The sequence below is a fragment of the Somniosus microcephalus genome, chromosome 15 (genome assembly GCF_052327205.1).
Source record: "Somniosus microcephalus isolate GS21.2 chromosome 15, FLI_Smic_1.0, whole genome shotgun sequence".
NCBI lineage: Eukaryota > Metazoa > Chordata > Chondrichthyes > Squaliformes > Somniosidae > Somniosus > Somniosus microcephalus.
Genome location: NC_141001.1, coordinates 51,212,229 through 51,356,407, shown reverse-complemented (window position 1 = coordinate 51,356,407; position 144,179 = coordinate 51,212,229).

Genomic DNA, 144,179 nt, shown 5'->3' with positions numbered 1-144,179 from the left:
CAATATCCTATGGTGTGATGATTGGCTTCCAAAAACCAGCCATCTTCCTTTGTATCAGGTAACAGTCCAGCCACTCTGTGTGGGTTTTTCCTTTGGTCCCTCCATTGTCCTCCATTTTGCTAGGGCTCCTTGGTGCCTACTTGATCAAATGCTGCCTTGATGTCGAGGGCAGCTACTCTCACTTTCTTCTTATGGTGCAGCTGAAGTTGCAAAAGGTTAAGTGCGGGGGAGGGGGTGTTGTGGGTCTGGCAGTGAGAGGTTAGGGAGTGCGAAGTGGTCCTCTAATGTGGCTCAAGCCTCAAAAATTAGGCACAAAGTAGGAGGAAGACTTGAGAAGTGGCCAGGGACTAATGCTACTACAGGAGAGGACGGGACAAGGTGGCAGAAGGCAGAGATTGTGAAGATTGTAAAGTATGCTTGGGTGAGAAAAAAACGACTGGAGATCAGTGATGGAACACCACAACAGGCAGGCTGGCAACGGTGAAGTAGGCAGGAGGGTGGGTGGGTGACCGTAAATGGGTACGAGGCATTAAAGGGTCATAGGGCTAGAAATTCAGTACCTTAGCGCCTCCTGTTAGCGCCCAGGCGGGGCGCTAACAGGGGGTGCTAAGGGCTTATCGCCCGGGTGCGGCACACCCAATGCCGCACGTGAAATTCAGTCAGCATTTAGCGCCAGCGCTAACACTTAGCGCCTGGCCCTCTAGCGCCGCTCAGACCGTGACATCAATGAGTGTGCAACACCCTGTTAGCGCCCCGGACGCGAAATTCAGTCGCTTCCCCTGACTTACCATCTGCCGCTGAGAATGACAGAAATAGCAGGCGTTGACACTTGGGATTGCTGCTCCCGGGGTACTATTTAAAGGGATCACTTTTTGATTCATTGGGAGGTCAGATTCATTGTTGGCTTGTCAGATAGCGTTTTGGCTGCATTCACATTTTCTCCATTTTTGCTTTGTTACAGCTCTAACAGTTTCTTCACTTGTATTGCTCTGAACATTTCTACCTCCTCTTTTCTCTCATTTATGAGGGCTGTGCTGGCACGCCACCTTGCCCTCCGGCAGCTATGTCAGAGGCAGCAGATGCAGAGACAGAGAGTTAAATGTGGCCAGAGGTAGGAGGAGGGTTGACAGACCTCGTAACAGGAGGCCTTACCCTCCCAGGGTTTTCCGGGACCTCTTCTCCTACATTCATCTCTCAGAGGAGCAGTGTTTTAGAAGGCTTCGCTTCAGCAAGGAGGTGGTCACTGAGCTCTGCCACCTCCTGCAGCCAGACCTCCATCCTCAGCTCAGGACCAGGATGTCTCTCACAGTCGCTCTCAATTTCTATGCCAGCGGTTCCTTCTAGGCTTCAACAGGGGATATTGCAAACATTTCGCAGTTCACCGTCTATGCTGCATCCGGGAGGTAACAGACGCTCTCTACATCTCATTCCCCATCACCAGAGAGAAGCAGGATGAACGCTCATTTGGCTTTGCAAGCATAGCGGGCTTCCCCATGGTTCAGGGCGCCATTGACTGCACCTACGTGGCATTGTGGGCACCTCATCACAATGCAGAGGTGTTCCTAACCACAAAGGCTACCACTCTCTGAACGTTCACTTGGTGTGTGACCACAGACAGCTCATCCTCGCCATCAATGCCCACTACTACTGTAGTACAAAGGGATCTGGGGGTCCTGGTGCACGAAACTCAAAAAGTTAGTATGCAGGTGCAGCAAGTGATCAAGAAGGCCAATGGAATGTTGGCTTTTATTGCTAGGGGGATAGATTATAAAAACAGGGAGGTATTGCTGCAGTTGTACAAGGTATTGGTGAGACCGCACCTGGAATACTGCATACAGTTTTGGTGTCCATACTTAAGAAAAGACACACTTGCTCTCGAGTCAGTACAAAGAAGGTTCACTCGGTTAATCCCGGGGATGAGGGGGTGGTCATATGAGGAGAGGTTGAGTAGATTGGGACTCTACTCATTGGAGTTCAGAAGAATGAGAGGCAATCTTATTGAAACATACAAGATTGTGAAGGGGCTTGATCGGGTGGATGCGGTGAGGATGTTCCCAATGATGGGTGAAACTAGAACTAGGGGGCATAATCTTAGAATAAGGGGCTGCTCTTTCAAAACTGAGATGAGGAGAAACTTCTTCACTCAGAGGGTGGTAGGTTTGTGGAACTTGCTGCCCCAGAAAGCTGTGGAAGCTACATCATTAAATAAATTTAAAACAGAAATGGATAGTTTCCTAGAAGTAAAGGGAATTAAGGGTTACGGGGAGCGGGCAGGAAATTGGACGAGCCTAGGTTCGGAATGGTCATGGCCCTGTGGGTAGTGGAGTGGGCCCAGGGGCCGTGTAGCCTGGTTCTGCTCCTACTTCTTGTGTTCTAATTCTGTGTTAGATTTCAGGAGATGGTTTTATTCCTGTTCCTGGCTGGGTGGAGATCGCCTTTACAGAAGGTAAGTACTGTAGAAAATATAGGGACAGAGTGATCTCCTGGATGAGTTTCGATCGCCTAGATGGGTCGGAGAGGAATTTCCCAGATTTTTCTTCCCAAATTGGCCATTGGGTTTTTATCTGGTTTTTCGCCTCTCCCGGGAGATCACATGGGTTCGGGTGGATGGAGAGGGGTAGAAGATTTGAGGTTAGGATCAGATCAGCCATGATCTTATTGAATGGTGGAGCAGGCTCGAGGGGCCGATTGGCCTACTCCTGCTCCTATTTCTTATGTTCTTATTATGTATCCTGGCAGCAGCCTTGATGCATTCATCCTGTGAGGGACCGGTGTCCCAGCACTGTTCCACCCACCACATGAAGCTCGCGGCTGGCTGCGCAGAGAAAAGGGTTATCCACTCGCCACCTGGCTGTTGACACCCCTCCGCAACCCCAAAACTCCTGCTCAGCACGCATACAATGAGAGCCATAGCACCACCAGGAACCTGATCGAGCAGAGTGTCGGGGTGCTAAAGCAACGGTTCCACTGCCTTGACCACTCTGAAGGAGCCCTGCAGTATTCCCCGATCAAGTCTCCCTTTTCATCGTTGTGTGCTGCATGCTGCACAACCTGGCCATACTGAGGGCCCAGCCATTGCCACCAGGGATTGCAGGTCCACCTCAGGAGGAGGAAGAGGGACAGGAGGAGGAGGAGGTGGAGGAGGAGGATGAAGAGGAGGAAAAGCAGCAGCCACATAGGAGGAAGCCACTCAATCTTGCTTCTGCAAGGGCCATGCGTGAGCATCTCATTAGACAGCGCTTCCAATCAATGATATAGCACATGGCGTTTGCACAACACTACCATATCATTACATCCAGCTCGCAGCCCCTATCACCAGGCAAAGCTCAAATGAGAAACATCACAAAATGTGCAACATCAAATTAACAATTTATTGTCAAACACAACTTTCTCTTATGAAATGCAAATATTCATAAACAAACACAACCATTTATCAACAAACACAACTCTTTCTTATCAAACTGAACTATTTGTTACCAAACACAAATATTTATTTACAAGCATAACTATTTGTTCACAAACACAACAATATATTTGCAAGCACATCAATTTATTGACACACACTACCACCATTTGCTACTAAAGCACTCTTTACTCCCCCTTCTTCAATGATTTCCCTCCCTTTTTGAGTTCCTCCCTCCCAACCCTACTGCTCCTCCGCAATGTGGCCCCAGTGGCTGCAGCAAGGCTGGCGGAAGGCTGCTGAGTCTGGGAGCCAGAGACTGCAGATTGCCTTGCAGGATACCCTCGACCAGCTCTGGGCCTGGAGGGCCTGGCTGTAGACTGCACCACCTCAGCATGGGTGGCAGCAGTCTGGGATGGCTGGGTTACAGGCTGCGGCAGGTGCAATGACGGAGTGGCAGTGGTGGGAGCCGGAATGCTGTCATCCTGAGAGGGCAGCACCTTCCTGCTCGACCAACACACTGCTACTCCCCTGGGGCAGAACCTCAGCATCAGGAGCAATCTACTCGAGCACAGATTGCTGGCCTGCTGCGGCACCGTGAGATCCCCGATGGACAGTGGGCGACCCAGCGACGATGGCAGCAGTCAACACTTGCATGGCATCAATCTGACACTGCATGAGAGCAGCCTGAGACTGGATGCCAGCAACCGCTGACTCCATTACAGCACCAAGCCATTGCATTGCCTTGGCCTATGCTGCAATAGCTGCTGCCACCTCACCCATGACACGCGGCATGAGGTCTGGGTCCCCATGGTATCTCAGCAAGTCAAGGATGGGCTCGAAGGTGTGAGCAGAGCTGAGTGCAGTGCTGGAGGTGGACTCCTCCACTCTCCTTGCCAATGCATCCACACTTGCGGGCACCCTTGCCATTGCACCCATGAGCTCAGTGTGCATGCTCATCGCCTGTGTGGTCAATGCCTCCACAGAGGTCCTCATCTGAGTCCTGTGCAGCAGAACTCACGCCCCCAAGCTTCCCTTTCCCCATAGCGTTGCTGCAGCCAGCTGGGTCCTGGAGCTCCACCCACATCAGACCTATTTCCCAGGCTCCCCTCCAGTGACCGCGTCGCCCCATTATTGAACCTAGCGCCTTTGGGAGACACAGGCAGTGAGGCTATGGCTTGTTGTTCCTCCTCCTCACCCGCGTCGCTGCCACTGGGAGGCAGAGGGGCAGGCTGGTCAGCTGGTGGCTGATTATCTAAAAGCATAAAGGCACAAGAGTGGGGTTAAGCCCAGGGGAGGGGGGTAGGAAGGGAGCAAGGAATGGAGATATTATACTTCGATGGAAAGTGTGAAGAGCTTGTGGTGTGAGGGGGAAATGGTATGTGAGAAGAGGGAGAGGTGATGAACATACCATTGTTGTCCCCAAGGGGGACGACGTCTCCGACTGCCACAGCACCCATGACCTGGGCCCCAATGATGCTAACCACTCACTCCTCCAGGTCTGTAAGGGGTGCAGGTCCACCTCACCTCCTCCCATTCGTACCTGCTCCCTCCTGTTGTGAGCAAGCTTGGCCTCCAAGAAAAAGGAAAGCCTATGGGTGAGTGTGCAGCTGTGTATTTGGCAGATGTGCCTACCATAGTTGAATAATTGTTAATGTATGCAAGGCGTGAGATGTGGATGTGACTTTTAGTAGGTGGGCATAGTTGGTGGGTGAGTGTTGGGGATATGACGGTTTATACCGTCTGTGCATAGAGTGAGGTTGAGATGGTGGCATGTAGAGATTTTTGAAGCATGTACTCACCCTGACCACCCGAGTGAGGGCATTGAATTTCTTCCGGCACTGGGTCAGAGTTTTGTGGACCACACTTCTGGCCGACACATCCTGGGCAATCTCCCTCCACATCCTCCTAAAGGCCTGTGGCAATGGCCTCCTGCCATTGTCCGGGGAGAGCACTGTCCGTCGGCATTCCATGGCCGTGACCAGAACCTCCAAAGCCTGGTTGCTGAACCGGCTCTCTCTCTCTGGGTCTCTGATCAGCCATGACTTCTTTGAGTGAAGGCTTGCAGCTCCTTACAGGCCCAGTTCACAGGCAATGATCAGAGTGAGGCTGTGCAACATGATTAAACCTCCCCTTTAAGAACTGGAAGTTGCCAGTCTGTCTGACATCTTTCTAATTGACAGCGGCAGAACTTGATTAGTGCTCTAAAGGTAGTGCCCCACTCGCCGACGTTAGCGCCCTAAGAGAAGTGTGTAGCGCTTGATTTAGCACTCCACTTCCCTCTTGGGGCGCTAAAACTCAATTTCGCGGTAATTAGCGCTGGGCACGAATGTTAGCACCCCAAAATGGTCGATACCGAATTTTCCCCCATAATGTTTTAAAAATACATTTAAAAAGAAACACGCTTGTCAGTCTCCTGTGAAGATACGCATGCTAAGTCAATACCATGCCGTTTTTAGGACAGATGGGTTTACAGGGGATACATTGAAGGAGGAAAGAGGAGGTAAGTGGGAATGAGGTGGGAAGAGTGAGAAGGAGGAAAGGGAGGGCAGGGCTAGAAAAGGAAAGGAGGGAGAAGGGAAATAAGGGGGATAGGACAGGGGGAGGAAAAGGGAGAAAGAAGAGGAAGGTGCACACCAGAGGAGGAGGAGAGAAATAGGAGAGGGGGGAGGAGGCCAAAGAAATGCTCAGTGGGAGGTAAGGAGGGCAGAATGTTCCTCATTGGGTGGGAGGAAAGAGATGCTCTTTGGTGGGGAAGGGGGCAAATTTGGAGGGGCAAACTCTGGAATCTTGTTTAGTATGAGGGGGAGAAGAGGAGGCTGTTACTCATCTGTAACAGAGAGTGGGAATTCATGGAATTTTATTCTCTTTTGGTTGCAGGAAGTTGTTGCTCAGTGGAGGGTCACTCCACTGCTACACTGCTAAGAAGAGGAGGATCCCATCCTTCATCTAATCACAGTCTGCTAGAGTCAAATCCAGGTCCCAGCAATGAAAAGACATTGTACTGACCCACTGAATTTCTCAAGTTGATAAATTAAAAATAATAGTGCAGGAATTGTCAGATTCCTAATCAAAAGACTGAGATCGAGTCAGTCTGTTAACCAAACGAAGTTTAATACTGTTTTGCAGAAGTAACAAGCAAACGCAGAAGAACTAACAAACAGGTCTATGCTCAAAGCTGAAATAACAACAGAAAATGCTGGAAAAACTCAGCAGGTCAGGCAACATCCGTGGAGAGAAATTTGAGTTGACGTTTCGGGTCGAACCCTTCTTCAAAACTGGAAAGAAAAGAAAACAGATCGAAGGCAGGGCTGTGATCGGACGAGGACTGCGAGAGAGAGCTCCTCCCTCTGATGTCATGACATCATCACGTTTCCTGCCGTTGGGATTGTCACGTGACCCACGTGGTGACGTCATCGCGTTTGGTCTTAACCCTCTAGGGACCGCGCTATTTACATGTAGTAAAACGAATACAGGTACAGATTCATTCTGTTACAGATAATTATGTACATCGATATAAGAGTCCCTTGGTGGCTCTGCCACATGCGCCCCCCCAGAATTGTCTTTAACAGTGAAAGTCAATCGAAGAGGAGGTCGGACAAGTCTGTTCGAACGACTCCTATATTCCCGGAGAGGAATTTGTTGAGCGGTAGATGGGCTGACAGGTGGAGCAATCCGTTCGGACGTAGTGGCAGCGGGCGGTCGACCACGGCGTGGTGGCTGTGCAGTTTTGACCGGCCGGTCGAGGTCCAGGTGCGCGGGCTTGAGGCGGTCAATCGAAATGTAGTCAGGTTTGCCCCGATGTCGACCAAAAAACTCTTGTCGCCTGCCTCCCGCGCCCGGAAGGGGCCCGTATAAGGAGGCTGGAGAGGACCGCGATAGGCATCATGGCGAACGAAGTCAAACTCGGCCTGCCTTAACTCCGTTGGAATATGAGAGGAAGGAAGGCCGTGGTGCGACATCGGAATCGGCTTAATGGAGTCGGCCGTTTCTCGGTGGGTGTTGAGTTGATCAGCCACGGACCACGGCTTAGTTGGCGATGGCAAGAAATCGCCCGGCACCCGGAGTGGCTGGCCGTACACCAGTTCCGCGGAAGATGACTGCAGGTCTTCTTTAGGCGCCGTGCACAAACCAAGCAGAGCCCACGGGAGTCGATCTACCCATGCAGTGCCCTGAAGGGTGGCCCTTAGCGACGCTTTTAGCGACCGATGGAAATGCTCACACAACCCATTCGCCTGCGGGTGGTAGGCCGTGGTGCAATGGAGCTTGGTGCCCAAATCTGAGGCTACAGTGTTACAAAGTTCAGACGAAAACTGTGGACCGCGGTCGGACGAAATATCTGACAGGACACCGAAACGTGCGACCCACGAGGAGATAAAAGCCCTGGCGACATCAGCGGAGGTAGTAGACGCCAAAGGAACCACCTCTGGCCATCTTGTAGTGCGGTTGACCATGGTCAGGAGGTGTGTGAACCCTTGTGACGGCGGAAGCGGCCCAACGAGGTCTACGTGGACATGGTCGAAATGGCATTCTGGCACTTCGAAAGTGGCCAAGGGGGCTTTTACATGTCGTTGAACCTTAGATTTTAGACACACGACGCAGGTGTTAGCCCAGTTGCAAACATCTTTACGCATCCCTCTCCAGGCGAATTTAGATGCCAGTAATCTTTGAGATGCCTTCACGCCAGGATGCGAAAGTCCGTGTATGGCATCGAAAACTTTGCGACGCCAGGAGGTCGGAACGATCGGGCGGGGATCCCCCAAGGAGACGTCGCAGAGCACGGAGGTGCCTGCTGAGTGGAACTGCACATCTGCTGGCTGGAGACAGGAGGAGTCGGAACGGAACGCCTGTGTTTCCGGATTGGTGGCTTGGTCGGCAGCCAGTTGGGAATAGTCGATCCCCAGCTGAATGGCTTGGACGGTCGCACACGAAAGACAATCAGCCACCACGTTGTCCTTTCTGGCCACGTGCTGGATGTCAGTAGTAAACTCCGAAATAAAGGTAAGTTGTCGCTGCTGTCGAGCCGACCACGGTTCGGCGGTCTTGGCCATAGCAAACGTCAGTGGCTTGTGATCCATGAACGCGGTGAAGTGGCGTCCCTCTAATAAAAATCGAAAATAGCGGATAGCCAGAAACAGCGGCAACAACTCCCTGTCAAACGTGCTGTATTTGCGCTCATTACGTCGTAGTTGACGAGTAAAAAACGCCAGTGGCTGCCACGTGCCGCTGACCCACTGTTCTTGCACGGCGCCTATGGCGTAGTCCGAAGCGTCGGTCGTGAGAGCGATAGTGGCACCCAGCAGTGGGTGTGCCAACATAGTTGCGTTTGCAAGAGCAGTCTTCGTGTCGCTGAAGGCACAGTCCATCTCGGGCGTCCAAACCACGGGCCCTTTACCCGGCTTTCCCCTGAGAGCCTCGTAGAGTGGCTGCATAAGTTGAGCAGCCCTGGGAACGAAACGGTGGTAAAAATTTACCATACCCAGGACCTCCTGGAGAGCCTTGATGGACTGCAGCCGTGGGAACGCTGTAATCGCCTCTACCTTCGACTGAAGCGGCATCACACCCTCCGAAGTGATGCGGTGGCCCAAGAAGTCGATATGTGGTAGGCCGAACTGACATTTGGCCGGGTTGATTATCAAACCATGTTGATGGAGGCAGCGAAAGAGGGTGCGCAACTGGCAGATGTGTTACTCTTTGGTGGAGCTGGCGATCAGAATATCGTCAAGTTAAACGAATAAAAAGGGAAGGTCCCGCAGCACCGAATCCATCAGACGCTGAAACGCCTGCGCCGCATTCTTAAGCCCAAATGGCATCTGGAGGAACTCGAAGAGGCCAAAAGGAGTAATGACCGCCATCTTTTGGATGTCTTGGGGGTGTACAGGCACTTGATGGTATCCCCGTACGAGGTCGACCTTTGAGAATATTGACTTTCCCACCAAATGCACGGAGAAATCCTGTATATGCAGTATTGGGTACCGATCGGGAGTTGTAACGTCATTAAGGCGTCGGTAGTCACCACATGGCCGCCATCTGCCACCGGGTTTCAGGACGATATGGAGTGGCGAGGACCAGGGACTATTCGACTGGCGAATAATCCCCAACTGCTCCATTGCGGCAAATTCTGCCTTAGCGGCCGCGAGTTTGTTCAGTTCCAGGCGCCGAGCTCGTGCGTAAACCGGAGAGCCGGTCATTGCGATGTGGTGCTCCACGCCGTGTTTGGCGGTGGATGAGGAGAAAGTAGGCTTGGTTAGCTCCAGAAATTCCCCGAGCAGGCGAGTCCAAAGATGTGCGGGTTAGGTTGATTGGCTATGATAAAAATTGACCCTTAGTGTTAGGGGGATTAAATACGTGGGGTGGGTGGGATATGTGTTGGTGTTGGTGTAGGGGTTACGGGGATCGGGTGGGATATGTGTCGGTGCAGGCTCGATGGGCCGAAATGGCCTCTATCTGCACTGTGGGGTTTCTGTATTCTGTATTAGGCACGGGCGTAGCACAGGAGACCGTGTGCAACACAACTGTGCTGCGGAAACAAGGGATGGAGTTGAAAGTGGCCGCGTTAATCAGACGGCGATTTCTCACGTCCACCAAAAGGCTGTTGGCGCATAAAAAATCTGCGCCGAGGATGGCTTGCGAGATTTTGGCGGTGATGAAGTCCCATTGAAAACGCTGTCTGCCGAAACACACCTGGGCTCGCCGTTTACCGAAAGTACGGATAGCACCGCCGTTGGTGGCCTGGAGGGGAAAACCACGCCTCCCAGTCCGGATGTTGAGGACAGAGGCGGGCAGGATGCTACACTGCGCCCCTGTGTTGCATAAAAACCGTCGGCCGGAGATGGAATCAGTAATATAAAGGAGCTCCCCAGAATCGCCGATCGCCATCGCGGCCGTGGGATATCCCTCAGGCTCGGGCTTCCTTTCCTGGACTTGGCGCTGGTGTTTTTTCTTCGGTTGAGGCGTGAAACTGCAGGGAGGCCGGCAGCATCTGGCTCTCGTGCCAAAACGGGCGTGGTAATAGCACAAGCCGGGCGATGGAGGCGTCGGGGTGGATCCGCGAGGTGGGGTCGCCTCGTGGCAGCGCAGTACTGCTGCGTGACCGCATAAATGGTGTCTGCCTCAACGGCAAGTGCGACGCAATCCGTAGCATCCGATCTTGCGAGGGTTGCCTGTACCTGCTCGGGCAATTGGCTCAAAAACAACTCTCGAAAGAGGAAGCATTGTGGTTCGGAGCCAAGGAGTGTGAGCATCTGGCACATTAACTCCGATGGCTTGGAGTCGCCTAACCCGGGCAGCGTAAGTAAACGGCGTGCGCGTTCCGCCTTCGTGAGGCCAAAAACCTGAATTAACTGCGCTTTTAGCATTTTGTACTTGCCGTCGACCGAGGGGTTTTCAAGCAGGTTGATGATCCTTGAAGCCGTGGAGCCGTTGAGTGCGGAGACCACATAGAGGTAACGGGTCTGATCTGCCACGTTGTTTCGCAGTTCAAACTGAGCTTCCGCTTGCATGAACCAGGAGGCCACCTGTTGTTCCCAGAACTGAGGGAGCTTCAAAGCCACCGCGTTCGCTTCCATCATCTCGTTGCGCGTCGCTTCCTCCACGAAGATCGTTCGCGAAAGTTCGGGGTCACCACTGTAGGAATTGTCAGATTCCTAATCAAAAGACTGGGATCGAGTCAGTCTGTTAAACAAACGAAGTTTAATACTGTTTTGCAGAAGTAACAATCAAACGCAGGGGAACTAACAAACAGGTCTATGCTCAATGCTGGCTCTATGAGGACTGCGAGAGAGAGCTCCTCCCTCTGACGTCATGACATCATGACGTTTCCCGCCGTTGGGAACATCACGTGACCCACGTGGTGACGTCATCGCGTTTGGTCTTAACCCCCTAGGGACTGCGCTATTTACATGCAGTAAAACGAATACAGGTACAGATTCATTCTGTTACAGATAATTATGTACATCGATAGATGGTTATTTAAACATGGAAGTGATATACAATCGGGGTTTTACAGTAATGTCTTATTCAATGAATTTGATGGCAGGATATTTTATTTGTAAGTTGGGGACAATCTATAATTTTCTCTATGACAGAGTCCCCTTTAGGTTAATGTTCCATGCATGCTTTTTCGTATATACATTAAAGTGATCAAATTTCTTCATGTTTTACAAAGTCTTTAGGGGATAACAAAATTAATGTTCTTTATACTCTCAGTAAAAAGATGACAGTTATGGCTAGCCCCTTCGAGCTGTTGATAAAATTAATATGAATATTTATCCCAAATTGTCATAGCAATACAAAGGTTTTTATCTTTGGATTTGCCCCTTGTTGAAGATTGGAGTAGATCTTCAACTTGCCACCTGGGTTTTACAGATTAGCCGCCCATTATAGAAATCAATAGAGATGAGAATCAGGCGGGTTCTATAATGGGTGGCAGATCCGCTCTGCCAGGTTACTGCCCAGGCAGTGAAGGGGAAAACCATCCCCAGTAACTCTAGGGTTGGACACCATATGTGCTTCAGTGTTTTTCTAATGGACTCAGTCGCGACTCTGTATTTGTAACGCTCTTCCTCACAACCCAAGCGGCTGCGCAGCTCTCTGCCAGTCCCGCACAGCCCAGGACCGGCTTTTTCAATGTTAAAGTTCCGCGAAACTATGAATGGGCCGTGCAGCCCCTTAAAGGAGCCGCGCATCCAAAAACATTTACGGAGAACATTGGTCCTGGAGTTGCTGCAGGCAGAACAACAACAGCAACTTGCATTTATATAGTGCCTTTGACATAGTAAAACATCCCAAGGTGCTTCACAGGAGCGTTATCAGACAAAGTTTGACACCGAGACACATAAGGAGATATTAGGACAGGTGACAGAAAGTTTGGTCAAAGAGGTAGGTTTTAAGGAGCATCTTAAAGTAGGAGAGAGAGGCAGTGAGGTATAGGGGGAGAAAATCCAGAGCTTAGGGCCTAGGCAGCCAAAGACACGGCCGCAAAAGGTGGACTCAAGAGAATGTGCTCCAGCACTAAAGGTCAAGGGAATCCTTTGTAAAACTGGGGAACAGCAAATGTAGAATTGTTGTCAGGAGTTCTTTTTCAAAGAAAATAGGAACAAACATCTGATGGTGCTTGTAACATTTGCATATTGATTTATCATTGGCCCGCAGGCATCTGTAAGGAATACCTATTATATTCACATGTGATCACATGCTGAGTTGTCATTGGCCTGCAGGCATCTGTAAGGACTGCTATGGTTTTGGAGGACCCAGGGTCCTGACTCCATCTTGTCCACACGGTGCTGTATTGATTGAGAAAGCTTACAGACCTGATGCTTCATTAAAAGAGTTTAAACTGTAATACTCCGTTGTCCTGCAATTTATTATTTTTGTACAAAGTGTGCAAAACAAGACATGATGTCAGAACAGGGATTTGAAATGGACATCGTTGGAGCTCCCTTACCTTGAATGGATTGGGGATCTTTGAACTTACATAGAGAATGGTGCAAGTTCAAGCAACACATGGAATTGATGTTCTCGGGTCCACTGAAAAGCAAAGGGGAGGAAGAAAGGTGCAGCTACCTACTCCTGTGGATTGAAGAAAAAGGGAGAGACATTTTTAACACACAGGCCTAGAAATTCAGTTGCGTGCGCCAGCCGTTAGCGCCTTAGGAGGAGTAGATCTCGAGCGCTAGGCACTTAGCGGCCGGGCGCAGGGTGATCTGCGCCTACGCCCAACTTCAGTAGACATTTAGCGCCGGCGCAAAGTGTTTGCGCGCGCTCAGCTGCGCGCGCAGCTTATGACGTCATTTCGTCGTGCAACGCCCTTTGTGCGCCCCAAACCGGAACTTCAGTCGCGCCCGCCCAATGTGGGCGTGGCGGTGTTAAGAACGGTGAAGTGGAACGCAGCAGAGGCCCTGCGGGCCTCGGGGAGCGCTAATTAAAGGGCACTTACACTGAACTATAAAGGCCAGCCATTTTGCTGCAATGACTTTTGTGCAACGGATTTCTGGACAGAGACCAAGGAAGAGACCTTACTGATTTGGCCCAACATAGGAGAGGTATTTTTGGCTTCTGGCCAGAGCTTGGAAATTTGCCTCATTGTGATTTCATTGTTTGCAAGTATATTATGGGGGCTGCATGGGGTTCCAACCCTCAGTTCCAGCATTATGTGCGAAGGGCTCGCAAACGCTGTGTGAGAGGGGCAGCCATGGCTAGACGCAGAGGGGGCATCAGGCGTCGGCAACGTAGGCCTTACCCACTCAGGGAATACCGCCAGCAGGTGTCCTATCTCACCATGACTGCCGCGCAGTGTGTTAAGAGGCTGCGCTTCAGAAGGGAGGTGGTTGCAGAGATCTGCCAGCTGCTTCACAGAGATCTGCGTCCACAGCTGATGTGCAGGACGTCTCTGTCGGTGGAAGTGAAGGTCACGGTGGCTCTGAACTTTTAAGCAAGCGGCTCCTTCCAAGCCGCTGCTGGGGACATAGCTAACATATCCCAGTTCGCCGTGCATCGCTGCATCCGGCAGGTCACCGATGCCCTTTTCACAAGGAGACACCAATTCATCTCCTTCCCCATGACCCTGGAGAGGCAGGAGCAGCGTGCAGTCGGATTTGCGAGGATCGCGGACTTCCCCATGGTGCAGGGCGCCATTGACTGCACGCATGTGGCTTTGCGGGCACCTATCGACAATGCCGAGGATTACCGCAACCGGAAGGGCTACCATTCCCTCAATGTACAGCTGGTGTGTGACCACAGGCAGCGCATCCTAGCTGTCAATGCCCGCTTTCCAGGCAGCAGCCACGATGCATTTATCCTGCGCCAGACTACTGTGGCTGACATGTTCCAGGCACAGCCTCCCCCAAGACGATGGCTTATCGGGGACAAAGGCTATCCTTTGTGTACATGGCTCATGACCCCGCTCCGCGCGCCCAGGACCCCTGCTGAGGAGGCATACAACGAAAGCCATCAAGCCACAAGGAACATCATAGAGCAAACGATTGGCGTCCTCAAGCAACGTTTCCGCTGCCTGGATCGCTCCGGCGGATCTCTGCAGTATTCGCCGGATAGAGTCTCCCAGTTCGTCGTCGTTTGCTGCATGCTGCACAACCTGGCTATCCGCAGGACTCAGGCACTGCCACCTCACGTTGGACCACCACCTCAGGAGGAGGAGCAGGAGGACCATGAGGAGGAGGAGGAGGAGGAGGAGGAGTACCAGCCCAGGAGGGAGCCACAAGGTCCAAGGGCCGTCCGTCGGCGGCTTATTGAACGACACTTCTAGGCCCCCTGTCAGGGAATGGCTTGTGGCAATGAAGGGACATGAATGCAGCCGCTCCGCAAGCCCTCAGCCGGTTAACACAACAACCACTTCAAACATCACACATGGACAAGCTGAATAAAGAAAAAGCTTTATTGAACAAACTCAGGGCCCTTCCCACATGAAACCCAAAAACAGACAACACCCCCAAAAAACAGTCAAACACATGACTCACTCCCACAACCTGGGGAGGAATAACAAAACTTTTCCATCCAAATGGCCTTCATCCTCGGCCTTACCAAAACAACCCCCCCCCATAGACAACACAACCACCCCCATATAAAAAAACATTTGGCAACACACTCTACTTTGTGTGCCGAGAGGGCGAGTCCTTGTCCAGCCTTTTCCGGCCCCTGGCCGACCTGCTGCTCCGCCTCAACCTGGGCCCTGTGGGTGCTGCAAGGCTGGGGGAAGGCTCCTGAGGGGCACATTGCGTGACGGCAGATGCCCTTGGGGGTCGGCCTAGACGAGCTCTGGCCCTCGAGGGGCCGGCTGCTGACTGCTGCAGCTGTGGCTGGGCAGCATCAGTCTCTCCAGCAGCTCGTGGCAGCTTCGCTGGGGGAGTGGCAGTGGCGGCTGCAGCAATGGGGGCAAGCTGGCTGATGCCAGGCGCTCGCTGCTCACCTGAGACACTGGCACTCGGCCGGGCTGGCACTGCAGCAAGTGCAGCAATCTGCTGAAGGCCAGACCGCTGTGCTGCTGCAGCGCGGCGGGTGCCCTGGCGATGCCTGCCTGACACAGCGAGTGTGGCAGCAGTGAGTGCCCGTACTGCCCTGGTCTGTGCCCGCATCAGACCAGCCAGTGACTGCACGGCACCACTGATCAACTGGCCACTCGCTGCCTGTGCTGCCCTGAAGTCGTCCCGACTCGCGTCCTGTGCTGCCCTGAATTCGGACCGACTCACGTCCTGTGCTGCCCTCAATTCGGCCCGACTCGCGTCCTGTGCTGCCCCGAATTGTTCAAGACCCCTGGCCTGAGCTGCCCCAAGTTGTTCGAAACCCCTGGCCTGTGAGGCCCCGAAATCGGACACACTATGAGCCAGGGACTCGATGGCCTCAGGCAACCGTGCCACAACCCCCATGAACTCGTTGTGCCAGCGATCCGAGTCCGCGGACATTTGATCGAGGAGGCGCACCTCCTGGGCGAGGACCGTCTCCAGACTGGAGGCCGGACTCTCCCTCTGGGGAGAAGGCCGCCGAGCTGGCCGACCCTTCCCGCGTGGCTGGACGCCACTGGGCCCAGCAACTACACTCCCCTGCAACACTTCCCCCCTCTGGGGAGAAGGCAGCCGAGCTGCCCGACCCTTCCTGCATGGCTGGACGCCACTGGGCCCAGCAACTACACTCCCCTGCAACACTTCCCCCCTCTGGGGAGAAGGCAGCCGAGCTGCCCGACCCTTCCCGTGTGGCTGGACGCCACTGGGCACAGGAGCTACACTCCCCTGCACCACTTCCCCCCTCTGGGGAGAAGGCCGCCGAGCTGCCCGACCCTTCCCGCGTGGCTCGACGCCACTGGGCACAGGAGCTACACCCCCCTGCAACACTTCCCCCTGCCTCTCCTCCAGGGAAGACGTGTCCCCTCCATTGCCATCCCCTGGCGCGGATGAGGGTTCCCCCGAGGGGCCGCCTTCCTCTTGCTCCTCCTCGTCCTCCTCTTCCGAGGGACTGTCACTGGCAGCTTCAGGGACCTCCTCCTCACCAGCTGAAAGCAGGAAGGCACAAGAGTAGCTTTAGAGTGAGGACAGGGCGTCAGCGAGGGAGGCATGAGTGGTGGCATTCAGCGCATTGGTCGGACAGTGGCAAAGGATGTAGATCTGAAGCGCAAGGGGAACGAGAGAGGTCCAAAAGGTCATGTCCTTACCATTGGGGCCCAGCACAGGGTCGGCATCTCCACATGCAACGGGGCCAATCAGCCGGCCACCCATGAGTCGACCCACGCGCTCCTCCAGGTCACTGAGCTGCTGGAACTGGGGACGGCCTCCCCCGGTGACAGTCCGGCTCCTCAGATTCTGGGCCAGCTTGGCCTGCAAGAGAAAGGACGGCCTCTAAGTACAGTGTGGTGCCCTGTTGTTGTGTGCACTGCCTCCCATGGTCGAATAGCTTGGCCAGTGTGGTGCCCTGTTGTTGTGTGCACTGCCTCCCATGGTAGAATAGCTTGGCCAGTGTGGTGCCCTGTTGCTGTATGCACTGCCTCCCATGGTGGAATAGCTTGGCCAGTGTGTAAAGTGCAGAAAGTGCAATTGATGTTCATGCCAGTGCCATAGCTGCTGGATGAGGGCTGGCCATTAGGGCTTTGAGGTCCCTTTGCCCATAATGTGAGGTGCACATGCAAGGATGAGGAGGACACTGGAAAGGGTACTCACCCTGACAATCCGAGTGAGGTCGTTAAACTTTTTCCGGCATTGGACACCAGTCCTGGGGACATCGCAGGTGGCTGTGACCCTCTGGGCGATATCCCTCCAGGCTCTCCTGTACTCCCTGGTGGCAGGCTCCTTGCCACTGTCCGGGAACAAGATATGGCGTCTCCTCTCCAAAGCCCTAACCAGCACCTTTAAATCATGGGCAGAGAAGCGCTGCGCTCGCTCACGGGTCCTCTGCATCCTTCCTGGCGCTATTTCTCTCCAGCAGCAGTGTTTAGGCCTAGCTGGAGGGCTGCAGTATCCAGGGCGTGGCAGCAGACCAAGTCGACCCTTCCCCCTTTAAGAGCTGGCCGGCGCCAGGGTGTCTGCTGTCAATCAAGACATGACCGCACCTGCGCTGCGCCCGGCCTCGGCGGTATCAGTCTGCACCGCCGGCTTAGCGCCTAAAGATAGCCGTGCATCGCCAGTTTTAGCGCTCGAGCAAACTCCTTGGCCAAAGCTACTGAATATCGGCAAAGTGGCCTCCACTTTCCGGCGGGCGCAAACTTTAGCGGCCGCCTGACTTTACTGCCCCAAAAGTGGCTATACTGAATTTCTAGGCCACGGTCTCTCACCGCGGATGAAGCAAAGGTACTGAAAAGTTATTTGGACCGTTTTGAAGCAGATGTGATGCCCAAGACAAATATGATATTCGCTAGGTACAAGTTTCAAGAGAAAGTACAAGGAGCTAGTGAGTCATTTGAACAGTTCGTGACTGAGTTAAAACTGCTGGTAAAAGACGGTATATGCAGATAAAGATGAGATGGTCAGAGACCGCATCATGTTTGGAATACATTCAGCTAAAGTGAGAGAGAAACTTTTGAATGTTAGGTCCGGGCTAACGCTGGACAAAGCTACGGACATAGCTAGATCGCACGAGATTGCCCAAGCACAGTTCAAAACCATAACCGGCACCACGAGCAGCTCGAGTGAACAGACAGTGCACACAGTTAATAGACACAGACCAAAGAACACCACCCAGACAGCGTGTTTCAAAACAGAAAGAACAGCGAGAGTTCTGAAAATGGATGACACAGACATAAAATGCTTCAAAAACTGTGGATATTGTGGAAACAACTGGCATGGAGAAAAGGAGTACTGCCCTGCCAAAGGAAGGCAATGTACTAAATGTGGTAAACGGAACCACTTTGCTAAAGTTTGCAAGACTGTTTTCGGAGAAGCAGTACACACAGTGAGTGACAGCCAAATGCCAGATAGCAAGCCAAATGCAGAGGAACTATTTATTGATTCTGTGTCACAGAAAAAACAGATTTCAGAGACTGAGCAAGCCTATGCTGATATTGAGATAGGAAAACAGGGCAAAGAGCTTAAGTTTAAACTAGACACTGGAGCTCAGGTTAATGTAATTCCTCTGAGTGAGTATCACAGCTTGAAGGATGAGTGTGAGCTACAGCCCACCTCATGCAGACTGACCGGCTATGGGGGTGAGCAGCTCATTGTAAAAGGCACATGCGTGATGAAATGCAAGTACAAAGAAAGCGACATGATGTTGAACTTTTACATTGTTGACACTCAAGCACCTCCAGTGCTAGGTCTAAAGGCATGTTTAAACATGGACCTCGTCAAGCTAGTGCTATCATTGACAGCACCAGTTGAGAAGCAGACAGTCATGGAGAAGTTTGCTGACGTTTTCAAAGGAATCGGACTATTCCCAGGTGAATGCACTATTCACCTTGACCCAGCAGCAACCCCTGTGGTTTGCCCACCGAGAAGGATACCCCTTGCTCTATATAGTCACCTGAAGGAGGAGCTGCAGAGCATGGAGAATACAGAAATCATCGTCCGGGAAACAGAACCGACAGAGTGGGTCAACGCGTTAGCAGTGGTTGAGAAACCACGTACAGGCAAGCTCAGAGTCTGTCTCGGCCCCAGAGATTTGAACAAGGCTATCAAACGCCCTCACTACCCTCTACCAATGCTAGATGACATCACACCCAAGCTAGTGGGAGCACGTTACTTCAGTGTAATGGATGCACGATCAGGATACTGGACTATCAAGCTCACGGAAGAGTCATCGAAGCTAACAACGTTCAACACACCATTTGGACGCTACCGATTTCTGCGTTTACCATTTGGTCTTGTCCCAGCTCAGGATGAATTCCAGCGGAAGATCGACAAACCCTATGAAGGCCTCAACGGAGTAGTCGCAATCGTAGACGACATCCTCATCTATGGCAGGAATAGAGAGGAACCTGACAGGAACCTCCGTGCGATGCTACAAAGATCACGGGAGAAAGGTATCTGGCTCAACCCCGAGAAAAGCATAATCGGATCCACCGAGATCAGTTATTTCGGGCATCGCCTCTCAACTGATGGCATTAAGCCGGATCCAGAGAAAATCTCCGCCATCAAGAAGATGGAGCCGCCGAAGAACCGCGCAGAGCTAGAGACAGTACTAGGCATGGTTAACTACTTAGCCAAGTTGCCCCGAGCCTCTCCGAAATCAACGCACCCATGCGTCAGTTGCTCAAACAATCCAATGAGTTCCTGTGGGACAAACAACATGACACAGCATTTCAGAAAATGAAAGACCTAATCACCAGAGAACCAGGACCAGTTCTTGCCTACTTCGACCCCAACAAAGAGCTCAGACTACAAGTGGATGCGTCAAAGTACGGACTAGGCGCAGAATTACTGCAAGAAGGAAAGCCCATCGGCTACGCTTCCAGATCTCTCTCAGACAGTGAAATCAACTATGCTCAAATCGAGAAAGAGCTATATGCAATTCTGTTTGGATGCAAGCGTTTCCACCAGTACGTCTATGGCCGACAGGTCATTGTGGAATCCGACCACAAGCCCCTCAAGTCAATCATGAGGAAACCACTAGCCACAGCCCCACCAAGGCTACAGAGAATGATCCTTTAGCTACAGAAGTATGACTTCACAATCATTCACCGTCCAGGCAAAGTCATTCCTGTTGCAGACACGCTCTCCAGAAAGTCTCTTAGCTACCAGGACAGCAGCCTCAGTGAAGGCATGGATGTGCAGGTGCACATGGTGTACAACAGCTTACCTGTGACTGACTCGAAACTGAAGGAGATCCGAGCAGGAACAGAGAAAGATGCACAACTCACACTGCTGAGCAAAGTCATACATGAAGGATGGCCTGAGGAAAGGAGGAAATGCCCTCAGAGCATATCTGAATTCTGGAACCACAGCGACGAACTGTCACAAATCAACGGAATCATCTTCAAAGGGGAGAAAATCATCATTCCTACCAGTCTCAGAGAAGAGATGTTGAAAAAAATTCATGCTGGACATACGGACATGGAAAAATGCAAACAAAGAGCACGTGACATTATGTTTTGGCCCGGAATGTGCAAACACATTGAGGACATTGTCGGAAAATGTTCCATTTGTCTAGAACGCCGCCCATCAAATGTCAAAGAGCCCATGATACCTCACCGTATCCCAGACAGGCCCTGGCATGTCGCGGCAACGGATCTGTTCACATGGAACAACGAGGACTACATAGTGACTGTTGATTACTACAGCAGATTTTTTTGAATTGGACAAGCTTCACAACACCACATCTGCAGCTGTGATCCACAAGCTAAAGGCAGCCTTTGCCAGGCATGGCACAGTAGAGACTTTAGTCTCAGACAAAGGCCCCCAATACAAATCAGAAGAGTTCGAGTCGTTTGCCAAAGCATGGGATTTCACACATGTCGCATCAAGCCCACATTACCCTCAAAGTAATGGCCTTGCTGAAAAAACTGTCCAGATTGCAAAAACACTCATGGACAAAGCCAAAGCGGACAAAAGAGACTCCTACATCAGTCTCCTTGAGTACCGCAACACTCCGGTTGACACTTCAAGTCACCAGCACAGCTGTTGATGAGCTGCAGACTTGGCTCAATCCGTCCAAGCACCAACCAGCAGCTGCAGCCAGAGGTCGTCAGCTGCAAGCAAGTGCATGCAAAACGTGTACAGAGACAGCAACACCAAAAGAGACACTATGACAGGTCAGCTAGACTACTGCCGCCGCTGCACAATGGAGAATCCGTCAGAATCCAGGAGCATGACTACTGGAAGCCAGCAGTCGTCATCCAGCCAGCTGACACTGAGCGATCGTATCACTTTGTTTTGGGGGACTCAGGGTCCTGACTCCATCTTGTCCACACAGTGCTGTATTGATTGAGAAAGTTTACAGACCTGATGCTTCATTAAAAGAGATTAAAAAGGGGCAAGTCGAGTGCGGCAGTGCGAGTGCGGTCGGCGTTGAGTGCAAGCGAGGGTTTGGTAAGTGAGAGAGTTCGGGCAAGTGGGAGGTGAGGGGGTGTTTTTGCCCTGTTTTTGTACCCACTCTCAGGCTTAGCCAGCACTGCGGAAGCAGAGCAGTGAGACGAATCAACCTAACAGGCCCCACAGACAGCATTCAAAAGGGAGGTAGGTGATCAGCTGGTTGGTAGGTCCTCTTCCTTCTCTTTTATACCTTTATAAGTTGGTAAGTCCTATTAAATAGTGGTGTGATATTCATCATCTATATCGGGGCAGAGGGTCTTCATAACTAATAATACGAAATTTAATTAATTATATAGAATGGGTGAGCAGGTGATGTGTTACTGCTGCAAAATGTGGGAGCTGGTGGACACCATTGATGCTCACGGTGATTACATTTGCAGTAAGTGTTTGATGCTAGAGGAACTCCGGCTCCGTGTTGATGTGCTTGTGACCGAGCTTCAGACACTGCGACACATCAGGGAGGGGGAGAAGTACCTGGACTCTATGTTTCAGGAGGTAGTCACACCTATGAAATTAATTAATTCAGATGTAGTCCGTGGTCAGGGACAGGAGGGTGTGACTATGAGTGAGGCAGGTATGGGGATCCAGGAGGTAGTTTTGGAGGAGCCGCAGCCCTTGCTCTTGTCCAACAGGTTCAAGGCTCTTACTCCCTGTGGGGGCGGGAGCGGGGACTGCAGGGAGGATGAGCAACCTGGCCACAGCACCGTGGAATGGGGGGCCATTCAAGAGGGGGGAGTAAATAGAAATGTTGTAGTGGTAGGGGATAGTATCATTAGGGGGATAGATAGGGTTCTCTGCAGTCGAGAGCGGTAGTCCCGAAGGCTGTGATGCCTGCCCGGTGCCAGGGTTAAGGACATCTCTTCTGGGCTGGAGAGAAACTTGGAGTGGGAGGGGGAGGATCCAGTTGTCATGGTCCATGTTGGTACCAATGACGTAGATAGGACAAGGAAGAAGGTTCTGTTAAAGGAGTATGAGCAGCTAGGGGTCAAATTAAAAAACAGAACCTCAAGGGTAATAACCTGAGCCATGAGCGAATTTGGCTAGGATAAATAAAATTAGACAGTTAAATGCGTGGCTCAAAGACTGGTGTGGGAAAAATGGGTTTTGCTTCCTGGGACACTGGCACCAGTACTTGGACAGGAGAGAGCTGTTCCGTTGGGACGGACTTCACCTGGCCAGTGCTGGGACTAGAGTCCTGGCGAATCATATAACTAGGGCTGTAGAGAGGGCTTTAAACTAATTAGTGGGGGGGAGGTTTCTAGAGAGCAAATAATAAAAATGACAACAGAGAAGGTCATAGACTTAGGTAGCAGTGGGGGAATTAAAAACCAGAGCGTGTCAGGAAGGGACAGAAGTTATGGAGTAAAAGGTAAAGTAGTAAAAGGGGAAAAAGCAGGAATTAAGTGTCACAAAACATATTTGAAAGTTCATTATCTGAATGCACGTAGCATTCGTAACAAAATGGACGAGTTGATGGCACAAATAACTACATATGGGTATGATCTTGTGGCCATTACAGAAACATGGCTGCAGGGTGACCATGACTGGGAATTAAACATACAAGGGTATTTAACAATCAGGAAGGACAGGCAGGAAGGAAGGGGAGGTGGGGTGGCTATGTTAATAAAGGAAGGAATCACTACAATACAGAGAAATGGTATTGGGTCAAAGGATCAGGATAGTGAAACAGGTTTGGTGGAGATAAGGAATAATAAGTGGAAAAAAACACTAGTGTGCGTAGTCTATAGGCCTCCTAACAGTTGCAACTCTGTTGGACGGAGTATTAATCAGGAAATAGTTGGGGCTTGTAATAAGGGAACAGCTATAATTATGGGGGATTTTAACTTTCATATTAACTGGACAAATCAAATTGGGCAGGGTAGCCTTGAGGATGCGTTCATTGAGTGTATTAGGGATGGGTTTCTTGAGCAGTATGTAACTGAACCGATCAGGGGGCAAGCAACCTTAGATCTGGTCCTATGTAATGAGACAGGATTAATTTAAAATGTCCTAGTAAAGGATCCCCTTGGAATGAATGACCATAACATGGTTGAATTCCATATTCAATTAGAGGGTGAGAAGGTTGGATCTCAAACAAACGTACTGAGCTTGAATAAATGAGACTATGAAGGTATGAGAGCGGAATTGATTAGAGTGGACTGGGAAAATAGATTAAAGGGCAAGACAGTACATGATCAGTGATGTACATTCAAGGAGTTAATTTACAACTTTCAAGAAAAATATATTCCACTGAGGAAAAAAGGGTGTAAAAGAAAAGACAGCCATCCATGGCTAAGTAAAGTAATAAAGGATAGTATCCGACTAAAAACAAGGGCATATAAGGTAGCCAAATCTAGTGGGAGGATAGAAGATTGGGAAGTCTTTAAAAGACAGCAAAAAATAACTAAAAGATTGATTAAGAAAGGGAAGATAGATTATGAAAGTAAATTAGCAAAAAATATAAAAATAGATAGCAAGAGTTTCTATAGTTATATAAAAAGAAAAAGGGTGGCTAAAGTAAATGTTGGTCCCTTAGAGGATGAGACTGGGAAATTAATGGTGGGAAACATGGAAATGGCAAAAACGCTGAACAAATATTTTGTATCAGTCTTTACAGTAGAGGACACTAAAAATATCCCAACACTGGGCAAACAGGGGGCTCTAGGGGGGGAGGAACTAAATACGATTAAAGTCACTAAGGAAGTGGTACTCGGTAAAATAATGGGACTTAAGGCAGATAAATCCCCTGGACCTGATGGCTTACATCCTAGGGCATTGAGGGAAGTGGCGGTAGGGATTGTGGATGCATTGGTAATAATTTTCCAAAACTCCCTGGACTCAGCAAAGGTCCCGGCAGATTGGAAAACTGCTAATGTAACACCCTTATTTAAAAAGGGTAGTAGACAGAAGGCTGGAAACTATAGACCAGTTAGCCTAACACCTGTGGTTGGTAAAATTTTAGAGTCCATTATTAAGGAGACAGTAATGGGACATTTGGATAAACATAATTTAATAGGACAAAGTCAGCATGGTTTTACGAAGGGGAAGTCATGTTTGACAAATTTGCTTGAGTTCTTTGAGGTTGTAACATACAGGGTGGATAAAGGGGAACCAGTGGACGTAGTGTATTTAGACTTCCAAAAGGCATTTGACAATGTGCCACACAAAAGATTATTGCTCAAGATAAAAAATCACAGGATTGGGGGTAATATTCTGGCATGGGTGGAAGATTGGCTATCTAACAGAAAGCAGAGTTGGGATAAATGGTTCATTCTCAGACTGGCAATCAGTAACTAGTGGTGTTCCACAGGGGTCAGTGCTGGGACCCCAACTCTTTACAATCTATATTAACGGTTTGGAGGAAGGGACCGAGTGTAACATATCAAAGTTTGCAGATGATACAAAGATGGGAGAGAAAGTAGTGAGTGAGGAGGACATAAAAAACCTGCAAAGGGACATAGACAGGCTAAGTAAGTGGGCAGAGATTTGGCAGATGGAATATAATACTGGAAAGTGTGAGGTTATGCACTTTGGCAGGAAAAATCATAGAGCAAGTTATTATCTTAATGGCAAGAAACTGGAAAGTACTGCAGTACAAAGGGATCTGGGGGTCCTGGTGCACGAAACACAAAAAGTTAGTATGCAGGTACAGCAGGTGATCAAGAAGGCCAATGGAATGCTGGTTTTTATTGCTAGGGGGATGGAATATAAAAACAGGGAGGTATTGCTGCAGTTGTACAAGGTATTGGTGAGACCGCACCTGGAATACTGCATACAGTTTTGGTGTCCATACTTAAGAAAAGACATACTTGCTCTCGAGGCAGTACAAAGAAGGTTCACTCGGTTAATCCCGGGGATGAGGAGGTTGACATATGAGGAGAGGTTGAGTAGATTGGGACTCTACTCATTGGAGTTCAGAAAAATGAGAGGATATCTTATTGAAACGTATAAGATTGTGAGGGGGCTTGATCGGGTGGGTGCAGTGAGGATGTTCCCAATGATGGGTGAAACTAGAACTAGGGGGCATAATCTTAGAATAAGGGGCTGCTCTTTCAAAACTAAGATGAGGAGAAACTTCTTCACTCAGAGGGTGGTAGGTCTGTGGAATTTGCTGCCCCAGAGAGCTGTGGAAGCTACATCATTAAATAAATTTAAAACAGAAATAGACAGTTTCCTAGAAGTAAAGGGAATTAGGGGTTACGGGGAGCGGGCCGGAAATCGGACATGAGTCTAGGTTCGGATCGGTCATGGCCCTGTGGGTGGCGGAGCGGGCCCAGGGGCCGTGTAGCCTGGTCCTGCTCCTACTTCTTGTGTTCTATTTCTGTGTTAGATTTCAGGAGATGGTTCTATTCACAGGGATTAGTGGAGACCTCGAGAACAGGCTGCCAGCTTGGAGTCCTTCAAGAGTAAATTGGGCCTGTTCCTGGCTGGGGTGGAGATCACCTCTTACAGAAGGTAAGTACTGCAGGAAATACAGGGACAGAGTGATCTCCTGGACGAGTTTCGATCGCCTAGATGGGTCGGAGAGGAATTTCCCAGATTTTTTCTCCCAAATTGGCCATTGGGTTTTTTATCTGGTTTTTCGCCTCTCCCGGGAGATCACATGGGTTCAGGTGGGATGGAGAGTGAAAGTAGATTTGAGGTTAGGATCAGATCAGCCATGATCTCATTGAATGGTGGAGCAGGCTCAAGGGGCCGATTGGTCTACTCCTGCTCCTATTTCTTATGTTCTTATGTTCTTATGTAAACTGTAATACTCCGTTGTCCTGCAATTTATTATTTTTGTACAAAGTGTGCAAAACAAGACAGTGCTATGTGTTAAGCAGTCAACCTCCTTTCTCCTCTGTCACAACAACACATTTCGAGTAAGTATGAGAATTTGTAGTGGAGTATATGAAACAGACTTTATTGATACACAGTAAAGGTGATCGATCCGACTTTACTGCATACAAAGAGTGGATATTCGGTTTCTGTATCTTCTGAGTACACTCTGAAATACTGTTGAAAACATGTTCCTTTATACACCATATATTTTGACTACATCAAAGGAAAACGTCAAAATAACGTATCTATTTCCCAAATCCTCTGGAAACAGATTATCTATATAAACAGTTTGCAATTGTTTACCTCAGAACCACTTCCTTTAAACAAGGCTTCCATTACCTAATGTTGTCTTTAGCAAATGGTCTCGCTACCCGTGTTTTATTACCCTAAAACGAAAGCTATATTTTATTACCTACATTATTCCCTTACACAAGCACTTTACATATCAGAAGACAAGCCATGCTTTCTCCTCATGACACTTCAATGTCATCCTGTTTATATCTTTGAAAACCAGTTGCTTTAAGATACAAAGAAGTTCGACTGTTAATCTTTAACTCCCCAAGATGTCCAAATTACATCTCTCCAGGATGTCTAACATTATGAAGTCAAGGTGGGGTGGGGTCTGCAAGTTTTTCTAGCTGAATGAGCTAAGAATGACTTTTCTCTTCCATATTTACTTATGATCAAAGGTGAGTAATGGAGTTGAAGTACAGATCAGCCATGATCTAATTGAATGGTGGAGCAGACTTGAGGGGCTAAATGGCCTATGATCTTATGGAGTATGTGATTACTCATTGGCCCTGTCAAATTGTTTCCAGATGAACTGGACACAGAATTTCCATTTATTGTTCAGCTCCAGCTATTCAAGAACAAATCTTTTCCTTTAGGTCACTGGCAATCTGAGCACATGGTATATATTTTATTATTCTCTATTAATTAGTGCAATGAATTGGGAGTTAATAAGATGGCACTAATGTTCTGAAGGTTGAATGGCTGATGATGTTTATTGTTTGTGATCTGTGGAGTCGATTATAACTTCTGGAGAAAAACAGGTGGTCGGTAGGCAGAGTACGCCTACCGATTACCCATTATTGCTGCCGTGAAAGCCCCAAAATGTTGATGCCTGGCCTCATTTGCATGGATCTAGCAAACTACATGCACTGAACCTTCACCACTTGGGGAGGGCAGGAAACCAATGGACTCCTGTGCGGAGCTGGCTGACAGTCTGGGCCTGCAGGGGGGCTGGGCAGAGGGAGGCAATCCCAGAGGGGGCCATGCATGGGCTGGCAGCATGCCAGAGTAAATAAAAGTGCAAAAGGTTTCAGGCCGCTCAACATTTGGTGCAAATGGGTGGAGTGCGGGTGGCATCACTTTGCCTGTTTATATCTCAAGATTGCAATCGGGGTCCTATGTACGGGATAGTATCCTGATTTGTATACTAAAAGTGACCTCCTGCTTGAAACAGACAGGCATTCCGATCGTCCATCTCAAGGCCCTAAACAAAATGTTGGTGGCCAGAGCGCCAGCATAAACGAGGCAAGTGATCCAACACCATTTTCAGACTAATCCCTTCCTGTTTACGCTGGGTGGCCGCATTTAAAATCAGCCCCTGTGCATCTGTTTATTTCCTCTCCCACTTTGAACCTGCCTCTCTCTGTTATCCTGTCTGCGTCAGTTATGCTAGCTCCGTCTTTGCCACTCTGTTTTTTAAGTGCAGTGATATGATCCACTTCTGCTTTGTTCTTTCGAATGTCCTATCGGTTACATTCTACACTCATTTTAATGAACTGCATAAAATTAAAGGGATGTTTTGTGGAAAATTAGGTCATTGGTCTTGATGTGGATAGGTTGGTTGGTCCAAATTTCACAAGTCTCACTGAAATGAATCCTCTAACCCTGGCAACGAATATTGAATACACAACAGCAAATCCCACAACTGCCGCACCAATCTGTAGCAGTGTCTGCCAGGTGGCTATTAAAAAGCTATGCTTCCAGCCAAATTAATTAAATTCAGAAACATACAGAAAATGAAATATTAATTCAAGAAGCCAGAACCAAAATATTTTGTTGCTGCTTCTATTGTCGACTTGCTTCCATATCAATCCATATTTTATTAAAACCTTGCCTAGGGCATGTACTTCTTCTGCATATCCTTACCTCCTATTGCCAGGTCCAGCCCCACAGCCGACATTTACTTGCCGACAAAATATTTTTGAAACCCAGTCACTGTTGTAATGTAGGGAAACATGGCAGGCAAATTTCATACAATGATGTCCCACAAACCGCAAATGAGATGAAGGATTAGATCATCTGGTTCTGGTGATGTTGACTGAGGGAGAACTATTGTCCATGACACTGGGAGAACTCCCTTGCCCTGACATCCACTCTGTAGTCCTCTAGTCTCAGTCCCTTTGTCAATTGAATATTTTCTCAAAATGTGAAATTGAATGGAATTAATCTAATGATACTAAAAGACCACTCTTTGCTTGTAAGTAAATTAATGTCTTTTTTCTTTTCAACAGAAATGACTGCCACTCAATAAATATGCAGAACTCAGCTATACCATCACTTAGAACCCGAAGGCTGGTTCTTTTCAAGGTGAATTTTTTGATAAATTGATATTAAAATCAATCTTTATGTTACATTCCAATTCTGCTGCTTTAAACGTTCAAAATAAATTTTACACTTAGAGGACAATATTGATTTTTACTGTCATTCTATATTTAGCTCTTTTTTATATTATTCATTGTCATTCCATTTTGCAGTCTGACAACTATTGGTTTATAGTAATAGAACATTTTCAATCACAATAATTTGTTTTATTTAATCAATATATTTGCTGATTCAGCAGTACATACTTCGTTCTTATATTACAAAAGAGTGCTGTATCATTGTGCACAACCATTTTGATTCATCAAACCAGTTATGCAACAATTCCCCTCAATGTAGACTCCTTTCATGTATTTCAAAATCAAGAATTCTGATATAACACAGCAGATTGCTATTGAGAGAACCTGGTAAAGCAGATCAGCATAAGAAGACATGGACTGAGTGATGTGCCTCAATGAATCCGAGACTCGACGTTAACGGAGCAAAGCAAGGCTTTTATTAACTCAGAAAGTAATACACATTGGAGAAGTGTCTCTCATCCAGAGATCTGCTGTACTGCTGTGAGACACGCTGGGGCTTGCTTAAGTAGGGGCCAGGTATGGGCGGAGCCCTACACACAATACAATACAGGTAAGGAAATGAAACTGAAACTAAACTAAACACAGGGAATACAGTGCCTGATGAATGGCATATTTCATCACACTGAGAAACAGCCACTTGGCCCATCAAGCCCACTCCATTTATTGAACATCTGCAACCAGCCTCATCATAGACTTTACCTCACCATATAATCTCCTACATAAATACTCCCTGATCCTCTAAAGCAAACAAGTAAACTCCATAATATATGTCTATTCCCACCTGTCAACTATTCAAATCTGCATGGACCATAATCCTCGTTCCCCTGGGCCCATCAGCACAGGACCCACTCAGTCTCTATATTTATCCCTGTAACTTTCAATCTGGATCCCAATTTTTTTTATTCGTACATGGGATGTGGGCATCGCTGGAAAGGCCAGTATTTATTGCCCATTCCTAATTGCACTTGAGAAGGTGGTGGTGAGCTGCCTTCTTGAACCACTGCAGTCCGTGTGGTGATGGTACTCCTACACTGCTGTTAGGTAGGGAGTTCCAGGATTTTGACCCAGCGACGATGAAGGAGCGGCGATATACTTCTAAGTCAGGATGGTGTGTGACTTGGAGGGGAACTTGGAGGTGGTGGTGTTCCCATGCACCTGCTGCCCTTGTCCTTCTAGGTGGAAGAGGTCGCGGGTTTGGAAGGTGCTGCCGAAGAAGCCTTGGTGAGTTGCTGCAGTGCTTCTTGTAGATGGTACACACTGCAGCCATGGTACGCTGGTGGTGGAGGGGGTGAATGTTTAAGGTGGTGGATGGGGTGCCAATCAAACGGGCTGCTTTGTCTTGGATGGTGTCGAGCTTCTTGAGTGTTGTTGGAGCTGCACTCATCCAGGCAAGTGGAGAGTATGCCATCACACTCCTTACTTGTGCCTTGTAGATGATGGAAAGGCTTTGGGGAGTCAGGAGGTGAGACACTCGCCGCAGAATACCCAGCCTCTGACCTGCTCTTGTTGCCACAGTATTTATGTGGCTGGTCCAGTTAAGTTTCTGATCAATGGTGACCCCCAGGATGTTGATGGTGGGCGATTCGGCAATGGTAATGCCGTTGAATGTCAAGGAGAGGTGGTTAGACTCTTGCTTGCTGGAGATAGTCACTGCCTGGCACTTCTGTGGCGCGAATGTTACCTGCCACTTATCAATCCAAGCCTGAACGTCATCCAGGTCTTGTTGCATGCAGGCACGGACTGCTTCATTATCTGAGGAGTTGTGAATGGCGCTGAACACTGTGCAGTCATCAGCAAACATCCCCATTTCTGACCTTATGTTGGAGGGAAGGTCATTAATGAAGCAGCTGAAGATGGTTGGGCTTAGGGCACTGCCCTGAGGAGCTCCTGCTGCGATGTCCTGGAGCTGTGATGATTGACCTTCAACCACCACAACCATCTTCCTTTGTGCTAGATATGATTCCAGCCAGTGGAGCATTTTCCCCCCGATTCCCATTGACTTCAGTTTTACTAGGGCTCCTTGATGCCACACTCGGTCAAATGCTGCCTTGATGTCAAGGGCAGTCACACTCAACTCACCTCTGGAATTCAGCTTCTTTGTCCATGGTTTGGATCAAGGCTGTAATGAGGTCGGGAGCCGAGTGGTTTTGGCAGAACCCAAACTGGGCATCAGTGAGCAGATTATTGGTGAGTAAGTGCAGCTTGATAGCACTGTCAATGACACCTTCCATCATTTTGCTGATGGTTGAGAGTAGACTGATGGGGCGGTAATTGGCCGGGTTGGATTTGTCCTGCTTCTTGTGGACAGGACATACCTGGGCAGTTTTCCACATTGTCGGGTAGATGCCAGTGTTGTAGCTGTACTGGAACAGCTTGGCTGAAGGCACAGCTAGTTCTGGAGCACAGGTCTTCAGCACAACAGCCGGGATGTTGTCGGGGCCCATAGCCTTTGCTGTATCCAGTGCACTCAGCTGTTTCTTGATATCACGTGGAGTGAATCAAATTGGCTGAAGACTGGCTTCTTTAATCTCAGGAGACTTCAGGAGGAGGCTGATGTGAATCATTCACACGGCACGTCTGGCTAAAGATGGTTGCAAACGCTTCAGTCTTGTCTTTTGCTCTCACGTGCTGGTCTCCACCATCATTGAGGACGGGGATATTCATGGAGCCTCCTCCTCCTGTTCGCCATGCAGCTTGTTTTTTTAAGTTATTCCACCAGCAGTAACTGCTGTGAGTGGGGCAGTGCAAAACTAGAGACCATGGCCTAGAAATTCAGTTGTTAGCGCCAGCCGCTAGCGCCTTAGGAGGAGGAGAAGTGGGGCGCTAAGTGGCTAGCGCCCGGGCGTGGCACGATCTGCGCCTCTCGCGAACTTCACTCAAGATTTAGCGGCGGCGCAAAACCGCAGCACCCGCTCAGCTGCGCACGCAGATCCTGACGTCATTTCATGGTGCAATGCCCTTGGTGCGCCCCGAACCGGAACTTCAGTGGCGCCGCCCTTCTGTGCGCCTGGTGCCCCCAGCGACTGGTAGAAGGGAACGGTTCCCAGTCGCTGCAGGGCGCGGGGGGCGCTATTTAAAGGGAACTCCACCTGCATTATAAGTGGCAGCCATTTTGTGGCAATCCTTCTGTGTGAGAGACGGATATTTGGAGCGAGACAAAGGAAGAGAGCTTTCTGCTTTGACACAGTGCTCGCACAGGTATTTCTGGCTTCAGGCCAGAGCTTTGCACTTGGATTTAACTTTCAGTGCCATAGCCTTGAGTCGCCACATATAATGGGGGCTGCAGTGGGTGGAAACGTTGGCTTACTGCATTTCATTCAAAGGGCTCAGAGACGCCGTGAGAGAGTGCCAGTCATGGCCAGACAGAGAAGGGCCAACGGGCGTCGGCACAGGAGGCCTTACCCACCCAGGGTATACCGCCAGCAGTTCTCATATCTGAACATGTCTGAGGAGCAGTGTATTCAGAGGCTGCGATTCAGAAGGGTGGTGGTCACTGAGATCTGCCACCTGCTTCGTGTCAGTGGCAGTGAAGGTGACGGTGGCTCTCAACTTCTATGCCACCGGCTCCTTCCAATCCGCTACTGGGGACATTGCCAACATCTCCCAGTTCGCGGTACATTGCTGCATCCGCCAGGTGACCAATGCCCTTTTCAGAAGGAGACGTCAGTACATCTCCTTCCCCATGACCCTGGACAAGCAGCAAGAGCGTGCAATGGGATTTGGAGGAATAGCGGGCTTCCCCATGGTCCCGGGCGCCATTGACTGCACGCATGTGGCTTTGCGGGCTCCTCTAGAGAATGCTGAGGATTTCCGCAACCGGAAGGGCTACCATTCGCTCAACGTCCCGTTGGTGTGTGACCACAGGCAGCTCATACTAGCTGTCAATGCCCGCTTTCCAGGCAGCAGCCACGATGCCTTCATCCTGCGCCAGACTTCTGTGGCAGACATTTTCAAAGCCCAGGCTCACCCACGAGGATGGCTTCTCGGGGACAAAGGCTATCCTTTGTGCACCTGGCTGATGACCCCACTCCGTGTGCCCAGCACCCCTGCTGAAGAGCGATACAATGACAACCATCAAGCTACCAGGAACATCATTGAGCAACAAGCGGTATGCTCAAGCAACGGTTCTGCTGTCTGGACCATTCTGGAGGAGCCCTACAGTACTCGCCTGAGCAAGTCTCCCATTTCGTTGTAGTGTGCTGCATGCTGCACAACCTGGCTATCCTCAGGACTCAGCCACTGCCAGCAGACATTGGAGGACCACCAGAGGAGGAGGAGGAGGAGGAGGAGCACCAAGACGGGAGGGAGGCACAAAGTACAAGGGCCGTCCGTCGGTGGCTTATTGCAACTCGGTTCTAGGCCCCCTCTCAGGGAATGGCTTGTGCCAATGAAAGAACATGAATGGAGCTGCTCCGCAAGCCCTCAGCCGGTCAAGGCAACAAATAGTTCAAAGTGCAAACATCGACAATGTGATTAAAGAACATTTTTTACTGTGCAAACTCTGTGCCCTTCCCACATGACAAACTAATTCAGATAAACCCCCAAAAAAGAGTCAGAGACATAACTGGCTCTCACAACCTTCAGAAAATGAAAAAAACAGTGAAACAAAAATGACCATGATCCTCGGCCTTCATATAAAAAACAAACACAATAGTCTCGGCCTTCATATATAAAAAAAACATTCTCGGCCTTCATATATAAACACAACATTTGGCCACACCTTCTACTTTTTCCCCTGTGAGGGTGATCCACCTCGCTTTCGCGAATGGCCCCTTCCCGCCCTGCAGCTCCTCCTCAATGGGATCCCAGTGGCTGCAGCAAGGCTGGGGGAAGGCTGCTGAGGGTCAGATGGTGAGACGCCAGATGCCCTTGGGGGACGGCCTGGACCAGCTCTGGGCCTGGAGGGCCCGGCTGCTGACTGCTCCAACTCAGCTTGGGCGGCAGCAGTCTGTCCTATGGGTGGTGGCACCTGCAGTGGAGGAGTGACAGTGTTGGCTGCAGGAATGCTGCCAACCTGACAGAGCACAGGCACTCCCTGGTCGGCTGATACACTGGCACTCGCTTGGGCCAGCACTGCAGCATCCGCAGCAATCTGCTGAAGCACAGACTGCTGGGCTGCTGAGGAGCGGCGAGTGCCCCAGCGATGCCTGGCCGATCCAGCGAGGGTGGCAGCAGTTAGTGCCCGTGTGGCCCTGGTCTGTGTCTGCATCAGACCAGCCAGTGAATGCACGGCACAACTGAGCTCTTGGCTGGAAACCGCCTGTGATGCAGCGAAGTCCTGCTGACTCCTAGCCTGTGCTGCACTGAATTCTTGCAGACTCCTGGCCTGTGCTGCCCCGAATTCCTTAGCACTCCTTGCCAGTGACTCTATGGAGTCAGGCATCCTTGCCACTGCAGCCATGAGCTCAGTGTGCCTGCGCTCAGCCTGGGCGCCCATTTCCGCAAGGAGCCGCACCTCCTCTGCGCTCACCGTAGCAGGACTGGAGGTCGCACTCACCCTCTGGGGAGAAGGCCGCCGAGCTTCCCCACCACTCCCGCGTTGCTGCAGCCCGCTAGGCCCCGGAGCTTCACTCTCCTCAGACCCTTCCCCCCTGCTCCCCTCCAGGGAAGACGTGTCCCCATCATGGCCATGGGCTGCCTCGGCTGAGGGTGGCATTGATGGGCCGGCTTCCTCTTCCTCCTCCTCGAAATCAGAATCACTGACAGTGGCAGCTTGAGGGCCCGCCTCCTCACCTGGTGAATCAGCATCTGAAAGCAGGGAGGCACAAGAGTTCCTTTAGAGTGAGGACAGGGCAGCAGCGAGGGAGGCATGAGTGCTGCTATGCACTGCATTGGTTCGATAGTGGCAAAGGATGCTGGTGTGAGGCACAAGTGGAAAGAGAGAGGTCAAAAAGGTGATGACCTTACCATTGCTGTCCAGAACAGGGTCGGCATCTCCACTGGCGACGGGGCCAATCAGTCGGCCTTCTATAATGCGCTCCACACGTTGCTCCAGGTCGCTGAGCTCTTTGAGGTCAGGACGGCCTCCCCCGGTCCGTCGCTGCTGCCTGCGATTGTGGGCCAACTTGCCCTGCAAGAGAAAGGACGGCCTCTAAGTACAGTGTCAAGCCCTAATCTTGCCTGCACTGCCTCCCATGGTGGAATAGCCCTGACAGTGTCAAGCCCTGATCTTGCCTGCACTGCCTCCCATGGTGGAATAGCCCTGACAGTGTCAAGCCCTGATCTTGCCTGCACTGCCTCCCATGGTGGAATAGCCCTGACAGTGTCAAGCCCTCATCTTGCCTGCACTGCCTCCCATGGTGGAATAGCCCTGACAGTGTGTAAAGTGCTGAATGTGCAAGTGGTTTTCATGAGAGTCCCATAGCTCTTGGATGAGGGCTGGGCATTGGGGCTTTCAGGTCCCTTTGGCCAGAAACTGAGGTGCACATGCAGAGATGAACAGGATAGTGGAAAGGGTACTCACTCTGACAACCCGAGTGAGGTCGTTGAACTTTTTCCTGCATTGAAGTGGAGTCCTGGCAACCATGCTGTTGATGGTCACCCTGTTTGCCACCTCCCTCCAGGCTTTTCGGTATTCGCTGGGAAGCGGCCTCCTCCCACTGTCAGGGAAGAGGACAGGTCGCCTGCGCTCTACTGCGCCAACCAGTAGCCTCAGGGCACCCTTGCTGAAGCGCTCCACTCGCTCCCTAGCCTTCTGCATGGTCCTGGGCGTAGAAATGATGATCCAGCAATGGTCAGGCCTTGCTTCAGGGCTGCAGTGTGCAGGGCGTGGCAGCCAAACAAGTCCACCCTCCCCCTTTAAGAGCTGACCGGCGCCAGCGTGTCTGCCTTCAATCAGCAACTCGCTGCACCTGCGCTGCGCCCGCCCTCGGTGTTAGCGCCTCGGCTCGCCGGCTTAGCGCCTTATGATAGTCGTGCATCGCCTGCTTTAGCGCAGCAGCAACCTCTTGGGGCGATGAAACTCAATTTCGGCGAAAGTGGCGCTAAGTTGCGCCAGGTGCTAAATTTAGCGAACGCCCGGCTGCAGCACCCCAAACGTGGCGATACTGAATTTCTAGGCCCATAAATATAAGATAGTCACTAATAAATCAGGAGTAACATTTGTACTCAGAGAGTTGTGAGAATGTGGAACTTGCTATATGGAGTGGTTGAGGCGATTGGTATATATTCATTTAAGGGCAAGTTAGATAAGTACATGCGGGAGAAAGGAATAGAAGGTTATGTTGATAGGGTGAGATGAAGCTAGGTGGGAAGAGGCTCGTGTGGAGCATAAACATTTGTTGGGCCGAATGGCCTGTTTCTGCGCTGTAAAATTCTATTTAATTCTATGTAATCCTTTTGTTGGCAGTTTGGTCTACATTCCACTTTTCTATGGGAAGAAAGATTTCTTTTAATCTCAAGTTCACTTGAGGCTTGTTGACATCTACATGACAAACCTCACGGACCGCAGCATTATCATTGCAAAACCACTCAACTGGTTCACACACTCTATGAAATAAATCAAATTTGAGACATTAAACAGATTTGCCATACCTACTGCATTCCAGATTAATGGAAGTTTTCAGCTCAAGGTGACAATACTCAGTAATATGTTCCAGTAATGCTCTCCATTTTGAGTTGCACAAACAAAGCAAGTATTGTTCTGCTCTTAAACACTGTTGCAGCATATTTAATACACACTCTCCTAATCTTCAAATGAGAAGACCTCCTGGATATCTTCATCTCTAATATTCAGATCATTCATGCAACTATCTCTGTCACTATCTAATTATCCACAACTTTCCCTCAGTCCTCCACCTTCTCCAGCCCTGATCCCCTGCAACTCTGAAGATTCTCCCCACTTGCCCTTGCCCACGCCGCGAGACTCACCTGCTTCTCCCTTTATTCCCCCTCCCCACTCAACTCCTGACCATTCCCCCACATAAGATAACATTATTGATAGCTGCCTTTCCTCAGACACAGTCACTCTCCCTTTCAAAACTACCATCATCGGTCTGCTCCCCAAAAAACCCACTCCTGACGCATCCATCCTCTTCAACTACCAACCCATATCTAATTTATTTTTTCTCTTTAAGATCTTCAAAAACATAATTGCCACTCAACTCCACATCCATCTCTTTCAAAACACCCTGTTTGAATTCTTGCAGTCCAGCTTGTGCACCTCTCACAGCACAGAGAGATGTCTGGCTAGTATTGTGAATTGACATCCTGACACTGAAATTCCGTGATGGTTCTTTCAGTCTGTTGGTCAGGCAGTAGACCAATGGGAACCCCACTGAAATGTCATAAATGGCTGAAAACTGGCATTTACGCTGGTTCCCTGAGGGTTCCGCTGGTCTCCTGCTGGAGTTACTATGGGAGTCAGGAGAATCCCTTCAGAATATCAGGGCCCTATGACAGTAATCATAATATTCTCCTCCATTGCCTCTCCTCTGTGGTCCAATTCCATGAGACTGCCTTTGTGTGATTCCACTTCTACCAATCTGAATGCAGGCCAATGTATCTCCAGCAAAGGCTTCACTTCCTGCCCCAACCCCACCATCTCTGGAGTCCACCCATGGGTCTATCTTTGGCCCCCTTCTCTTCCTCATCTAATTGCTGTCCCAAGGTGGCATCATCCACAAGCATGGGGTCAGCTTCCATATGTATGCTGATGACATCCAACCTTCTCTCTCCATGACCTCGCTCAACTCTGCATTCACCTACATGTAGTCACAACTTCCTCCAACTAAACATTGAGAGAAGACTGAAGCCATTATTTCTGGCGCCCACCAGAACTACCATTGCCTAAACACTTACTCCATGTCACTCGCTAGCCTTCAGTCATGTAAGCCCTACTCTCTGGACCTTCCTCTCTAAATCCCTCTACCTCTCCACTTCTCTCTTTTTTAAAAAGCCCATTTTATCAATTAAGTTTTTAGTCACCTTCTCATAAACTTTCCCTCCATGGCTCAGGATCTGTTGCCCTATTTGCTAAGTGTCTTGGGACTATTTTTATGTTAAAGGTGCTATATAAATGCAAGGTGTAGTTGGTGTTGCATATATCATCTAGGTTTCACTTGTTCTGTATGGACTCTAGTCCATAAATAAATGTTTAAAAGTAAAATAATGATTAAAAACACCTTCAACAGCTCGATCATGCTGAGACTTGAAACTGAAATCCAGAATCAGTATTTAAACATATGCTTTGTTGGTGATGCCTTACAGTAAACCCACCATTATCCATAGAATGGGATGGGAGCACTGGTGGATAATGTAAAATGGTAGACAATCGAGCGAACCCAGATTTTGGTTTTGCATGTAAAGCTCAATAATAACATAGGCACAGGGATGAAGATGAGAGCAATACAAATAGAAAAAAAACGTGCTATTGTTTCATTTACAAAGAAACAATTAAATACAAATAAAATAAACTGTGCAATGAGGTATTCATTTGAGTTTTTAAAATTCATTCACGGGTTGTGGGCATCGCTGGCAAGGCCACCATTTATTGCCCATCCTTAATTGCCCTTGAGAAGGTGGTGGTGAGCTGCCTTATTGAATTTCTGCAGTCCGTGTGGTGAAGGTGTTCCCACAGTACTGTTAAGGAGGGAGTTCCAGGATTTTGACCCAGCGACGATGAAGGAATGGCGATATATTTCCAAGTCAGGATGGTGCGTGACTTGGAGGGGAACTTGAAGGTCGTGGTGTTCCCATGCGCCTGCTGCCCTTGTCCTTCTAGGTGGTAGAGGTCTTGGATTTGGGAGGTGCTGTCAAAGAAGCTTTGGTATGTTGCTGCAGTGCACCTTGTAGATGGTACACACTGCAGCCACAGTGGAGGAGGGAGTGAATTTTTAAGGTGGTGCATTGGGTGCCAATCAAGCGGGCTGCTTTGTCCTGGATGGTGTTGAGCTTCTTGAGTGTTGTTGGAGCTGCACTCACCCAGGCAAGTGGAGAGTATTCCATCACACTCCTTACTTGTGCCTTGTAGAAGCTTCTGACTTGCACTTATATCACATATTTATGTGGCTGGTCCAGCTAAGTTTTTTGCCAATGGTGACCCCCAGGATGTTGATATTGCAAGATTCGATGATGGTAATGCCGTTGAATGTCATGGGGAGGTGGTTAGACTCTCTCTTGTTGGAGATAGTCATTGCCTGGCACTTGTGTGGTGCAAATGTTACCTGCCACTTATCAGCCCAAGCCTGAATGTTGTCCAGGTCTTGCTGACTGCGGGCAGGGACTGCTTCATTATCTGAGGAGTTTCGAATGGAAATGAGCAGTGTGCAATCACCAGCGAACATCCACACTTCTGATTATATTTTGGAGGAAAGGTCATTGATGAAGCAGCTGAAGATAGTTGCTCTGCATATTGGTATTGAGGGTTTTTTTGTGGGGGAGGGGGCAGGGAGGGTGTTGAGAATCTCAATCTCTTGTTTAAGGTTATTTGCTCCCCCAACACTTATCATTACTAGCCAGGTAGGTAAGTGGAGAATGAGTTCCATAACCTCCAGTTCTGTCACTCTGAAACCAGCTATGAAGAGTTGGATGAGAACAGCTCAGGGATAATCTGCCTTCGATTATCACTTTCATTGTGAGCAAAGGAGTGCAGTAAGTGGAATAACAGTCAGTGTGATGAAGCAGCAGCGGTAGGGGGAGAAACTTGTTGGGATTCGAACCATAAGTTCCATTATTGATTTATATATGATCCCAAATGGTCATGGGTTTGTGAGACATTCTGCGATGCATGATGACTATCTGGCTTAAATTTTTGAGCCCATGCTGGTGGTGAAATGTTGGCCGGAATTTTGTTTACCTGTGTGGGCCAGGTGCTGGCAGTCGGTGTGGCAGGTCGCGACCCCGTTCCCCATTTCATGCTGCTCCTCAGAGCGACTTTCCTTTAATGAGGCCTATTAAGGCAGGCCTGCGTGTTTCCCAGCCCTATTAAATGATGCAGGTCTGATGATGTCATTGATGACTCATTTCCAGCTGAGATATTTAAAGGAGCCTTGGCCACATTGCATTTGAAGGTTTATCTAGGATCGTGCATACTGGAGCATTTGAGTGTTGCTAAGCCTTGGAAACATAACTGCTCAGAGGCAGAGGGCTGCACCCAGGTTCTCAGACGACTCCTTCCATATGCTTGTGGAGGGACTAAGAGCACGCAGGGAGGTCCTCTTACCTTCTGATGGGCGGAAGAGACCTCCTCAGGAGACAAAACAAGCCTGGCTCCAAATTGCAGAGGAGGTGAACAGCAGAGATGTGGTGAGGCGGACCTGGGTGCAGTACTGGAAACGATTCAATTATCTCATTAGATAAGAAAGGTGAGTGCAAAGCCACACTCAACTTCCTCCTGCTGTGCCTCTCATCACATCCCCATCACTCTGCCTTCCCAAACCTGCTCCTGTACATCATTACTCACATCAACATACCTTGCATGTCCACCCATCCCTCTCTATCTACATTATCACATCCCCATCTGACGAATTACCATTCACACTCAGCCTCATCCTAATGCAATTATACCAACCAACACACAAGGAGGCCATTTGGCACTGCCACCCCACTTCATCATAGTCACCCTATAAGGATGTAACCCAGCCATTCCTTACACTCATTCCATCACTCTCAGTCAAACTTCTCTTCTTTCCCTCCTTGCAGGAGAAGAGAGCCCACAATAAGAGGGAGAGGGAGAGAACCGGAGGTGGCCCTCCATCATTGGCAACATTAACTGCAGCAGAGGAAGTCACCCTGGAAGTATCAGAAGTCACAGAGCAGCTGGAGGTGGGAGATGGAGAGAGGGGGACATAGCAACCTGGTGACAGAATTACATCTCATACAGCCACATGGCATACAGCAATCACTCATCTGAGGACTGATCTCAGCAGCCAGTGAATGTTCATCATGTGCATAATGGTATTGTTACCTATTCTTGATATGACATTTCTAAATCATCTCTTTATTCTCCCACAGGTCCATCAAGAGCCTCCCCCCAGCCACCCCCCCCCGCCACTACTGTCCAGGAGGAAGAGGAAGACGACTCCTCAGAGGAGCCTCCAGCCTCTGAGGGCGCAGCATCACCAGACATAAGCGCACCCAGCACCAGCGCAAATACACACACCTCGGTGGCTCCCACGCGAGATAGTGTAGTGTTATCACCTGGTGTGTCACAAGTCACAAGTGAGCAAGAGCAGAGGGTGGAGAGAGGGACAGCAGTGGAGACTCCTCGCCAGAGGGCGCAGGACGTTCCGAGCTCTGCTCAGCTGCATGCAGATGCTGAGCCTCAAGGGCCATCCAGAAAGAGGGTGATCCTGGATCGCAGCAAGAAGTACAGGAGGCTTTGACATGTTTTGCAACTGCGATGTCTGCAAATGTGCAGAGAATGGAGGAGTCCATCTCTAACATGAGCACCACCGTGTTGCAAGTGATGGCGACTGTAGGCTCTTTCATGGAAAGGATGGCCACCTACATAGAGCAGCTAATGCGCCACTCACAGGAGCACATGCTATCTATTGTAAGATCCGCAAAATTAATATTGTACTATAAGGGTCCTTTGGCAGAAGAGGCCTTGATTTTAAAAAGACTGTTTTAAAAGAAGCCCAGAAAAAGGGGCATATAAAATGGCCGCCAGACCCCGTGACCGGCTTATTGGGACACTTTAAAATGGTTCCTGCAGTCCCCAGACAGCCTTTGTGGATTTAACCCACAGTAAGTTCTGGAAGCCGTTTCTGAGTAAACAAAACCAGACACGAACCCCATACGTATAGATTGGATGCAGATCCAGCCAGATCGGCCTGTAGATAAAGGCCATCAAAATGTTTACCCGGACAGAGGGGAACAGTTTCATATTCATGAGAAGAGCATCAATGACACCAAGAAGACATTAAAACATTAACAGGTCATTCCAGACCAGAGATGGCCGTCACTGGCCATCCCGAAAGCAGTTTAAATATAATAACTACCCCGTTGTGCTATAAGCCCGGCAAAAGTTAAACAAAGACTAACCTTGATTTGGCGGGAGATAAAGGCTTCTCCTGAGAAGTATATCTGGGGGAACTCAGGGGTAGCAAGAAAGGACAGTCATCGTGGTGCTATCATCGTATTGGTGGCATCATCGCTTGAAGAAGAAGAAGAAGGTGATTCGAGTCTGCATCCCGCCCCGGGGTAACCATTGGGAGATCGTCGACAAACCCCGGGCTGTTTGATGAGACAAAGAGGCAGAAATCTACAGAAGAAACCTATATGAAAGCCGGCTAGAGGCTTCCAACCGTGGTCAAGCAGATGGTCTCTTCCCCCCACATCGACATCCAGGCCCACTGAGATCCAGCCTGTCCTTGACCTTCACCTCGAGGAAGAGAAGGCGTGTCGCAGCTCGCAGCCCGCAGTGCTAACCACGAGGAGACAGGATGCCTGAAAGGATCAAAATGCAGACCTGTTTCAAAACCTTGCAATTCCTAGTTGGATTGGTGAGCATGTTTCTGGCCCTACATAATCGGATCTAGATAGGTTAAAGGGGGTGGGCATTTTGGGTATAATTAACATGAGTTGTTGTCCCTCGATGTTCCGTGTGTTTCCCCATTTCATGATGACTTTCGTAAAGTATAATATGCCTGTATCTATTTTAGTCAGTACTGTATTGTTATGATTTGTTTTTCCCTCCCATGTACCCTCTTATTTGCTTGCATTTAATTTGTTTTTCCTTATGCAATAAAATGTCATTTCGTTTCATTAAACTTGGTCTATAAGAGTATTCTCTGCATTTAGTTCCTGCACCTAAGTCCAGTGTCTAGAACCTAAGGGGTGAGTGGGTCGAACCACTCAAGGTTTCACTGTGCAAAAGAGAGAGAGAGGCCTCTGGCGAGAGAAACTTCTGCGACCTCGGAGAGAGAAAACACCTTACACTATGGAGAATACATGGCAGAGACTCATAGACCTCCTCGCTAGGAGGGATGGCAATGTAGACTTGGATCCTCTGTTGTGCAGCAAGGTGCTTTCCAGCTCCTTGCTCGCAGGGAAGTACAGGTGGCCCAGGAGAGGGATGATGGTGAGAGGGGACATGGAAGTGGGGGCTGCGCTCAAAATGCTTACACTTCTCCCCTGTTGCATTCCCCTCAGTCAGAGCCCCACATGCCTCCTGGGATCGTGATGGTTGAGTCTGGAGTCATTGGAGGAGCAGACTTTGGCGGGGCCCTCATAGGCTCCAAGACCCAGAGTACGCCTGGCAAGAGTGACATGAATCTTGTCATTCATGTGGAAAGACTTATGAAATAATACTGGGCGGTCTGCTGGTGGCACTATCCAGGGAGAGTATAAATACTCGGGCATGGGCCCAGCTTGCTCAGGACATTCTTTAACAGGAACTAGTGAAGGACACAACTAGATCTCCATGTTGAAAAACAGTTGATTAAAGCCTTGTTTAATACTCAGACCAAGTGCCTAGTAGTTTTCTTACATCAAAGAGTGTGTAAGCAGTCGCAGCAGGGAAGTGAGTAGGCTGCCTCTACCTCTGCTGAAGCCACAGGGGTTGCACCTTGTAGAAGCACGTGTAAGAGAAAGATGACACTCAAGTAGATGTACAAGGGTAAGCACTTGGGTGTTTTTTTTAACTGTTTGTGTTAAGCTTCCGTTACTCTGATGTCACAGGTAAAAATATTTATTTTCATCACTTTCCAGCCATGGCCAACTTTGTCTGCAACTTTGGAAGTGGCTTAGTGAGTTGGAGTGAATGGTGAGACATAACGTTACCTCCAGCAATGGTGGCCAGTGTGAAAGGAATGGCTTGGCCATTGTAGGGATGCTTTATGGTGTTGCTGTGGGGTGGTGTGAACCTGGCGCAGCATGTGGCAGCTATATGGGTGTAATGCCTGAAGTTAAGTAAATCTGGCCATGATGAAGCCATCCCTGGCCTCCAGGCAGTAATGTGCTCGGGTGCTGGTGGGATTTGGGCTGCCGGTTCCTCCTGCTCCTCCTCCTCTTTGTCTTCCAGCTGATGCTCCTCCCCCTCCTCTGAAGAGGCTGTGCACTCAGTACCTTGCTCCTCATGCAGCGTTAATCCACGCTGCTGTGCTATGTTGTGCAGGGCGCAGCAGACCATGATGATTCTGGAGACCCTGGCTGGTGTGTACTGAAGGGCTCCTTCAGATCTGTCAAGGCATCTGAAGCGCATTTTCAGCATGGCTATTGTCTGCCCTATGACAATCTGGTGAAAATGTGGCTTTCATTATATCTCTCCTCGGCCTCAGTACTTGCCTCCGCAAGGGTGTCATGAGCCACGTCTTCAGTGGATAACCCTTGTCTCCAAGCTGCCCGCAGGAAAGTCTGTTAGGAGGTGCGAAGAGCTGAGAGAGGGTGGTCTGGTGCAGGATGAAAGCGTCATGGCAGCTGCCAGGGAATTTGGCATGCACATGCATGATGATTTTCCTATGGTTGCAGACGAGCTGCACATTGAGGGAGTGGAAGCCCTTGCAGTTCATAAACACTCCTGCATGATGATGGGGTGCCCTGATGGTCACATGTGTGCAGTCGATGACACCCTGCACCTGTGGGAAGCCAGCCAGAGCGGCAAATATAGAAACATAGAAGATAGGAGCAGGGGTAGGCCATTCGGTCCCTCGAGCCAGCGCCGCCATTTAATGACATCATGGCTGATCATCCAAATTCAGTACCCTGTCCTGCTTTCTCCCCATATCCCTTGATCCCTTTAGCCTTAAGAAATATATCTAACTCCTCTTGAATATATTTAATAAGTTGGTCTCAACTGCCTTCTGTGGTAGAGAATTCCATAGGTTCACCACTCTCTGGGTGAAGAAATTCCTCCTCATTTCTGTCCTAAATGGCCTACCCCTTATCCTTAGACTGTGACCCCTGGTTCTGGACTCCCCGACCATCGGGAACATCCTTCCTGCATCTAGTCTGTCTAGTCCTGTTAGAATTTTATAAGTTTCAATGAGATACCCTCTCATTCTTCTAAACTCTAGTGAATATAAGCCTAATCAACCCAATCTCTCCTCATACATCATTCCTGCCATCCCAGGTGAATCTTTGCTGCACTTTCTCCATGGCAAGAACATTCTTCCTCGGATAAGGTGACCAAAACTGCACACAATACTCAAGGTGTTGTCTCACCAAGGCCCTGTACAACTGCAGCAAGACATCCTTGCTCCTGTACTCGAATCCTCTCGCTATGAAGGCCAACATACCATTTGCCTTCTTAACCATCTGCTGCACCTGCATGCTTACCTTCAGCGACTGGTGCACAAGGACACCCGGGTCTCATTGCACTTCCCCTTATCCCAATCTATTGCCGTTCAGATAATAATCTGTCTTCCTGTTATTGCCACCGAAGTGGATAACCTTGCATTTATCCACATTATACTGCATTTGCCATCCGTCTTCCCAATCACCCAACCTGTCCAAATCATATTGGAGTTTCTCTGCATCCTCCTCACAGCACACACGCCCACCCAGCTTTGTGCCATCTGCAAACTTGGAGATATTACATCTAGTTCCCTCATCTAGATCATTTATATACATTGTGAATAGTTGAGGTCCTAGCACCGATCTCTGCGGTACCCCACTAGTCACTGCCTGCCACTCAGAAAAAGACCTGTTTATTCCAACTCTTTGCTTCCTGTCTGCCAACCAGTTCTTTATCCAAGACAGCACCTTACCCCCAATCCCACGTGCTTTAACTTTGCATGCTAATCTCTTATGCGGGACCTTATCAAAAGCATGCTGAAAGTCCAAATACACCACATCCACTGGTTCTCCCTTATCTATTCTACCAGTTACATCCTCAAAAAATTCCAGTAGATTAGTCAAGCATGATTTACCTTTTGTAAATCCACGTTGACTTTGTCCAATCCTGTCACTGTTTGCCAAGTACTCTGCTATTACATCTTTTATAATGGACTCTAGCATTTTCCCCACTACCGATGTCAGGCTTACCGGTCTATAATTCCCCGTTTTCTCTCTACCACCCTTTTTAAATAGTGTGGTTACATTAGCTATCCTCCAATCCATGGGAACTGTTCCAGAGTCTATAGAATTTTGGAAGATGACCAGCAATGCATCTATTATTTCTAGGGCCACTTCCTTAAGTACCCTAGGATGTAGAATATCAGTCCTTCAATCCTGTCAATTTCCCTAACACCATTTCCCTACAAATACTGATTTCATTCAATTCCTCCCTCTCATTAGACCCTATGGCCTAGAAATTCACTAGCCTTAGCGCCGCTTTTGAGGCGCTAGAGGGACTAGCGCCAGAGTTATGGCCAGTTGAAAAATTCCCTGGGGCCCTAAAGCGGCATTGCACCGGTAGCGCTGCGCCGGCACCGATGACGTCATCGGTATGCGCAGCGTCCCGGTTGCCATGCCGACGGGCCCCAGCGCCGAAATTCAGTTGCGGCCGCCTCGCCCGTGGCAGCCGCAACTAAGACTCTGGCAACAGAGTCCAACATGTGTTTGCGCTGGCGCATTAAAGGCCCCGCGGCGGCCGGCCGCTTTCCCGCCGGCCACCTGCCCGCAGCTCCCTCCCCGGACTTCTCCCCCCCCCCCGCCGGAACAGATGCAAGCCCGGCACTTGTCCGAGGTGCCGGGCTCATTTTTAAACAGATTTGCGCGGGCCGCAGCCGGGTGCAGGCAGCTCCTCCTTAACGGAAGGAGGAGGCCTGCACTTCCCCAGCCTGCCGCACCGCATCGGGTGCCGCAGCGCCGGAATTGCGGCGCTAAACGGCAGTTAGCGCCCTTTTCCAGGTGCTAAGACCCTTCAGTAGCGCCGGCAGCCGTTTGGGCGCGGCGCTACTGAATTTTTGGCGCGCGCAGGGGGACTTAGCGCCGGCACTAACTTCCGGCGCTAAAGCCCTGGCTAAGCCAAAACCCAATTTCTCGGCCTATATTCCCCGACATCTCTGGGAAGTTATTTGTGTCCTCCTTTGTGAAGACAGAACCAAAGTATGTATTTAATTAGTTGGCTATTTCTTTGTTCCCCATTATAAATTCCCCTGATTCTGAGACTGCAAGGGACCTACGCTTGACTTCACCAATCTTTTTCTCTTCACATATCTATAGAAGCTTTTACAGTCAGTTTTTATGTTTCCTGCAAGCTTACTCTCATAATCTATTTTCCCCCTTTTAATTAACCCCTTTGTCCTCCTTTGCTGAATCCAAACTGCTCCCAATCCTCAGGTTTGCTGCTTTTTCTGGCCAAATTATATGTCCTCTCCTTGCATCTTATGCTATTCCTAATTTCCCTTGTTAGCCACGGTTGAGTCACCTTTTTTCTTTTATTTTTATGCCAAACAGGGATGAACAAATTCTGTAGTTCATCCATGCGATCTTTAAATGTTTGCCATTGCCTATCCGCCATCAACCCTTTAAGTAATGTTCCTCAATCCATCCTAGCCAACTCATGCCTCATACCATCGTAGTTTCCTTTATTTAAATTCAGGACCCTAGTCTCTGAGTCAACTACTTCACTCTCCATTTTAATGAAGAATTCTACCATATTATGATCACTCCTCTCCAAGGAGCCTCGCACAACAAGATTGCTAATTAATCCTTTCTCATTACATAATACCCAGTCTAAGATGTCCTGATCTCTCGTTGGTTCCTCGACATATTGGTCCATGAAGCCATCCTGTATACACACTAGGAATTCCTCTTCCACAGTATTGTTACTAATTTGGTTAGACCAATCCATATGTAGATTAAAGTCACCCATGATAACTGCTGTGTCCTTATTGCACGCATCTCTAATTTCCCGTTTAATGCCATCCCCAACCTCAGCATTACTGTTTGGGGGTCTGTATACAACTCCCACTAACGGTTTCTGGCCCTTGGTATTTCTCAGTTCTACCCATACAGATTCCACATCATCAGAGCTAATATCCTTCCTTACTGTGTATTGTGTTAATCTCCTCTTTAACCAGCAATGCTACCCCACCACCTTTTCCTTTCTGCCTGTCCTTCCTGAATATTGTATACCCCTGGATGTTGAATTCCCAGCCTTGGTCACCCTGGAGCCATGTCTCCGTAATCCCAATTATATCATATCTGTTTACATCTATTTGCACAGCTAAATCATCCACCTTATCATGAATGCTCCTCGCATTTGGACACAAAGCCTTCAGGCTTGATTTTTTAACACTCTTAGTCCTTTTAGAATTATTATGTACTGTGGCCTTGTTTGATTTACACCCTTGATTTCTCTGCCTTCCACTTTTGCTTTTCTCCTTCCTGTCTTTTGCTTCTATCCTTGCTTCCCTTTCCTCTGTCTCCCTGCACAGTTACCCACAGGAAGCCATGCACCCCCTCTGTAACACTGGCTTCATCAGTGGCAACGATGATATAATTGGCTAACTTGACAAACAGGGCTTCAGTGACCTGTGTGATGCATCTGTGGGTGGCTGATGGTGAGATACTGCAAATGTTTGCTGCAGATCCCTGGAAGGAGCCTGAGGCGAAGAAGTTGAGGGTACTGGTGACTTTCCCAGCTGCTGGTAAGGCATGTCCACCAGGTCCTCTGGGCTGCAGGTGTTGCTACAGCAATCTGCAAATGTCTGCTACTACCTGGTGCGATAGCCTGAGCCTCCTTTGGCACTGCTGCTCAGTTATGTTGAGGAAGCTCCTCTTCTGCCTGTATACCCTGTGTTGGGGATATCGCCTCCGGCGCGGTGCAGCCCTGCGCTGATGCCCTCTGTCCTGTGCAGCATCAGGTGGTTGAGGAGAATGTTGATGGTTTTGTTGTTGGTGCTGCTGGTGTTGGGGCTCATCCTGGTCTGATTCTGCAGACCAAGGTGAAATAGTATAAACGGCACCCATGCTGATACAATAGATGATAGATGAAGTAGAGATGAGAGAAGTAATCCGTCAATGGTGTGATAGGTTCTACCAATGAGGTGACAGTGGATCCCGAATTTTCTGAAAACACTTGCAACATCTAGAAAGCTAAATCTGTGCTGACAATTCACTCAGCAACAGCATCTGCCTTAGTAAAGTAAGCAGATGCCAGGTGGGAGTATTTATTGTGCTTTCCATGCTGTGCAGTAATGAGTTCCATCAATGGCCACTGAACGTCTGCCTCAGCTTGACAGACGTGGTTCCCAAGCTACGTGATTCCCGTGCTCATGCAGTGAATTTGGAAAGGTAGTGTTAAAAATTCACTTAAGGGTCTGTCAGCTACCTAATAATGATCTAAATTAGGTTGGCCACCTCTGTCATTCGCGTGTGGCCGCGCTGCCAAACGCGCCTGAGTAATAGGCGTCAGGAGACGGGATAACGGCGGGTTCCCGACCTGCTCCGCTTTATTTCAACTTTCACTCCCAACCCGCCTCCAATCCCTCACACACGGCCATGGGAAAATTCCGGCTAATGTATCTGCCGCCAGCACATATTGGAAGTTTTGCACCTAAATGTCCAATTCTTTCCTTACTCATAATAATGTAACAGAAATGAACTTCCGGATCCTCACCAAGCATTTACAATACACTGTTGTTACATTAATTATAATATATGTTAGCAAATCTCTTGCTCATGATGAGTCAGAGGCTACGCTAGTTTAGAACATTAAGGATGTTATCAACAAAGTGTGGTGGGCAAAGTGTTCCCGGATATAAGTGTGACAATTACAGGAAGTGCACACTATTTGCAAGGCACTTAATATATTAAAAAGATTTAGGTATTCCTGTACAGGAAACACAGAAAGTTAGCATGCAGGTACAGCAATCAATTAAGAAGGCAAATTGCATGTTGGCCTTTATTGCAAGGGGGTTGAGTACAAGAGTAAGAAATTCTTGCTACAACTGTACAGGGCTTTGCTGAGGCAACACCTGGAGTACTGTGCACAGTTTTGGTCTCCTTATCTTGAACGAAGGTTCACTAGATTGATCCCTGGAATGAGAGGGTTGTCCTATGAGGAGAGATTGAGTAGATTGGGCCTATACTCTCTGGAGTTTAGAAGAATGAGAGGTGATCTCATTGAAACATATAAGATTCTGAGGGGGATCGACAGGGTAGATGCTGAGAGGTTGTTTCCCCTGGCTGGAGAGTCTAGAACTAGGGGGCATAATTTCAGGATAAGAGATTGGCCATTTAAGACTAAGATGAGGAGGAATTTCTTTATTCAGAAGGTTGTGAATCTTTGGAATTCTCTACCCCAAAGGGCTGTGGATGCTGAGTCATTGAGTATATTCAAGGCTGAGATAGATAGATTTTTGGACTATAGGGGAATCAAGGGATATGGGGATCGGGCAGGAAAGTGGAGTTGAAGTCGAAGATCAGCCATGACCTTATTGAATGGCAGGGCAGGCTTGAAGGGCTGTATGGCCTACTTCTGCTCCTAATTCTTATGTTCTTAAGATAAAAAAGACTGGAATTTATATAGTGGCATTCACAACTTCAGGACATCCCAAAGCGTTTACAGCCAATGAAGAACTGTTGTAATGTAGGAAACCAATTTACATATGGCAAGGCCCCACAAACAGAATGTGATAATGATGAGATAATCTGTTTTAGTGATGTTGATTGAGGGATAAATGTTGGCCCGGACACCGGGAAGAACATCCCTACTCTTCTTCAAATAGTTTCATTGGATCTTTTACATTCACCTAAGAGAGCAGATGTCTAATTAGCAGACTGGCTAATGTCTCATCTGCAAGATAGCATGTTCGACAATGCAGAGAATCCCTCAGTACTGCACTGGAGTGTCAGCCTAGATTATATGCTTGTCCCTGGAGTGGAACTTGAACCCTCAACCTTCTGACTCAGAGACAAGAGTGCTTCCACGGAGCCACAGTTAACACAACTAATCAGAATTACATATTGATGGGATTATTTCCTGTACATTCAAGTCACTACATGCTTTAATCGGCAAATGGAACAAACAAATCTGAGTCCGTGACGCAGAAATTCAGGAATGGGAGTTCAAGCAGTGGGATTTATTGTGGCAACTAGAGATTGGATTTTGACAAGTTTTGGAACCAATTTAACCTCCATCTGCTTCTGTTACACTGCTGTTAGCTTTGTGTGCAGGTGCTGTTCAATTCATGAGGGCTAAGGTGACCTTGCACTCTTTGGTTGTATAGCTGTGCCATTAATTACCCATTAACCAATGGCCTCAAAATGTGTCGCGAGTCTGTTTGTGCAGAGTGAGAATAATCATGTGTCATTTGACTTTGATAGCACAGATGCTTATTTTTCAAAAACAAGCTGGGCTGTCAATTTTTTTTAAATATCTATAACGGTGTTTTTATATTTGTTGACAGAATTTTACAATTCTTCTAATGTACTTTTACATATTGGCTCGGAATTTGCACTCCCAGTGACAGCATACGCCGTCGCAAGCCTTCTGAAAGGCCCCACAAGTTCCGGGTTTCCGCATGCGCAAAAACCCAGAACTTGCGATCTGTCAACCAAAAGTAAAACCACTTTCGCTGGCGGAGAGTTGTGCTATTTGCCCAACTACTGCCCAGCAAATGCCCATGAAATTCTTACGGCTGATAAAAGCAGGCATAGGGCCTGCTTTCACCAGCGTAAGGGCTAATATAAATCTTAAATAAAAAATAAAAAATGATGCACAAAAACTTAAAATTAATTTATGCAAATATTGGCCGAGATTAAAATCTTTAAAATTATTTTTCAAAAAATGTAAATTTTTTCTTGTATTTAACATATAGAAGGGACTTTTAATTAATTTTGAAAATTAGAACATTTATTTTTATTAGAGTTGTCTAAATTCTTTAATTATTTGGGGATTCCATTGCATATCATTAGGGGATTCCATTCGGAAATGACTTCAATAGAATCCTCCTTTCTCAATGGAGGACCTGGCCCACGTGATCCCAGGGATGCATCCGAACCGTCTGCGTCCCTAGGATCCGTGGGCCTTTACGCAGGAGTATGCCTGGAGGCCCAGGACCCGAACTCTCCGTAGCTGTGCAGCTAGGAGGTAAGTTCGGAAATATTTCACGGGTCGGAGGCGTACTCTGGAGGTGCGCCTCCGACTGCAAATTCAGGGCCATTATCCACAACTTTCTCCTTTCCTGAAGGTGCTGACTCCTGTTGGTGTACGGTCCCACAGGTACGAACAACCCCCCAGAACCTCTGTCAAGTAGCCTGGATGAAAGGGGGAGGAGCATCACCGCAAAGCTCAATCCTGCCCTTCCCCATCCTCTACACACATGTGCACTTCCTAATAACGATTACTAAATGATGCTCAAGTGCAATGACCCTGGTTGCTGCTATATTTAATCCAAGGATTTTGTATCTTTCTTTTTCTTTATCCCCTATTTTCAAAGTTAGCCTGGAGTTCTGCATGATTTCTGCCCAGATATCAGCTTAATCTGAGCAAAATCGAATGAAATAGCACTCAGGATCGTAGAATTTTAAGCGTAAGTGAGTTATGGCCATAGCCACTTTACACTGGAATAGCCACAGTCAATTCGCCAAAGCAGTCCCCGCCCACTACTCTCCCAGGTCAGAATAGCGGGTTTCCGCCAATTGCACCCATTAGTGGGTGTCCATCACATTGTACCCAGAAACTCGGGCACACGGGCACCCTTGGTGGCATTAATCCAGTGTTAATCACCTGCACCTGCAGTCACCAGCAGTCAATTGCAGCCAGGTCTCTCGATCCTGCTGCTGCAATCTAAATTATTTTAAATTCAGTTTAAATTAGTTTAAATTCAGTCAATTCACAGAATCACAGAATCTACAGTGCAGATAGAGGCCATTTCGGCCCATCGAGCCTGCACCGACACATATCCCACCCTATCCCCGTAACCCCACGTATTTAATCCCCTAACACTAAGGGTCAATTTATCATAGCCAAATCAACCTAACCTGCACATCTTTGGACAGTGGGAGGAAACCGGAGCACCCGGAGGAAACCCACGCAGACACAGGGAGAATGTGCAAACTCCACACAGACAGTCGCCCGAGGCCAGATTTGAACCCGGGTCCCTGGCGCTGTGAGGCAACAGTGCTAACCACTATGCCACCGTGCCCAGACCTGTGACCAGCAGTCAATTGAAGCCACATGATCTGTCCTGCTCTGCTGCAAATCAATTAGTTTAAAAATTTAAAGAATGGCTCATTTCCTGGCAATCCCACTCCCCTTTGTGATGCTGGAGGATGCCCTGATTACGATCAATTACGCTGCTTGGCTGTGCTGATTCATGAGAGATTTTAGGTTCGGGTTTACAATAATGAGTTTGTAAGGAAACGTCAGTGTAACTTCACTTCGGTAAAACCTGACGCAGTGTTCAGCACATTCTGGGTGCATTTTGCTGATTGCACCCTAGCAGAAACTCCAGTTATCTCCTTTGTAGGTTTTTATCCAACCCCACTCCAGGATCAGAGGCAAGAGTCTTCAGGGAGCCAAGTTCCTGGAACAGCTGGCCAAGTTGGCTCCCATGGAAGATCCGCATCATAGTAGGTGCTGCTTCTGTGGCAACATAAACATTTCCAATCTTCTTTGTATTAGGGTTGCTCAGTGGGTCAGCAAGTTAAGGCAGTAGATAAACCATACAACCTAAGAACGTTGCTGGGCTATGTTGAGTTAGCAAAGTCAGCCGGGGCAACTGTTGAGGTGTTACAATTAATCTCAATGCCCTTGAATTAGGGAGAAGAAAATTAACCAAAATATCTGCTCTTAATCACTTTTCAGCAATCCACTTGGAAAGGGCATGTGTGGACATCAAACGAGAATTGTTTTGATGCCCTACACTGTTGACTAACAAGGAATCTGTGCCTTCAAGGGAGAAAACTGGCAGCAAAAAGGAAGAATAAAATATTTTTGCATTTGGTTTCCTGAGAAACAGTCCTGCAAAGTTTCTCCCTGATTTCCACTCCTACCCAAAACTAATCAAATGCATCTCTAAAATGTCTAACCATCCCGATATCTCCAATTATCAGCACTGGCTAATTACTTTCCAGATTATGTTTCTTTGGACATAGTTTCTTTGCTATTTTCATATCTCGCATCTTGTTCACCCATCACCCCTGTGCCCGCCAAACTTCATTGGCTCCCGGTCCAGCAACACCTCAAATTTAAAAGTCTCAACCCTTTGTTCAAATTCCTCCATGGCCTTGTACCTCCCTATCTCTGTAACTTCCTCCAGCCCTACAACCCTCTGATAATTCTGTGTTCCTTCAATTCTGGTTTCTTGTGCATCCCCCATTTTATTACTCCATCATTGGTAGCGTGCCTTCAGCGGTCTAAACTCTGGAATTCCCTCCCTAAACTTCTCTGCCTCTCGACCTCTTTTTCCTCCCTTAAGATGCTCCTTAAAACCTATCTCTTTGATCAAGCTTTTGGTCACCTGTCCTAATATCTCCTTACGTGGCTTTGTGTCAATTTTTGTTCGATAATGCTCAGGACCCTAATTTAAATAACTTATTCACTATTTTCCATAGTTCTGGTGTGCGCCCTTGATGCCTAGGTAGAGGCCCGATCCAACATGGTAATGCACTTCAGGGTCGAAATGAATGCATACTTCCTGCCTGCCATATTGGAAGCTTAAGCACCCGTTTAGTGACTGAAAAGATGGGCACAGAGCAATTGAATTTCTTGACCTTCAAATCAATAACTCATGGAAGAGAGGGTTAACAGGATTCAACTGGTTAACCATTTGTTAAGCTACCAAAATATTTATGTTGCTTGTTCTTTGAAGTTCCTCCTCCCTCAGGTGGATTAATGATTTCTACATCAACAGGTTAAATAAACATACAGTATATATTACCTATTAATATGTTTGTATTCTTGGTCCTTGAAAAAGTCCCTGTTCCAACTGATAGCTTGTTAGTGAGATTGCTGGATTGGTAACATGTGCCCAGAAAAAGAAAGACTTGTATTTACGTGGCACCTTATTGTTTCTCTCAGAAATATGTCACAGTGCTACACATATAATGAATTACTCTGAAATGCAGCAACTGTTCCTATATAGGCAAATCATTAGCAATTTTTAGATTAGCAGGATCTCCCAAACAGCAACAAGATGAATTCCAAACTTATCTATTTCTGGTAGTGTTAATTGGAAGAAAAATGTTGGCTGAGGGAAGAATATTGGCCAAGACAGCAGGAGAATTCCCTGCTCTTCAAATAATGGAGTCTTCAATATCCACCTGAACCGACACGGCGGTCAGGTAGAACCTTGGTTTAATGTCTCAGCCAAAGTACAATGCCTCTGACAATGCACCACTCTTTCATGACATGTAGTAAGTGCAGCCTGCTTGGGAGAAAAAAATGCGACTTGGGACTTATGGGGCAGGATTTTCATTGGGCCGTGGAGGTGGGATTGGAGGCGTGTGGGGGGTTAAAATCCCAAAATCGGGGGGCACAAACTCATCCCGCCCCCAACCCGCCTCCATGCCAGTTTCAAAGGAGGCGGATACCCGACCCGCACTGGGACCCGCCTCCCCGAGGCGGGAAGGGGATTAGTGCCAATTATCAGTTTTTAGCCTAATCCCTATTTTTATTCCTGAAGTGTGGGATTCCCGACGGCTCCAAACCACGCCAAGTTAACGAGGCGGACTGTCAGCCTGAAGGACTTGGAGGGTTCGAGATGTCCGGTGTTCAGGTGAGTGATGGGTGCATGAGTGCAGAGATAAGTGTGTTGTGTGTAAAGTGTTTAAAGAAGTTTAATTACCTTTATTTACCTTTACAGCCTTCCTTCCTTCAGGTCTCGGGAGTCCCTCATCTCACCGGCACAGAAAGCAGAATGGCCGCGAGCTGTCAAAAGTTGCAGCATTCAGCTTTCTGTTCTGGAGAGATCTCTAAATCAGCCTGAGAGGAAGGAATTAACTTGGAGTACAGATTGTCAGTGTTTGACAGCTTCAAAGAGCTGTCAAACGCTGATATTTAATCTGTCAAAAGCTCTTGGCAGATGAAATGTCAATCTGTGACGTCACCTGTTGCTGGGTGACCCTTAACTGGCTTGCTGAGCTCACTGGGCGGGCTCAACAAGGTCAATCAAGTGAAAATCGCGTGGGTTGACTAGAACTCGATGTAGGCAGTACTACAACCCCGAAAGTTGTAGACCCGCCTCCTACACGCCTCCAGTATCAAAATCCAGCCTATGGTTTCCAAAGCTCTCCACCACTGGTGTTTTTTCTGGTGTCGTTTCTCGGTCAGTTGGACACGAATTGATAGCGATTGATTGTTATGATTAATCAATAACTCCATTATCATTGTATCATGTACCTACCTGGAAAGGGAATCTCTACCACAGAAGGCAGTAGAGGCCAATTCATTAAATATATTCAAGAACGAGTTAGATATATTTCTTAAGGCTAAAGAGATCAAGGGATATGGAGAGAAGGCAGGGACTGGGTACGGAATTTGGATGATCAGCCATGATCTCATTGAATGGCGGAGCAGGCTCGAGGGGCCGAATGGCCTACTCCTGCTCCTATCTTCTATGTTTCTGTGTTTCTATTGTAGAAGGTGAACTGGATGGAACTTGTGGCTGTCCTTGTACACGAATCACTGAAAGTTAACGTGCAAGCACAGCAAGCAATTAGGAAGGCAAAGAGGATGTGAAGAGGCTTCAAGGGGATCTCGACAGGCTCAGTGAGTGGGTGAGAACATGGCAGATGGAATATAATGTGGATAAATGTGAAGTTATCCACTTTGGTAGAAAAAACAGAAACCAGAGTATTTCCTAAATGGTGAAAGATTGGGGAATGCAGATGCTCAAAGGGACCTGGGTGTCCTTGTACATGAGTCACTGAAAGTGAATGCGCAGGTGCAGCAAGCCATTAGGAAGGCAAATGGTATGCTGGCCTTCATTACAAGAGGATTTGAATACAGGAGTAAAGAAGTCTTGCTCCAATTATATAGGGCCTTGGTGAGCCCACACCTAGAGTACTGTGTACAATTTTGGTCTCCTTACCTAAGGAAGGATATACTTGCCATAGAGGGAGTGCACCGAAGGTTCATGAGATTGATTCCTGGGATGGCGGGACTGTTGTATGAGAAGAGATTGAGTAAACTAGGCCTGTATTCTCTTGAATTCAGAATATTGAGAGGGGATCTCATTGAGGCATACAAAATTATTACAGTGCTTAATAGGATGGATGCTGGGAGAATATTTCCCTTGGCTGAGGAGTCTAGAACCAGGGGCCACAGCCTCAGGATACAGGGTAGGGCATTCAGGACTGAGATGAGATGAAATTTCTTCACACAGAGGGTGGTGAATCTTTGGAATTCTCTACCCCAGAGGGCTGTGGAGGCTCAGTCATTGGGTATATTCAAAACGGAAGTCTATAGATTTCTGACTAGTAAAGGCATCAAGGGATATGGCGATATGGCCGGTGAATGGAGTTGAGGAAGAAGATCAGCCATGATCTCATTGAATGGCGGAGCAGGCTCGAAGGGCCGAATGGCCTACTCCTGCTCCTATTTCTTATGTTCTTATGTTCTTATGGCTGTAAAGTGCCTAATCGAAAGATGAGGTGCTGTTCCTCGAGCTTACATTGAGCTTCATTGGAACAGTGGAAGAGGCCGAGGATAGAGAGGTCAGAGTGGGAGTGGAGGGGAGAATTAAAGTGACAAGCGACCGGAAGCTCGGGGTCACCCTTACGGACTGAATGGAAGTGTTCCGCAAAGCGGTCACCCAATCTGCGTTTGGTCCCCCCAATGTAGAGGAGACCGCATCGTGAGCAGCGAATACAGTATACTAAATTGCAAGAAGTACAAGTAAATCGCTGTTTCACCTGGAAGGGGTGTTTGGGGCCCTGGACAGTGGGAAGGGAGAAGGTTAAAGAGCAGGTGTTACATCTCCTGCGCTTGCACGGGAAGGTGTCGTGGGGAGGAGAGGGGCTGTTGAGGGTGATTGAAGAGTGGACCAGGGTGTTGCTGAGGGAGCGGTCCCTTCGGAATGCTGAAAGGGGAGGTGAGGGGAAGATGCATTTGGTGGTGGGAGGTGGCGGAAATGGCGGAGGATGATCCGTTGAATTTGGAGGCTGGTGGGGTGAAAAATGAGGATAAGGGGAACCCTATCGTGGTTCTGGGAGGGAGAAGGGGTGAGAGCAGAAGTGCAGGAAATGGAACGGACATGCCAACCACGGTAGAGGGGAATCCTCGTTTGAGGATAAAGGAAGACATATCGAAAGCACTGGTATGGACGGTGGCATCGTCAGAACAGATGCAGGCGAGACGGAGAAACTGGGAGAATGGAATACAGTCCTTATAGGAAGCGGGGTGGGAGGAAGTGTAGTCCAGGTAGCTGTGTGAGTCAGTGGGCTTGTAGTGGATGTTTGTCGATAGCCTATCGCCAGAAATGGAGACAGAGAAGTCAAGGAAGGGAAGAGAAGAGTCGGAGATGGTCCATGTGAAGGTGAGGGAAGGGTGGAAATTGGAAGCAAAGTGAATGAAATTTTCCAGTTCAGGGCGAGAGCAGGAAACGGCACCAATACAATCAGCAATGTACCAGAAAAAGAGGTGAGGGAGGGGACCTGAGTAGGACTGGAACAAAGAATGTTCCGCATATCCCACGAAAAGGCAGGCATAGCTAGGACCCATGCGGGTTCCATAGCAACACCTTTAATTTGGAGGAAGTGAGTGGAGTCAAAGGAGAAGTTGTTCAATGTCTATGGTGGTTCTGGAAGGGAGAAGGGGTGAGAGCAGAAGTGCTGACTCAGTGCTCCCTTAGGGCTTGTCTACACTATATTACTTAACTTTGTGTTGCCTGGAACTTCTACAGGCTTCACTGATGGGGGGAAATCAGCGGAACACACGAAGAAATTGCATAAGTGGCTAAAGCAAGCCATAAATAGAGTCATAGGGCTGGATTTTCATTGAGGAGTCGGGTAGGAGGCGGGACTACAACCTTCGGGGTTGTAGTCCCGCCTCCATCAAGTTCTAGCCAACCCACGCTATTTAGACTTGATTGACCTTGTTGAGCCCGCCCAGCAGGCTCAGCAGGCCAATTAAGGGCCACCCGGCAACAGGTGATGTCACAGATTGATATTTCATCTGGCAAGACCTTTTGACAGATGAAATATTAGCGTTTCACAGCTGTTTGAAGCTGTCAAACACTGACAATCTGTACTCCAGGTTAATTCCTTCCTCTCAGGATGATTTAGAGATCTCCCCGAAACAGAAAGCTGAATGCTGCAGATTTTGACAGCTGGCGGCCATTCTGCTTTCTGTGCCAGTGAGATGAGGGACTCCCGAGACCTGAAGGAAGGAAGGCTGTAAAGGTAAGTAAAGGTTAGTAGAACTTCTTTAAACACTTTACACAGACCAAACACACTTACCTCTGCACTCATGCACCCATCACTCACCTGAACACTGGACATCTCGACACCGCCAAGCCCTTCAATCTGATGGCCTGCCTCGCTAACTTGGCGTGGTATGGAGCAGTCGGGAATCCCACATTTCAACAATGAAAATAGGGATTAGGCTAAAAACTGCCTGTTAACTACCTGTTAACAGGCAGATAATTGGCACTAATCCCCTTCCCGCCTCGGGGAGGCGGGTCCCAGAGCGGGTCGGGTACCCGCCTCCTTTGAAACTGGCATGAAGGCGGGTTGGGGGCAGGATGGGGTCGGGACCCCCGATTTCGGGATTTTAAACCCCCACACGCCTCCAATCCTGACTCCACGGCACAATGAAAATCCATCCCATAGAGTCATTGGGCTCGAACTTCTTTGGGCCGTTGAGGCGGGATTGGAGGTGTGTGGGGGGTTAAAATTGCAAAAACTGGTGGGTGGGCCCAACCCCGCCTCCCTCCCACCTCCAAGCAATTTTCATTAAATCGTGTCTACTGGCCCTGTCTTCGTTCCGCCTCCAAGAGGCGGGATAGGCTGTTAAGGCCCTTAACAAGCACTAAATTGCATCTATAATGCCATTTTGATAGGCCTTGGTGATTTTAACCCTTTTCCCACATGAAGCACGCCTGTTCTGAACCATGACGGTGAAACCTGGCGGGAGCACAATTGGATTGCTGACTATCAGCTGCAGCTCAACCATTAAATAGCAGATTTGATCAGCCATCATTTGCAGGTGGCAGGACTTTGTTGTCTCAGGTCTGGGGGATCTTTTAGAAGGCATAACCGCAGCTGTGGAAGTTTGGAGCCTGACACCCATCTCCAGTGTGACCTCCTGGCAAACCTCTCTCGCCACCTTCACTGAGTGCTTCCTCAACTGAGGCATATACCAGAAGCATGGGAGCATTTATTTCCTTCCCTTCTGGACATTAGATGAGGACGAAGACTAGCCATGGCAGCAGCAGAACCATGAACAACAGCAGCACCAACAGCAGCAACACCAACAGGAGCGCCAGGCTGCTGCTTACCCACCTGAAGCTGCACAGGTCAGAAGGGGCCAGTGCATGGAAGCCCGTCGGCGCAGGAAATACCCCCCAAACAGGGTCTACAGACACAGAGTCAGTTACCTCAACATGTCTGAGCAGCAGTGCCAAAGTCGGCTCCGACTTTCGCGAGAGGTAGTGGGTGACATCTGCGCAATGCTGCAACAAGACCTGCAGCACAGAGGACCAGGTGGACAACCCTTACCAGTGGCCGTCAAAGTCACCACCGCACTCAACTTTTTTGCCTCTGGCTCATTCCAGGGATCAGCAACAGACATCAGCGGCATCTCCCAGGCGGTCACACACACTTGCATCACGCAGGTAACCGATGCCCTCTTTGCCATCGTGCACAATCACATCCATTTCACCAAGGATCAAGCAAGTGTCACGGTACGTGCGGTTGGATTAGTTAATCTGGCAGACTTTCCAAGGGTGCAGGGTGTCGTTGACTGCACACATGTGGCCCTTAAAGCACCCCATCGCAATCCAGGTATTTTTGTCAACCGCAAGGGCTTCCACTCCCTTAACGTTCAGCTGGTGTGTGACCACAAGAAGAAAATTTTGCATGTTTGTGCCAAGTACCCTGGCAGTTGCCACGACTCCTTCATACTGTGCCAGTCTAGTGTGCCTCCACTATTCAGTCCGCCAGACCAACTTAACGGATGGCTACTTGGAGACAAGGGCTATCCCCTGAAGACATGGCTAATGACGCCGTTGAGGAGCCCATCCAACGAAGCTGAGGAGAGCTACAACTCCAGCCACATTTCCACCAGAGCCATAATTGAGCAAACCATCGGTTTGCTGAAGATGCACTTCAGATGCCTGGATAGATCAGGTGGAGCCCTGCAGTACTCAGCAGCCAGGGTCTCCAGAATCGTTGTGGTTTGCTGCGCACGTCACAACATGGCACAGCGTCATGGCTTGCAGATTCCTGAGGGCCAAGTGGCTCGTCACATATCCCCCTCAGATGAGGAGGAGGAGAGCGAAAATGAGCATCTTGCAGAGGCCCATCAACCAGCGGCAGCAGTACGTGAGAACATTGCTGCCCAGGATGCAAGGAATGCACTCATCTTAGCCAGATTTGCTTAGCCTAGCCAATCAAGCACTTTTGCCTCGCAGCTTCTTACCTGAGCATCAACAATGGCCAAGAACCAGCGAAGCCCTAGCAATTTGACCACCATACTGACAATTGCAAGTAATCCTAAGCCCTCAATGTGGAAGTCCCATTCGTGAAATGACACACGCCACAACTACATCAGTAGCCATCAGATTTTGTATTTACAGTAATCAACTGATGGCTTTTTCACATAAAACATCAAATTTCACCCAAGTGACTACCCTTGTGACTATTTGTGCAGTATCTTTCTCTTACGCGTGCTCCTACATGGTGCTTCCCCTGTGGCTTCAGCAGATGTGGAGGCCCCTTGCTCAGTTTCTTGCTGCTCCTGTCGCGACACCTTTGGCGGGCGCCTTCTGGGATTGCGAACCTGTGTGGGCTCGTCAACAGTCTGCTAATCCTGCGGCTGTGCAGGGGTTGAGACGCCAATCTCAGTTGGGTGTGGACTCTGGTGGGGCTCTGACCAAGGGCTCTGCAGTGGCATGGAAGTGTGAGCGCTTGGAGAGGAGCCCCCACTTCCTTCATGTCTGCCACCAACTTCCCTCTCATGGGTCAGGTCCCCCTCAGCGCTTGCAAGTGGCTTGAGAGCACCTTGCTGCACATCAGGGGGGCCATGGGGACCCGTATCTGCACTGGCAGTCCTACTCAGAAGGACTTCCATGAAGGTCTGGTTTCTCTGTTCAATAGATGACCATCGCTCCTCCAGAGATGTCATTCTATTCAGAACACTCAACATGTTTTCTGCACTCTGGCGACTTATCACCTCCATGGATGTTGCCATCCTTTCCATGGTGATGCGTTCATGCGCCAATGACTCCACAAAAGCTCTGCTCATGTTCGCAATGGACTCCTCCATTCGCTCCACACTCGCAGCGACCCTAGAGACAAAACCTGCCAGAGACTCCTGCATCTGTTCCTGGAGTTCCAGCACCACTGATCTTGTGGATGGACCCAGAGGCAGAGAGTCGACATGCAGCTGAGCCGAGATGGGAGAGTCCTGTGCCCTCCGACTAGGACTCTCCACTGCTGTCCCTGTCTCCACCATCTGCTGATGTTCATTTGTGAGCCGTGATACACCAGGTGACAACACTACTCTATGTCCCGGAGGTCCCACCGAGGCGTGAGTGTCTGCGTTGGTTCAGGGTGTGCTTAATTCTGCTGACGCTGTGCCCTCAGAGGTTGCAGCTTCCTCTGAGGAGTCTGGATGCTCAGGCTCTTCCTCCTGGCTAGTGGGGACGGGTGCTTGCGATGGTCCTGTGGGGGAGTAAAGGAAAGAATCAGAGTTGTGATGCCAAGGTTATACGCACTTTGCATATTGCAGATGATCATAAGTCCATCTGTTAGAGCTTCAGAATCATTATCAGCGACTCATGCAATGTCAATGAGAGAGATGGAAAACTATTCTGTCACCAGCTTGCTGTGATGCACCCATCTGTCCGTCCCCCATTTGCGCATTGTCCTCCACTCCCACGATCTCTAGGACCACATCCTCCCAGGGAGTGAGGTGGGCTACTGAGGGTGAACCTCCTCCTGTCCTTGCTCTTTCTCTATTATTGTGAGCTCTCTTTTCCTGCAATGAGGGAGACAAGTGGAGTTTGAGTGAGAATGAAGGAGTGAGTGTAGAGAATCCATAGCATAGATGCTTAGAAGGAGACAAAGATGGAGTGAGGTGGCAAGACCAAGGGCCCTCCCTGTGTGTTGTCAGTTGTTTTCATAGCATCACAGTGACAGGTGAATGTGATGATAGAGAGAGAGGGAATGGGTAAGGGTGCAGGGATGCCAGTTTCAAGTGGGATGTGGAGGAAGAGATTGCTAAAACTGAGTGCCGGTGAGGAGAGCCAATGGGGATCAGATTGAGGGTGATGGGAAATTCATACTCACTTTTCCAGTGCGCAGAAGGTCATGAAATCTCTTCCTGCACTGAAGCCAGGTTCTACGGGTTACTGACAAAGAGTTGACCTCCTCTGCCTCCTGGATCCACACAGCCTTGGTTTGCTGGAGATGCTTCTTCCTCCCCGAAGAAGGGAAGAGCACCTCTTTATGTGCTCTTGCTCGCTCTACTAAAGCCTGCAGGGCAACGTCATCGAAGCGGGGTGCAGACCTATGCTGGCCAATCTTCCTGCAGGTGCCTTTCACTGCAAAGGCCAAAAGGTTCGCCGTCTGCAGAAGAAGCAGGGCTTGTTGCAGACCTTAAATGCAGCAGCGATGATGACGTCATCGGAGGCGACTTTCCGACTGGAAAAACTCATTGGCCATGGGTTCCCACACGTTGGAACTCAATTGGCCAATTAAGTTAAAATGGCATCATTTTCCCACATCGATGTAGAATCGGGTGGCTAACACGAAATGTGGATTACACGACCCCAGCCTGCCCCGTATCAAAATCCAGCCCATAGAGTTTTACAGCACAGAAGCAGGCCCTTCAGCCCATCGTGTCCGCGGCGGCCATCAAGCCCTGTCTATTCTAATCCCATTTTCCAGCACTTGGTCCGTAGCCTTGTAAGCTATGGCGTTTCAAGTGTTCATCTAAATGCTTCTTGAATGTTGTGAGGGTTCCTGCCTCTACAACCCTTTCAGGCAGTGAGTTCCAGATTCCAACCACCCTCAGGGTGAAAAAGTTCTTCCTCAAATCCCCTCTAAACCTCCTGCCCCTTACCTTGAAACTATGCCCCCTGGTTATTGACCCCTCTACTAAGGGGAAAAGTTCCTTTCTAGCTACCCTATCTATGCCCCTCATAATTTTGTACACCTCAATCAGGTCCCCCTCAGCCTTCTCTGCTCTAAGGAAAACAACCCCAGCCTGTCCAGTCTCTCTTCATAGCTGAAGCGCTCCAGCCCAGGTAACATCCTGGTGAATCTCCTCTGCACCCTCTCCAATGCAATCACATCCTTCCTATAGGGTGGCGACCAGAACTGCACACAGTATTCCAGCTGTGGCCTAACTAGCGTTTTGTACAGCTCTTTTATAACCTCCCTGCTCTTACATTCTATGCCTCGGCTAATGAAGGCAAGTATCCCATATGTCTTTTTAATCACCTTATCTACCTGTCCTGCTGCCTTCAGGGATCTATGTACATGCACACCAAGGTCCCTCTGATCCTCTGCCCTTCCTAGGGTCCTACCATTCATTGTGTATTCCCTTGCCTTGTTAGTCCTCCCAAAATGCATCACCTCACACTTTTCAGGGTTAAATTCCATTTGCCACTGTTCTGCCCATCTGACCAACCCATCTATATCATCCTGTAGCCTGAGGCTTCCCTCCTCGCTATTTACCACTCCACCAATTTTCGTGTCATCTGCGAACTTACTGATCATACCTCCTACATTCATATCTAAATCATTAATGTACACTACAAACAGCAAGGGACCCAGCACTGATCCCTGTGGAACACCACTGGACACAGGCTTCCAGTCACAAAAACAACCTTCGCCCATCACCGTCTGCCGCCTGCCACTAAGCCAATTTTGGGTCCAATGTGCCAAATTACCCTGGATCCCATGAGCTCTTACCTTCTTGACCAGTCTCCCATGCGGGACTTTGCCAAAAGCCTTACTGAAGTCCATGTAGACTACATCAACTGCACTACCCACAGACATACACCTAGTCACCCCTTTTAAAAATTAAATGAAATTGGTTAGACATGATCTCCCCCTGACAAAGCTATGCTGACTATCCTTGATTAATCCTTGCCTCTCCAAGTGGAGACTAATTCTGTCCATCAGAATTTTTTCCAATAATTTCCCTACCACTGATGTTAGGCTCACTTGCCTATAATTCCCTGGTTTATCCCTACTACCCTTCTTGAATAATGGTACTACATTGGCTGTCCTCCAGTCCTCTGGCACCTCCCCTGTGGCCAGAGAGGTTCTGAAAATTTGTGTCAGAGCCCCTGCAATCTCCTCCCTTGCCTTACACAGCAGCCTGGGATGCATCTCGTCTGGGGATTTATCCACTTTTAAGTCCGCTAAAACCGCTAGTACCTCCTCCCTCTCAATACTATTTGTTCAAGTATATCACAATCCTCCTGCCTGATTTCTATGCCTATATCATCCTTCTCCATAGTGAACACAGATGCAAAATATTCATTTAAAACCTCACCCACATCTTCCGGCTCTACACACAGGTTGCCACTTTGGTCCCTAATGAGCCCTACTCTTTCCCTGGTTATCCTCTTGCCCTTAATATACTTATAAAACACCTTGGCCTAGAAATTCAGTTGGGCGCGCCAGCCGTTAGCGCCTTAGGAGGAGTAGATCTCGAGCGCTAGGCGCTTAGCGCCCGGGCGCAGCGCGATCTGCGCCTCGCCCCAACTTCAGTACACATTTAGCGCCGGCGCAAAGTCTTAGTGCGCGCCCTGCTGCGCGCGGAGATCATGACGTCATTTACTAGTGCAACGCCCTTTGTGCGCCCCGAACCGGAACTTCACTCGCGCCGGGCCATTGTGCGGCCCTACCGACTGTGAAGTGGAACGGTACACAGCCGAGGCGGGCCGCGGGGAGCGCTAATTAAAGGGCACTTACCCTGCACTATAAAGGGCAGCCATTTTGCAGCATTCACTCTTGTGCAACGGTTTTTTGGAGAGAGACCAAGGAGGAGAGCTTACTGGTTTGGACCAACACTAGCACAGGTATTTTTGGCTCAGGCCAGAGCTTAGCAATTATCTTTGCCTTCATTGAGAGCTCATTGTTTGCCAGCATATAACGGGGGCTGCATTGGGTGCCAACGCTGACTTTCAGCCTTATGCCAGAAGGGCTTACAGACGCCGTGAGAGAGTGGCAGCCCCGGCTAGACGCAGAGGGGGCAACAGGCGTCGCCAACTGAGGCCTTACCCACCCAGGGTATACCGCCAGCAGTCCTCCTATCTGACCATGTCTGCCGCGATGTGTGTAAGGAGGCTGCAATTCAGAAGGGAGGTGGTTGCAGACATCTGCCAGCTGCTTCAGAGAGATCTGCAGCCACAGCTGATGCGCAGGACGTTTCTGTCGGTGGCAGTGAAGGTGACGGTGGCTCTCAACTTCTATGCCACCGGCTCCTTCCAATCCGCTGCTGGGGACATCGCTAACATCTCCCAGTTCACCGTGCATTGCTGCATCCGCCAGGTGACCAATGCCCTTTTCCGAAGGAGACGTCAATTCATCTCCTTCCCCATGACCCTGGACAAGCAGCAGCAGCGTGCAGTGGGATTTGCAAGAATAGCGGGCTTCCCCATGGTGCAGGGCGCCATTGACTGCACGCATGTGGCTTTGCAGGCACCTCTGGAGCATGCCGAGGATTACCGCAACCGGAAGGCCTACCATTCCCTCAACGTACAGCTGGTGTGTGACCACAGGCAGCGCATCCTAGCTGTCAATGCCCGCTTTCCAGGCAGCAGCCACGATGCCTTTATCCTGCGACAGACAACTGTGGCTGACATGTTCCAGGCACAGCCTCCCCCAAGAGGATGGCTTATCGGGGACAAAGGCTATCCTTTGTGTACCTGGCTCATGACCCCGCTCCGCGCGCCCACGACCCCTGCTGAAGAGGCATACAACGGGAGCCATCAAGCGACTAGGAACATCATAGAACAAACAATCGGCGTCCTCAAGCAACGGTTCCACTGTCTCGATCGCTCCGGGGGAGCCCTCCAGCATTCGCAGGAGCAAGTCTCCCAATTCGTCGTCATTTGCTGCATGCTGCACAACCTGGCTATCCGCAGGACTCAGGCACTGCCACCTCACGTTGGACCCCCACCTCAGGAGGAGGAGCAGGAGGAGCATGAGGAGGAGGAGGACGAGGAGTACCAGCCCAGGAGGGAGGCACAAGGTCCAAGGGCCGCCCATCGGCGGCTTATTGAACGTCACTTCTAGGCCCCCTGTCAGGGAATGGCTTGTGCCAATGAAAGAACATGATTGCAGCCACTCCGCAAGCCCTCAGCCGGTTAAGGCAACAAACACTTCAAAGATCAAACATGGACAATGTTAATAAATAAAATGCTTTATTGTACAAACTCAGGGCCCTTCCCACATGAAAACCAAAAACAGACGAAACCCCCAAAAATCACTCAAACACATTACTCGCTCCCACAACCTGGAGAGGATTAACAAAACAGTGCAACTAAAATGGCCGTCAACCTCGGACTTCGTAAAATACAAACATCACATCCTCGGCCTTCAAAAAACAAACATCCAATTCTCGGCCTCAAAAAACAAACATCCAATTCTCGGCCTCAAAAAACAAACATCCAATTCTCGGCCTCAAAAAACAAACACAACTGGCCACACATTCGACTTTTTGGCCCGCTAGGGCGTTGCCTTGGCCATCTTTGTGTGGCCCCTGCCCGCCCTGCTGCTCCTCCTCAAAGTAAGGCCATTGGCTGCTGCAAGGCTGGGGGCAGGCTCCAGAGAGGCACATGTCGTGACGGCAGATGCCCTTGGGGGTCGGCCTAGTCGAGGTCTGGCCGTCGAGCGGGCGGCTGTTGAATGCTGCAGCTGTGGCTGGCCAGCATCAGTCGCTGCAGCAGCTCCTGGCAGCTCCACTGGGGGAGTGGCAGTGGCGGCTGGAGGAATGGCGGCAAGCTGGCGGATGGCAGGCGCTCGCTGGTCGCCTGAGACACTGGCACTCACCCGGGCCAGCACTGCAGCATGCGCACCAATCTGCCGAGGGACAGACCGCTGTGCTGCTGCAGCGCGCCGGGTGTCCTGGCGATGCCTGGCTGATACAGCGAGTGTGGCAGCAGTGAGTGCCCGTGTTGACCTGTTCAGTGACCTCATCAGAGCACTCAGTGACTGCACGGCACCACTGATCAGCTGCCCACTCGCTGCCTGAGCTGCCCCGAATGCCGCCCAACTCGCTGCCTGATCTGCCCCGAATGCCGCCCAACTCGCTGCCTGCTCTGCACCGAATTCCACCAAACTGATAGCCTGTGAGGCCCCGATGTCGGTGACACTCCGAGAGAGGGACTCGATGGCCTCAGGCAACCGTGCCACTACCCCCATGAGCTCCGTGTGCCGGCGCTCCGAGTCCGCGGACAAGTCCTCGAGGCATTCCATCTCCTCGGCGAAGACCATCTCCGGACTGGAGGCCGGACTCTCCCTCTGGGGAGAAGGCCGCCGAGCTGGCCGACCCTTCCTGCGTTGCTGGACGCCGCTGGGCCCAGCAATTGGACTCCCCTCCGACCCTTCCCCCCTCTGGGGAGAAGGCCGCTGAGCTGGCACCCCCCTCCCGCGTTTCTGCAGGCCGCAGGTCCCATGAGCTCCCCTCCCCTCCGACACTTCCGCGACGCTCCCCTCCAGGGACGACGCGTCCCCTACATTGGCATGGGTTGCCACGGCTGAGGGTTCCCCTGATGGGCCGCCTTCCTCTTGCTCCTCCTCCTCCTCCTCCTCTGAGGGGCTGTCACTGGCAAGTTCAGGGACCTCCTCCTCACCATCTGAAAGCAGGAAGGCACAAGAGTAGCTTTAGAGTGAGGAGAGGGCGTCAGCGAGGGATGCATGAGTGGTGGCATTCAGCGCATTGGTCGGACAGTGGCAAAGGATGTAGATCTGATGCGCAAGTGGGACGAGAGAGGTCCAAACGTTGATGTCCTTACCATTGGTGCCCAGAACAGGGTCGGCATCTCCACATGCAACGGGGCCAATCACCCGGCCACCCATGATGCGCTCCACGCGATGTTGCAGCTCGGTGAGCGGCTGGATCTGGGGTCGGCTTCCCCCGGTCGCAGTCCGGCTCTTCTCGTTATTGGCCAGCTTGGCCTGCAAGAGAAAGGACGGCCTCTAAGTACAGTGTGTCGCCCTGATCTTGTGTGCACTGCCTCCCATGGTGGAATAGCCTGGCCAGTGTGTCGCCCTGATCTTGTGTGCACTGCCTCCCATGGTGGAATAGTCTGGCCAGTGTGTCGCCCTGATCTTGTGTGCACTGCCTCCCATGGTGGAATAGCTTGGCCAGTGTGTTAAGTGCAGAATATGCAATTGATGTTCATGCCTGTTCCATAGCTGCTGGATGAGGGCTGGCCATTAGGGCTTTCAGGTCCCTTTGCCCATAATGTGAGGTGCACATGCAAGGATGAGGAGGTCACTGGAAAGGGTACTCACCCTGACAATCCGCATGAGGTCATTAAACTTTTTGCGACATTGGACACCGGTCCTGGGGACCTCACTGTTGGCTGACACCTTGCTGGCGACATGCCTCCAGGCTCTCCGGTAGGCGCGGACCGGCGCCTTCCTGCCATTGTCCGGGTACAAAATATGGCGCCTCTTCTCCACACCACCAACCAGCACACTCAGATCACGCTCTGAGAAGCGCTGCGCTCGTTCACGGGCCCTCTGCATGGCTTCAGGCGCTATTTGGGTCCAGCAGCAGTGTTCAGGCCTAGCTGGAGGGCTCCACTATCCAGGGCGTGGCAGCAGACAAAGTCGACCCTTCCCCCTTAAGAGCTGGCCGGCGCAAGGGTGTCTGCTGTCAATCACGAGATGGCCGCACCTGCGCTGCGCCCGGCTTGGGCGCTCTCGCTCAGCACCTCCGGCTTAGCGCCTAAAGAGAGGCGTCCAGCGCCAGTTTTAGCGCTCGAGCAAACTCTTAGGGTGAAGCTAATGAATATCGGAGAAGTGGCCTCGATTTGGCGGCGGGCGCAAACCTTAGCGGCCGCCCGACTTTAACGCCCCAAAAGTGGCTACAATGAATTTCTAGGCCCTTGGGACTTTCCTTTATTTTGCCACCAGTGTTTTTTCATGCCCCCTCTTCATGCTCCTAATTTCTTTTTTAAGTACCCCCCTGCACGTTCTATACTCCTCTAGGGCTTCCACTGTTTTTAGTCCTTTGTATCTGCCAAAAGCCTCCCTTTTGTTCCTAATCCATTCTTGTATATCCCTTGACATACAGGGTTCCCTGTGTTTGTTGGTCCCACCCTTGAACTTTATGGAAACATGTTGGCGTTGTACTCTCTCTATTTCCTTTCTGAAAGGCTCCCACTGCTCGAATGTGGATTTTCCTACAAGTAGCTGATCCCAGTCCACTTTGGCCAGATCCTTCCTTATCATATTAAAATCGGCCTTCCCCCAATTTAGAACCTTTATTTCCGGTCCATCTTTGTCCTTTTCCATGACTACCTTAAATCTCCGAATTATGGTCACTGACACCAAAATGCTCTCCTACTGTCACTTCTATCACTTGCCCGGCTACATTCCCTAGAATTAGGTCCAGTACCGCTCCCCTCTCTTGTAGGACTTTCTACATGCTGGCTCATAAAGCTCTCCTGGACGCACTTTAAGAATTCCGCACCCTCTAAGCCTTTCACACTCTGACTATCCCAGTTAATATTGGGGAAGTTGAAATCCCCTACTATTATTACCATAAGAACATAAGAAGTAGGAGCAGGAGTAGGCCATACGGCCCCTCGGGCCTGCTCCGCCATTCAATAGGATCATGGCTGATCCGAACCTAGACTCACATCCACTTCCCTGCCCGCTCCCCATAACCCTTAATTCCCTTATCCGCTAGGAAACTGCCTATCTCCGTTCTAAATTTATTTAATGTCGCAGCTTCCACAGCTCTCTGAGGTAGCAAATTCCATAGATTTACTACCCTCTGAGTGAAGAAGTTTCTCTTCATCTCAGTTTTGAAACGGCAGCCCCTTATTCTAAGATTATGCCCCCTAGTTCTAGTCTCACCCATCAGTGGAAACTCCTCCCCGCATCCACCTGATCAAGCCCCCTCGCAATCTTATATGTTTCGATAAGACCGCCTCTCATTCTTCTGAATTCCAATGAGTAGAGGCCCAACCTACTCAATCTTTCCTCATAAGTCAACCCCCTCATCTCCGGAATCAACCTAGTGAACCTTCTTTGAACTGCCTCGAGAGCAAGTATATCTTTTCTTAAATATGGAAACCAAAACTACGCAGTATTCCAGGTGTGGCCTCACCAGTACCCTGTATAACTGAAGCAAGACTTCCCTGCTTTTATACTCCATCCCCCTTGCAATAAAAGCCAAGATTCCATTGGCCTTCCTGATCACCTGCTGTACCTGCATACTAACCTTCTGTGTTTCATGCACCAGGACCCCCAGATCCCTTTGTACTGTAGCACATTGCAGTTTCTCTCCATTTAGATAATAACTTGCTCTTTGATTTTTTCTGCCAAAGTGCATAACCTCACACTTTCCAACGGTATATTCCATCTGCCAAATTTCTGCCCACTCACTTAGCCTGTCTATGTCCTTTTGCAGGTTATTTATGTCCTCCTCACTCACTGCTTTCCCTCCCATCTTTGTATCATCGGCAAACTTGGATACGTTGCACTTGGTCCCCTCCTCCAAATCGTTAATATAGATTGTAAAGAGTTGGGGTCCCAGCACTGACCCCTGCGGAACACCACTAGTTACTGATTGCCAACCCGAGAATGAAACATTTATCCCAACTCTCTGTTTTCTGTTAGATAGCCAATCTATTATTTCTACACTTCTCTGAGATTTGCCTAGATATCTGTTCCTCTATTTCCCCCTGACTGTTTGGGGGCCTATAGTACACTCCCAGCAAAGAACTTTCCCCCTTTTTGTTTTTAAGTTCTTCCCATATGGCCTCTTTAGAGGAACCTGCTAAGATATCATCCCTCCTTACAGCAGTAATTGACTCCTTGATTAATATTGCGACACCCCCTCCTCCTTTACTCCCCCCTCTGTCTCGCCTGAAGATTCTATGCCCCGGAATTTTGAGCTGCCAGTCCTGCCCGTCCCTCAACCATGTCTCTGTGATAGCAACAATGTCATACTCCCATGTGTTCATCAACACCTTCAATTCATCTGCCTTACTCGCAAGACTCCTTGCATTAAATTAAATGCCATCCAGCCTTGCCATACTCCCTTGTGCCATTACTTATTTGCTCTGCCTTCCAGGCTGACTTGTTTTTTCCTCTACATTTGGCTGTGCAACACCCTCTACTATAGCTGTAGTGGCGCTTCTTAGTTTCCAAACAGGCAGCCACTGAGCTGTGGGGCTGTTAACAACGAGTAGACGCGTGTCGAAATAAAATGTTCCCAAACGTAGCTTTGTCTTTTAAACTGTTTACTATAACACTTCACAAACGGAATTACAAAGCAAACACGTATAAACGAACACGGTCAAAAACTGTATTGCTCCAAACCTCACAACTTCTGCCTCCTTCAGCCACGTGGAGTTTAAACTGTAAAATGGCTGCATACCATGTGTGGCTTAGGGACTGTACCATTGTGGCAAGAATGAAGGGGGTGTCTCGGACTATACTACTGGAGCAAGAAAATAGGGGGTTTCTTAATACAATAAGTCAATCAGGTAAATTAACTGTATTATGCTATTTAACCAATATTTTAAAGTATTTTCTTAAGCTTTTATGGCTCTTACATTCCGGCCCCTAATTGACTAGGCACATGAAGCGTATCAATTACTCAAACATTAAGAGTCATAAACTAATGAGTTCAACATATTTACAATATAAGTGTCCACTTTTTTCGTTCAGGAACTTTTCACGCTGCTTCTTGTAGCAGGCAGAGCTTTGTGATCGGTCTTTCCAGGGTACTGGTCTTGGTTTGCAAACAAACGCGACGAACGACGCCTCTGGAGTCTGGCATGGTCTTAATTATTTTTCCCATCAACCAAGAATTTCTAGGGGCTGAATCATCCACGATTAAGATAATGTCTCCGACAATGAAGTTCCTCTTTATTTTGGACCATTTTTGACGCTCCTGTAGCAGAGGTAAGTATTCTCTTGTCATCTGGTCCAGAAAAGGTCTGACATATACTGAACTTGCCTCCACTTCCGACGGGCATACAGATCTTCCTTTTTGAAGACTCCCGGGGGCATGGCTGGCTGTGTTTTCAACAACAACAGGTGGTTCGGAGTCAGGGCTTCGAGGTCATTGGGATCATCTGATGTCTTAGTTATCGGTCGGTCATTAATGATGGCTTCGACCTCGCACAGAACGGTTTGGAGTCCCTCGTCGTCGAGCGCTTGCTGCTTCAGTACAGAACTGAGTAGTTTTCTTACGGTGCGTATCTGTCTTTCCCAGACACCTCCATGGTGGGATGCAGCCGGAGGATTGAAGATCCACTTAATTCCTGTTTGCATCATGGCTTCCTGTATTGTAAGCCGATTCCAACCTTCAATAGCTTCCCGTAGTTCTCTCTCCGCTCCGACGAAATTAGTGCCATTATCAGAACGCATAATGGACACCTGACCTCTTCTACAGACAAAGCGCCGCAAGGCGTTAATACAGGAATCAGCGTCAAGCGTGTGTGCCACCTCAATATGAACTGCTCTGATGGTCAAACAAGTGAAAAGCACACCATATCTCTTGACAAGGCTCCGTCCTCGCTTTACCTCGAAAGGCCCGAAATAGTCCACCCCTACGTTTGTAAATGGGGGCTTGTCTGGTAACAAACGGTCTTCAGGCAGGTCTGCCATTTTCTGCTCCCCAGCTCTAGCATGTAACCGTCTGCAAACAATGCATTCAGAGAGTATTTTTCTTATTACAGAATTAGCTCCTGGAATCCAGTATCTTTGTCTTAGCTTCGCAAGCACGTGATTCCTCCCACTGTGTCCAATACTCTGGTGTATATGCTGAAGAATGAGAGTAGCAACCCGGAGGTCCTTAGAAAGGATAGCAGGATGCTTGGCCTCCTCTGGCATAGCAGATTTGTTTAGTCTCCCTCCCACCCTCAGTACTCCATCTTGCAGTGTAGGGTCCAGCTTGTAGATATGACTACCTTTCTTGATTGGAGTATTTCGCTGTAAAGCTTCGATTTCTTCTGGGTATCTTTGTCTTTGACTGAAGCAAACTATCTCCATCTCAGCCTTGGCCAAATCCTCCACGGTCAATGAATTCTTACCCAATGTGGTCTTGTGCTGATGCATATACTGCTGTAGAAGCATTCTCTGCTTATCGGGGTTACTTTCAGACTGACTGATAGTGGCTCGGTACTCTTTTCTCTTACCGCTCAGGTGTAGCAGCAACTCTTTCAACCTTAGAAGCCATGCAACTGCTTTCCTCAACTGGTGCCATCCTGAGAAATGGTTAACAAGCTTGTTCACTGTGTCAAAGTTCTCTTTCGTAGTTATGAGATTTACTGTGACTGATCTCTTGACTTCGACGTCGTCTTCAGCAATCTGACTTGGCATATCTGGTCTTTCTGGCCATGATCTCTCTGTTTCCAGCAGATAACTTGGGCCTTGTATCCAAGTTTCACTCCTCATGAAGTTTTCAGCCTTCAATCCCCGTGAGGCTTGATCTGCTGGGCTTAATGAGGTGTTTACATACCTCCATTGAGATGGTTGTGTAGCTTCTCTAATGGATGAGATTCTGTTTGCTACGAAGGTCTTGAAGCGTATCTTCTCATTCTCTATATACTTCAGCACCGTCGTGATATCCGTCCAGAAGACAGATTCTTCTAGTGGGAGCTGTAACTCTTTCCGCATCGCCTGGTCAACTTTAACTGCAACAACCGCTGCCGTCAACTCCAGTCTCGGGATGGTGACCTGCTTCAGCGGAGCCACCCTGGATTTCCCCATGAGGAAGGCACAATGTTTCTGGCCCTGTTGATTTGTCAGCAAGAGGTAAGTAGCCGTGCCATAGCCGTCCTCACTGGCGCCCGAGAAATGATGTAGTTGAGCCGCCTTTGTAACTCCAAAGCTCACGGGCTTGATGCATCTACTGACGTTGGAGCTAGAAAGTTGTTGCAAATCTGTCAACCATCTGTGCCATCTCTGAGCTTGACCTTCTGGGATATCTTCATCCCATCCTCTCTTGTCTCTACACAGCTCTCGTAGCATCAGCTTCACCGGCAGAATGAGTGGTGCCAGGAATCCAAGAGGGTCGTAGATGGAACTGACCACGGAGAGAATCCCTCGTCTTGTGGATGGTCTTTCGTTCACCATTATCCTGAAGTTGAACGTGTCTGACTCAATGCACCATTGTACACCAAGAGCTCTCTCGATAGGAAGGACATCGTGGCTCAGGTCCAGATCTTTGACTTCAGTGGCTCTTTCCTTTTCTGGGATAGACGCTAGAACTGCTCTGCTGTTGCTTATCCACTTAGTCAGATGGAATCCTCCATTCGAACACAGAGTTCTAAGGTCTCTTGACAGTGCGATGGCATCGTCTTCTGTTGACACGGACTTCAGACAGTCATCGACATAAAAGTTTCTGAAGATTGTCTCCACAGCCTCTGATGGTGCTTTGCCTTTGCCATCTTCTGCAGTTTTTCTGAGAGCGTAGCTTGCACAGCTGGGAGATGATGTGGCTCCGAACAAGTGTACGGCCATTCTACATTCCACCATCGCTTGACTAACGTCGCCATCTGGCCACCAAAGGAAACGCAGAAGATCAGCATCTTCATCAGGGATTCTGACTTGGTAGAACATTGATTCTATGTCTGCCGTCATGGCAACGAGCTCTTGTCTAAACCTAGTCAAGACGCCAATGAGGGTATTAGTAAGATCAGGACCTTGAAGCAGCTGGTCATTCAGTGAAGTTCCTCTGAACGAGGCGGCGCAGTCAAACACTACACGGATCTTTTTCTTCTTTGGGTGATACACACCGTGATGAGGAATGTACCAGACCCTTCCATCGTCTCTGTTCAACTGTTCCTCGGGCACTTTTACAGCATAGCCTTTCGCTATGATGTTTCTCATGAAGCCTTTGTAGTCTTCGTGAAAGTCGGGGTTCTTGTTCAGCTTTCTCTTTAGACTGATGGCGCGTTGCTCTGCTATGCAGCGATTGTTCGGCATCTTCGCGGTCTGTCTTCTCAGTGGCAAACCAATGTGATAGTGGCCATCAATGAACTGTGTAGACCTTGTCATCAAATCCATGAACTGATGGTCTTCTTGTGACATCTCTGTCTTTTCCTCGCAGCTGCATTCTGAAAAGTCTGCGTTGAACTGCTGTATCAACAGCTCTTCAATGCTTGCGATAGAGATGCGATTAACTGTGACATTTTGTCGTTCCTCCTTGTTCGACTTGTTGCCATCATCTCTCCTTACCGGTCCATTGACTACCCATCCAAGGGCTGTCCTGACGGCATAGGGTCCGTCACCCTTGCTGTTTATCACCTGCCATGGCTCCATAGTTTTGTAGGCATTGGTTCCAATTAATAGGCCAATTTCTGCTTCAATGTATGGGAGACACACCTTTTCTAGGTAAGGCCATCTATCCACATCCTTCTGCAGGGCTAAGTTCCCTATTCTAACAGGAATCTCCCTCTGTGTGAAAACATTAGGCAGGTCTATGAAGTCCTTCTCTTCAAGTCCACACACTTCTAAGTCTGACAGGATATAACTTTGCATTGACTTCTCATGACCCATGGTGCGTAATAGGATTTCTGTTCTTCTGCCTCTAATGTTCAGCTGTCGCATGAGTGATTCTGTGCAGAATGTTGCTGAACTACCTGGATCCATGAAGGCGTAAGTCTCCACAAGCTTCTCGCTCCTCTTAGACTTGATCTTTACTGGTACGATGGCAAGAATACAATCACTGTCACCGGCCCCAGTGAGTCCACAAGTCTCTGGTTCTAGCGACACCAGAGCACTTGAAACAACCTTCTCGTCGGTATTGTTTTCTTCACTCTTCTTAGAGACTTGTTCTTCTTTATGGATATGCAGCAGACTGGGATGTTTCCGAGTGCACTCTCTGCATGTTGTTCTTTGCTTACAGTTTCTACTCAGGTGCCCCTGAGAGAGACATCCAAAACATAGGCCGTTGTACTTCAGGAATTCGATTCTGTCCTTATGTGGCTGTGCTTTGATGTCGCTGCAGAAATCCAATGTATGATTCTTCTGGCAGAATAAGCATGGCTTCTGAAAGGCATTAGCAGGCGTCACTGTGCTGCTCTTTTTGGGAGATGAGTTCTGGGGCCTTTCTTCCTCGGCCTGAGTGACGATAGTTGCAAAGCTGCTTCCCCTGGAACCACCTTTCCTGAGAGTCTTTGATTCAACAGGCTTGGCTTTCACTCTTCCATCGGTGGTCGGGCTGGCATCCTGGATGTTTCCAAACAATGGGTCCCTAGCAATCTTAGCCTGTTTGTCTATGAAATTCACTAAGTCTGCAAACCTGGCTCTACTTCTCCGTCTCTCCATTATCTCAAAGGCTGTTCTTCTCCATTGTTCTCTCATCCTGTAAGGAAGCTTAGAGATGATGATTCTCATAGTCATAGGATTGTCCATCTCTTCCATGAATTCAACATCCTCCATGGTGTTGCGACATCCTATGAGGAAAAGAACATATGCGTTCAATGCCTCTCCATCCTCCGATCTGATCTGTGGCCACTTGGTAGCCTTTTCAATATATGCAGTGGCTATCTTCAGCTCGTTACCATAGTGCTCCTGCAGCAACTTCCTGGCTTCTATGTATCCCCGGTCCGGTCTCATGTGTTCACAGCTTCTGACCAGGTCTTGTGGTTTACCACTGGTGTACTGTCCCAGGTAGTACAACTTATCACTGCTGCACTCTGTTTTGGAGTCAATGGCTTGTTCAAAGGATCTGATGAAGGGCTTATACTTGAGTGGGTCGCCTTGGAACACTGGTATGTCTCTTTGAGGGAGTCGAAACAGATTCTGTTGTTTTACAAGCATCTCTGTAATTTCGTTCTGACATTGCATCACTCGGTATAGGCTTCTCCCTGTGTCTTCAGGCCTCTGGTGGTCATCAGCAGGGTCTAGTCTAGACCGTCTGACGTCTGGGGTAGCATCACATGCTCCTGTTAGTGGAGAGGCCACTCTTCCACGCTGTAATGCCAGGGGATTGCCTTCGGACTCTCTTGTAACTCTTGAAGGTGCCCTGGATCCAACTCTATGTGACAAGATTGACTGGCAGTATTCGCTCCCGCCGTCCCGTGAGCCTTCATAATCTTCATACGCACTCAACCTGGCATCTGAGACCGCGATAGCTGTTTTTATCTCCAGCTGTTCTTTCTTTGCCTCCACCTGGGCCTGTTGGGCCTGCACTTGGGCCTGCAGTTGGGCCTGTTGGGCCTGCAGTTGGGCCTCTTGGACCTGCAGTTGGGCCTCTTCCCGTTCAAGAGCTTGCTTCTCCGCTAAAGATGCTGCGCGCGCCATCAACGCCGCCTGTTCAACCTCCTCTCTCATGCGTCGCGACGAGCTTGTGGTAGAAGCGACTGACCTGCGTCCAGAAACAGAGCTACCTTCTTTTCGATTTTTGCTCGGTCTGGCGGAAGTCTCTGAAATGCTATCGTCTGGTCCGACTTCATCGTCAACTTTATCGTTCTCTGCTGTATCAGCATCTTGACGAATCTTTAACATCCACTGTTCTGTGGCCTTGATATAGTCCTTAATGCTGGTTGATTTAAGATCAAACCAGTTGTGCTGATCAGCGTTTCCCTCTTCTTCAGACAGAAGTGCTAATACATCTTCATTGAGTACATTAAATTCTTCATGCAGCTTGGAGAAATCGTAATACATTATGTCTTCAGCTTTCTTAATATTAGCATTATCTTCCATGAGACGATCAATTATCTTCATTTTTCCAGTTATCTGAGCTAATTTAGCCTTCCTTGCACCTATGCTTCTATGTAACTTCTCTTCCATTGCCTTTGGGGGGAGCTTTATTTCCCTCTTTTGGCCAGCAATCCTTCTGGCTGGGGGAAGCTCCTGGCTCTGTAAGGCCTCGGCCATTTTACCCGCAGCTCTTATTTAGCTTCTCAATAGAATGAACAAAGCAAGTAACAGTCACTGTACCTTCGCTTTCTTATATTGTCGTCTGGCTCCGTGACCATTCATGTGTACATTCGCCGACGATTCCGTCCTTTCCTTCTTAGGGAGCAAGTTTTTGACTAATGTAGTGGCGCTTCTTAGTTTCCAAACAGGCAGCCACTGAGCTGTGGGGCTGTTAACAACGAGTAGACGCGTGTCGAAATAAAACGTTCCCAAACGTAGCTTTGTCTTTTAAACTGTTTACTATAACACTTCACAAACGGAATTACAAAGCAAACACGTATAAACGAACACGGTCAAAAACTGCATTGCTCCAAACCTCACAACTTCTGCCTCCTTCAGCCACGTGGAGTTTAAACTGTAAAATGGCTGCATACCATGTGTGGCTTAGGGACTGTACCATTGTGGCAAGAATGAAGGGGGTGTCTCGGACTATACTACTGGAGCAAGAAAATAGGGGGTTTCTTAATACAATAAGTCAATCAGGTAAATTAACTGTATTATGCTATTTAACCAATATTTTAAAGTATTTTCTTAAGCTTTTATGGCTCTTACAATAGCTCCACTCTGTATCCCATCCCCTTGCCAAGTTAGTTTAACCCTTAACCCCCCCCCCCAACAGTACTAGCAAACCTCCCCGCAAGGATGTTGGTCTCGTTCCGGTTCAGATGCAACCAGTCCAACTTGTACAGGTCCCACCTTCCCCAGAAGCAGACCCGGTGATCCAGGAAACTAAAGCCCTCCCTCCTGCACCAACTCTTTAGCCACACATTCATCTGCTCTATCCTCCTATTCCTATACTCACTAGCACGTGGCACCAGGAGTAATCCAGAGATTACAACCTTTGAGGTCCTGCTTTTTAATCTGCTACCTAGCTCCCTAAATTCTTGTTGCAGGACCTCATCCCTCTTTCTACCTATGTTGTTGGTACCAATGTGAACCACGACCCCTGACTGTTCGTCCTCCCCCTTCAGAATGCCCTGCAGCCGTTCAGTGACATCCTTGACTCTGGCACTAGGGAGGCAACATACCACCCTGGAGTCACATCTATGGCCACAGAAACGTCTATCTGTTCCCCTTACGATAGAATCCCCTCTCACTATTGCTCTCCCACTCTTTTTCCTCCCCTCCTGTGCAGCTGAGCCACCCGTAGTGCCACGGATTTGGCTCTTGCTGCATTCCCTTGAGAAAGCATCTCCCCCAGTAGTATCCAAAATGGAAAATCTGTTGGCGAGGGAGGTGGATCCAGGGGACTCCTGCACTACCTTCCTAGTTATTTTACCCTGTCTGGCAGTCACCCATTCCCTGCCTGCCTGTGTCTGACCACCTCATTAAACGTGCTATCCATGAAGATCTCAGCTTCGTGGATGCTCCACAGTGACTCCAGCCACAGCTCCAGCTCCGAAATGCGGATTTCGAGTAGCTGCAGCTGGAGACACTTCCTGCACGTGTTCGCCCTGTACACTGAAAGTGTCCCTGACTTCCCACATAGCACAGGAGGAGCACTCCACGCAGCCGAGCTGCTTTGCCATGTCCTACCCTTAATTTACTCCCTTTACTTCCTTTAAATTAAAGAATATTAAATACACTAGGGACCTTACTTCCCTTTAAACACTACTTTTACTCTAAACTAGAGACCTTACTTTTACTTTAACGACTGGACTGTAGAAATACTCACCAGGTCCTACTTACCAAACAACTCCTTCCCTGGTTGTGACATCACTTTAGCGGTTTCACAGTTGTTGTTGTTTGACTGCTCCTGCTCTTGTACTCTTTCCTGCAGTCCTGTGACGTCACTCCTTGATTTTGCTGTTCTTTTGGAATTCGCCGGATTTGTATCTGCCTCCTCCTTGCTGCTGCCGATTCCTCGCATATCCACCGTTTCTTTCTCCAGGGATTTCACTAAACTTCCATCAAAGATATGACAGGCAAACAGGAGAACCCAGTGGAAATTCAGGACTTGTGTCTTTATATATATGTTGTTACTCCTGGCTTTTTAGAAATTACTTTTTATTTAACCTATAGTTTGGGTGAATAACTTTTGCACTTTAACATGAAAGACATCAATGCTGGGAAATGGAGACTTTCTGCGTGATTTCAGTACAAAGTACTCCTGAATTAGATATAGCACAGGTTAGATGCAGAGGAAAGCTTTTCTACTCTGTGCCAAGACTGTGCCTTAACTTTATTTTAACAACAATGCTCGCTACTGCACCACTATGCTTTATTTTTCTCGTTGGATCTCTAGCTGTCCTTATGATGATCTCTGAGATGAGACTGCAATTTTGTGCCTAATTATAAGAGGTTACAGGCCTATACATCTTAGGAACTGGGTTGAGACTGTCCAAATTAGTTTCATTCGGAGGTTTACAACCAACCCCTGTTTCTAAACTGGATTTGAACCCCTGTTCCAGTGGTCAAAAGACAGCGTGTAAATCTACTGTAGCGCACAATCCCGAACTGAGTGATTTATTATGACATATTATCCATATTCCAGTGGGAGAGATAAATAACAGTCATGAGTTTGTCAGATATTTTCTCAACATGACAACTACATAGCCCTGATTTTCCAGCTCCTTCACCCCCTCGCCTCCACCTCCCTCCCCCACCCCGCCCCAACTTGTGTGCTAGACAGGCAGAATGGATCTGAAGTGTGCTCTATCTGATCTGACCTGAACCCACCCATATGTGTACATAGGCCCAATACGATCCCAGTTCACACCTGCCCTTGGCAGGGCATTGTGCCTGGAACTGAGGATGGAAATCCAATGGCAGAAATGGCCACTGGCTTCAAGACTTTCCAGCTGTTGTCGGAAACAGCATCCAGAAGGCCTCCAGCGCCATGAATTTACCTAATTGGCCCTGTTAAAAAAAAGGTTTCGCTTATGTCTTTTCAGGCTCCTTTGTCTTGCTGTCTGTCCCTATCAATCCCTCCAATTTAAGCCTGGCTGGGGAAAAGCCAAACGATCATTTCTTCAGGAAGCTCACCTCGTGGTCCAACAGGAAAATGAGACTGGTGGTCCAAATATTCCCTTTTCCTCCTCATTTACATGGCTGCCACATGCTTGCGAGTACTCTGTGTGTGTCCCCACCCTTTAGGGGAGCCCAGGAATTCTCTAGGCAATGTGAAGTGGGGTGGAGTCTCAGCATCAGTGGGGAGCAGGATATTGCTTGGCTCAGTGGCATGAACAAAAAGAGGAGGGCAGAATTTTGGGGAAAGTAAAACATTGAATTTAAAATTTAAAAACTCAAATGGGAATAGTACATCTGCAACACATTCCCACTCCCAGCACAATCCCATCTACCCACAAACTAAAAACCTCCCCAGTTAGTATGTAATGGTGTGTAATTCTGGCCTCTTGCGCAGGCCCGATTTCCATCGCTTCATCATTGGTGGCTGTGCCTTCAGCTGCTTAGACTCTAAGGGGGGAAGAAAGACTGTCCAGATACACTAGACTATAACTGAATACACAAACACATATTTATTGTAAATATTAATAATTTAAGTAGAAGAACACATTTCAGAAATACATGAGTACATAAAACTCTCTCTTTTAAATAAATAAATATGGAAACATTGAGCTGTTCTTTCAAGTTCATAAACCTTAGTGGCCTTTGGAGAGGTTTATTCATAACAGTATATTTACGAGGGCGGCATAGTTTGAATCACTTCAGTGTTTGTTTTCTGTTACTCTCATTCCAAGGACCCTGCTGTCAGTGTTACTGCTACAAACAGAAAGAAAAATACATAATTTGCACTTGTACTTGAAACCTTGATGTGTAAATTAATGCAATGTCCTTGTAAAACTAAACAGTGAATTGTCATGGAAACGGACAGAGAGTTCAGCTCTGAACATATTGCTAACTGCTGTGTTAATCAAAGTCACTGACGTCAAACTTTCCCAGTTTGTGGTTGACTAGCTGGATATGAATCAAGATAAATGAATAACTTACAAGAGGGCTGAGGTACATTAACCCAAATATTTTCTACTCTTCTCTACAGTGTATAACTAAAGGGCCAAGTAGATTAACAGGACTTCAATATCACTCTGAAATGGGCCAACAGGAGGCACTAGTACACTGTCACCTGACTGTCAGCGATCAAACACATCTCCTCTAATCCACTCTTTTTAAAAAAATCATTCACAGGAACTTCTAAATATCCAAATTACAAAGTCAATAGAATAGAGAAGGTACTATGTGATAGGCTGCACAGTTACAATGGGCTGAATTTTGTCAGCGGGTTTGGAGGCGGGTCCGCTGTCAAAATAGAAATGATTGACAGCGGGTTGGGTGCCCGCTCCAAACCCGCCTCCATGTAAGTTTCCAAAGTGTCGGGTCTGCGATTTCAGAACAGATCCAACACCAAGCGGTGGGGGAGGCATTTAAGATCGTTAAACGCTTGTTAACTACTATTTTGCCAGTCTATTTCTATTTTACCACATTTTTAACGAGGTTCACGTCGTTCAGAGATCATATCAGGTAAGTAGGTCGGGTTCTCTATGTCTCCTCATTGCTGTGAATAGGTGACGGCTGCAAAAGAGCTATGAAAGCTACCATTTCACAGCTGGTCACTTTCCAATGTCAGAAGCTTGAGTCTTCAGGATTTGGAAGTCACTTTTGAGCTGTATGCAGTTTGGAAGTGTTTGGAGTAAGCTCTCTATCCACTGTCACCTCCTTGGAGCAAGCTCGCTCACCATTGACAGATCGCTTCTGTCATCTCAACTTCATCTGCCATCTATTCCAGCCCTTGAAAAAATCTCACCTTAGTCCTCTGAATCCCTCCACGATCAGTCCCAACACCAGCATCACCAAACACACCACCAACAACAACAACACCAACCTTCTCCGCAATCACCTGATGCTGCACTGGACATAGGACATCAGCACCCGACCACATTGCTGCCCGGGAGACCAGCAATGGCCTCACTATGGCCAGATTTACTTCACTTGATGTTGTACACCCTGGCTGCCTCATGATGCGCCAGGTTGACACGACCCCACACCAGAACCATAAAGCATCCCTACAATGTCCAAGCCATTCCTTTCACGCTCATCACAATTGGGGGCGGGTGGGGTGGGAGCGGGGGGAGAATTGTGTCTTAACATTCACTGGAACTCACTAAGACACTTCCAAAGGTGAGCACAGATCTGTCCAATAAGGTAAAGTGTTGAAAATATAGTTTTCAATGTTTGACAACACATTAACAGAAAATTTACATGAACATTGCATAAAACACCCAAGTGCCTACCCTTGTGTGTTGTTTTACATAGGATTACATAGGATATACGGCACAGAAACAGGCCATTCAGCCCAACCAGTCCATGCTGGTGTTTATGCTCCACTCGAGCCTCCTCCCACCTTTCCTCATCTAAATCTATCAGTATAACCCTCTATTCCCTTCTCCCTCATATGCTTGTCTAGCCTCCCCTTAAATGCATCTATACTATTCGCTTCAACCACTCCCTGTGGTAGCGAGTTCCACATTCTCACCACTCTTTGGGTAAAGAAGTTTCTCCTGAATTCCCTATTGGATTTCTTGGTGACTATCTTATATTGATGGCCTCTAGTTATGCTCATCCTCACAAGTGGAAACATTCTCTCTGTATCCACTCTATCAAAATTTTTCATAATTTTAAAGACTTCTATTAGGTCACCCCTCAGCCTAACTAGAGACCCAGCCTGTTCATCCTTTCCTGATATGTATACCCTCGCATTTCTGGTATCATCCTTGTTAATCTTCTCCAGTGCCTCTATATCCTTTTCATAATATGGCGACCAGAATTGTACGCAGTACTCTAAGTGTGGTCTAACCAAGGTTCGATACAGATTTAGCATAACTTCCCTACTTTTCAATTCTATCCCTCTAGAAATAAACCCTAGTGCTTGTTTTTTTTTATGGCCTTGTTAACCTGTGTCGCAACTTTTAGTGATTTGTGTATTTGTACTCCGAGATCCCTTTTACTCTCTACCACACCTAGACTCGCACCCTCCAAGTGATAAGTGACCTCCCTATTCTTCCTACCAAAATGTAATACCTCACATTTATCTGTGTTGAACTTCATTTACCAATTATGTGCCCATCCTGCAAATTTATTAATGTCCTCCTGTAATTTGTTGCAGTCCTCCTCAGTATTGGCTATGCCCCCCAATTTGGTGTCATCCGCAAATTTAGAAATTGTGTTTTTGATTCCTAAATCTAAATCATTAATGTAAATTGTGAACAGCAGTGGTCCTAGCAGTGATCCTTGTGGAGCACCACTACACACCTTCTGCCACTGTGAATAGTTACCCTTTACTCCTACTCTCTGCTTTCTCTCCTGAGGCAACTGTGAAAATGGTTTCTGTAGCTCAGCAGGAAGATATACTACTACCTGTACCACATGCCAAGGACCAGGAACATTTTCTTTCATTTACCAGACTGTCAGGGACCTGGAACATTCTGTAAGATTCTCAAAATTAACAGATCCTCCAAAATGAAAAGGATAACCCTATTACAGGAAACTTTGTGCTATCCGGCACCGACGGGACCGAGCTGTTGCCGTCCCATCAAAACTGCCGGACAAACCAGCGCTAATGTTGAAACATACGGAGATTTTGAGCTCCATATCTGGCAACAAACCCTGTTGCTTAGCAACAGCTTCTAAATAGTCGGCCGTACCTTGCAAGCGTCTCTGTAGCTTAGCAACAGCTTCAGCGAGACCTTGCAGAGCCTGACTGGTGAAAAAAAAGCAACGAAAAGAAAAAAAACTAACGAAACAGCTCCTGATTTTTGCTGGTGGCTCGAGCATTCCGGACAGTTAACCTCCAGATAAACCAAAGTTTCCTGTAAAATCACTTTGGACCCTTGCTAAAAACTTCAGGAGGATAAAAAGGCATGTTGGGCCTAACAAGGAGATTCAAGGTCAGAAACAGACTTGGTATTTTAAAAGGGACATGTTCAGGCATGTTTGGGAAAAGGCTGTTGCAGAATTTGGGATCTACCTCTGCAGTAGACTGTTTGAGTATTCGAGATAATCAAACTGTCTGGGGGAACTATAAACATCACTCAGCCCTTATCAAGAAATTTACATGCTAACAATAGACCCACGGAAGGACAGCCTCACAGGACCCATCCAAAAACATGCATAAAACAAATCACTTCGCCAACCTACAAAGAATCTCAGGCCCCACAGGAAACTCAAAGCTTGAGGACAATTCAATACAATTAGATAAGAGCTCAACAGCTCAGGAAAACCATCCCAAAACCACTTCTCACATTTTTAAACTACCTCAACAACTCAGGAAGCCATCCCAAAACCGCTTAAACAATTTACACAACTCAATGTTAATGAGCCCGCCAAAATCTAACAATAAACCTAAACAGATTTGGTGCGCAGATTAGCAGGCCTTGATTAGTATAATTGGAGGCCTGTTCAACAAGTACAACACAGTACAGTTCAAGTTCAGAAAAGAATTGAAACAGAAGCAAGTTCAAGAAGAGCCATCATTGAGTAACATCAAGATCAAGGAGCAAGCATCTCGAAGCAGTTCTCTCTCTCGAAGAAGAAGTAACACACCATCGGACACCTCGTGGCACCAAGGGCCCCACGAAACAACCAACCGAATATTACCCTCAGCCAACCGGGTAATATTGGGCCACCGTGACCAACGAGAAACCAACTCGGAAGAAACCAAAGATCCGCAAGTTTTTTCGCTCTACAAACTATCCTGACTTACCCCTGGGTAAGATTTTATTCAAAAAGACTCTAAGCCCTACTTCTAACCAAAGAAAATTGGGTACTCACCTGATAGATCCAATACACACCCTACCACATCAGCGGACTCGCGAAGACTGACCAGATACGCAGGTGAAGTCCTCTACCGTGTCCGGGGTATGGCAGGCCCCAACCGACACATCTAGCGAACCCCGACATTGCGAACCCGCTCAACTGTCAAGGAGTCGTTTTGGTGAGCATTATCCCTGGTCCTTTAGAGCCTAACTTAGCTAGTAAGGTGGGATTGGGAGGGGTGAGATATTTGTCTACTGTAATTTTCCCTCATGTATGTCGAAGTGTTTCCCCATTTTATTAGAGTGTTAAGATTATTGTATTATATTTTCTTTCTCAAATAAAATTCAAAGTTCTTGCACCAAAACCAGTTGTCTGCTGCACTTTTATCACAACCCCCAAATAAGTCCAAGGTCTAGAACCAAGGGAGTGGGAGCGATTCGAACACTCATAAGTCAGAGGTGAAGCTGACCCCACACACCACCCCCTACAATTCCCTTTTATTTACCAGACTGTCAGGGACCAGGAACATTCCCTTTTATTTACCAGACTGTCAGGGGCCAGGAACATTCCCTTTTATTTACCAGACTGTCAGGGACCAGGAACATTTCCTTTTATTTACCAGACTGTCAGGGACCAGGAACATTTCCTTTTATTTACCAGACTGTCAGGGACCAGGAACATTCCCTTTTATTTACCAGACTGTCAGGGACCAGGAACATTCCCTTTTATTTACCAGACTGTCAGGGACCAGGAACATTCCCTTTTATTTACCAGACTGTCAGGGACCAGGAACATTTCCTTTTATTTACCAGAGACTGTCAGGGACCAGGAACATTCCCTTTTATTTACCAGACTGTCAGGGACCAGGAACATTTCCTTTTATTTACCAGACTGTCAGGGACCAGGAACATTCCCTTTTATTTACCAGACTGTCAGGGACCAGGAACATTCCCTTTTATTTACCAGACTGTCAGGGACCAGGAACATTCCCTTTTATTTAACAGACTGTCAGGGACCAGGAACATTCCCTTTTATTTACCAGACTGTCAGGGGCCAGGAACATTTCCTTTTATTTACCAGACTGTCAGGGACCAGGAACATTCCCTTTTATTTACCAGACTGTCAGGGACCAGGAACATTTCCTTTTATTTACCAGACTGTCAGGGACCAGGAACATTCCCTTTTATTTACCAGACTGTCAGGGACCAGGAACATTCCCTTTTATTTACCAGAGACTGTCAGGGACCAGGAACATTTCCTTTTATTTACCAGACTGTCAGGGACCAGGAACATTCCCTTTTATTTACCAGACTGTCAGGGACCAGGAACATTCCCTTTTATTTACCAGATTATCAGGGACCAGGAACATTCCCTTTTATTTACCAGACTGTCAGGGACCAGGAACATTTCCTTTTATTTACCAGACTGTCAGGGACCAGGAACATTTCCTTTTATTTACCAGATTATCAGGGACCAGGAACATTTCCTTTTATTTACCAGACTGTCAGGGACCAGGAACATTCCCTTTTATTTACCAGACTGTCAGGGACCAGGAACATTCCCTTTTATTTACCAGAGACTGTCAGGGACCAGGAACATTTCCTTTTATTTACCAGACTGTCAGGGACCAGGAACATTCCCTTTTATTTACCAGACTGTCAGGGACCAGGAACATTCCCTTTTATTTACCAGATTATCAGGGACCAGGAACATTCCCTTTTATTTACCAGACTGTCAGGGACCAGGAACATTTCCTTTTATTTACCAGACTGTCAGGGACCAGGAACATTTCCTTTTATTTACCAGATTATCAGGGACCAGGAACATTTCCTTTTATTTACCAGAAATCCTGGGATCAAGAACATTCCATTTTATTTACCAGATGCCAGGTTTCATTTGACATCTGATCATACAGTGCCAGCCAAGATTATCTGCTCAAATTCTGGACTGGGACTCAAACCTACAAACTTACCTCAAAGGTACAAGTGCTAACAACTAAGCCAAGGTGACACTGCAAAAGGACAAATATATTTCCCCCCTCCCCCCACCATTATCAATTGAGCATAATTCCAACAAAGTCCGTTTAGTTTCTATGTTGTCGATCCAATATTTTTAAAATGCTGATAGATGCAATATAAGAAGAATTTTTAAGCAATAACTGTACATTTATAACTTATTAAAAATCTTATGTCTGCACACACTGCAGTTAACTTTGTCCATTATAACTTCCTATGTCCTATGGAAACTCCCTATGCAAACTCGTCACACCGTAATTACACCCTGTCTCACTGGAGTCCCTGCAGCACCATCACCAGCAGGAGGGCGTCATGGCAGTGAAACAAGTTGACACAGGCAGTTTCCATTACAGATGTAGACATTAGAATGTGTATAATTGAGACACAAGGGGCGATTTTGCCAGCCCTGGGGAGGGGGTATGGAGGTGGGTGGGACTGCCGGGAAAATGGCAGGATTTGGGGGCGGGTTCCCAACTCGCCCCCAACCCGCCTCCATGCCATCTTCCCAGAGGCGGGTTGGGGGCGAGTTGGGCACCCGCAGGCAGAAAATAGGATTATCCCCTTTTTGCCCTCACAAGTGCGGGCTTCCCGAAGGCTCTGAAACCCGCCAGCTCAGCAAGGCGAGTAGTAGGTCTGCGGGGGTCGGGGGGCGCAAAAGTGTGCTGTGAAGGTAAGTGATGGGTGCAAGAGTGGAGAGGTAAGTATCTGAGGTAAGTGCAAAGTGTTATTAAAAGTGTACTTACCTTTGTTTCTTCCTACAGGCTTCAGTCAGTTTCTATGCGGAGAGTCTCGCACCTCGTTGGAGATGACAGGTGGCCGTTGCATTCTCAGATGCAACAACCATCTAATTTCTGCAAAAGAAAGATGTTTGATGAGGTCTTGAATTCAAGACCTCATCAAACTACAGAGAATGCCACTGTTTGACAGCTTCACAGAGCTGTCAAATGATGACAATTCATCTGTCAAAAATTCATTGACATTCTCTGCAACCGGCTTTCCCTTAATTGGCCTGCTAAACCCGCTGGGCGGTCTTAACAAGGTCAATCAAGGGAAAATAGCATGGGTTGGCCAGAAGTTGTTGGAGGCGGGACTGAAACCCGACAAGTGGGAGTCCCGCCTCCAAAAGCTCCCCATTGGCAAAACCATCCCCACAGTCTCCAACACTTACACTGTCCACACTTATTACATGCCGTTGCCTATAGCGGGCGAATAGCGCTAATAATTTTCCAGTACGATAGGCATCAATTACAACGGCGACATTTAAAATGTATTACGCGCTTCGGCTATTTCGGACAGTTCAATCCCCGGTACTTACTGATGTAGTAACAAACTCCCTGTTTTTCCTGGTATCACAGCAAAAAAGCCCTTTTACATTTTCTAAAATTACGATTACACACGGATGTCATTCATGCAAAATCCCCAGTTAGTATTGGAACATGAATAAAGCCTGCTTTTGTTTAATAGTGTGTGAGACAGTTAACAGATACAAGCTGAAAGCTGAGCTTCATATTAGGCCACAGGTAGGCCACAGTTTTGCCTATAGAAGAAATAAAACCAGTGCGGGGGCTGCAGCTGCCAGTATTCTGGATCTAGCGCCGGGCCTCTGCAGTACCGTTTTAGCAGTTTAATCATTTAAAAATCCCCACCCTGTGTACAAAACCCAGCCAACCATTTACACTCTGAATCCTCTTGAGGGTGTCTGGGGCTAATGTTTCATTCCTTTAACTTATGATGGTTTTACTGTCCATCATTGCTGGGTCAAAATCCTGGAACTCCCTCCTTAACAGCACTGTGGGAGTACCTTCACCACACGGACTGCAGCGATTCAAGAAGGCGGCTCACCACCACCTTCTCGAGGGCAATTAGGGATGGGCAATAAATGCTGGCCTTGCCAGCGATGCCCACATCCCATAAAAATGAATTTTTTTTAAAATCGCGTTAGCGCCAATGGTGGGGGCTGTATTATAATAAGGACAAAATATATCTCTAGGAATTTCCTGATTGGACACTGTAACTTTGGTGGAAGATCGGCAGAGACTGCGTTTGTGTGTATCTGGTGTTTACACTGATTTTCCGTCAATGTTATGGTGGCCGATTGAGACAGCCCTCGAGGAAATTCTCGGCGTGTAACTTTAAAATGGGAACCATGTGCCCGGTGCAATTATTCCCTGTCCTCTAACCCTGCTTCACCTGAAGACTGCATGTGCCATTCCACAGGAGATTTACTAGTTATAGTTATTTAAAATATGTCTAAAGCATAAATAATGTTTTCCTGCAATTTTATGTTGGCAATGAATGCTTTTCTTTCTCTTTGGAATAGAATAAACCTGAACAGTGCGATTGATCACTTTCTACTGTCTATTACCTGACCATTATATCCAGTGCTGCTTTACGGAAGTCGAGTGATTCATATTTGGTTGTAAAACTGGCAAATCAAATCATTTCAATTTACTTGCCTTTGGATAGTTTAATTTACTGATGCTAGTAAGTTAAGATGGAATGGATTGGGTTTCCTACTTCTCACTGGGACTATCCTTGTTATAATTCATCACAATAAGGAAATTCAGGCTAATCTGATGGAATCAGCATTATTGCAACCTTTCAAAAGTTGGCAGATTGTTTAGTTATTCAGCCCCTGTAACTTTACCAATCCATATAAATGAGACAAAAAACAGAAAGCAGCAGTTTAAGCCATCTGTGCATTGCTTTTATCCAATTCAGCGAACGTTTTTTTACACTAACCAAGTGGTTTTCCTGGCTGCTCTGGCTCTGCTGTGAATTTTCTCAGTGCTCCAGCTGCCACATCTCAATTTTCAACAGGGTATATGTTTTGTTTCAGCCTCTGCAGTTCATCTACATTTCCTACATTACAACAGTGACTACACTTCAAAAGTACTTCATTGGCTGTAAAGCATTTTAAGACGTCCTGAGGTCGCGAGAGATGCTATATAAATGTAATTTTTCCTTTTCTTTTTTAAACTGAGGCCTACTTCCCTCGCTTTGTGTTAACCTGGGGACAACCTTTCAGCACACAGTCAGCGGGGGACAACAGGTGAGGTACATCTTGATGGTGGGTAATTTTTGCCTTCGCAGCCTAGGCAGTAGTCTGACAGACCGGATTGCCAAACCGTTGTAGAACCCACCCGATCGTCATCCCGTTGAAATCAAAGGAATATCTAACCCTTCTCTGGGAGGGGCGGGGAGCGGCGGGGGGGGGGGAGAAATACTGCTGCTGCAGGATTCGGGCACATATAGCAGCAGAGGATGGCTAGCTGCCTCTGGGTCAACTGGCAGAGTGGTCAATTGTTTTCTTATTTAAAATTAGTGCACTGGACAAGTGCAGTCAATGGCCCTGTGATCAACTGCAGTCATTTAAAACGAACCCCTGCCACCTTAGCGGTGCTGGAGACTGGAATGTAGCGGCATTCCTAATGCCCAGCTTTGCTTTGGCATCAATCAAGGACAATATGTCAGATGGTGGAGTTCCTTTATTAGCAGGGCATTTGCATATATCTGTCTAAATCTAGTCCAGTAAATTTAGGATCTGCCGTCCCTTCCGGAGGGAAATCCCAGAAGTGGTGGAGACTGGCAAAGAGCCAGCGAAGCAGTTGCTCTACTAATTTCTCTTTCCTGATAGCCTCTGAAAATGGACAGTAAAGGGAATGAAAATCTCCCATTGGTTTCTCCTTCTCCATCTATGTCAACCTCATTTCTTTTACCCTTAGAATCATTCTGTGTCAATCATTTAACGTTCATGTTACCTGAAAACCGGCAAACAGCTGAGGGTCACCTAATCTTTCCCTGCCGACAGCCCTTCTGTGCCCTCTGCCTGCCTGTTCTGGGTGGGAAGTGGCTTGGTGGCATTTAAATGAGGCCCGAGAGCTGAGAATTATTGTTATTCCGAACTGTTAAATGATGGGCCATTATCAGTCTTCACAACTTCTGTTACCAGCCCTCGAGTCATGAACATTTGGGCTAAATATTTGTTGCATGGACCTTGTAAAATTAAGAGAGCCTACAAATTTAATGATGAATTTTATAATGCTTTACATTAATTTTAGACGACACAGCTTAATTTCACAGTATTCCTCACAACAAATGCAGCTTCAAAAACAGTGCATCTATGAACAGGGACTTTCCTGCCCTCACCTTCTGCACCACAATGCGGCACAACATTCCAACACTGATACTGATCTTCACAGAAAAGGGAGGCTTCATCTTTGATTTGTACTGAAATCATTCATCTCAGTTAAACAGGAATGTAACCTCGGGGATACCAGAGAGAGAGAGAGAGAGAGAGAAACTTACATTTATATAACACCTTTCATGACCACCAGACATCCCAGAGCGCTTTACAGCCAATGAACGACTTTTGACGAGTAGTTACTGTTGTAATGTAGGAAATGCAGCAGCCAATTTGCACACAGCAAGCTCCCACAAACAACAATGTGATAATGACCAGATAATCTGTTTTTTTTTATTGGTGTTGATTGAGGGATAGATGTTGGCTAGGACACCGGGGATAACTCCACTGCTCTTCTTCGAAATAGTGCCGTAGGATCTTTTACGTTCAGCTGAGAGAGCAGACAAGGCCTCAGTTTAACGTCTCATCCGAAAGACGGCACCTCCGACAGTGCAGCACTCCCTCAGCACTGCACTGGATTCTCAGCCTAGATTTTTGTGCTCATGATTCTGAATGGGAAAAGAAAATGAGCCCAGGTGGCTCCTTCCAATCACTGTCTAGTGATTCCTGCATAAAAATGGCAATGGGTGGGGACGTAGTGAGGATCGGATTGGGCTTGACTGTGATACTACTGCACGCTATCTCAAGCACACCAGCACAAGGTGCTGGAAGGCTGCCAAAGACTGTGGAACAATGGCCCAGCGCCTGCAGGGGAGAAGAGGAAGAAATGGTGGCATAAATCCAAATGGTAGTTGACAAGGAAGCTGTGAACTGACAGTTTGTGTGCTGCTTTTGTCATAACTTGTGGTATTAACCCTATTCTAAATGTAGAACACCAACCTCTCGTGGCTTGAAATGCTAACTGAGAAGTCGAGAGGGAATTTAATAGGCACCGGAATTAATGTGGAGACATTAGGCAGCTAGGGCTGATGAAATAACTGTGAAATGATGAAACAGAGATTCACTCTCTGTGATTATTTCTTTCCAGTCAAGGCAGTTTACTTTGTTGCAGCATGCAGACTGCTTACCTTAGGGACTCTTGCAACTGTCAAAAAATGAAGGGGGAGAATAAGAGAAGCAGAGAAACACGCCAGACAAGAAATATATATCACACAGAGGGAAGAGAGGATGTCGGGAAGAGCAACAAGAATGTTTCCAAGAGTAGTGGAGAGGGCACATGAGAGAAAAGTTAAAATGTTCAGGGGTAAAAATTCAGTAGCGCCCCAAAAGTTAGCGCCCCTGCAGCCCAATTTCCCAGGTAGCGCCCCGAGAGGGAGGAGGGGCGCTATTGGAAGCACCCCGCGTCCCTCTTGGGGCGCTGCGAGCCAAAACCGTGGCACATCGCGCCGCAGTACTGCAGGCCTTCCTCCCCTTCTTAAAGGGGAGGGGCCTTGCGCTGCGCGTCCCAGCGCCTAGCTGGGCCACCAGGGATCGGGACTCCCGGCAAACGTAGCCTGGCACTCAAGAGGAGTGCCGGACTCACGGAGAGCAGCCTGCACCCCGTGGGGGGGGGGGGGGAGCTTCACAGGGGCCGTGGACAGCAACGGGGGCAGGTGCTGGCAAGCGGCCAGCAACAAAAATGGCTGCCCACCACCTCCCCTAACGGTTACCGCCGCCACTAACCTCCCACTGAATTTTGCGGGAGGCGTTAGCAGCGCCACGCCCGGGCACTAGTTGCTTTGTGCCCCGTTAGTGCCCCGCAGCACTGAACCTCCTGCGATAACGCCATCGCCATGCGCAGTGTAAGGATTTCGGGGGCTTCTTTTAAACTGGTTTAAGGTAATCTACCTGGCCAGCAGTCTTTTTGCTGCTGCACTCTAAACCAATTTACAAACAGCGGTTTCAAATCGCTACCCCTCCTTTAGTTCTGAGTGGAGGAACTTATAATTAATGATATTAAAACGAAACAAGTGGTTTGGATGATAGAACAAAAATCAAACTTTATTAACTAAAAGAAACTACAATCACAATATCAAACTATCCCACACGAACACAGTAAAATTGTAAAACTATATATCAAGGGGGTACACATGGCAAAAACGAGGGATACAATGGCTACAATGTATTTAAACAATCTTAGCAATTCCCTTAAATCACCATCCCCCCTTAACTCCTGCTAGGTTGCCTTGTGTGGAGTCAGAAACTCTGCCGACATGTGGTCCAGCGAAGAGAGAGAGAGAGAGAGAGAGAGCTCACCTATCGTCCCAGGAAGTCAAGAGAGTCAAGAGTCAAGAGAGCGAGCTGGCTGCTCAGCCCCTTTTTTTATACCTGGTGAGCCCCTCACATCCTGCCTTGCAAGGGCTGTGTGCAAAATTAACCCCAAAGCTGTGATAGGCTAACTCAAAGTGGTTAGATTGAGTTAATGTGATTTTCAGAGCTCCCTTTGCTGAAACAAAAGGGAGATACATCTGCTCTATAGTCCAGTACTGGGTGATTGGAAACCCATTCAAGATACAAAGAGTCTCTTCTGCAGTTTAGGTGTATCCACTCGATATACAAACAAATGCTAATAGCATTCAATTGCTTTATAAGCAAAGCAATGTCCTTTGTCTTCATTGAACCTTACTTCCAGACACAGAAAGCTGCATTCCAAACCTCTTTTGTCATTCGGCCATGTGGTGTGACAGCCATTTTATCCCTGGAAATTTAAAAAGCACATTGCCCAGGGATACTTTAATCAAAAAACATGAACCTTCAGAACTGTAAATTATTGCGAATTCTTACAGTAGCACCTCGGCCACGATCTTCGGTAGCGCCCCCCGACTTACCACCGGACACTATGTCCAACAGGGTCAGGGGGGGCATACGTACGGTTGGGATGGCGCAAGTTAAAGGGGAGGTGCTGGGCGACCATTTTTGTTGCTGTCCGCCAGCCAGCACCTGCCCCCGTTGTTGTCCCCGGCCTTCTGTGAAGCCCCACCCGCGGGGTGCCTGTTGCGCTCCGTGAGCCGGGCACTCCTCTTGAGTACCGGGCTCTTTTGCCGGCACTCCGATCCCAGGTGGCCCAGCCGGGTCCCGGGTTGCGCTGCACAAGGCCCCTCCACTTTAATAAGGGGAGGAAGGCCTGCAGTACCCTCTTGGAGAGCTACCAGTGAATTTTGGGTGCGGGGGCGCTAACTTGTTTGCCCCCAAAATGGTTTATAAGGTAAAATAAGGCAGGATAGTGAGACCAAGGTCATAAATTTAGACTGACGTAAAATATATTTAAAACTGATGCCAGGAGGAACTTCTTCAGGCAAAGCATTAGAAACCTCAAGAAGAATTTGCCAGGTAGGGGGGTTCAAATCATATTTTAATGGTAGACTGGAAGAGTTAAAATCTAGTGGGACGAGCTTTGGTAGTTTGAGATTGCTTTTTCTCACACTTCACTTTTCTTATGATATCAGAAAAAGTAAAGCAGCAGCAAGAATTAGCAAACAGACTCACAAGAGAGGCCACATCAGATTAAACAGTAAATTAGGAGGGCATCCCTTCCACGGGTTAGGGGTAAATCCACTATGGGATTACGGCTAAATTCGAGCAGCAGTCCGCCCTCGAACATGGAAATGAGGCCCGGAAGTTCAAATCTCTCCAGGCCTCACACGGTGCTGTGATGCGAGCTCACGGCTCGCTCCATCTCTGGCAGAGAAACATAGAAACATAGAAGATAGGAGCAGGAGTAGGCCATTCAGCCCCTCGAGCCTGTTCTGCCATTTAATGAGATCATGGCTGATCATCCAAATTCAGTACCCTGTCCCTGCTTTCTCCCCATATCCCTTGATCCCTTTAGCCTTAAGAAATATATCTAACTCCTTCTTGAATATATTTAATGAATTGGCCTCAACTGCCTTGTGTGGTAGAGAATTCCACAGGTTCACCACTCTCTGGTTGAAGAAATTCCTCCTCATCCAAGTCCTAAATGGCTTACCCCTTACCTTTAGACTGTGACCCCTGGTTCTGGACTCCCCCGCCATCGGGAACATCCTTCCTGCATCTAGTCTGTCTAGTCCTGTTAGAATTTTATAAGTTTCAATGAGATTCCCTCTCATTCTTCTAAACTCTAGCGAATATAAGCCTAATCGACCCAATCTCTCGTCATACGTCATTCCTGCCATCCCAGGTATCAGCCTGGTGAATCTTCGCTGCACTCCCTCCATGGCAAGAACATCCTTCCTCAGATAAGGCAACCAAAACTGCACACAATACTCAAGGTGTGGTCTCACCAAGGCCCTGTACAACTGCAGCAAGACATCCTTGCTCCTGTACTCAAATCCTCTCGCTATGAAGGCCAACATACCATTTGCCTTCTTAACCACCTGCTGCACCTGCATGCTTACCTTCAGCAACTGGTGCACAAGGACACCCAGGTCTCGTTGCACTTCCCCTTTTCCCAATCTATTGCCATTCAGATAATAATCTGTCTTCCTGTTTTTGCCACCAAAGTGGATAACCTCGCATTTATCCACATTCTACTGCATTTGCCATGCATCTGCCCAATCACCCAACTTGTCCAAATCATGCTGGAGTTTCACTGCATCCTTCTCACAGCACACGCACCAACCCAGCTTTGTGTCATCTGCAAACTTGGAGATATTGCATCTAGTTCCCTCGTCTAGATCATTAATATATATTGTGAATAGCTGGGGTCCTAGCACCGATCCCTGTGGTACCCCACTAGTTACTGCCTGCCACTCGGAAAAAGACCCGTTTATTCCAACTCTTTGCTTCCTGTCTGCCAACAAGTTCTCTATCCAAGACAGTACCTTACCCCCAATCCCATGTGTTTAACGTTGCACGCTAATCTCTTATCCCTGTTTGGCATAAAAATAAAACAAAAAAGGTGACTCAACTGTGGCTAACAAGAGAAATTAGGGATAGCATATGATCCAAGGAGAGGACATATAATTTGGCCAAAAAAAGCAGCAAACCTGAGGATTGGGAGCAGTTAAGAATTCAGCAAAGGAGGACAAAAGGATTAATTAAGAGGGGGAAATAGATTATGAGAGTAAGCTTTCAGGGAACATAAAAACTGACTGTAAAAGCTTCTATAGGTATGTGAAGAGAAAAAGATTAGTGAAGTCAAGCATAGATCCCCTGCAGTCAGAATCAGGGGAATTTATAATGGGGAACAAAGAAATGGCTGACCAGTCAAATACATACTTTGGTTCTGTCTTCACAAAGATGTGCGGGTTAGGATGATTGGCTATGATAAATTGACCCTTAGTGTTAGGGGGATTAAATACGTGGGGTTACTGGGATATGTGTTGGTGTAGGGGTGTAGGGGTTACGGGGATCGGGTGGGATATGTGTCGGTGCAGGCTCGATGGGCCGAAATGGCCTCTATCTGCACTGTGGGGTTTCTGTGATTTCTGTCTGTTCTGAGGAGGACACAAATAACCTCCCAGAGATGTCGGGGAACATAGGGTCTAATGAGAGGGAGGAATTGAATGAAATCAGTATTTGTAGGGATACTGAAAGCCTTCTGAAAGTCCAAATACACCACATCCACTGGTTCTCCCTTATCTATTCTACCAGTTACATCCTCAAAAAATTCCAGTAGATTAGTCATGCATGATTTACCTTTTGTAAATCCATGTTGATTTTGTCCGATCCTGTCACTGTTTTCCAAATGCTCTGCTATTACATCTTTTATAATGGACTCTAGCATTTTCCCCACTACCGATGTCAGGCTTACCGGTCTATAATTCTGCGTTTTCTCGCTACCACCTTTTTAAATAGTGGGGTTACATTAGCTATCCTCCAATCCATGGGAACTGTTCCAGAGTCTATAGAATTTTGGAAGATGACCAGCAATGCATCTACTATTTCTAGGGCCACTTCCTTAATGGATGTAGATTATCAGGCCCTATGGATTTATCGGCCTTCAATCCCGTCAATTTTCCTAACACCATTTCCCTACAAATACTGATTTAATTCTATCCTTGCTTCCCTTTCCTCTGTCTCCCTGCACAGGTTCCCAACCCCCTTCCATTTTAGTTGAAACCCTCCCCAACAGCACTAGCAAACATGACCCCTAGGACATCGGTTCCAGTCCCACCCAGGTGCTAACTGTCCAGTTTGTACTGGTCCCACCTCCCCCAGAACCGGTTCCAATGTCCCAGGAATTTGAATCCCTCCCCGTTGCACCATTCCTCTAGCCACGTATTCATCTGAAATATCCTTCTATTTCTACACTGACTAGCACATGTCGCTGGTCGCAATCCTGAGGCATGCTACACTCTCACTTTGCATTAAAATTCATTCTGTCTTCTTTTCAGGAAAGGAGCAGAGAAAATTAAGAGCAAACCAATAAGCCATATAACAATATAACCTTACATTTAAACAATCAAACACTGTATGTACATGAGTGGAAACACACGAAGAAAGGCAATCCATGCTTTTTTGCAGTGCAGTCACCTTGTGCATACAGTAAATAGAGCAAACATGTAAAAGAAAGAATGTAATATACAGGAAATTTGTATCCAGAATATGGCAGTATGAATTTAGATAAAGCATAGTTGTGTGCTTTATGCACTGAGTGTACACAGTCCCACAACAAACCAATCTGTTTTGCATAACGGTACAGTTCATTCAAACCACGGTTGACTACTCAGCTGGCATCACTTCCTGCAATTGTTTGTCAATTTTCAGTCAGTAAATCCAACCCAAGAATTGAGCCACTGACCCAAATCTACCACACATTACCAAACAGTTTAGAAATAGGATAAGACGTGAGCCGAGCAGATTTTAGCATTAGTTCACTGATCTAAATTGGTGTGGCAGATTACAATCATTTTCAGTGACCCCAGATTAGGAAGGCGGAAACATCAACCATGGTTGCCATGTCTGATTTGAATCTAGTGACCTCTACTGGAGTCAAGTGTAACCGGTTTTTGCGGTGGCCAATTTCCTATGGGCCCTGCCGCAATTGCCAATTATTGTAAGTGGTTTCGCCCCGCCTGTAGCGAGCACGCAAACCCCCTTACCACAAGTTCTGGACAATAGGGATTACTGAGGACAGATTGGAACACAGACAGCGTTTTCGGGCTCAACCGTACAGTGTTTATTAAGGTTGACAAAACCACTCCACTCGCATACAGTACGAGCGGTGTGAACATAACAGTACAGTTTAAAACAGTACAACCCTGACTTGTCCAACAAGCCCCTGTCGTGCTGACTTACCACGGCCTAAAAACACCCTCCCGTGAACTAAACTATCACAGGACCCTTCCAACGCTAAACCCCCTCTGGTTTGGTAGGAACATACAGGCACCCCCTCACACAGTTAAGTGATCTTGTGGGTGTGTAGGATTGGCAATGCTCACCTAGATTGCCCTTGATCTTGCTTGCAGCTTCCTCCCGTCCGTCTTGGCTACCTGGTTCTGTACCGGCCTTGCGGCATGCAAATCCCAATCTGAGTCGAAGTCCGTCTCGGTTGGAAGAGCAAGGCTCTGCTCCTCTTGATGTTCCGTTGTGTGGAGGGCAGGAGAGAGAGAGTGAGAGAGAGCTATCCAAACTGCTCTCTGATATACCCCTCCAATACAGAGACCGCTGTCTGTGGTTTCAATGGACACATAGGGATCAATTTTAACTCAGGTGCGGGGAATTGTCGGGTTCCCCAAATTTAGTGTTTCCCACATGACTCTAAATGGGTCTGTGAGATTGATGCAATTTTAACTCCATTGGCCAATTGATTTCCAACGTGTGGGAACCCTTGGCAATTGAGTATTTCCAGTCAGAAAGTCACAGAATATGATGTCATCATTGCTGCTGCTTTTAAGGTCCACAGCAAGCCTTGCATCTTCTGCAGGCTTCCAAACTTTACCATTAAGATGGCACGGGAGCCTGCAGGAGCAATGGCCAGCGGGAGGGCAAGAGCTGTCCCAAAATTTGATGAGGCTTCACTCCAGGCATTGCTGGATGGTGCTAGGGCCCACAGGGAGGTCCTGTTCGCTTCTTCAGGGAGGATGAGGCCTCCCAGTCAGACCAAGGCTGTGTGGCTACAGGTGGCTGGGGAAGTCAACTCCTTGGGGCTCACACGGCGCACCTGGATGCAGTGCAGGAAAAGATTCCATGACCTTCATCGCACTGGAAAAGTAAGTCTAACGTTTCCATCACCCTCAATCTGATCCCCATTGCCTTTCCTCACCAGCACGCAGCTTTAGCAATCCCTTCCTCCACATCCCACTTGACACTCACATCCATGCACGCTTTGCCATTCCCTCTCTCTCTATGCTCACATTCATCTAACTATTCGACCATGCAGCCCTCACACTTCCTCTCACTCTGATGCTTTGAACACAACTGACAACACACAGGGAGGGCCCTTGGTCTTGCAACCTCACTCCATCTTTGTCTCCTTCTAAGTATCTATGCTATGCAATCTCTACACTCACTCCTTCATTCCCACTCAACCTCCACTTGTCTCCCTCATTGCAGGAAAAGAGAGCTCACAACAGGAGAGAGCGAGCCAGGACAGGAGGAGGGCCACCCTCATTATCCCAGCTCACCCCATGGGAGGAAGCTGTCCTGGAGATTGTCAGGGCTGACAGAGATGCGGACGTTGGGGAAGGACAGACAGGTGCATTCCCGCAAGCTGGTGACAGAATAGTTTTCCATCTCTCTCATTGGCATTGCATGAGTCGCTGATAATGATTCTGAAGCTACATCATATGGACTTATGATCATCTGCAAAATGCAATGTGCATGTAACATTGGCATCATATCTCTAACTTTTCCTTGACTCCCCCACAGGACCATCGAGAGCCCCCATCCCCAGTGTGCAGGAGGAAGAGCCTGAGATGCCAGACTCCTCAGAGGAATCTACAACCTCTGAGGGCGCAGCGTCAGCAGAAATAAGCGCACCCAGCACCAGCGCAGACACTCACACCTCGGTGGGACTTGCGGGAATTAGAGTAGAGTTGTCACCTGGTGTATCACAGCTCACAAATGAGCATCAGCAGATTGTGGAGACAGGGACAGCAGTGGAGAGTCCTCGTCGGAGGGTGCAGGACTCTGCCAGCTCGGCTCAGCTGCATGTCGGCCCTCTGCCTCTGGGTCCATCCATAAGATCAGAGGTGATGGAACTCCATGCACAGATGCAGGAGTCTCTAGCAGGTTTTGTCTCCAGGGTCGCTGCGAGTGTGGAGCGAATGGAGGAGTCCATAGCGAACATGAGCAGGGCCTTTGTGGAGTCAGTGGCGCATGAACGCATCAACACGGAAAGCTTGGCTACCTACATGGAAATGATTGTTGCCTCCGTGGTAAGGCTGGCTACCGTAGAGGAGAGGATGGCTACAGTAGAGGAGAGGAGGGCTACGGTAGAGGAGAGGAGGGCTACGGCCATGGAGGAGGTTAGTCGCCAGGGTATGGAAAACATGGTGAGTGTTCAGAATAGAATGACATCTCTTGTGGAGCGATGGGCATCTATTGAACAGAGAAACCAGACCTTCATGGAAGTCCTTCTGAGTAGGACTGCCATTGTAGATACGGGTCCCCATGGCCACCCTGATGTGCAGCAAGGTACTCTCAAGCCACTTGCAGGCACTGAGGGGGACCTGACCCATGAGAGGGAGGTTGGTGGCAGACCTCAAGGAAGTGGGGGCTCCTCTCCAAGCGCTCACACTTCCATGCCACTGCAGAGCCCTCGGTCAGAGCCCCACCGGATTCCACACCCAACTGAGATAGACGTCTCAACTCCTGCACAGCCGCAGGAGCAGCAGACTGCTGACAAGCCCTCACAGGCTTGCCACCCCAGAGGATGCCCGCCAAAGGTGTCGAGACAGGAGCAGCAGGAAAGTGAGCAAGGGGCCTCCACATCTGCTGAAGCTACAGGGGAACCACTATGTAGGAGCATGCATAAGAGGAAAATAAAGCACAAATAGCCACAAGGGTAGTCACTTGGGTGAAATGTTGTGTATTTTGTAAAAATGCCATTAGTTGTTTGTTTTGCATAAAAATTCTGATGGCAACTGCTACAGTTCTGCATGTGTCATTTCGCGAATGGGGCTTTCACATTGAGGGCTTAGGATTACTTGCAGTTGTCAGGATGCTGGTCAAATAGCTTGGAATCCGCAGGGTTTGGCCATTGTCGATGCTCAGGTAAGAAGCTGCGAGGCAAAAGAGTTTGATTTACTAGGCTAAGCAAATCTGGCCAGGATGAGTGCGTTCCTTGCATCCTGGGCAGCGGCAGCAATGTTCTCGTGAAATGCTGCCGCTGGTTGATGGGCCTCTGCAGGATGCTCGTTTTTGCCCTACTCCTCCTCCTCCTCATCATCATCATCTGAGGAGGGTATGTGAGGAGCCACTTGGTCCTCAGGAATCTGCAAGCCACGACGCTGTGCCATGTTGTGGAGTGCACAGCAAACCACGACGATTCTGATCTATCCAGGCATCTGAAGCGCATCTTCAGCAAGCCGATGGTTTGCTCAATTATGGATCTGGTGGAAATGTGGCTGGAGTTGTAGCGCTCCTCAGCTTCGTTGGCTGGCCTCCTCAATGGCGTCATTAGCCAAGTCCTCAGGGGATAGCCCTTGTCTCCAAATAGCCATCCATGGAGTTGGTCTGGCGGCCTGAATAGTGGAGGCACACTAGACTGGTGCAGTATGAAGGAGTCATGGCAACTGCCAGGGTACTTGGCATAAACATGCAAAATCTCCTTCTTGTGGTCACACACCAGCTGAATGTTAAGGGAGTGGAAGCCCTTGCGGTTGACAAAAATACCTGGATTGCGATGGGGTGCCCTAAGGGCCACATGTGTGCAGTCAATGATGCCCTGCACCCTTGGAAAGTCTGCCAGATGAGCTAATCCAACCGCTCGCGCCGTCACATTTGAGCGATCCCTGGTGAAATGGATGTGATTGTGCGCGAGGGCAAAGAGGGCATCGGTTACCTGCATGATGCAAGTGTGCGGCCAACTGGGAGATGCCGCTGATGTCTGCTGATGATCCCTGGAATGAGCCTGAGGCCAAAAAGTTGAGTGCGGTGGTGACTTTGATGGCCACTGGTAAGGAGTGTCCACCTGGTCCTCTGGGCAGCAGGTCTTGCTGTATCATTGCGCAGATGTCAGTCACTACCTGTCGCGAAAGTTGGAGCCGCCTTTGGCACTGCTGCTCAGTTATCACAGAATCACAGAAACCCCACAGTGCAGATAGAGGCCATTTCGGCCCATCGAGCCTACACCGACACATATCCCACCCGATCCCCGTAACCCCTACACCAACACATATCCCACCCTATCCCCGTAACCCCACGTATTTAATCCCCCTAACACTAAGGGTCAATTTATCATAGCCAATCAACCTAACCCGCACATCTTTGGACTGTGGGAGGAAACCGGAGCACCCGGAGGAAACCCACACAAACACGGGGAGAATGTGCAAACTCCACACAGACAGTCACCCGAGACCGGATTCGAACCCGGGTCCCTGGCGCTGTGAGGCAACAGTGCTAACCACTATGCCACCGTGCTGCCCTGTTGAGGTAGCTGACCCTGTATCTGTAGACCCTTTTTTTGGGGGGTATCTCCTGCGCCGACGGGCTTCCATGCGCTGGCCCCTCCTGGCCTGTGCTGCCTCAGCTGGGTGAGCAGCAGCCTGTCGCTCCTGCTGGTGCTGCTGTTGTTCCTAGTTCTGCTGCTGCCGCGCCTGGTGCTGGAGATCCTCTAATGCCAAGAAGGAAAGGAAAAAAAGGTCTCCCATGCTTCTGGTAGATGCCTCAGTTGAGGAAGCGCTGAGTGAGGGTGGCGAGAAGTGTTTCGCAGGAGGTCACACTGGAGAAGTGTGTGAGGCTCCAACCTTCCACAGGTGTGGTTAAGCCTGGTAAAAGTTGCCCCAGGCCTGAGACAACAAAGTCCTGCCACCAGCAAATGATGACTGATCAAATCTCCTCTTTAATGGTTGACCTGCAGCTGATAGTCAGCAAGCCAATCGTGCTCACGCCAGGTTTCACAGGCGTGATCCCCACCAGGCGTGTTTTACATGGGAAAAGGGTTAAACAGGCAAGGACCTGTTAAAATGGGATTATGAAGGCCAATTAGTGCTCTTTAAGGGCCCTAAAGACCAGTCCCGCCTGTTGCAGGCGGGACTGATTCGGGACCATCAGACACGCCTGGGTTAAAATGGCTAGGTGTCGGGAACCAGGTGGGGGGGTCCCGACCCCCAGGTTTTGCGATTTTAACCCCCCACATGCCTCAAAGCCCGCCTGTCGGCTGAGTTAAAATTGAATCCATGGTCTCAGGGAAATGGTTTCCAGGCTTCCTCCCAGGTTTGGATGGTTTAGATCTCGTTTCGATCTCCCAGCCGATTAACTTAATGAGTTCACCTTCTCCAGAAACAATGAGTCGCCAGCCTCGTTATTCATGACTTGGGAGTGGGCCTCTCGGGCCATTGTTCCCAAGGACAGTCCGTCACCATACAAATGCAACCTGGTTACGTCAGCCACCTTCAACTTGAGTGTTTTCCACTGCTTCCCCCCAAACAGCCTGTTCAGTTTTTAATAAGGGTATATGTTCATAATCTAAAAAAATCCATGGAGTCTGGACCGACTGTTTACAGGCCCCCCTTTGATATTTCAACTTTTCCCAAACAGAAATATCATCAAAAGTTCTGTCGTCTTCCGCTGCGGGAGGCGCACTGTATATCCCAACCAAACCATACATTTTAACCCAGGGTCCTGTATCTCACACTTTTTCAACAATCACATCACAGTTACAGGTATTTATACAAACAGACAGCCAACTCCGGGCTATTCTTTAATCAAAGCTTGCCACCGGTTTCGGAGTGTTTTTCTTCGCTTTCTGCATAACAACCGGAGAAGGTAAAACACCAACACACGTTGAACTACTACAATCACATGAGAAATCATACGAATCCATGGGGGAAATCTTGATATTCAGACCGATGTCCCACCATGGCGGAGAAACCAGTTCTTTTATCTCATTACCCGCTTCCCTGTTCCGTTGCTTGAGGATATAGAAATGCTTTTGGGAGAGCTCAACTTCCTTTATTAATTTTGTGAGGTGTTCAGGCAGAGGAGGAATTTCATACCCGAGCCGTGGTACGTATTGCTGCAGGTCTTGTACCATGTCGTTCACCGTGAGGTGTACCGTGGTGGGCTCTGGAATGGGAATGATGCGCTCTTGAGCCACTTGAACTTCTGTGTGGGGTTTGAAGCAGAAAGTCTTATTGGTGACCGGGCACCAAGTGTCGTTGTGTACCCGGTACTGGTCCACGCTTGTCGTGACGCAGTACGCCCCTCTGCCCACATATTCTACCTGGGGTGGAACGTGGCTTTGGGCCATCACCTACATGGTGCAATTAATGGGCTCCACACCCTCTGATTCAAACCCACACACCAGCCGATTAAACACATTCAAATGCTGGGGACACAAAACCACGTGCCCACCCCTGCTCTGGCATCCATTGAGGTCAGTGCCGGACATGGCATGCTCCCACTTTACAACAAACGGTGGGGCCCCATGATGTCGCACGTGCACCCCGTCCCTTAGGATGTCAATATTCTCTACTCGGTATACCGGTGCTGGCCCCGGTGACCCGCCCATTACCGGCATCCAGAGCACAATCCCCATTACAGTGTGGTTGGACTGGCCACAGTCAACTGGGACCGGGTATGCCTCTGAGGCCAGTCGGAGTTGGTACGGGCTCATTAAATTTTCGTACGGGCTGAGCGTAGTGAGGTGCCGGTTGTTGACCCACGAAGGGACGCAACCTTGCTGTAGGTCCTTCACATTACTGCGCCCTTCGTTCAGCAGCCACGCACCGTACAACACACACGCATCGTTTTTCAAGGCATTCTGATCCTCCCTGATCAAATTATTGATTGTCTGAGCATGTGCCTCCAGCTCGGCTATGACTTCCTTTAAATGTATAGTCATAGCCTGGTCCTCCCGTAACTCCGACCCCTCTAGCACGTTACCATCCCCCAGTATCTTTCGCAGCTGGTCACTTAAGGTGTTGACCTGCATCTGCAACTGTGCATTGTCTATACTGTTGATAATGGACGTGCCCGTGCTGAAGGCTGTAGCTGCATCATTAAATACCACCGTAAATACCTCCCCGAACCAACGCGATGGTTTATCGTTAAATCGTACAGACTTTCCCGATTCACGTCCCCGTAACTTAATTCATAAAATTGTCGGAACATTTCCTTCAACAGGGCCTCATATAATTTTTCAGTTTCTACCGGACACCACCGGGGCAGCTGTACCCGGGTTAAATTTAGAATGACGGACACGACTTCGTAGTGAACGTCTTGGTACAAGATCTTGCCAGTCGGGACTAACACTAACCCATTCCTTGGTCCCGGTGTGGTGGCGGGGCAACTAATCTGTGTTTTCTGTACCGGTGGGGCTGTGGGCAGAGGCTTCCTCTCATGTGCTACCAGTTCTGTGGAATTTACTGTGTTGGGAGTGTCTGGGATCACGCAGGAGTCCCCACTCTGATCCCATCCGATCCCCGCCCCGGAATCCTGCCATCGACACACCCGCCGGGCAGACCCATTCCGACCCCCACATACACATATAAATTCCCTGTTCCTCTTTCCACTATTTGTTCCAGCAGATTTCTACTCCCCCCCCCGCCTTCTCCCCCGTAATCTGTCGGTACGTATCGTCCCCCAGTTTCTCCCAGTCCGTGGATCTGTTACCCTTGGCCTGGCCCGACTTCCTTAACCACCACCACCGTCCCAAGGGAATGTGTCCCTCACATCTTAGACAGATGCGTTTCCCCTCGGTCACCCTAACCCGTGTGGCTGTGACCTGCAGTTTGGGACACGGTATGGAAGCTTCTCCATACGTGAAACCCTCGCTGCCGGAGTACCGAGTCGAGTTCGCTCCCAGCCACCCTGGCCACCTTCCCTCGTGGAAGTAAGTGGCCATTCCGTCCGTGTCCCCTGTCCTACCCCCCTGTCGTACCCGCCTGTGTCACGGTAGGCCCGTTCCCTCCTGTGCAGCCGTAGAGGAAGGACACCTCGGTGTCTCCACTTTCCATGCTGCCAATCCCGATCATCATTAGGAATAGAAGTACGATAAATTTGTTGGCCATATCCCCTTGTTCCTCCGATCTCCTTTGGTTCCCTGCCAAAACAAAAGCTGAACAGTTCCACTCTGTGAGAGGGTTTTCCTCCACGGATCTGGTTTTGGTTATTTACAAAATATTTACAGTGTTCCCTGCCGCATTAACGAGCGCCCTATTTAAGACCTCTCCCATCGGGGCCTCTTGCAGCTCGCGGTCGGTGAGTAGGGAGGCATCCACGGCACCCTAGGTCGTGGGACCCGACTGCTCCTCCTTACCGCCCCGTCCTCTGGGTCATCATCGTCCCACACCATGGGAGGAAGACCCGCGTCCACCAGGCTCATGACTGTGCCCTGGTGCCTCTTGACCTTTGCTTTCCCCTCCTCGGGGTTAAACAACTTGCACTGGTTTACATGAAACCAATTCGTGCATTTCGGGAGTTTTACTGCATATGCCATGGGGCTTGTTTGATCCACAATATTATAAGGCCCCATGTACAGTGGCTCGAACGCACCTACTCGGGCGTAATTACGGACCATTACCTGGTCTCCCACCTCCCACTCGTGGGTTCTCTGGGGTTCTATCAGCAGCCGATTTTTCTGATGCTGGCTCCCCAGGTTACTGGCTGCTTGCCAGTGAATCCATTTCAATGTCTCGTACAGATTCTGGACAAACCTGTCTCGGTTTACCTCCCTGACCTGTGCTTCGGTGAGGACCGGCGCCAACACATGGGTTGGGGTGCGCATAATCCTCCCGGTCATCAGCTCGTGTGTGGAGTACCCTGTGCTTCTGGAGGGGCTGGCCCGGACACCCATTAAGACTAGAGCCAAGACCTCGTCCCAGCTCTGCGGGAACAGGCCTATCTCCTTCCTCAGTCTTTCTTTCAGTGTCCGGTTCATGCGCTCCACAATCCCCGATGACTGGGGGTTGTGAGCCACATGCCACTTCCCTTGTATTCCCAAGAGTTTTAAGGTGGCCTGCATCACCTGCCCCGTGTAATGGATCCCTTGGTCGGACTCCACAACCTGTGGCAGCCCCCACCGGGAGAACATTTCCCTCACCAGGATTCTAGCTGTTGCTAGTGCCGTGGCTGCTCGACAGGGGAAGGCTTCTACCCACTTGGAAAATACGTCCACCAGGACAAAACAGTACTTGTTGCCTGCTTTAGTGGTGGGCAGTGGTCCGATGAAATTGACCTGCAGGAACCCCCACGGCCTCGCTACCCTCCTGGTGTGTCCTATGGGGGCTTTCCTGTGCTGCGGATTGGGGTTATTGGCTGCGCACACCAAACAGTGCGCACAGAAAACTCGGACATCCTCCCTGAGTTGGGGCCACCACCCTGCCTCCTCTACCCTTTGCCAGGTAGTTTCCGGCCCTGGGTGTCCCGCTCCCGGGCTCCCATGGGCCAACTGGAGGAATTCCTCTCGGTGCTGCGCTGAGACTACCCACCGATCCCCTTTGAAAAGCATCCCCTCTTTGATACTAATGTCCGCTGCCCCAAATGGACCTTCTGTGGACTCCCCATTCTGTCTCTTTACCACGACAGCCTTAAGGACGGGATCCTGGGCTTGAACCTGCTTTAAGTCCAGGGCCAAAGCTACCCACTGTGTGCCTCCCTTATCCCGGATTGCTGCTGCCGGAACTGCTTTGTATGGATCCCAGAATACTCCTTCCCTGGCCCCCTGTTTGGCCAACTCGTCTGCCTTTTGGTTGCCCTCCCACTTGGGCTCTGTCTTTGAATGGGCTTTAACTTTGTGAATATAGTGATCTCCCCAGTTGCCTGTGGCCTCCAAAATTTTACCTAGCAGCGGTACTGTCGCTAGGGGCTTCCCATCTGCAGACTTGAATTCGCGCCTGGCCCAGATTGCCAAGTATTCCGTGCATGAGTTGCACGTGCACATAGAATCTGAGCAAATGGTGTAGGGGGTGGAGAACTCGTCGGGGTGGGTGACCACGTATGCCACCGCCGCCAGTTCGGCGTGCTGAGTGCTCAGGGTGTTGGGGAGTTTAATGGCCTTCGCTATTTTAGCTGTAGGGTCATAGATTCCGCACCCGGTGAGACACTCCCCCTTCACGACCGAACTGGACCCGTCTATATAGATGTCCCGGCCCGTCGGGTGTATCCCGGCCCGGAATCCTTCAACTACATCCCACACCCCTTCTACCGTACACGTGTGGGCCGTCCCTGGGTAAATCATGTTGGCTGCTAGCTTTGGCTCAGTCAACCCCTGCACTCTCAAGTTCAACTGTGAGAGCTGTAATGTCCAGTGAGCAATGCAGGCACTGCTCACTGTCCCATCTTTGATTCTCCCATCCAACAGCATCTGAGTGGGTGTGTGGTGGGTCAAGAGAACTATTGGGGATGAACCCGTAAAAAGCTGAGAGTGTTTTACGGCCCAATGCGTGGCTAGGAGGTGCCTCTCGCAGTTGGAATATCCCCGTTCTACCTCAGTGAGAACCCTAGCTGAGTATACCACGGGCTGTAGCTTGCCGTGTCGCTCCTGGGGGAACACCGCGCTCAAGTTATCCCCGCTAGCTGCTACCTCTAAGTAGAATTCTTCCCCACCGTTAATGGCTCCCAATGCGGGTGCCGTCTGCAAATCCCCTTTGAGGCGAGTGAACTCTTCCAGGCAGTTCTGATCCCACTCCCACTCGACTCCCTTGTGGAGGAGCCGAAGCAGAGGGGCTGCCTTGGCTGCGTAACCCTCTATGATGTCCCGGCAGTACCCTGTGAGTCCCAGAAAAGACCTTACCCCGGTCACATTCTTGGGGACTGGTAGCTCCTGTACTGCCTTCCTCCTAGCCTCGTCTATGGCCCTTTCACCAGCCCTTATGGTCAGCCCGAGGAATTTGACTTCCTCCTGGCCGATCTAAGCTTTCTTGGGGTTGACCTTGAACCCTGCCTCCTGCAACAGCTTTAGCAGCTCATCCAGCAGTGGCCCGTGGTTCTCCCCGCTGTGGAGAACAAAAGCAGGTCGTCCACGTACTGGATTAACTGGTGGGGTCGGCTGGAGCCTTTTAATGCGTCCGCCATGCATTGGTGGAATATGGAGGGGCTGTTGTGGACGCATGGGGAAGGCATGTCCATGTATACTGCTGCCCTTTAAAAGTGAATGCAAACTTGTATTGGCCTTCCCGTCTGAGGGGAATCGACCAAAACCCGTTGGCGATATCCAGCACCGTGAATGTGGTTGCGGTTGCTGGAATGCTCCCTATCAGATCGGCGACAGCTGCGACTGTGGGCGCGCAAACTGGGACGTTCTAATTGAGGACCTGATAGCTCACGGTGGCTCTCCATGACTGGTCGGGTTTCTTCACCGGCCAGAGTGGTGAGTTCACGTGGGTGGCTATTAGTCTCAACACCCCCTGTTTTACCAGGGGTCCCGGTGCCGTCTCCAAGTCGGCTTCGCCTCCCGGGGGAAACTAAACTGCTTTTGTGGCCATGACATGGGGTCCCCTTGCACCCGGACCTCTACCCCGGTCACCCTGCCACAATCATGTTTACGGGTGGCGAATGCGGCAAGCTTGTCCTGTACATTCACCTGTTACTGGGCTGGGGCGCTGCTAACCAACTGTTCCAGGTTGTGACTCCCTTTGAGTTACATGGTATATACACTGCCCCCTCTTCCCTTATCTCTGGGGATCACTATCACCTCCTCTGTCTTGTCCGAGACCACTGCCCCCCCACAGGCAGTGATTCCTCAGGTCCACTATGACCCGGTTGGCTAACATGAAATCAGCCCCGAGGACTCCCCACCCTGGTTGCTCCCATTTCATTAGCACGCACTTCCACGTGTTGCGGAGAGACTCTAGCTCTATTCTCAGGACATTGCCCCCGCCTGCTCGTTCCCTGTGAATCCCATTAGGCTAAATGGGACCTTGTTAGACCAGGGTGGATTGGTCGGGTCTTCCGAATGGACCACCGTGCTGGAAGCTCCGGTGTCCACCAAATATCTCCCCTGCACCGTCTCCACCCCCATCTTAACACAGGGCCTGTCCCACGCATCATATGTGAGCGGACCCAGGTACTCAGGCTGGACGCATTCTAGTCAGGAGGAAGGCGGACATGTGGGTGCGGTCGGCGTTATGCTACTCACGGCAGTGTCTAGCCTTCCTTTGTCCTTCCCCAGCACTGTGAGGGCAGCCACCAGAACATCAAATGGTTCATTGGTCGTCTCCTTCGCCTTGGTGACCTGGGGTTTTCACACGGGAGGACCCCCTCAGCGTGACCCCCCCCCCCATTTTGGGCCGGGCAAACCCGCCTCCAGTGTCCCGTCTTCCCACACTTGAAACAGGTCTTAGACTCATCTGTTTTTCCCCCTTCCTGATGCCATTCCTTCCTATCCCCCTTACTGGCCTTCATCTCATGTACCCTCCCCTTGTGTTTGACCTCCTCCCCGGAACTGACCTTAAAAGCTAAGCCCAATTTCCGGAGCACGCCTGCCTCCGTGTTCACGAGGTACTCGGAGTCAAACCATATTTCTGCCCTGGCTTTAATCCGTGGCAGGCTGTTTGCTACCAGGGTCCTAAGCCAGTGATTTCTGGAGCCCCTTATCAGTTACGCGCGGTCTGACACACCTCCAGTTGCCTTTGCGTAGCCTGTCCACAAATGCAGCTGGTGCCTCGCTGGCCAATTGTAGAGTCCGTTCCACTTGTGAGAACGGACTACCCTGGGTGTGCCCCATGGCTCTCAGGATCTACTCTTTCAACCCCTCTGTGGTGCCTCGCCCCACTTTTGTGGTTGCGGACAGGCTCTGATACAGTTCCCCGTCAAAGGAGAGCAGCATCAGCCTGTGGGTCTCGCCCTCGCTACACCCGTTGATCCCCCCCTACCTGCTCAACCTCCATAAAGCGAACTGAGGGGTCCCCGTCCTGCTTTAGTTTGGACAACTCTGCTACCATGGCTTGCAACTGCAGGGTGGTGAATGGGACCATATAATCGCTCTGCAGCTGGCCCTGGTCACCGTTTGGTGTTGGTGGACCGTACTTTTGCTGCCGCAGAGGATACATTGGGCTCGGTGGTGCTTCCGGCGCCGGTGGAACTTCCCTGTCCTGAACCTTATCCTTTGCTTCCTGACCCTCCTCGTCCCACTCCACCCGGGTTTCTCCTGGTACCATTAAACAGACCATGCCTCTGGCCCCAGACAAGGCTTGGGTCAATTTTTTAATCTTTTCTTCACAGGGACCGTGATCAGTGTCTTCATAGCCCCTACTTCTAGCTACCTTATGAGCTATTTTAATGTTCCTTAGCTGACCCTCCAAACCGTCAGCTCTCATTGTTAATCTTGCGTTCTCCTCCCGTAAGGCCTGCTCATTTAACCTGGCCTCCGTAACCTGGCACTGCAGGTATTCCCCCATATTACGGGAGGTCTCTTCCTGCACGCATCTTTCCTGTCTTTCCTCGCGCAACTCCTCCACTAGTCTACTCCCGACTATCCCCCTTGTGTCTGACTTGTCTTCAGACTCCTTCAGCTCATTTTTGAGATTTTCAACCTGCTCCCGGAGCAGTTGAACTTGCTTTTGGAAGCACAGGAGCCAAATTGCCTTCTCTTTGGACTTCCTGTGCTCCTTGCTCCCTGCCCACTCTGCGGCCCTACCCTGGGGACTCTCAGAGCGCAACATCTCCAGCACCCATTGTTGGGATACGTTAACCTTTTTAAACAAGTAGGAGGAAATTCTGTCCTCCATTCCGGATCTCTTGCCCTCCAAACTGTCCATATCTAATCCACAATCTATCGTCCTGCCGCGGTCACCAATTCTGTAACCGGTTTTTGTGGTGGCCAATTTCCTATGGGCCCTGCCGCATACACCAATTATTGTAAGTGGTTTCGCCCTGCCCATAGCGAGCACACAAACCCCCTTACTACAAGTTCTGGACGATAGGGATTACTGAGGACAAATTTGAACACGGACAACCTTTTCGGGCTCACCCTTACAGTGTTTATTAAGGTTGACAAAACCACTCCACTCGCATACAGTACAAGCGGTGTGAACACAACAGTACAGTTTAAAACAGTACAACCATGATTTGTCCAACAAGCCCCTGTCGTGCTGACTTACCACGGCCTAAAAACACCCTCCCATGAACTAAACTATCACAGGACCCTTCCAATGCTAAACCCCCTCTGGTTTGGTAGGAACATAAGGCACCCCTTCACACAGCTAAGTGATTTTGTGGGTGTGTAGGCTTGGCAATGCACACCTGCATTGCCCTTGATCTTGCTTGTAGCTTCCTCCCGTCCGTCTTGGCTACTTGGTTCCGTACCGGCCTTGCGGCATGCGAATCCCAGTCTGAGTTGAAGTCCGTCTCGGTTGGAAGAGCAAGGCTCAGCTCCTCTTGACGTTCTGTTGTTTGGAGGGCAGGAGAGAGAAAGAGCTATCCAAACTGCTCTCTGATATACCCCTCCAATACACAGACCACTGTCTGTGGTTTTAATGGACACATGGCCTCAGGGAAATGGTTTCCAGGCTTCCTTCCTAGGTTTGGATGGTTTATATTATGTCCGTGTATAATTGAGACACGGACTGCAGGAGTTGGTTATAACAAGTCTTTACTGAATGGAGGCAACCTGGAACTACTATGCAAATGTTACTACACAGGCTTATATACAGGGGTGGTCACTACTGGTACTGCAGTGTACAGGGGCTGCAGAATATAGTTCCTTCTGCAAAGTACATACACTACAATTCCTCTCCTTTTAGCTAAACAGTACATAACATTCAATTAACAATGAAATAACATATTTACAATTACAGTTGCTAGATACATTAGTTGAAGTTAAGCAATTATAAGTTCAGTCTTTGAGGAGGCTTCCTGATTCTGTCTGGATAACGCCTCTTTGGGGTATCAGGTTCTTCTGGCAACGTTGAGTCGGGATCAACGTCGTTGTTTGGTTCGCCTGCTTCCAATATCACCGATTCGGAGGTAGATGCAATTGGTACTTCGGTTTCATCGCCAGGTGTATCAGATCGTGGTGTGGAGTTGACATTTCCCAGTGACTCTAGAATCTGGTCAGCATGGCGTCTTACAATGCTCTCTCCAATGTCCACGGTATACATTAGAGGTCCTTGCCGTGTACAGATCGTTCCTGGCAGCCATTTCTCTGTGCGGTAGTCCCGGGCCAAAACTGGTTGACCTATCTTAAAACTCCTGGTCGGCCTTTCATTCATATTCTGAAACTGCCTGTTCTCCACATCTCTTCTGATGTTTGGCTTAACCAAATCCAAGCGGCATCGTAGTCTTCGATTGAAGAACATCATGGCTGGAGTTTGGTTGGTAACCGCATGTGTCGCATTCCGGTAGGCAAACAAGAAGTTATCCACGTACGATAGCAAAATACTGCAGATGTTGGAAATCCGAAATAACAACAGAAAATGCTGGAAAAACTCAGCAAGTCAGGCAACATCCGTGGAGAGAAATTTGAGTTGACGTTTCGGGTTTGACCGATGTTGCCTGACTTGCTGAGTTTTTCCAGCATTTTCTGTTGTTATTAAGAAGTTATCCACCTTGTGCTGTAGGGGTATATCATCATTACGCATTGCCTTGATAGCCTTCTTGAATGTTTGAACGAACCTCTCGGCCAATCCATTAGTGGCCGGATGATATGGGGCGGATGTGTAATGCTTAACACCATTGTTCTTTAAGAACCTCCGGAACTCTTCAGACACAAACTGTGGTCCATTGTCAGAGCAAATCTGTTCAGGCAGCCCATTCCTGGCGAATATGGTTCGTAAGACTGATAGTTTTTTCTGTGGTGGTTGAGGACATTTTTATTACCTCTGGCCACTTTGAATGTGCATCCACCGCAATTAAAAACATCGAGTCCATAAATGGACCAGCAAAATCAATGTGCACCCTTTGCCATGGAGATGAGGGCCACTCCCATGGATGTAGAGGGGCTTGTGGTGGGGCGTTTTGGACCTTCTGGCATCCTGCACAGCTCTTGGTCATCTCTTCGATTTCTCTATCGATTCCCGGCCACCACACAAACGCTCTGGCTAAGTTCTTCATTTTTACCCCTCCCAGATGACCCTCATGAAGCTCATTGAGCACTCTATCCTTCAATTTGGGTGGAATTACTACTCTGGATCCACACATCAAGGTTCCTCTGCACACTGACAGCTGTTCTCTTCTCGGCGAGAATGCTGGCAGCACTGGCTCGCCATGTGCTGGCCATCCCTTCACCATTAAATCATAGACCCAGGAGAGTGTCGGGTCATTTCGTGTTTCCTTTTCTATGTTTGCATTCGTCACAGGGAGACATTCGACTATGGTCGAGTGGAATATCTCCACTGGATCCACTGCAAGTTCTTCTTCCACCGTCGGCAACGGTAGGCGCGACAATCCATCAGCATTCCCATGCTGTTTAGTTCCTTTGTACTCGATGTCATATTGGTGTGCCCCTAGGAAAAGGGACCACCTCTGTAGCCGTTGTGCTGTCATTATCGGGACGCCCTTCTGAGGGTTGAAAATGGAGACAAGAGTTTGATGATCAGTAAGTAGAGTAAATTTCTGACCGTGCAGGTAGTAATTGAACTTCTTCACCCCCCACACCAGGCTGAGGGCCTCTCTGTCAATCTGGGCATAGTTACGCTCGGCTGAAGTTAACGAGCGTGACGCAAAAGCTATCGGCCTCTCTGAACCATCAAGGAATTTATGTGACAGTACTGCCCCAACGCCGTAGGGAGACGCATCACACGCCAGTCTTATCGGTAGTGATGGGTTGTAGTGAGCCAATACTTCTCTTGAAGTGATTAGGTCCTTACTCTTCTGAAAGGCCCGCTTACATTCATCGCTCCATTTCCATGTTACTCCCGTTTGTAGTAGGGCGTTCAGTGGGTGCAGAATTGTGGACAAATTCAGCAAAAACTTATGGTAGTAATTCACCAATCCGAGGTATGACCTCAATTGTGACACATTTTCAGGCACTGGAGCTTTAACTACCGCTTCAATTTTGTCAGGGGACTTATGTAACCACTCTTCATCAATCACGTGGCTACAATACGATATCTGTTTCTTTAAAAACTCGCACTTGGGGCGATTGGCCCGTAGCCCATGTTCACGTAGTCTAGTGAGCACCTGCTCTAGGTTGGCAAGGTGTTCACTATCATCTTCACCTGTCACTAGGATGTCGTCCAAGCAACACTGAGTCCCCGGAATTCCTTGCAGGACTTGTTCCATCGCTCTTTGCCATATCGCCGGAGCTGATGCTACTCCGAATACCAGTCGATTATACTGGTAAAGGCCTTTGTGAGTGTTTATCGTGAGATACTTCCTAGAGGATTCTTCAACCTCCATCTGCAAATATGCTTGTGCTAGGTCAATTTTTGTAAAACGCTTCCCTCCAGATGGTGAGGCAAAGATATCTTCTATCCTTGGAAGAGGATATTGTACTGTGTGAAGGACTGGGTTCACCAGCACCTTGAAGTCCCCACAGATGCGAACCTTCCTTGGCTCCTCAGACTTATTGTTTAACGTTTTCTTCATGACAGGAACGATGGTTGTCACCCACTCGCTCCAGTCTACCTTAGATAACACGCCTGCATTCTCCAGATTCTCCAGCTCTGCCTCAACGGCTGGGCGAATTGCATATGGTACCGGTCTTGCTTTGAAAAACTTGGGAATTGCATTCTCTTCTATTTTTATCGAGGCAGTTACGCCTTTAAGAGTTCCCAGTTCTTGTTGAAATACCTCTTTGGCGTTAGCTAAGATTGTTGACAATCGTCCAGGACTGATGTCGTCATCCTTTTTACCAGCCACCGTCAGTGCCTGAATGGAGTGCCAGTCTAAACTTATCTTTCTGATCCATTCACGTCCCAATAACGGTGGTCCACCATCTTGCAGTATGTACGGATACAATTTCTGTCTTTCCTTGCCGTTGTATTCGACAGGCACCCTTATTTTTCCTCTGGGGTATACTTTTTGCCCCGTATACGTCTTCAAGACAATGGATGTCTCTTTCAAGGGTATGTGTGAGAATAGCCGCTCGTAGTCTCATCGATTCACGACGGTTAGAGCTGATCCTGTATCCAATTCCATTTTGACTTGGGACCCTGCTATCGTGAGGGTGACCCAAATGGTTCGGCGATCCACTTTTGCGATTACGCTGTGAAGTTTGAGACAGCTTAGTCTCTTGTTCCCGGATTCACTATCGCTCATCTGGTCTTCGGAACTACTGTCCGTCATCTTTTGTACTTTCCTGTACGGTTCCTTAGTAGCCTTTTTGTTGTTGTTGGTCTTCTTCCCAGACCTGCAAACTCGTGCAATCTGTCCCATCTTTCCGCATTGCCTGCATATTTTGTCCTTGGACCAGCAGTCCCTCTGGTCATGGTTTGTTCTGCAGCAGCGATAACATTTTGCAAATTCCCGTGTCATTTCGTGGGTGCCGTATTCCTGTGGCTTTTGCTGTATTTCTGCAGCTCCCCTTGCTGCTGCTTCGTACGATACTGCCACGCTGAAAGCCTTATCTAGCGTCTGCTCTTTCTCTGAGAGTAACCTCTTCTGGGTTCCTTCACTCAAGAGTCCACAGACAAATTTGTCCCGTAAGGTATCTGCCAGTCCTGCTCCGAACTGGCAGTGCTTTGATAGCTTGCGTAGTTCTGTAAGGTAATCAGCATTGCTCTCATCTTTATGCTGATTTCTCCTGTGGAATTTAAATCTTTCCGCTATCAGCAGCGGTGTAGGATTTAGGTGTTCCTGTAGGATAGCAACAATTTTGTTAAAACTCTTCGCCTTCGGTTTGGCTGGAGCAATCAGGTCTCGCAATAGGCCGTACGTTCTTGCGCCCATTAAGTTTAGCAGTACCGATGCCTTTTTCTCATCGGCTACTTCGTTTGCCTCGCAATATACCTCGACTCTTTCCACATACGTGGTCCAGTCTTCTATTGCATTATCGAAGGCAGTGATATTGCCAGTCTTCGGCATCTTGGAAATCTAAGATGGCGCCTCCTGTGCTTTGTCTTCCTCCCCGATTTAACAAAATGGCGCCTCCCGCGCTTTGCCTTCTTCCCCGTTGGATTAAGATGGCGCCTCCCGCGCTTTCTGTCTTCTCCGCTGTTGCTGGCGTTTTATGCCTCGATGGCAACGCCCTATGGTCTTTGCGCACTTCCCCCCGCGCTGCTGCTAACGCCACTCTCCGCGGTTCCCGTGGCAAACTGCAGCTCCTCGCGGCTTTCTGTGCGTTTAATTTTTATTATTTCCCCGTCGTCGGAACAACCCTGCAGACTCTTGCCTCCCTTTTCTCGGGTCTGTGCGCTGCCCGGCTTCGTAGCACCGGCCGCGCCCTGTGTGCTCCACCCTCTCTCTCTCTCTCCTCTTCCCGACAACACTGCTCGGCCCCGTTGCAAATTCACCCGCTCGAGCTCTAGACCGCCGCAGCCCAGGAAGGATCAGTGTACTACCTGCCACCAGCCCGATTAGCTGAAGCACCATCGACAGGATAACCAAGCCCCGCTCTCGACAGCCTCTCCTGCAATTCTTCAACTCCGCTGACTCAGAGGCGGATGTCCACGGTCGACGCCCGTTTCTTCTGTTTCTTTCTTCCTTCTGGCCTCGACCTCTGATAACTTCGATTCAGGGATGGATCCCCATGAGGTGGTGCAGACTGTAGGTAAGTTCGTATCTGCTCGTCGCCAGTATTATGTCCGTGTATAATTGAGACACGGACTGCAGGAGTTGGTTATAACAGGTCTTTACTGAATGGAGGCAACCTGGAACTACTATGCAAATGTTACTACACAGGCTTATATACAGGGGTGGTCACTACTGGTACTGCAGTATACAGGGGCTGCAGAATATAGTTCCTTCTGCAAAGTACATACACTGCAGTTTAGATCTTGTTTTGATCTCCCAGCTGATTAACTTAACAAGCTCATCTTCTCCAGCAACAACGCGTTGCCAGCATCGTTATTCATGACTTGGGAGTGGGCCTCTTGGGCCATTGTTCCCAAGGACAGTTCGTTACCATACGAATGCAACCTGGTTACGTCAGCCATCTTCAGCTTGAGTGGATTTCGACTGCTTCCCCCCCCCCCAAACAGCCTGTCCAGTTCATAATCTAAAAAAATCCATGGAGTCTGCGCCAACTGCTACACAAGTGAAGACAGGCTCTGGCTGAGTTCTGACATACCATTACTATCAAAAGATCTGCTGGCATACAGGCCTTGAAATTCCTGGGAGGCTGTGCTGGGGGCCCAGCTAAAGTCCCTGGGTTACGCCAATTTACATATACTGGCAGGTGTTTGGTGGATAAACTTGGGTTATATTTTCTAAAGATGAAGAGTTGAGGGGCGATATGATTTAAATGTTTAAAACAATTAATGGAATTGACAGTGTCGATGGGGGCTGTCTTTTCCCTCTATTAGTGGAATTCAGGACAAGGGGACACAATCTTAGAATTCATGTTTAGCTGATTAAAAGGGAATCCAGGAAAAGTCTCCTTCATATCATGGGTTGTGAGAAGGTCACAGATGCAAATTCAAGTGATATTTTTGAAAGGGAGAGCTATACTTACTTGGGATTAAAAAGATAAAGCTAGCATGGTTAACAAAATGGTCAAGCAGCCCCAATGACTGACTTCTTCTTTTGTTCCTATGTGCCATTTGGCCCATTTTACTCATGCTATCTCTACATCAGAACTAGCTACTCTTAACTCCAATTTCTCCCTTTTTCCTCCTAACCTATAATATTATTATCTTTTTAGTGTTCATCTGATTCCATGTCAGCCTTAGCTCAGTTGGTAGCACTCTTGCCTTTGAGTCAGAAAGTTGCAGGTTCAAGTCCTACTCCAGAGACTTGAGCACAAAATCAAGGCTTACGCTCCAGTGTAGTACTGAGGCAGAGACAGATGAGATGTTAATCTGAAGCCCTGTCTGCCCTATCAGGTGGAGGTAAAAGATCCCATAGGACTATTTTGAAGAAGAGCAGGAGAGTTATCCCTGATGTCCTGGCCAACGTTTATCCTTGCAACCAACATCACTAAAGCAGGTGATCTGGTCATTATCTTATTGCTGTTTGTGGTACCTTGCTGTGTGCAAATTGACTACTGCGTTCCCTTTATTACAACATTGACTACACTTCAAAAATACTTTATTGCGTGTATAGCACTTTGGGATGTCCTGAGGTCATGAAAGGCACTATATAAATACAATTTTCTGTCTCTTTCTGTAATTCTGTCTCTTTCTTTTCATCTTAAATGTTGGGATGGCTGCCCATAATAATGCGTTCCATCTTCTAATACACTGCAAAGGATTTTTCTAATCTACCACTTTTGCCTCTAGTATTAATCCTAAATTGATGCCACCTTGTTACTGATTCATCAACCAGTGGAAATAATCTTTCATTATTTATCCTTTTTACTGAGTAAAGAACCTGAATAAAAGACAGGGTTGGGGAATGGGTAAAACAAAGTGGAATGGTTACTAACACAGGCTGCCTTTAAAAATCTGATTACTAGATTGTTGCTGGAACTGGTAATCTGCGTCAGAAAGGGTAGGGTTTTACTGAGTAAAGAACCTGATTAAAAGACAGGGTCATATCTGGCATGTATCAAAGGTTAAAAATGGTACTATTTGCTCACACGGTTCATTTGCTTCAAAAGCATCTTCATCGGACCAAAGATAGCTCTTACGCATTAGAAAAGCACACAAAATATCATTCATTAATGGTGTTTCATTCAAAATAAATCTGCAAAAGTCCAAAATAAATATATTAAATGGGTTGGGCAACAATGAGAAGTCAGTGACTATTGGTTGAGTACTCTGAAGCATTGTAACTATTTTGACCAAAGGTTGCATTCTGTCATTCACCGAACATGTAAAGGGGCTATTTTGTGGAATATGAAAAGTATTGGCCCAGTAATTCGGGTCCCAACACGTGAGTAAGCACCGTGTACTCACGCGTGGGCCCGATGGAAGTGCTGGTTTTCAGCATGCACAGCGCATGCGCGGAAAACCGGCATTTCCTTTCCTCTGAACCAAGGGGTTCAGAGGTGGAACGCGTGCGCGCAGGAGTCTGCGTGTGCGCGCTGAAATTCCTTTTTTTTTTTAACAGGGTTGCCCGTGCGATAAGGCCTCCAGTTTTTACGCGAGAAAAAAGCAGACGTAAGTATTTAGTTTTAAAAGGTAAGTGGTCTATTAATTAAAGTTAGAAATTTTTTTCCACAGGTTTATTATTTTTAAAGGTAAGTGTATTTTTAGACCCGATTTAAAAAAAAATTATTTTTTTCAAAAATTTGAATAATTGTTTAAATTAGTTTTTTACAGTTATTAACAGTTCATTTAATTAGTGGGATGTTTTTTTAACTTTTATTTGATGTTTAAGTACTGTTTTGGGCGCCCGGAGTTTTCATGAGTTTGACAGTTCTTACTCTCAAACTCATGAATGAACTTTTGCAACCTCCGATTGGTTGCCCAGTGCTCATGTGATCCCAGCCAGCTCATCGAACTAACTATGCCGCTGGATCACGCAAGCACAGCGCGCCGGGAGCTGAACCGGGCCACTGACAGGAAATCCACGCAGGGCCAGGCTTCAACTGTCGGTGCGCTAGGTAAGTGTAGGTCGGGGGCTTGCACCCACGGGAAGCCCCCGACACCAATTTCTGGGCCATTCAGCACCTTAGAACATCATTGAAATGTCCCAAAGCATTACAAATCTTTTGGAGTTATTCACTGCTATTATGACCAGTGACCTGTTTTGTGCTGGTATTGGTTAAGAGTGTAATGCTGGCCAGAAGAACGCTCTGCTCTTCTTTGAACATGATTATATTTATGATGAAAACAATAAATCTTGACTATGTTCACTGAAACAGAGAATAGTAAGTGGTGGTGGTGGCGGGGGCGGGCGGGTGGGGGAGGGTGCGGAGATTGGTGATCCAATAGAAGTGTTCATAATTATACAAGGTGAATGACAGAACCCAACCTTTGGTCAAAATAGTTATGATGCTTCAGAGTACTCAATCAATAGTCACTTGTACTTCTCATCGTTGCCCAACCCATTGAATATATTTATTTTGGACTTTTGAAGATTTATTGTGAATGAAACCATTAATGATGTTTTGTGTGCTTTCCTAATGCGTAAGAGCCATCTTTGGTCCGATGAATATGCTTTTGAAGCAAATGAACCGCGTGAACAAATAGTGCCATTTTTAACCTTTGATACATGCCGGATATGACCCTGTCTTTTAATCAGGTTCTTTATTCAGTAAAACCCTAACCTTTCTGATGCAGGTTACCAGTTCCAGCAACAATCTAGTAATCAGATTTTTAAAGGCAGCTTGTGTTAGTAACCATTCCACTTTATTTTACCCATTCCCCAATCAAGAGGTTTACAGCTGACCTGTTGACAGACTTCTGTCAATTCCCTTCTTGCTGCTAAGATGTGAGCAAGTATGACCCAGGTTGACTTGTCTTCTTGCCTCTGACTTTACTTCACTTTCTGTGGAGCAGCACATTTACTTCACCTCTCAACCCTCCCCCAACGATTATACTCACTTAGCCTAGGAACGTTCTCTATGGCGTGATGCATCTGCAAACACATCTCTTAGCATTCTGTCCTTATGTATTAGTGCAGTGCATCGATATATTTGTGTACTAGCTGTCCCCTTCATTTATATAATCTATTATTGTATATATAATATTATACATACAGTGAAACCTGTAAATTAGGGACACCTAAGGGGCTGGCATCAGGTGTCCTTTTTTTGCAGGTGTCCTTATTTTCAGAATGGGCATCGTATAATAAGCTGGATGTGTCAAATATCCCGGGATTGGTTGTATCTCCTGCACAGCGTTCCTTCCTTTTTTTTACCCTCACCTGGGATCGTGCCTAATTCTGGAGCCCTGCCAGTGGGATCTGATTTCAGTTCATTTTCTGTTCATTGGGGTTTCCAGTTCATTGCCACCCTGGGGGTCCTTTTCCATTGAGGGAGCGAATTTGTGATCCTGGGATCTGCTATGTTGGCAGCCTGCACAGGGCGAGGCAGGTGCTGTAAGGCCGGGGTGCCTAGGCGATCGCAGCCAAATTGGGAGGATTAATGTCCTGCAGACTCCTGCCCGGGAGCCCCTCCTTCTGTGTGCTGTAGTTCCTAATGTTTGAAGTGCTGGGGAGTGGGTAGGTGGCATTTAGTAACTCATCAGTACCTGACGTACTGGTGGAGTGAGATGTGGTGTTGCCCAATGCAGTTCCCAGTTTTTGTTGAATGGGGAGTTCTTTACCCAGCATCCATAGCGACAGAGAAACCGCTCAGAGCCGTGCAAGCATTCAATCTCAGAGATAGGGTGGTTTCTCTGCTGCTACGGATGCTGGGTAAAGAGCTCCCCATTCCATAGAAGCCATTTCTTTCACCCACTGCCACCTCGCGCTGATCTGCATGTCCCGTGTTTTAAGTTGTAAATGGACTTGGTTCATTGAAGGCTGTCCATAGTTTGTAATTTGTGAGTGTCCCTGGTTTCAAGGTGCTGCGTGTATCTATTACAATGAGCCGTATATTCCGATCCCTACGGGTGTGTATGGGTTGTGTACACACCCGTAGGGACATCGGAAATGCCGGTTTCAGGCTTGCCAGGCGCATGCACTAAAAACCGGCATTTCCGATCTGTCAAGAATGCTCTTGACAGATCGGACGCCTGCCCTGGAGAAAGGCCTCTGCGGGTAGAGAGTTTTGCTTTCTGGAGAACCTCCGCCCGCAGAAAACCCTTAGAAATATTACGCCTGGTAAATGCGTAAGGCCTGCTTTTACCAGCATAAGATTTGAAAAAAAGTTTTTAAAAAAGTTTCACTTATTTATCATTTAAAAATACTTTTTAAAAAAAGATTATTTTTAGCCCCATAAAAAACTTTAATTATTTTTTTCAAAAAATAAAATTTTTGTTTAAAATGTTTAATTTATTATAATTTCAACTAATTTAAAAATGTGATTAAAAAAAATTTATTTAATGTTTTACAGTGTTTTTGGGGTGATCTCCATTCATATATTTGACAGGTCTATCTGTCAAGTGTATGAATGGAGATTCCCTTCTTTGATTGGCTCCCCATGGCCCACGTGATCCCAGGGACGCTTGCGAACCGCATGCACCTCTGGGATACGTGGGCCCTGCATGTTTCGAGTTGGAGAGGCCCAGGAGTGGAAATGGCCGGACCTCGGGAGCCCTCATGTAAGGGCGTAGATATTTTCCAGATCAGAGGCCTCTGCACGCAGGAAGCCTCCGATCAGAGAATACGGCCCATTGTTATTTGGGACTGTCAGCAAGTGTCTGTCTTTGGCAGGTGTCCTCTTTTTGCGAGTGTCCGTTTGTACAGGTTTCACTGTAAATATTGAATGACTGAGATAAGAGGTTATCAGATTATCTTTTAATCAACACCAGACTGTATAAAAGTGGAACTATTTGGAACTATTACTGAATGTCAGTCACCAACTAGTCCAGAGATAAATTGATGTTCCAGCCTTTAAAAACAAAGTTAGTCTGCTGTTTTCAAGTATCGGTATGTGTATCTTCCCATCTCCAGTCCTCCTTCATTTCTTTGTTTAGAAGAGTAAAGCTCTTGCTCACCTGACTCACTAACCAATGGCTCATCTGTACTTAAAGGTGCACTTCATTTGTTTTTAGGATTTATTTCCACTGGTTAAAGTTAAAATAAAAGGTTTTGGTGAGTAAGAAGTTTTTAGAGAACATTGTAATAAACTTAAGAGTACGTAACCACATAAAGATAAGGAAGGTAATTGCAAACAGTAAATGAGCAAGCCTGTTGCCTAAACAAGATAATATAGGGTAGATTTTCAAATTGTCCTTCCAATCAGGTGTTATTCAAGTGGTGCATTATTAGTACAACTGTAGTGTCCGGCACTGCTGATTTTGCAGGACCAGCTTCATTTGCATAGTGGTAGTGAACTCTCAACCTGTATTGAGCTTGGAGTTAGGAGCTCACCCAAGGAGGGCAAGTAATTTTTTGCAAGCAGCCTTTTGAGGCGCCATGGGTAAATTTCAAAGTGATTAAACCACTGAAGGCTAAAAATATTGGCAGCCCTTGCACATGTATATTTCAAGTTTCACAAATATTGTTTGAGGATCAAACATACCTGGCAATACCCAATGGCTGGCACAATAAATGTAGAGGCAGGAAGACGAGCCTGTGGCCAAAAGATGTAGCAGCACAGCATTCCAGCCCCTTGTTTAATGGCTGCTAAAGTGGAGATGGTGTGGACAGAAGTGGGTGGCCCTGCTTGCCACAACAGGAAACTCCTCCCCATTGGACAGCATTGTAGCATACCTGAAAGCAAGTGAAGGAAAAGGCCTTGAGGATGCAGCTGAGCATAATAGCCACTGGCAAGGTCAGCACTATGGTGCCTGATAGCTGCAGGTACCCTAGCAACAGATGGCGCAGCTTTGAATCTGTGTCTGCTTATTCAGAGCCTTTGTAGTCAGCTCTGCAGGCCACTGCCAGGTAGGCGTACCTTTGCCTATAAGTGTGAGTCACAGGGCGCTGGCAGGTGGCTGCAGTCTGCTTCTGGCACAGTCTAACTTTCATTGCTGGTCCTTTTCTTTCTCCAAAAAGAGAGAGTAAAGGGGATTCCCTAAAAATGTAGATGTACCAAAAGAAATGTTATTACTGTACCAGAACACTGGGCACAAATCTTCCTGACCAACTAGTGGATACAAGAAAGAAACAACAAATGTAAGGTTCATAAATAATCTCAGTTCTGCTACAAATATTACAATATGACTCTTTAAATGCACTTCCATAAACAGTACACCATAGCAGCCATTTTATATGAGGGTGGGAGGTAGCTGACTGAACACTATCTCGGCCTAAAGTCCTGGAAACTATGCAGACAAATAATGTAATTGTGGCATAATTTTTATATAATTAACTACAAAGATTGCTGCTTCTGTTGCCAGTATAATGATCAAATGGAGAGTTGGATGGGGTGCTAAATGGGTAGAAATTTCTGTTCACTTAACTGATCAGTTATGTCCATTTTACACTTGTTACTTGGGTGTAACCAATAGGAAAATCTACCATTATATGTATCCTGGACATTGATCTATCCATTATCTGGGGTAGTGCATTTATTGTGGATCTAAGTCCATCCATTGCCAGAAGCAGTACTTGGAGTGTGGGCAGAGATTCATCCCTAGCCAATAGTAATAAATGTAGAGTGCACACAAATATAGAGCAGAATATTTAGTGCAGACATAGATTTACCCCTTTCTGGGGTGACACAATTAATTTGGACAGAGACCTATCTGTTGCTCATAGCAGGACGTGACATGTTGACACTGACCCATCCATCATGCCAAGCAGGATCTTATTGTAGACACAAACTCATTCATTGCCAGAGCACAATGTTATTCTGCATATAGTCACACTTCCTTTGTTGTCAGTGTGAGATAGACATAAACATACTGTACATGCCTATCTGTTAGGGTAACTGATTGGGCACTGACGACACATTGTAGAACTCACTTTGAGTGACTCTCCAGTTACCCTGTGTGACAAAATAGCACTATTATTTTCACTTGAAAACACTATTTATTTAATATGACATTCTATTATTTTTATGAAGGTATAATTATTTGATGTAGAAGCATGAATACACCAGCTGTGTTATTAAAAATATCACCTTTTGCTGTGTTTCTATGACCTCAGGTAGGTGATAAGATAAAGTAAGTGCCGAGTATTACAATGTGTCGTCAGTGCCCAAAATGCCAATCAAGGCAACATTCGTTTGAACAAACTACTGCCGCCTGGTACCAGCTGATGTTAACAACTGTAAGATTATCATGGATCAGTTGGATTTTAGAATACTTGCTTATCATCAGTATCTTATAATCATCAGTAATGGATTTATAATCATATTGTAAGAATTAAATATAGAAGTTTTTAATCATCAACTGTATGCAATGGTAACCGGAATTATATATGGCGTGTAACCCTTCTTCCTATGCTTAAAAGTCTATGATTAAGCTGTAACCAGACTACCTGGGGTGAGAAAAAGGATTGCTATAGTCGAATAGTGAGGCTGTGGATGAAAGCTGGATATTAGCCAACAGTAAGGATGAGACTTAGAGTACAGCTAGCCAGGGAACCAAGGTTAGGTGCAGTTGCCACTGTGTTGGAATATTATTACATCCGCAGTAAATTAAAAACAAAGGCCAACAGTATCTCAACCTGTGGAGACATATTCCTTTTCTGTTGCCATAACTACCCCAGATATGAGTCTTGATGGTCAAAAAACAGATGATGTAAGAGTGTCATGAGACTAAAACCTGCGAAAGCCAAGGTGTTGCGAATGTGGCACCTTTATGATTAGATTTTGGGTTTGGGTGTCAGCCAGTGATTGGTTCAGGAGGACTCCATAGGTTTTGAATGAGAGTAAGGGTATAAGAAGGGGGTCTTAACAGCCATAAATTGTAGAAGATTTCCGGAGTAGAAGATTTCAGGAAGAATCAAGGAGACACCCGGGAGACAGAGAGAGAGAGATACAGGGTGCAGCCTGCTCACAGTTGCGCTTCTACCCAGAGGTAGTTGGAATAAACGGGTCTTTTCTGAGTGACAGGCAGTGACTAGTGGGGTACTGCAGGGATCGGCCCTAGGACCCCAGCTATTCACAATATATGTTAATGATCTAGACGAGGGAACTAGATGTAATATCTAGTTCCCTCGTCTAGATCATTAACATATATTGTAATATCTCCAAGTTTGCAGACGACACAAAGCTGGGTGGGCGTGTGTGCTGTGAGGAGGATGCCGAGAAACTCCAGTATGATTTGGACAGGTTGGGTGATTGGGCAGATGCATGGCAAATGCAGTATAATGTGGATACATGCGAGGTTATCCACTTCGGTGGCAAAAACAGGAAGGCAGATTATTATCTGAACGGCAATAGATTGGGAGAAGGGGAAGTGCAATGAGACCTGGGTGTCCTTGCGCACCAGTCACTGAAGGTAAGCATGCAGGTGCAGCAGGTGGTTAAGAAGGCAAATGGTATGTTGGCCTTCATAGCGAGAGGATTCGAGTACAGGAGCAAGGATGTCTTGCTGCAGTTATACAGGGCCTTGGTGAGACCACACCTTGAGTATTGTGTGCAGTTTTGGTCGCCTTATCTGAGGAAGGATGTTCTTGCCATGGAGGGAGTGCAACGAAGATTCACCAGACTGGTACCTGGGATGGCAGGAATGACGTATAAGGAGAGATTGGGTTGATTGGGCTTATACTCACTGGAGTTTAGAAGAATGAGAGGGGATCTCATTGAAACTTATAAAATTCTAACAGGACTAGACAGACTAGATGCAGGAAGGATGTTCCTGATGGCGGGGGAGTCCAGAACCAGGGGCCACAGTCTAAAGATAAGGGGTAAGCCATTTAGGACTGAGATGATGAGGAATTTCTTCACCCAGAGAGTGGTGAACCTGTGGAATTCTCTACCACAGAAGGCAGTTGAGGCCAATTCATTAAATATATTCAAGAAGGAGTTAGATATATTTCTTAAGGCTAAAGGGATCAAGGGGTATGGCGAGAAGGCAGGGACAGGGTACTGAGTTTGGATGATCAGCCATGATCTCATTGAATGGCGGAGCAGGCTCGCGGGACTGAATGGCCTACTCCTGCTCCTATCTTCTATGTTTCTATGTTTCTCTGTAATATAAGTTTCAATTATTTTCTGTAATCTGCTGCTCGAATACTGTAATGTATTAAGTCTAGCTTGTGCTGAATAAAGTTAAATCACTGTTCCCAATACGTGTCAACCTTGAATCATTTGGAACCAGGGTCCCTCTGAGATCTTATACAATAGTATAGGAGTGGCAAATGCACAAACGTTTGGGCCTATCCATTAGTGAAAGTTTATGAGCCCAATAATTTTTACCAGAACAAATGTGACCAATGAAACATTCCATTTGAAATTTTGCATTGCTTGTTTACATGTACAATGTCTGGAGCAGTTGGGGGTGGTTGACTCTTTCTTATTTATGAAAGCTGTATGTATGTGAGAAGGAACCCCAAAAACAATAACAGAAAAAGGGTCAACTTAAAGGAGGAAAAGATGAAAAAACAGTACAGTATTACCTTTCATGTAAGGAAAGGAATTCTGCATAAAAGTCTTGAATTTAGACATGGTGTATAAACAGGAGCTCAATGATTACAGGAAACTTTCTGGTATCTGGCACTGACGGGACCGAGCTGGTGCCGTACCATCAAAACTGCCGTAGAAACCAGCGCTAATGTTAAAACATACGGAGCTTTTGAGCTCCGTGTGAATCAACAAACCCTGTTGCTTAGCAATAGCTTCAAAACAGTCGGCTGCAGCTTAAAAGCATCTCTGTAACTAAGCAACAGCTTCAGCTGGACCTTGCAGAGCCTGACTGGAAAAAAAAAGCAACGAGAAGTAAAAAAACTTATAGGAAACGGCTCCTGAATTTTGCCGGTAGATAGAGCTTTCCGGACATTTAACCTCCGGTTAAACGAAAGTTTCCTGTACAATAATTAGCGTTACAAAGATGTTTGGTAAGAAAAGGATGATATAAGTTAGGTTATAAAAACAGAAAATGCTGGAAAAACTCAGCAGGTCAGGCAGCATCGCTGTACAATTTCCCACAATTCTGCCCTCACACCTATCCCTCCCTCCCAGAACCATGATAGGGTTCCCCTTGTCCTCACCTTCCACCCCACCAGCCTTCACATTTAACGGATCATCCTTCACCATTTCTGCTACATCTAGCGCAATGTCACCATCAAACACATTTTCCCCTCCCCTCCCCTTTCAGCATTTCGAAGGGACCTTTCCCTCTGCAACACCCTGGTTCACTCTTTCTTCACCTCCAATACCCATTCCCCTTCCCACTGTACCTTCCCATGAAAGCGCAGGAGATGCAATGCCTGTCCTTTTACCTCCTCCCTTCCCACCATCCAGGGCCCCAAACACTCCTTCCAGGTGAAACAGCGATTTACTTGTATTTCTTTCAATTTGGTATATTGTATCCACGGCTCATGATGCGGTCTCCTCTACATTGGAGAGATGAAATGCACATTAGATGATGGTTTTGCTGAACACCTCTGTTCAGTCCACAAGTGTGACCCTTGTAGTGTATGTACCTTTAAGGGGAGAACTACTTTTTACAGCTCCTGTATACTGTAGTACCGGCAGTGACCACACCTGTATTTAAACCCTGAGTAGGGATCTGTACTGTTAGTTTTAGAGTAACCCTCATCCAGTAAACACCTGTTTTGTTCCTCTGCAGTCTCTGTCTTTTTATTGAAGGACACCATACATCAAGATTCACGGATTTAACATTGGCGACGAGTCGATTCGAACCTACCTGCAACTCTGCAGAAGAAGGCCGATTCCAGGGGCACGGGCATCGACCATCCGGCGGAGACTCCAGCGAGACGGGCTGGCAGCAGGTACGGCGCAGACCCTTCCCGGACGGCGGCGGCTGGAGCTGACCGACAGCACAGGGGAAGGCCGAGCAGCGTCGACGGGGTAAGAGAGAGGGTAAAGCGCACAGGGCGCAGCCGGGGTTGAAGAGCGAGTGGTGTTGACGGAAAAAAAATAGAGAGAGAGGGTAGAGCGCACGGGGCGCAGCCGGGGTTCAGGACCGAGCGGCGTCAACGAGAGAGGTGCGCAGGAAAACGTGCAGAGCGCGGCCGGTGTTCAGGGCTGAGCAGCGTCCGCGGGGGAAGAAAGGAAAGCGCGGGAGACGCCATTTGAGCCGCAGCGGAGAAGAAGGGAGAGCGCGGGAGACGCCATTTTTGAGCCGCAGCGGAGAAGGAGGGATAGCGTGGGAGACGCCATTTTTGAGCCGCAGCGGAGAAGAAGGGAGAGCGCGGGAGACGCCATTTTGAGCCACAGTGGAGTAGAAGGGAGAGCGCGGGAAGAAAGGAAAGCGTGGGAGACGCCATTTGAGCCAGCGGAGAAGAAGGGAGAGCGTGGGAGATGCCATTTTTAGCCAGTCTAACCACACCCAGGGATGCCAAAGAGTGGCAGTGTCACAGCGTTCGACAATGAAGTCGAAGATTGGGCGACATATGTAGAACGCATAGAAGTGTACTGCAAGGCGAATGAAGTGCCAGATGCCAGGAAAGCACTGGTATTGTTGAATTCCATGGGTGCAAAAACGTATGGCTTACTGCGAAACCTAGTAACCCCAGAGAAGCCAATGGAAAAGGATTTTGAAAGCATAGTGGCAATCCTACAGGACCACTTAAACCCCACACCGCTGCTGATAGCAGAAAGATTTAAGTTTCACAAAAGGAACCAGCATAAAGACGGTAATGCTGAGTATTTAACGGAACTGCGCAAGCTATCGAAACACTGCCAGTTTGGAACGGGACTAGCAGATACTTTAAGGGACAAGTTTGTGTGTGGGCTTCAAAGTGAAGGAACCCAGAAACGGCTTCTATCAGAAAAGGATCTTACGCTGGACAAGGCTTTCAGCATGGCAGTATCACACGAAGCAGCCGCACGGGGCACTGCAGAGATACAACGGAGACCGCAAGAATATGGCACAAATGAAATGTCATATGGAGCAGTGAAGTGCTATCGCTGCGGCAGAACAACACACGACCATAAGGATTGTTGGTTCAAGGACCAAGTGTGCAGACAGTGTGGAAAAGTAGGACACATAGCAAGAGTCTGCAGGTCGGGAAAGAAAACCAGCAGCAAGAAATCTCCACAGGAGAAGTACAAAAAGGTACATAAGGTGACGGAGAGTAGTTCAGACGAACAGAAAAGTGATACAGACTCCGGAAGCAAGGAGCTGGGTTGTCTGAAACTACATAATGTAATCAAAATGGAGGATCACCAAACTATCTGGGTCACGCTCAAGATAGACGGAGTCCAAGTGAAAATGGAATTGGACACAGGATCAGCCCTAACAGTCATAAACCGAAGGGACTACAAGCGGCTATTCTCACATATACCCTTGAGAGATACAGAGATTGTCTTGAATACGTACATGGGGCAAAAAGTCTACCCCAAAGGAAAAATAAGGGTGAATGTTATATATAACGGCAAGGTAACACCAAAAATGGACCTATATGTATTGCCAGATGGAGGACCACCACTACTAGGATGTGAATGGATCCGGAAGATACAGCTAGATTGGCATTCCATACAAGCACTGACTGTAGATGCCAAAAAGGATGACGACGTCACACCTGGACGACTGTCAAAAATGCTAACTGACGCACAAGAAGTGTTCCAGGAGGGACTCGGAACACTAAAAGGCATAACAGTGACGATCAAAATAGAGGAAAATGCAAGCCCAAAGTTTTTTAAGGCCAGACCGGTGCCTTATGCGATCCGGCCAGCCGTCGGAGCAGAGCTGGAAGGTTTGGAATGTTCTGGAGTACTGTCCAAAGTGGACTGGAGCGAGTGGGCTACACCCATCGTTCCTGTAATGAAGAGGTCGTTGAGTAATACGCCTGGGGAACCAAAGAAGGTTCGCATCTGTGAGGACTTTAAGGTGACAGTGAACCCAGTCCTTCACACGGTACAATATCCGCTTCCGCGGTTGAAGATATTTTCGCCTCGCTATCTGGAGGAAAACGCTTCACTAAGATTGATCTGGCCCAGGTGTACCTGCAAATGGAGGTAGAAGAAGCCTCGAAACAGTACCTCACGATCAACACTCATAAAGGTCTCTACCAATACAATCAGCTGGTGTTCGGGGTAGCATCACCTCCGGCTATTTGGCAAAGGGCAATGGATCAAGTCCTGCAAGGGATTCCAGGGACCCAGTGTTATTTGGACGACATCCTGGTCACGGGCGAAAATGAGAGTGATCACCTCGCCAACCTGGAGCAGGTGCTCACTAGATTGAAGGAATATGGGCTCCGAGCTAATCGCCACAAATGCGAGTTTTTCCAGAAGCAGATCTCGTATTGTGGCCACGTTATTGATGAAGAGGGGTTACATAAGTCCCCTGAAAAGATTGAGGCAGTAGTTAAGCCTCCAGCACCGGAAAATGTGTCACAACTGAGGTCGTCCCTCGGGCTGGTGAACTACTACCATAAGTTTTTGCCGAATTTGTCTACAGTACTACACCCACTGAACACCCTACTGCAAATTGGGGTACCATGGAAGTGGAATGACGAATGTAAACAAGCTTTCCAGAAGTGCAAAGAATTGATCACATCAAATGAGGTGTTGGCTCATTTCAACCCAGCACTACCAATTCGGTTGGCGTGTGATGCATCACCCTATGGTATTGGAGCGGTGCTGTCGCACAAATTCCCGTACGGCTTGGAGAGGCCAGTAGCCTTTGCGTCTCGGTCACTAACCTCAGCCGAGCGTAACTACTCCCAGATTGACAGGGAGGCCCACAGCCTAGTGTGGGGAGTGAAAAAGTTCAACCACTATCTGCACGGGCAGAAGTTCACCTTGCTGACTGACCACCAAACACTTGTCTCCATCTTTAATCCAAAGAAGGGCATTCCGGTGATGACTGCGCAACGGCTACAAAGGTGGTCCCTTTTTCTAGGGGCGAACCAATATGAAATAGAGTATAAGGGCACGAAACAGCATGGAAACGCTGATGGGCTATCACGCCTGCCACTGCCTACTGTGGAGGAAGCACCAGCAGTGGACACTGTCGAAATATTTTATTCGACGATAATTGAATGCTTGCCAGTAACTAACGCGGATATAGAGAAGGAGACCCGAAATGACCCGACGCTGTCTCGGGTATATGACTTGACGGTGAAGGGATGGCCAACACATGGCGACTCACTGTTGCCAGCATTCTCATCCAGAAGAGAACAGCTGTCAGTATGCCAGGGGACCTTGATGTGTGGATTCCGAGTGGTAATTCCACCCAAGTTAAGGGAGAGAGTGCTCAATGAGCTTCACGAAGGCCATCTGGGAGGGGTGAAAATGAAAAGCCTTGCTAGGGCTTATGTGTGGTGGCCGGGGATCGATCAGCAAATCGAGGACCTGACAAAGAGCTGCTCAGGATGCCAGAAGGTCCAAAATGCACCACCACATGCCTCTCTACACCCATAGGAGTGGCCCTCCTCTCCATGGCAACGGGTGCATATTGATTTTGCTGGTCCATTCTGTTAAGTCTGTGAATTATTTAGTTAATTAAGACACAGACTAATGAGTAACAATAAAAACAGGTCTTTACTGGTTGGAGGTAGGGACTATACTGAATACAAGATTACTGCACAGTGCTTATATACCGGTGTGTTCACCCCCGGTATTACGTCTACAGCAGCCTGAGAAAGTAGTACATCTCTTAAGGTGGAACAGGCTTAAGCTCTCTTAAGGTGGAACAGGTTACATACACAACACTCCTCCCTTCTTAGCTTTATAGTCATCCCCCCATTTAACATAACGTAATAACATATATACATATATAACTTCATGTTTAACGTAACATATCACAGATTCAGTCTCTGCGGAAAACAGTTCACAGATTCAATCTGTGGTGTAGTCGGTTCACGTTACTCATTCAATAGTCCTTTCATGGATTTAACAGCTTGAACTTCCGAACTGAATTGGCTCCGTTCGGAGGGACCACGTGTGTGATCTGGTAGAGGTGATAATGGTTCAGATGGGTCATCTTCTGTTTTTACTTTTCCTTTTCTGCTTCTTGGAGACTCTCTGGGCTCCATTGTCAGCTGCCACAGCTGCCAGCTGCATGCGCAGTTCCTCCTTCTCTTCCTCCTGTTTCCGTCGTAGAGCCAGCTTCTCCCGATGTTCCGTAGACTTTTGGTGCTCCTCCATGATTTCTGCACTTTGGGAGTCGAAGTTACAAGCTGGGCAGGACAGGACATCGTAATATTCGGTGTCGTCCACCAGGTCATGGTAATATTCGGTGTCGTCCTGAGCTAGACCAGTGAGAGGGTCGTCTATTTCCTCCATACCCAGCTGGACGTTAGCCAGCTCTTGTTCCAAATCCAGACATCTTTCCTGAAGAGACTTCTTCATGTGTACCTCTGCATCCAGCTTTTTCTGGGCTTTCAGCAAGTCATTTACTAGTGACCTCATTTGTGATTTTAATACTTCAACTTCCTTTGGAGATTGATTGATCGGACTATGCAATCCCTCTACCGGAGCAGCTGTTTCAGCGGTCTGTTGTTCTACATTGACGTGAGTCAGCGTACTTTTGGCATCCAATGGCTGCTCTGTTGCAGTCGTTTCAGTCTGTGTCGTCACATCAGCCATCTCAATGACTTTTGAGAGCTCCGAACCCTTTTCCTTTGAAGATCGCAGCTCTTGTTCAAGTTTTTCCCATTTCAGAGTCTTGTCCCTCAGCATATGAAGGAGTTGGCTGACCGTTAACTCTTCTGACACCAGATTATGGCACGCACCTTCAGAACCTGAATCAGCTTTGATTCGTTCGGCCTCCTCGCGCAGATGGTTGGTGTGCTCCTGCTCCATTTTCTCCATCAGTTGCTTCTGTTGCCTTTCCAGATTCTCCCACTCTGTAACAAAGAACTTTTTTATTTCATTCATCTCTTGCTCAAAACGGCGAATCATTTGTTCTAATTGCTGTTGTAGTTTGAAATGGAGTTGAGTTCGAGCCCAGTGTCCCTCAAAAATGTGCATATCAGTAGACTTGACAGACTCAGAATTCTCTGTTAAACTATGTTGTTGTTGCTCAGTGGAATTCTGTGCTGAAACTTTGTCTTTTGCACATGGGTTGGTCTTACCATCATCAGTTCTAGAGTCTGGGCTGATTATCTGCACCGAGTTCTCACTCTTTATGGCTTTTAGCGAATGCCAGTCCATATTTATGTTTCTAAACCACTCCCGGCCTAGTAGTGGTGGACCTCCCTCCGGTAGCACATATAAGTCCATTATTTGACTTCCTTTGCCCTTGTTGGCCACTGCAACCTTTATTGTCCCGATGGGGTACACTCTCTGCCCCGTGTAGGTTGTCAATATAATCTCCGTATCCTGTAGGGGAATATGTTGGAATAACCTTCTGTAATCTTTCTTATTCATGACCGACAATGCCGATCCAGTGTCCAATTCCATTTTTACTTGGACTCCTTCTATCTGAAGAGTAACCCAAATTGTCTGGAGGTCTGCACCCTTACCAACGTTGAGTACCCTTAAGCTAGCCAGTTCAATACTGCTTAAGCCAGCCAGTTCATTACTGCTAGCGTCTGAATCGGACTCCTGTTCGGCCACCTTGTGTACTTTTGCGTATTTTCCTTGCGGTGACTTCTTGTTGCTGGTCTTCTTCCCTGACCTGCATACTCTAGCTATGTGTCCAAGCCTACCACAAGTTCTACATTCTTGGTTTTTAAACCAACACTGGTTCTGATCATGCGTTGTCTTTCCACAACGATAACATTTGCCAGAACTCACACCCAATTTGTGTGCACTGAGCTCCGGTGACCGTAGCTGCATTACTGCCGTGCCTCTCGCTGCGGCTTCGTGTGCTGCTGCCATAGTGACCGCCTTCTCCAGCGTCAGCTCATTCTCCTTGAGCAGTCGCTTTTGTGTATCTTGTTTAAATAAACCACACACAAATTTGTCTCGTAGTGCATCTGTCAGTCCCGTTCCAAACTGACAATATTTCGCTAATTTACGCAATTCCAGCAAATATTCAGCATTGCTTTCATGCTGTAGCTGCCTTCTGTCATAAAATTTAAATCGTTCCGCTAGCATCAGCGGCGTGGGGTTTAGATGATCTTTCAGGACAGTAACAATCTCATCGAACGTCTTATCCGCCGGTTCATCTGGTGATAACAGGTGTTTCAATTGCCCGTATGTCTTCGCACCCATTAAATTTAATAATGTTAGTGCTTTATCAGCCTCACGAATTTTATTGGCCTTACAATAATTTTTAACTCGTTCAACATATATGGCCCAATCTTCGATGTCACTATCAAAGTTGCTAATATTCCCGTGTTTAGGCATTGTAGTACTTTATCAGATTTGCAATTTCTCAGATTTTTTTTTTACTGCTATCCAAGATGGCGGCTTCCCGCTCTTGCCGTCATCCTCCGCCCACAAAATGGCGGTTTTCCCGCGCTTGGCGGTCTTCACCCGTCCCCCGACACCATCTCCCTTCAGCCCCGAGTGCGGCCCTTATCTCCGCCGCGATCGATGGCCCGCGCTTTTCACCGCGGCTCTCGCGCCTTCAGTGTCTGCCGACGCTGCGCCTTTCAGCCCGAGTGCGGCCCTTATCAGGGATTGCGATCGATGGCCCTTATCTCCCGATCGCGATCGCCCTTGTTCCTCCGACTTCCCCCAGCCCTGTCTTTGCAGCCAACGCTGCTCAGCTTACCCACCACCGAGGTTGAAAAAGAAGCTGCAGGATGTCTTCTGTCCTCCAGTTTTCAGTCGCTGATGGAGGCTTCAGGGTCCTAATGCCTGTCGCTTCCAGTGGGGTGGTGCGGTTTGAAACCTCTCTTCAACGTCCTGTCTGTGGACGAAGCCGCCGTGGAATAACTGCCGCAGGGTAAGAACCTGACTCGTCGCCAGTGTTAAGTCTGTGAATTATTTAGTTAATTAAGACACAGACTAATGAGTAACAATAAAAACAGGTCTTTACTGGTTGGAGGTAGGGACTATACTGAATACAAGATTACTGCACAGTGCTTATATACCGGTGTGTTCACCCCCGGTATTACGTCTACAGCAGCCTGAGAAAGTAGTACATCTCTTAAGGTGGAACAGGCTTAAGCTCTCTTAAGGTGGAACAGGTTACATACACAACACATTCATGGACTCAATGTTTTTAATAGCCGTGGATGCGCACTCGAAATGGCCTGAGGTGATCAAAATGTCCTCCACCACCACGGAGAAAATGATTGCAGTCCTACGGACCATATTTGCCAGGAACAGCTTGCCAGAGCAGATTTGCTCTGATAACGGACCACAGTTTGTGTCCGAAGAGTTTCGGAAATTTATGAAAAGGAATGGGGTAAGGCATTACACATCCGCCCCATATCATCCAGCCACAAATGGATTGGCTGAGAGGTTCGTACAAACCTTTAAAAAGGCAGTAAGGGCCATGTGCGATGACGACCTTCCACTGCAGCATAAGGTGGACAATTTCCTGTTAGCCTACAGAAATGCGACACACGCAGTCACCAACCAGACCCCGGCCATGATGTTCTTTAACCGAAGGTTGAGATCTCGTCTGGATTTGCTCAGACCAAATGTACGAAGAGATGTTGAGAATAAGCAATTCCAGCACATTAATGAGAAGCCGACAAGGAGCTTCAATGTAGGGCAACCAGTCTTGGCCCGCGACTACCGAACAGAGAAATGGCAACCAGGGACGATATGCACACGGCAGAGGCCACTAATGTACACAGTGGATGTTGTGGAGAACATTGTGAGATGCCATGTCGACCAGATCCTAGAGTCACAGGAATGAGTCAACCCCATGTCTCGCGTACCTGGTGATGAACCCGACATACAGGTAGCATCTACCCCAGAAACAGTAGCATCAGAAGCTGATGAACCAACCGACGACAGGGGGCCAGAATCGCCTCCGCACCAAGAGCAAGACACTCAGGAAAAGCGCTATCCAGAAAGGATCAGGAAGCCGCCCCAAAGACTGAATTTATAAATGGACTATTTTCAGTTAATGTTGCATGTTAAAAGTGTTAATTATTAAATGAATGTTATGGTACTGTTAATCTAAAAGGGGAGGAATTGTAGTGTATGTACCTTTAAGGGGAGAACTACTTTTTACAGCTCCTGTATACTGTAGTACCGGCAGTGACCACACCTGTATATAAACCCTGAGTAGGGATCTGTACTGTTAGTTTTAGAGTAACCCTCATCCAGTAATCACCTGTTGATTGTTCCTCTGCAGTCTCTGTCTATTTATTGAAGGACACCAAACATCAAGATTCACGGATTTAACAACCCTGAGCTTCCGGTCACTTTAATTCTCCGTCCCACTCCCACTCTGACCTCTCTGTCCTCGGCCTCCTACACTGTTTCAAGGAAGCTCAATGGAAGCTTGAGTAATAGCACCTCATCTTTCGATTAGGCACTTTACAACCTTCCAGACTTGACACTGAGTTCAACAACTTTAGCTCATAAACACTGTTCCCAGTATTTCAGAGAGCAGGTGCTGGCAATGGGTCTATTACCATATATAGCTCCTCAAGACCCATATTTTGTTTCTTTAATTGTCCCATTACCTCTCCTGCTTGTGTTGCACCATCATCCCTTTTGTCATTGAATCTCTTCTGCCTTTCACCCTATTACAGACCTTCCCTTTTCTTCTTTCCTCCCCTCCCCGCCTCTGTACTTACATGAAAACTGTTAAATCACCAACTTCTTCCAGTTCTGACGAAAGGTCATCGACCTGAAATGTTGCCCAGAATTTTCACTTTGAAGAGAGTGTGCGTTTGCAAGTGGGTGGGCAGTTAAAAGTGCTGAAATTGACAGCGTATCGGGAAACAGCCTTCATCCCGCCGACTTCGACGTTTAACTCGGGCGCGTCAGTCAGTGTGCCAAAGACCTGCTCGGGAAAGGTGGACGACCTAATTAGAGTATTTGAGAGTTCATTAACAAGCTATTAACAGCCTTTTTAACCAGTGTTGCAGCTTTTACTGGCTGCCCACGGGATTCAGGGGCTTCCTGAACCTTGCCTGTGAAAGCAATGCGAGAACTGAGTGGCCATTGTGCGAGTTGATCAATTGATAGTTGGAAAAAACTCACATAAATACTCACACGTTGCACCTGCTTCCTTGCCTAAGGGAATGACTCTGGCTGACACCATTTGTGCTGAGAATTTGCTTTCAGGAGTTTGCAGGTGATTTCTACAACGTCGAATGCCACTCTCACTACATTGGAGGATTGTGCCTCTGATCTCCACTTTACCTGGCATCTATTAGATCAGCATGGGTAGTGCTTATCCTGTTTCACCTTGGACCTCAGAATCGGACCAAGATGAGCCGCAGCAGCAACAACACCAGCAGGAGCAGCAGAAGCCTTCTCCTCACTGACCTGCCGCTCCACAGGAGAGAGGGGATGAGCACAAGGGTGCACCTCACCAGAGGTGATACCCCCAACACAGGGTATGTAGGCAGAGGATGAGCTTCCTGGACATGACTGAACACTAGTGCCTCAGGAGGCTCAGGCTATCGCGTCAATCATGGCAGACATTTGTAGCTTGCTAGAAGAAGGCCTGCTGTCAAGTGGACCTGGTGGACACGCCTTACCAGTGGCTGTCAAACTTACCACTGCCCTTAACTTGTTCACCTCAGGCTCCTTCCAGGGATCTGCAGCAGACCTTTGCAGGATCTCGCAGTTGGCCGCAGACAAATGCATCACCCAGGTGACTGATGCCATGTTTCACAAGTCAGCCACTTATGTACACTTTGCCACTGATGAAGCCAGTGTTACTGAGTGGGCGCTCGGCTTTGCAGTTCTGGCTGGCTTCCCACGGATGCAGGGTGTCATCAACTGCACACATATACCCATCAAGGCACCCCCAGATCACCCAGGAGGGCTTCCACTTCATCAATGTTCAGCTTATCTGCAACCACAAAAATATCACCATTCATGTGTATGCCAGATTCCCCAGGGAGCTGTCATGACTCTTTCATCCTGTGCCAGTCCACCCTCCCTCAGCTCTTCGCACCTCTGACCAGACTTACTGGCTGGCTGCTTGGAGACAAGGGCTATCCACTGAAGACGTGGCTGTTAACACCCTTGAGGAGGTCAAGCAATGAGGCCGAAGAGTGCTATAATCAAAGCCACATAACAACCAGATGTGTAATAGAGCAAGCAATCAGGATGCTGAAGATGAGCTGCAGATGCCTGGACAGATCTGGAGTAGCCCTTCAATGTGCGCTAGCCAGGGTCTCTAGAATGATCGTTGTATGCTGCACGCTGCACAACATAGCGCAGCAGCAAGGATTGGATCTGCAGGAGAAGCAAGGCTCAGAGTGTAGAACCTCTTCGGAGGAGGAGGAGGCGGAACCTGAGGTGGAGATGGAACCAGCAGCAGCGCACATTGCTGCCCGGCTGATAATGGCGCGATTTAGTTAAGTTGTACCAGTGCACCCATAAAGCACCAAGATGCTGAACCAACTTCCCCCCCACCTCCACACCAACACCACAAAGCAGTCCTATAATGACCAAACCATTCCTGTCACACACACACACCAATTGCTCGAGGTTAAGTGATGTCTCACATTCACTCCAACTGACAAGGCCACTTCCCAGGTAGCAGGCAAAAATGGTGCAAAGATATAAATTTATGTGGCTCATAAATTAAATTGAAACTTAACCCTCTAACATTTTGGAACACACCTATGGGCAGGCTGCTCACTTCCCTGATCTGACTGATTAGACACTTTTGATGGATGTCCTCTGGGTTTTGCAGCCTGCGAGGGCCCCACCAAAGACTGCTCCTCCTGCACCTGTGCAGGAGCAGACTCGGCCATCAGCATCCGAAGCAACGGCTGAGTTTTTGCCCCCCGTGGCGAGTCCGGTGTGGCCGGTGTACGGAGTGGCCTCGAACCCCAATCCCGCTCTGCGCCTTGCTTCTCCTGCAGCTCCAATCCTTGCTGCTGCACTATGTTGTGCCAGATTCCCAGGGTCCTGAATTTGGATGATCAGCCATGATCTCATTAAATAGCGGAGCAGGCTCGAGGGGCCAAATGGCCTACTCCTGCTCCTATCTTCTATGTTTCTATGTTTCTATGTCTTCATCCTGCCTCCTCCAAGTGATTTTATGTTGATTGGGTTTGTCCCGGCCAACTAAAAGGAAGCAGGTCTGATGACGTCATCTGATGATGCGTCATCAGCCGGTTTCCTTAAAGGGGCCATGTCCATATTCATTTTGACAGTTGTGCTGTCAGTGTTGTACAGCTTTGAGGTGCTGCAAACACTGACAAGCACTGCACAAAGGTGCACAACTGCACCCAGGCTCTCCCATGACTCCTTCCATATGCTTATGGAGGGAGTCACAACATGAAGGGAGGTTCTCTTCCCTTCCAATGGGCGGGGAAAACCTCCCAGGACACCAACGCAGCCTGGTTGCACATTGCACAGGAGGGCAAAAGCAGGGATGTCATCAGGAGGACCTGGCTGCAGTGGTGGAAACCTTTCAATTATCTCAGTAGATCACGAAATGTTACTGCAAAAGTCACACTCAATCTCATCATCCTGTGCCACTCATCACATCCCCAACACTCTGCCTTCCCTGCCCTACTCCGGCACATCCTTACTCACGCCAACTTACCTTGCACCTCCACCCATCCCTCTCTATCTACGTTATCACTTCCCCATCTCACTAGCCACCCCTCACACTCACCCTCATCCAATCCAATCATACCAACTAACAACACACAAGGGTAGGCACTTGAGTGTTTTAGCCAATGTTCATGTAAACTTTCTGTTAATGTGTTGTCAAGCATTGAAATCCTTATTTTCACCACTTTGCCTTCTTGGACATATTTGTGTGCACCTTTGAAAGTGTCTTAGTGAGTTCCAGTGAATGGTGAGACATAACTTCCCCCCACCCCCTCCCATGGTGATGTGAAAGGAATGGCTTGGACACTAGGTGCTTTATGGTGTTGGTGTGGGGTGGTGCCAACCAGGTGCATCATGTTGCAGCCAGGGTGTACAGTGTTAAGTGAAGCAAATCTGGACATGGTGAGGCCATCGCTGGCGTCCCGGGCAGCAATGTCAATGGGTAATGATGCCCTGTGTCCAGTGCAGCATCAGTTGATTGCGGAGAAGGTTGGTGTGGATGTTGGTGCTGCTGGTGTGCCCGGTGGGGCTGATTGTGTTGGGATTCTGAGGACCCAGGTGAGAATTTTTCAAGGGCTCCGATGCTGATGGAATAGATGGCAGGTGAGGTTGAGATGACCGAAGTAATCTGTCAATGTTGCGATAGGTTGTTCCAATGAGATGACAGTGGATAGAGAGGTTACTCCAAACACTTCAAAAGTGCATAAAGCTCAAAGAGTGGGTTCCAAATCATTAATGCTCCAGCTTCTAAGATTAGGAAGTGAACAGCTGTGAAATGGTAGGTTTTAGACCACTTTTGCAGCTGTCAACTATTCACAGCAATCCAGTCATTGAGAACACGACATACTTACCTGACGTGATGCCCGTTCTCCGGGAACCTTATTGAAAACCTGGTAAAATGGTAAGTACATGGGGAAATGATTCTTAACTACCTTTTAATAAGCTTTTAACTATCTAACTTGACTGACCTGCCGCTTGGTGTCGGGTCTGTTCAAGGATAACAGACCCAACACTTGGGAAACTGACACTGAGGTGGGTTTACTGCAGGATAC